At 43.7% G+C, this 125780-nt stretch overlaps 1 protein-coding gene and 1 long non-coding RNA gene across 8 annotated transcripts; one reads left to right on the forward strand and one right to left on the reverse strand.

Moving 5' to 3' along the window:
• Window positions 1-47903: 47903 nt before the first annotated feature.
• Mfap3l (microfibril associated protein 3 like) lies at window positions 47904-93307 on the reverse strand. 7 transcript variants are annotated; one of them, XM_048455735.3, is made up of 5 exons: window positions 93170-93307; window positions 71910-72014; window positions 66895-67321; window positions 61714-61752; window positions 47904-53832 (listed from the first exon to the last, which is right to left on the reverse strand). In XM_048455735.3, the coding sequence occupies exons 3-5, from the start codon at window positions 67190-67192 to the stop codon at window positions 52898-52900; spliced, it is 1272 nt and encodes a 423-aa protein (XP_048311692.3). In that variant the 5' UTR covers window positions 67193-67321; window positions 71910-72014; window positions 93170-93307; the 3' UTR covers window positions 47904-52897. The 7 variants fall into 7 exon arrangements, with proteins under 7 accessions (XP_048311692.3, XP_048311697.3, XP_048311696.3 ...); XM_048455740.3 differs by lacking the exon at window positions 61714-61752; XM_048455739.3 differs by lacking the exon at window positions 71910-72014 and having other exon boundaries at window positions 93170-93303.
• Window positions 93308-95990: 2683 nt separating this feature from the next.
• On the forward strand, window positions 95991-109505 carry LOC148118309 (uncharacterized). The gene is made up of 2 exons (XR_015736134.1): window positions 95991-100490; window positions 106659-109505. It is a non-coding gene; the product is annotated as an uncharacterized LOC148118309 (long non-coding RNA).
• The last annotated feature ends 16275 nt before the right edge of the window (window positions 109506-125780 follow it).

The raw sequence follows: 125780 nt of genomic DNA on the forward strand, positions 1-125780 counted from the left end.
GTATCCACAATTTTTCTTCTCCTGTGGAAACAAGAGCAAAACCCCTTCCCCAACGTAGCACATCTCCTGGCTTCCATTGAGAGGTCAGCATGTCTTTGAAATAAACAGGTTGGTTTAGTTCAGAAGTTTTTTCCATTATCCAATGCCTCTCTGCTGCTGTTGTTCCTTTCTCATTAGCATTAAGAAAATTCAAGGTTAATAAAGCATTATGCAATCTATTTCTGGGGGTATCTTTCATCCCTTTCTGTTTGTTTAGCATATCCTTTATAGTACGATTTGATCTTTCTATAACTGCCTGACCTGTAGGATTATTTGGTATACCTGTAACGTGTTTTATATTATAATAAGCAAAGAAGCGTTTCATTTTCTTAGATACATATGCTGGACCATTGTCTGTCTTTATTTGTGCAGGTATACCCATGATGGCCATAACTTCCAATAAATGTGTGATTACCGAATCAGCCTTTTCTGAGCTCAGGGCAGTTGCCCATTGAAAACCTGAATACGTGTCTATGGTGTGGTGTACATATTTTAATTTACCAAATTCCATAAAGTGGAACACATCCATCTGCCAGATTTCATTCCTTTGAGTACCCTTTGGGTTACTCCCTGCAGGCAATGGTGTTTGATTATAGAAAGAACAAGTAGGACATCTCTTTATAATGTCCTTAGCTTGTTGCCATGTAATGGAAAACTCTTTCTTTAAGCCTTTACTATTGACATGATGTTTTTTATGAAATTCTGAGGCCTGCAGAACGCTTCCAATCAATAATTGGTCAATTTCAGCGTTACCTTGTGCTAGAGGCCCAGGCAGACCGGTATGGGACCGGATGTGTGTTATGTACATTGGACAAAGCCTATTCCTAATTATGTCCTGTACCTCGATAAACAATGAAGTCAACTCTGTGTCATCTGGTATGAATTCAGCGGTTTCAATATGCAAGATAACTCTTTCTGCATATTGTGAATCTGTAACTATATTAAGAGGTTCTTTAAAATCCCTTAGCACCATAAGAATGGCATATAATTCTGCCTTCTGGACAGAATTATAAGGGCTTTGTTCCACCTTACTCAATTCTTCTGATTTATAACCTGCTTTCCCTGATTTATTTGCATCGGTATAAAATGTCCGAGCTCCAGTTATTGGAGCATCACGTACAATTCTAGGAAGAATCCAAGAAGTTCTCTTTATGAGGTTAAGTCTATCACTTTTGGGATAGTTGCTGCTAATTTCTCCCAAAAAATTAGCACAAGCTCTTTGCCATGGTTCATTATCTTCCCATAACTTTCTTATTTCCTCAGTAGTAAAAGGCACTATAATTTCTGCTGGGTCTATACCTGCTAGTTGACGAAGTCTCAGTTTACCTTTTATAATTAATTCTGAAACCTTTTCTACATAAGTTTTTAATTTTTTACTTGGTTTATGAGGTATAAATATCCACTCTAAAATAATATCTTCCCTCTGCATTAAAATCCCTGTAGGAGAAATTCTGGAAGGCAGTATGACTAGGATGGAACTAAGATTCGGGTTGACCCTATCCACATGTGCCTCCTGTAATTTTTCCTCAATCATTGCCAGTTCCTTTTCTGCTTCAACTGTCAATTTTCTGGGACTATTCAAATCCTTATCACCATCTAAGGTTTTGTTTAAATGAACTATTAGATCAGGTGTTATCCCAACAGCTGGTCGTAGACTGGAAATATCTCCTAACAATCTTTGGAAGTCATTAAGAGTCCGTAACCGGTCTCTCCTAATTTGTGCCTTTTGTGTTCGAATTTTCTCTAACCCTATTCTGTAGCCTAGGTAATTAATAGAATCTCCTCTTTGAATCTTTTCAGGGGCAATTTGTAATCCCCACCTAGGCAAAACTTTCTTTACTTCTTCAAACATACTTTCCAAAATATCTTTATTTGAATCAGATAATAAAATGTCATCCATGTAATGATAAATTATGGACTTGGGAAATTGCTTACGAATTATTTCCAGTGGCTTATTAACAAAATATTGACACAATGTGGGACTATTGAGCATCCCCTGTGGGAGGACAGTCCATTGATATCTCCTAGTAGGCTGAGAATTATTATAAGTAGGCACCGTGAAGGCAAATTTTTCTCTATCCTTTTTTTGCAAAGGTATAGTGAAAAAACAATCTTTCAAATCAATAACTATAAGAGGCCATCCTCTTGGTAATAGAGAAGGCAAAGGAATTCCAGATTGTAGCGGACCCATAGGCTGAATTACCTTGTTGACAGCTCTTAGATCTGTCACCATTCTCCATTTACCAGATTTCTTTTTTACAACAAACACAGGAGAATTCCAAGGGCTGGTTGATTCTTCAATATGGTTAGCATCTAGTTGCTCTTGTACCAGCTGTTCCAAAGCCTGTAACTTATCTTCAGCTAGAGGCCACTGCTTGATCCATATTGGCTTCTCAGTTAGCCATTTTAAAGGTAGGGCTGTTGGTACCTCTAAAGGTTTGCTATTGGCTGTGTGTTCTTGTACAGCCTGAATGGCTGGTGACCTTTTTCCATAATACCTCATTATATCCTTCCCAGAATTGTGAGTTCCTGGAACTACAGGAATGTTAATCTGGGTATTCCATTGCTGTAGCAGGTCACGGCCCCATAAATTTATTGCAATATTTGCTATATATGGCCTTAATCTTCCTATTTGCCCTTCAGGCCCTATGCATTCCACCCATCTTGTGCTTTGTTTTACACGAGATAGGGTTCCAATTCCCAGGAACTGAACATCTACCTCATGAAGAGGCCAATTCGGATGCCAGGATTCTGGAGTAATTATACTTACATCCGCACCTGTGTCTAATAAGCCTTCAATAAAAATGCCATTTATACAGACTCTTAGCTTTGGTCTTTGATCGTTAATATACGTTTGCCAAAATATACGTTTACTCTGTCCTCCTGAATTTTTTGACTCATTCTCCACATGTAATTCATCATTTAGACCAGTATTACTTTTTACGGCAGACATTGGAGTTTTTAATTTTCTTGGTGAGACACATTTTCGACTGTAACTGGGAATGACTGGGCCACTTTTGGCTTGGGGGCCTGCGAGAGGCCCCTCAAGGAGTTTCCCGATGGTATCGGGTTGCCTTGTCTGTCTGTTGTTGACCTGCATTCGTTGGACCAATGTCGGCCTTTACCGCATCTTCTGCATATACCTGAAGGCTGAGATCTCCTACTTTTGTCATTCCCAGAGGAGATATTATTCCTAGGATTTCTTTGCCTGCAATCCCTTTTCAGATGTCCTAATTTACCACAATTAAAACACCTGGTAGTTTGATGTCTCCTCATAGCTTTGGAAATCGCTTCTCCTACCCAGGATTCATCGTTATAGCTAAACATCTCAACATTCATTGTATGCTGTATCCATTCTTCCATTGGTGCTGATCTAGATCTTAAAGGCCCAATTATCTTTTTACATTCAGTATTTGCATTTTCAAAAGCTAGAGATTCAAGAAGTATTCGTCTAGCTTCTGGGTCTGTTACCCCTATGTCCAGAGCCTTAATTAATCTTTGCACAAAGTCAGTAAAGGGTTCTCTCTGTCCCTGCCTAACCCTGGTATATGATTCGACCCTTTTTGCTGGATCTTGTATTCTATTCAAAGCATTCAAGGCTGCTTTGTGACATAAGGACAGCACTTCTTCATCATAAAGAGCTTGGACCTGTGGATCAGCATATGCTCCTACACCAAGAATTTGATCTTGGGAAACCTCCACACCTTTTGCTCTTCCTTGCTGTTCCATATGTTTGGATTCTTCTCTGAAATAAATTCCAAACATCAAGGAAGGCCCATCATCTAAAACTGCAGACACTAGCTGAGAGAAATCATGGGGGGTAGCTCTGACATTAGAAGCCCAAGTCCTTATCATTTCCTTAACAAATGCAGAGTGCAAGCCAAAGTTAACGACAGCTTGCTTAATTTCTTTTAAATCATTCATTGCTATTGGTGTCCATCTAGCTTCTTTAACTCCCTTTGAGCCTTTGGAAGTTAACCCTTTGTCAGAATAAATTACAGGGTATGTTGTTAGGACCCTGGGTAAGCCAGTTCTAACAGCTGGTGGTGGCATTGTATCCTGTCCTTGTGCCTTCTTACTCTGTTCACCAGCTCCAATAGTTTCTTCAATCATTTCTAATCTTTTTATCATTGTATCCCTTAAATCCTGAATCTCCTGACCTACCCGTGTTTCTAGTAATTTCACTAAGGTATCAGTTTTTTGGTTCCCATTCTGGAGGTTCATTCTATCTGTTACCTTATCAAAACTTTGTGGTAACATCTGAACGTCAAATTCAACAGCCTGTACCCTTTCAGGTAACTTCCTAGTACCCTTGGACATGGAGTCAATTTTGTCTATCATAGTATCCACTTGTTCAGATAACCCCTGATTTTCAATAATTTTAATCCTTTCAACTAGTTGTTCAATATTAGTCCGTAAAAATCGTATCTTTCTTAATGATAAAATATTGAAAAGAAAACTGAAACCTAGCAACAAGTAAATTAATATATTCCCATAGTCATATAAACCTTGCATGACATAATCCATTGTATTAATAAAGAAAACAGTAAAATTGGCGTTGGAAACAAAAACTGCCATATTACCTCTTGTCTAGTTGGCGGCGCTGTTGCCAAGTTGCGACTAGAACCACTGCAAAGGTGACTTAAACAGGTCCTGTTTCAGTGTCTGCCTTAGTATTTGTTAAAAACTAGGAAATATAAGTTGCTCAAGAAAGAAAGTTTAATTAAATCAATTCCATACACGGAACCAGAAACCCAGAATCCAGGGGTAGAAAAGAGCAACCCGGAAGCCGCGTATGCCTCCACGTGACCGAGTCATTCTGATTCACGCCACTAAAGCACCGCACTTACAAGGGAAATTTAAAAACAACTCAGAAAAGAGCAAACCAGGCAGGCAGAGACTGTCCCGAGCCTGTGGAGCTTGGGAGGCGTGGGGTTTAACTGAACTGCTGGCTCCACACACAGGGCACAGGCCGCAGCTGAGGGAGGTCTCGTGACTAGCCGAGCTGGTAGCAAGCAGTTGAGTGGGGGGGAAGGGGGGGTTCTACAACCAAACGTGGGGCGCCAGATGAAGGCGTAAGTCACAGACAATCCCACACCAGTTTGGAATTATGATTAATAGAATGGTTATTTATTCAAAGGGGAAAAAACTTACAGATTACCGTCCCAGACAACAGCCCCTCCACGCGAACAGGAAAGGAGTCCAGGGGCCGGAAACGGAGCCGGAAGACAAAAGGAGAGTGGAGGACAGCCGCTGCTTTTTTTAAAGGGAGAGACCACGCCCCAATGGGCTGGTAACTCAGCGGCGATTGGCTGAAGGAGCTGAAGGAACTCCCACAGCATCTGATCTTTAGGCGACCTCTATTTATTAAAATACAAATGAGATGCCACTACACCTAGGGGTGACAACTTGTCTTGGTTCTTTATAGCTTCTGTCTACCATGAGGTAAGAACTCCTCAACCTTCCACTTTGACAGCCATGATGTTCTTGGCCCAAGTTCATGGGGCCAAGTGACCAAAGACCGAGTCCTTTGGAAATGTGAGTCCAAATAACTCTTTTATCCTTTAAGTTGTTTTCCACAGGCATTTGGTTACAGCTACGAAAAGTCAACTAATACACACTGCAATGGGTTATAGCATCGCTGTGTGATGGGTTACAGCACCTTGGTTTGTGTATGCATACACCATGCACCCCATGATGTTTGTGCAATGACGAAACTGCCTAATGACGACTGTCTCAGAAGGTGTTACCATCAACAACAATGTGTGCTGTAGCTACTTGAAAAAGCATTGTGAAGCAGGTAGTTGTGAAGTCAGGCTTTGAAGAGCAGGCACTACTGCCTTTTGGAAATATATAATACTTTGTCAATCATCAAGTGCATGATGAATTCCACTCACTCATCACAGCCTGCAAAGTAGCAATTCTTATTGGTCAATCAGTGATCAAGCAATTGAGTCCCAGAGAGATTGACCAACTTTTCCAAGGTCACACAGCTGTTTTGTGGCAGATCCAAGCACGGGTTGTCTGGCTTCAGTCTGGGCATTGCACAATATACTAAGCCACCTAGATGATGGGAGCAGACCAGTGGTTCCAGTCAGAGGTAACACTAGGAGCTTCAATTTGTTTTGTGTGCAAACCAAGAGCCACTTAGTATATCATAAATGTCAGTGAGTGTCGTATGCGTGGTGCTCACTTAGCTGTTGGCTGGATGAGACGTGAAAACCCGTCTGTGGGTTTTTAGCGTTTTTCACTATTTCTAACTCCCTTGTGCCTGGGGACAGAATTTCTGTTTTGTCTTATTTTTGGTTCTGCATGGCGCCTGATCACTTCCCTTCATTCTTCCCTTCTTTTTTCTCTCTCTCTGTGCTTGTGCACATGCTTATGTATGTGAATATAGGTGTGTGTGTCCACAAAAGTCAGTGGTTGATGTTGGGTATCTTGTTTAAGAGCTCCCCATGTTGTTTTTGGGGAAAGAGTTTGTTTCTCACTAACCTTGGTGCTTGAGGTTCAGCCTGATTGGATGGCTGGCAAGTCCCAGGGATATCCCTGCCTCTGTTTCCCCAGTTCTGGGGTCACAGGTGTAGAGTATCTGTGCCAAGATTTACATGAGTCTTAGACATCCAAACTTAGGTCTTGTGCTCTCTTGGCCATATCTGAGCCACATCTTCAAGTCCTTGACTCTCTTATTAAGTAATAACTAAAGGTCTGGCTTCTTGAAGAAGCAAGCAACAGAAGTAACTCATGCCCTGACATTTAGATTTGACCTGCAGCATGTTCTGACTGACCTAAAGCTAGATTGTAGAATATAATCTAAAGCCATGGAATACATTCTTCTGCCCTTTCATTCTCAGAGATGAAATTCAAAGTCACCAGAGCTTCATTTCTCTATCGGTTCACCCAATTCTTTTATTGACATGAACTATAGCTGACCTAATATTTTGCTGCAAGTTGGGGAGCCATTTAAACATGCACGGTGATGACAAGCACTCAGGAGGCAGCAGTAGTGAAAGAACTATATCTGAATGAAAATGGGATTACACTATCAAAAATATTACATGGCTGTGTCTGTGAACTAAAGTTCAGGTATGAAAGCTGAGGAAAATAATGTTTCCCGTGGAATTAGTTTTAGTCTCAGATCTTGCACTCTCTGTATATTTATTGTAGAATCTAATATACGTTACGATGAAGACAAGTTGGGGGCCACTGCTGCGTCCTGCAAGTCTGAGTCCTGGAATCCTGACTGGGTTTACTAGGGAACGAGAAAATGACAGAGACTAAAGAATGACTGATGGACATACAGAGACGCTGGAATTGAGTTGGATCTGCATCTTCCATGTAATCCAGAAACTCAGCTGGTTGTATTATGTATAGAAGGACTGGTTGGCTCGTATTTGTAGGAGGTCTATGTAAGTAAGAGTTTCAGGCTGTAAGCATCACTGTGGTTGCTTTCTGCACAAATGATCAATATTTGCATATGGACTTGGGGAAGGCTTTGAGCCCGACCTGGAGGAAGGCTTTGCTATATCCATGGGACTGAGGTGTTGAGGTCCTTGACATGGGTATGTTCATGTCAATAATATGCATTCACTCAGATTTCATCCTCTCCTTACATATTAACTCAGAGTTTCCTCCACTCCCAAGGGGCATATTATAACAACTGTGTCAGAAAATGGAAGGAACAGTTGGCAGCTTAATTTCAGGTATTTAGGAAGTAATGTTGCACGGACTTCATGCTAATCATTTTACACACACACACACACACACACACACACACACACACACACACCATCACCAATGCTGCCACTGCCACCGCCACCACCACCAAAAGATCAAAATACAAAACAAAACAAAATACACACCTTACCTGTGATACTTTGGAATGACGTTCTATTTTCACTAAGATATATTAGAAATTGATGGGAATAATAGAAAAAATGCAAGCCATTGAATCAAACCCTTGTCCCAGAAACATCTATTTAACATACTTGATCCACTTGTGTGAAAAGTCTGGAGTGAGCTAATTCATTTTTGAAATTGGAGATGGTGTAAAAGAATCAACCAATGCTTCCAGAATTGTGTAAGCAATGTTTAAAGAAATAATGCAGAAATAATTATTTGGCAATAGGTCTGCAAATGCTTGGGTTGGAACAAACTCACATGTCCTTTATCTTACAGAGCATCTCCAGTGAACTAAATACACGAATATATAACACACATACATATACAGTACAGGCATATACTAGATACAGTGGGTTAGATATATCACACAGGTATCTAGTAAGGTGTGTCATCTAGATCCATGCAAATCTACTCTTTGATGTGAATGATGAAATAAATCACAGAGAGAGATTAACACCAAGGAAGGTAACTTCAGTGTGTGTGTGTGTGTGTGTGTGTGTGTGTGTGTGTGTGTGTAAAATTTCTAAAAAGCCTGGGCTGGCAAGATAGGTAGTAAGGTGAGTAAAGGGGCTTGCTGGCCAAATCAGTGATCTATGTTGGATTCCTGAGACCCAGTGGTGGAAGAAATGAGTGAATTCTTGTTCTCTCGCATCCCTATGTATGTCATAGCGTGTGCACACACACACACATACACACATGCGCACAGACAGACACACACATGCACACACACATACACACACACGCACACACATGCACACACACACACACCTACTTCTACTACCATCATCACTATCACTACTACAACTAAATAAAATAAAAAGAAATTTTAAAATGAGTCTTCTTATATATATGGCTATTTGAATACAGAATATATGTGTCTTTTCTACATAACTTCTTTTTCTCTAGGGAAATAATCTGCTTGCCCCTTTGACTTCCTATACCCACTCCCAACAGGACTGGAGATGAGAATGTCCGGTACTGATCTGTGACTAAGCCAATGGCCAGCACCATGGTCTCTTTCTTCTTTCTTGAGCCCAGTGTGCCCCTGCATGTATGTTTGCAGCATAGAAGAGAGCCAAGAGTTTCCATGTGTATGCCTTCAGCCTTCTCTAAAGACTGAGCGACTTTGAAAGCAATATTCGCACATGCTGCGCTCATTTTTTGGTTAAAGCAATGAGACTGTTCACTGACGAAGTTGTCATTTCAAACACAATGGTGGGGGAAGTGGATCTCTAAGTATTAAAGCAGTTTTGGTTCTGCGGCATTACCATGATGTGAAAAGATAACATTCCCTTCAGGGCTAGAATTTGTTAAGCACTTATTGGAGTCTATTATTAACACTCATTTCTCTCTAGAAAATCTTTTGGGTTGGCAAAGTTAGGGTGTTACTAGCAGTGGAAAACAAAAAACCCTTACCCACTTGGACCCAAAGAATATGTAATGGAATACCAGGAACCTCCTCTTCGTTTGTAAGTTGTGTGGATAACCAAGGAGTAGAGAAGGGTGTGTCCCACAGTCTGGAATTTCAGACTATCATGGCTGTGCAGTGCTTCCTCTCCATGTATTTCAGACTAACCTTTATTAAGCCTCGTTTGCTGGCGTGATCCTTCCATGCTAACACCATACATGGAACATCTGGAAAGATGTCTAATAAACTGAGTTTTGGGAAGGAGCTTGTTTTTCCTTGCAGAGTGAATTGCCTATAAGGCAGGGGCCGGGGAGGCTATTTTGGGATTCTTTTTTATATTCTGTTAATGTCAGCTCTGTTGAAACTCTTTGATTCTTCTACCCTGTTGCTTAGAAACATTTTATTAAATGTTGTCAGTGCTTCAATCTGATCTGATTTAAAAATGTTATTTCTGTCACTGTAAAAGGAGCTCTTGGATTTGCCATTTTTCAGTAATCACGTTCTAAGTTATTTATAGCTAGTAATGATGTTTTATTGACAAGGCATGATATATTGAGGAGCCAATGTCTTGTGCTCGTCTATTTTGGGGGCATTGTGTTTGGGTTTGGTCTGGCAGAAAGTGTAATAGGCAAATCAGGAACGATGGGATATTTTTAAATTTTTGACCTTTGACTTGTAAAACTCAAACACAGGCAGACTTGAGAAGCCCAAGGGTTAAAACGCTTTTCAGAAATTTTCTTCAGCTCTTCTCAGGGTTCAGCTACCTATCATTAACTACTTGAAACTCCACCATCAATGGGAGTACTTTGACCATACTTAATAGATCATCAGAATCCAGCTTTCTTAAAGGATTGCTGGATTCATCGACTAGCCAGATGAGTGTGAGTCTCAGGAGAAGTGGGACACAAGAGAAGAAGCTGGTGTGAACAACAATGTCAGGAATGAGGGGGGTTAACTATAAAAATGGGAAAGAGACAAACCAGAGTAGCATATTGGGCTTTCTCTCTTCTTCATCAATGCCTTTGGACCAGCCCTCAGGCCATAGAAATGTGCTTCAGGAGAGGGAGAAAATCAAGACAACCTTCTGCTTGCCGGAACACAATTCTCTGTGGTAAGGTCAGAAAGTAGAAACTAAAATAACTAGATTCCTGCTTTCTTCATGTAGCCAAAGAATAAGTCCTTAATAATACTCATGACCTCCTTGAGATTTGACTCATTTACACATACACACACACACACACACACACACACACACACACACAGAGAGAGAGAGAGAGAGAGAGAGAGAGAGAGACAGAGAGTTCATATTTAACTAGTGACTCCCTTTTTGATAGAAGGCTTCTTCCTGATATTTCTATGGACTTTGGTGTTCTGATTCTAGTACTTTGTAGAACATGCAATTCTCACCATTTCAGAGTCCCTCAGCCTGATGGGTAAGACGTAAAGTGGTACAGTGGTTATGACCAATACAATCTTTTATAATAGAACACATGTTACCATAACAACACATCAGACTACTAAACGAGCAAACTGACAAGACTCAGAAGAAAATTTTATTCGTGAGAGGATTTCCAATGGGGAAACCACACAAACTGAAAGGGAATATTCAAATCAAACATAATTATGCCAATACCATTTCTAAAAGCAAACAGATTTTACACGATCCCAGTAGGAAAAGTTAATAATAGTATGATGTTTAATTACTGCTTTTACCCATGCACATCTGAATACTTGAAGCAATCAGATTGTATGATTAGGCACAAGTCCAATTCATGAGAAATACTATGGCCTGAAATAGTTACATGAGAAAGCACTGGAAATATAGCTCAGCTTTGAAGGGATTGCAATGTGGTGAATCAGCCTATTCCAATGTAGTCCATGTTTGGGTTTCGCATACTTTCCTCCAACCTTTTGGTTTTGTTTTGTTTTGAGTTCGACTTTTACTGTGTATCCTAGGTTGTTCTCTAATTCCTTATTCTCAGATTATTCTGGGATTATATGTGTGTGCCATCGTACTCTGATGGTCCCCAGCTGGAGAAAGCAGACCACTGGGCATCAGGCTTTCTGGGTTATGACCTGGTCCCAGAGGGAGGTGTCTCTGCCTCCTGGTCAACACATAGCCACATGTTCTTGTTATGGAGCTGCCTGTCCCTGTGCTTTCCCACGATACACTGCATCACTTCAAACCACAAGGCCAAATAAATTCTTCCTTCCTCCCTTAAGTTGTTTCTGAGGGTATTCTTGTGGCAATGATAACTAATATAGAACCATATCCAATGATGCTTCTATCTCAGTAGAAAATAAACACATAAAGAAACAAAACCAAAAGCATGTTTCCAAGCATTTCACACTAAGGGCCACAATCATGATCAAAATGTTTTATACCTCTGAGATTTTGGGGACCTTAGGATGGTTTAATGGTTGCATTTGCTCACTGATCCTTAAGCCAGAAATTCTTAAGAAATCCAAAGTGTAGCAAGAGGCAGTTACTAGTCAAAGCGCAGGCCGTTGAAGTGGAGAATCGTTTATAAATAATAAATCTGTGGATAGGCAGGTGAGTTTGTAAAACCCTAGCCTCTCTGTAAATGCTTCTCTTTAGATGGCCAGCCCTGAAATTGCAAATGTCATGAATGTGTGGTAGCACCAACTTCGAGTTTCATCACCTTCTTTTGTTATTTCAGTTCATTGTTGGTTTCCGTGACCTGTGACCTAACAGTCAGAAAAACAGTTGTCCCTGGAAAGCTCTAGTGAAGTGTTCCACTTAGGGAATCTGACGTACCAGAGAGGGAAGTCTCAGATCTGGGTGAGGTGCTACGAAGTTCTTTCCTCTCTTGTAGCAATGGAGGCAGAGAAAATGCTAGCTGAGAGAAGAGGGAAATATACATATAATTTTAATAGGTACAAAAAGTCCTAGAGCTATAGAATTCAGCTGATTTCAAGGAAGATGAGAATAGAAATGCTTTGGGCTGAATCCCCCCCCACACACATGTGTTTGTGCATGGCAGCCAGATGTAAATATCAGGTGCCTTCCACCATTTCTTTACATAATTGTTATTGTTGTTATTTAAAACAGGATCTCTAATTGAACTGAAAGACCCAGATAAATCCAGATCCCTCCAGCAGAAAAAAAATAGAGTAAAAAATCTAGCAGGGAGAGAAGAACCAAAGATCTAGACTCTGTTCCAGAAACTAGCTGACCATAAAGTTAGATTATAATCTTGAGAATAATCTTGAGAAATGGGTAGTTACCCCCTTGTGATTATCACTGGGTAGTTACCCCCTTGTGATTATCACTGGTATTTTCGGAATTTTCCAAAGACACCCTCCCTTCTCCCTTTGGGCTGTGATTTCTTCCCCTAAATACCCCCTCTCCCAGCTACTCAGGGTCGAACTCCTCTACCCCTGCGTGGGAAATGAGTTTCGGCCCCAGCACGTTGGTTCCTGTCCTGTCAATAAACCTCATGTGATTGCAGCAAGGACTGTCTCTCTTGAGTTCCTAGAGGGTCCTGTTATCCCGAGACTTGAGTGGGAGTCTCCCCTCTCTGGGGGTCTTTCAGAACATGGAGTCCATCAGCTGGCGAGGCAGGCTGGCCAGTGAGCTTTAGGGACCACGTATCTCCATCTCCCCCCTTGCTGGGGTTATAGATACTGTCAGGGTCAGCCAACTTTAACAGGGAGCTAGGGATCTAAACGTGGGTCTTCATGCTTTCACAGCGAGTTCTTTATCAGATGAGCCATCTGTCTGCCCCTCCAAATTGTTCCAAGAATACAGTGGAAGTCAGTGAGATGTTCTGAATATGCCATGCAAGCCACAGAAGTGTTCCTATATAAGGAATGTGCCTTTATTTACTAAATTTATCTCCTGCATTATTTATTAAGCTCTATCTCTCCACAACTGAATAAAAACAAAAGCAAAACTAAGTCCATTTGACTTTGGGGATTTCAGTGTGTTCTGTTTGTTAATCATAAAGGAACCTTGAGACAAGATCATAAATTCAATCAGACACGGAATGCATACTGCCTGCTTATTTCACTTACTTAGCTAAAATTCCTTTACTGTGAGCTGATAGGAACTCTGACCTGAACATGCATCACCTCAGACCCATTTCTCTTATCATAGAGTTCCAAGGCTGAAGGGCAGATAGGCTTGTGAACAGGTACATCATGCTAGCTGAAGTTTCAGTGGTACTTACAGTAAGAAGACTAATTTAGACGAGAGAAGAAGGCAACAATTTCAAATGTGAACTAGAATAAGGGATAAGGGGTGTGTAATGGTCTGCTCTGTCCAAGCCATGCCCACTTCCTCCTTAGTCCACTGAGGCAAGCTGATCTTCAGCTTCCAGCCTGTGTCCTTTCATTCCCCCCACCCCCTCAGAGGCAGCTTCTGTATTGCCCTTTTCCCTACTTCCCCCCTTCCCCCACCTCTGTCTCTCTCTCTCTCTTTCTCTCTCTCTCTCTCTGTGCCTCTCTCTGTGCTCTTCTCCCCTTCTCTCCTTTCCCCTCCATAACCCACTAAATAAATATCCAACTTCACTCTGCATGGTGTGTCTATCCATCTGTCTCTCTCCCACTGCATGGCTCCCTGCCCAGGACCAGCTACCTTTGGAGACCTGCGGTGTGGTCTCGTGGAGTGCCCATCCATCTGTCTTTCCTTGTGGGACTGACTGCCCTGTTGAGGTCTGTCACCCACCACAGTTCCCTGCCTGGGACTTGTTGGCCCTCGTGACCCTCTGCAGTCACTTGGGGAACTGTGGCATCCCTGCCTGGAACTGGCTGCTCTCGGGACCGCTGCCCACTGCCTTAAGCCTCTTTGGGGACCTGTGACGTGGTCTCATGGCCCACTGCCCACTGAAGCCATTTGGGGATCTGCAGCATTTTACTTTTACCATTAAAGGGTATTGGAAAGCAAAATGTCATAAGCCACCTTTTGGGGGTGACTTCTGCCATGGTCCTGCCATGGCAGGTTTGTGTGCTCCAGGGTAGGGGTGTGAAGATTAGAAATGTTAGGTAGGAGGAACAGAGATAAGAAAGAAACACAGAGACACAGAATAGTACTGGGAGGGAAATTCTGTGGATACTGAATACTCAATCCACAGTTCTCAGTTTGCCTGTGATTATTTTTCATATGCTTTTTACACCTCAATACAAAAGGAGGGGGGGAGAAGGTAAAAGACTTTAACAAGACACAAAGGATAATCAGATACTTGGTTCAATACTTGAGACATCAAGCCATTAACTCTTGAGTAAAACATTTGATGTTTGGAGTGGTGTACACACCTAGACCAACTATCCTACTGCAGGCAGCCATCCCCTATGTCAAACCTCCTGTTTTAAAAGAAGGAACAGAAGTAGGCTTGAATTCTCTGACCTTTGGTCATGGTGGAGCAGATCTACCTCATGGGCCATCTTAATGTACAAAACACCAAGTAACCATACCCAAGGTCAGGATTGTAATGGTCTGGCCCGTCCCTTTAAGAATCAAGCCCCTCCCACTGTCTTCTCCGTTCTCCAAGGCAAGCAGATCTTCCTTCTACTTCCAGCCTGAACTTCTTTCCATCTCTCTCCTGAAGAGGTAGCTGCTGCTGTGTCTCCTCTCCTCTTTCCTCTTCTATCTCTCTCTTCTTTCTTCCCTCTCTCCCTTTCTCCCTCCCTTCCTCCCTCGCTCCCTCCCTCTCTCCCCCTCTCTCTTTCTCTCTCTCTTTCCCCCCTTCCTCCCTCCCCCTCTCTCTCATCATCCCCCTTCTCCCTCCCTCTCCCCTTTCCCTTTCTCCTTCATAACCCACTAAATAAACACCCATTTTCTCTACACGGTATGCCTATCCATCTCTGTCTCTCACCTGCCATGGCTGTGGGTCCTCGTGGGACTGGTTGCCCTGCCAAGGTCTCTCACCCACTGTGTGTCTCCCTCACCCACACTGTGGCTCCCTACCTGGGATTCACTGCCCCTCTTGGCCTGCTGCCCGCTGCAGCAATTAGGGAACCTGTAATGTTTTAGTTTTACCATAACAAGGACATCTTGTTTTGTAGCCACAACTGTTGGCAACAACTTTGATGGAGCGAATTTAAGCTCAAACTCTCTGACCTTCAAACAAGGTGGAATAGGCTCACATTTTTTGATCCCCACAGCAAAGAGGGAGTAAAAGCATTCCATCATGGGGATTCTCTCGAGCAAAGGCAGAGGGAGTCAGAGAATGTTTGAGCAATGTGTTGTTTTGAACCAGTAAATTAGAGATAAAGAATTGCAAAGCACTGGGCTAAAGGGAGAGAGGGGAGAGGGAGGGAGGGAGGGAGGGAGAGAGAGAGAGAGAGAGAGAGAGAGAGAGAGAGAGAGAGAGAGGCTTCCAGAGAAAGTGAGATAAAGATGAGGGAGACCACAGGGCTGGGACATCATAGGAACAGCTAAGAATGGTTTCAAGATGAAGAGGGTAATCTACTTAGGTTAGCTGAACTCATAGATCTTTCTGTGAGCAAGTTGGATAACAAATATAAAAAGACAAACAAGGAGGAAGGAGAAGAGAGGGGATGAGTCTGGAAATTAACTCTTTAGAAGAGACAGATGTTAGTGCCAGTCAGAATAGTAGATTCTAGAAGCAAACTAGGTAATCCAACCTACAAAGACTTTATTAGAGGTGTTGGAAGCCTTGCAGCATGTGATTTAATAAAGGCACCCTCAGTGATTTCAAATTTGATTGCAAATTCTTTGAAGAGGTGGAGTTGGTATCCCCTCCTCTTGAATTGGGTGAGCTTGTGACGACTCTGGAGATAGAATATGGCAGAAGTGATGCCCTATGACTCCTAGGTGAACTCTCATGCCCTAGGAGACCTGAACCACCATGAACAAAGGTTCAGCTTCTCCGCAGCTCTACGCAGACATCTAAAGGAGAGCACGTATGATTGCAGACTAAAGAGGGTCTAGCATCGCCAAGTTCATAGATCCAGATGTAAAGGAAGAAGACTCCAGACTAATCTCATGCCCAGATTGCCCTTCCCTTGACAGTTTAGAATCCTACCCAAAAGGCCAGATATTATGGAAGAAAAGAAGGCTGCTCTCACTGCGTCTTGCCTGAATTCCCGACTTGCAGAATCTGTGAGTACAAAAACATAACTGCAGAAATAGAAACTCAGGGACCAGAAATTTTCAGTTAGGAGGTTGCTTGCTAACATGTATTAAGTCCTGAATTCGATTTCCAGTACCACATAAACTAGGCATTGTGTTGTACGCCTGCAATCCCATCATATGGGAAATAGAGACAGTAGGATCAGAAATTCAAGGCCATCTTCTACTACACTACAAGTTTGAGGTCAACATGGAATACATGAGACTTTGTTTTTAAGAGAGAGAGAGAGAGGAAGAAAGGAAGGAAGGAAGGAAGGAAGGAAGGAAGGAAGGAAGGAAATAGGAAGTCACAACACTGGACTGGACAAGGCTGAGGATAAGCCCCAGAACATAGACCACTGCCACCACACACGACATGATAGCATGGACCAGAAGCACCACTGCTGTCTCAGTGCCATCATTGTAGTCTTTGTAATGATGAACAGTGCATGACACCTGCTTCTCAGGTCACTGTCCTCTTTCTCGATCTCTGGGGGACGGTCTGTCTTGTTTGTGAAGCAGGTCTGAGATATAAGGGCAGCTAGGAGAGGACTAGCAATTCTCAACTTCTAGAGTGACACGTAGGTTCAGGCTTACGGCTCAGGGGAGTGATCAAACAGAGGAAAGAGGCTTCATTTGTTATATTTGTGAGATTGTAGGAATTGAACCTAGGGCTTGACAAGCTAGGTAAGCACTCTCTCTCCCATGGGTCCATCTCACTAGCTCTCTTTTGTATGTGTGAGACAGGGTCTTGTTAAGTCGCTCAAGCAGCACTTGAACTTGTAATCTTTCTGCCTCAGCCGCCTGGGTAGCCGAGATGACAGGTCTGCTGTACACTTGTTATTGGAAAGGGTCTGGGGTTCTGAGCTGCCTAAATGAGGAACAGTTGTCCACCACGTAGTGTATGACCAAAGCCAGTCCTGGAATGCACAGAGTGGGTGTCTCCCACCAAGACTCTCTATCCAGTCCAGGCAAAGGCAGAGGTCTGGACTTCAAAGGTTGTAGTGAGGGGCTGCAGGCAGACCTGCTTTTCATCCTGCCCAGCTACCGCATGGCTAGCTTAGCCCCGGAAATAACAATACACAAATTGTATTCATTTAAGCACTGCCTGGCCCATTATCTCTAGAGAGTTAGTTACTGCCACATTCCCAACAAATGGACTATGGGTATTTTCCTTTGTTTAAAAAAAAAAGAGGGAAATGGTGCGGGAGAATTGTCTGTATTCTGTTAATCATATTTTAATAAAACGCTGATTGGCCAGGCAGGCAGTATAGGCGGGAAAGCCAGACAGGAAGAGGGGTGGAGCAAAGAGACTGAGAGTATTCTGGGAAGCAGAAAACTCCCTCAGCCACTCCTGTGCAGACCACTGAAGAGGCAGCATGTAACTTGCCCAGCTGAGAAAGGCACGGAGCCATTATGGCTAACATAGATGAGAATAATGGATTAATATAAATTATAAGAGTTAGCAAGAAGCCTGACCTAATGGGCCCATCAGTTTATAACCTTATGGAGTCCTGTGTGTGATTTTCCTTGGGATTTGCCGGCTACAAGGTACCAGGCGGGATAGAAACCCCAACAAGCCGGCCCTCATGTTACAGAAGGTGATAGATATTCTAGGGCCAGCTGAACAAAGACCGGAACCATTACCCAACATGATTTTATTTTCATCTTTGGGCTTCATTACTTAAGAAACTTCCCCGCTTACATATTTTCTAGATCATGCCTCACAGATGACCAAAACCCTCAAAGGCTCACATTATCTCTCAGATCAATGTAATAGTTCTTATCATTGCTGATGCGATATCTGCTTTCTCATCAGATGCTCTCCTTTCAACTGGCTCACACTGTATTCCTGGTGTTCTCAGAAAACCCATCCATTATCTTTTCCAGTGTGTTTGTCTGTATTTCTATCATCAAGGCCGCAGATGAACTAGAAACTGGCCCCACCCACCTTCTTTTTCTCTGTGTCCTGCATCACTATCTGCCTTAGCACTCACCACGTCCAATGTAAATATCTATGTTCTTGTCTGTTGCTTCCCTGTCATCTACTCGAGGGAAGATTATTTTTTTGTTAGACACTATATTTCTAGTGTCTGGAGGCAAGCCTGTTTGGGACAACTGGCGTTCAACAAACGCTTGTTGGATGCTTTGAAGACTCATTAGATTTGATTCCTTTGTTCTGATGCAACTTGTTATCATTATAAATCAAATTCCCTGATTCAGAGGGAATTTCTCTGGGGATGCATGCGCATCTAGACAATGCTTTTAGTAAAAAAAAAAAACAAAACATCTGTACCAGTATACATGTAGCGTGTTTTGTGTGTATGTGAATGTAGCGTGTTTTGTGTGTGTGTGTGTGTGTGTAGAATAAATGCACATATGTAACAGGTTATCACTGTTGTACTCACGACGCCATCACACTGGCGTGTTTTTTCACACAGCTGCCTACGTTTGAGATTACGTCATCTAATTGACTGTGTACTGACAGCCTGTGCTAACTAGATCATATGCTCCGGAAGAGCAGGAACTCTGACTTCATAACTGCCACACTTCTAATAACCAGGATAGTGCCTACCATACGCATTCATAAGCAACCAACAACATGTGCTGAATGAATTCAAATGGTAATAGTAATTATTATCTTTGCTATAATAACATATTTTGATTAAGGTAGACATACATGCACATATATTTTATATTGATATACAAGAACACACATAGAAAAGGATGGACAATAATACAAGCAACAAATAGCCCATTTGTTTGTGGCCTCGTGAGTTGAGACTCCAGAATGGAGTGCCCTGTCAGCTTGCTAGGTAAAGGTAGGTGGATGGCCAATTTGGTTTGAGTGTTTTAGCATGATCTTGTCAAGAGGCTTATGTGACCTAGTGATAAATCCATCATATTGGCACACTGGAAACAGCACATGTCTTAACTAGAACATATGAAGAATTTAGCTGTCTGTGTATTTATTATAAACCGTAGACATGCATCACCAGTCTTAGTATGGAAAGATAAGTCTTAGAGATAGACAAACGGAAAGCGAAAATTAGATCCACAGGTGCATGCAAGGGCCACAGCACAGAACACACTGAGAGGTCTGCTCCATGGATAGCGGGGAGGTTTGTATTATGGATAAGAGAAAAAATACCCAGAGTCATCTGGAAGAGTTCAGAGCAGAGAGAAGAAGAGCAGACTAGACATGGCCAGGGTTATTTGTGAGAGAAAGGAGAATAGTGGGAAAGAACAGATGGGGGAGAGGGCAGGCAGGACAAACCTTGGGCATGGGGCATGGAATCAGGAACAGTCTAGGAGTTAGCATAGTGCAGGAGGAGTGGGGAAAGGGAAAATGGCTAAGAGGCTGCTGTGGGAATAACAGCACAACAGGTACTCATGAATAGGGACCTGGGGAGCCTGGAGGGCAACCTGGGCTTTGATGTGCAACCTTAGCTATACGTCATTGTTTCTCCTACTAGAGGTAGGGCAAAGGACTCTTTGGTGGGTGGGAACCAGTTCAGAAGTTCCCGAGGAATACAAGCTTATATTTTACTGCCAGAAATTCTTCTATAATCCAGCTTGAGTTAAGCCAACACTGTCATTTCTGGACATATACAATGCCTGGGATCTAACAATGGGTAAATACTTTATGGGTCTGAGGTGGAAAGTTTTGAGCCAGTTGGAGACAGTTACCCTAAGGATTGCTGGAAGGCAGTGACTCACCTAGGGTTGGGTTTTTCATTTAGTTTAGAGATGAGCTATGAAGGAAGTTTGCTGGCTGTACTTATAAGAAAGATTCCCTTCTTTAAAACAAGACAAGACACATAATTAAGAAAGAATAAGAAGACATGGCCCTTTTGTGTTTCTAAATGGCAGTGTGAAGAGATGATACGTAGAATTGCTTCTACCATCTGGAGGTCACGAGGAACCACACTGAAGAACCAGGATGCCCACAGAACCATTGAGGACTGCAGAAAACCTTGGCATTTAATTATATTGGTAATTTAACCAGTCTGGGAACTTATTCATCTCCAAGAGCCTTACATGTGGTCAGAAACATTTAAGTCATACAAAGTCAGAATTTTTCCCCATTGACCCTGTAGTTTCTTAACAAGTCATTTCTTTCCTATTTGGTTGCTCGATACGACTCCAGAATTACCCCCTCTTTATTGGCTAGGGACTTCTGAACAACTAGACCTTCTGGTAATAATTATATCATGATAAAAGATAGTGTTTCCAAAGGAAGATCGATTGTAGACTTTGTTTCTGTATTTTAATATACAAAATGTTACTGAATGTTTTAATCTCTCAGTGGACTCTTAAAGTCCTACCATATAAAGGCATCATGAGGGAAAAAAATACTGCATAACTTCAAATATATCAAACGGAAAAAGCATTTCTGTCACATACATGTTCAAATGCACATAAATGGCAGTTGTAAGGAGCGAGAATGGATTTCTCAGGATCACATTAAGAACTTAAATTTACTCCAGATGTTCATTCTATCTTTGTACTAATTTTACTAACAGAATCAATATTCTACTAGGCATAGAGGCTTAAAATTTTCCATTTTCATTTTGATCCTTCTGCATTTTGCTCTAGATCATCTCTTGTCAGACCCCTCATGACACCTTCTGAGAAATAGTTCCTACATCCCTTCCTTACGCTCTACTCTCAGGGACTCTCAGGGATAGCTCAGAACCCATCAATAAACCGTCACTCTTGTAGTTTGGTCATTGAAAAAAACTCGCCCCTGAACTGATCCCTGGGTTTCTACGTTTTGTTCATTTATTTTTCTTTAGCAGGGACCTGATGGGCTTGCCTTCATGTAAGGGAGGCCATGCTGCCTTAAAGTGAATATAAAGTTCTCCTGGGCTGGCTCCAGTGGGACTTGGCTCATGTTACACTTTTAGCCTTCCAGTGGCCAGTGCCTTATCTCTTTGCCTCCCTCCCCTTGTTTAGATCTTTCCAACTCTCCACCTTCATCTTATTCTTTTCTTCTCAAAGTTTTCCAAGTTTGACCCAGTCAAAGAGCAATTTCCACTCAGAATTTCATGAAGATTTTATCATTTCACCAATGAGGGTATTTATGATTATTAACGGTCATTTTTATCATTATCTCCAGCTACCCTTCTCACAAACTCTGCAGGAAGGTAGCCTCTGAGAGTAGCAGCTGGATTTGTTATTGGTTTGTGTGTGTGTGTGTGTGTGTGTGTGTGTGTGTGTGTGTGTGTGGTTTCTTTGATGCCTGTTACATCCATGCCTGCTGCAGACACCCAGTAAATAAAGCTGAATTACTGAAGAGACAAGAGCTTTCCTGCCAAATCATCCATGGACCCAAACCTTATCACCATTTAATTGGAATTAAATGTATCCAAATATTTCTTTTCTTTTCTTTTTAAATTTTTCAAGACAAGGTTTCTCTATGTAGGTCTTGCTGTCCTGGAACTCAATCTGTAGACAGACTGGCCCAAACTCAGAGATCTGCCAGCCTCTGCCTCCTGAGTGCAGGGATTAAAAGCATGTACCACCACTGGCTCAAGTATTTCTTAAAAGGAAAATCGCTTAATCATTAGGAGGTGGTGAACTCAGAGTCACATCAGTTTTAGCTGCATATCCTTGCCTTGGTGTTCTGTTCTAGGGGATATTCTTAATACAAAGCAGAGTTTAAAAATCAAGCGAATGTTTCAGGAAAATTTTCTAAATTTATATATATTTTCTGACCCTCCATTTAAACATTATTACTCGAGCTTTAGCAAATTAATACATACAGACGACCACTTCCTTTGGAGTCAAGAGTTCACTAGCATGGAGACAGTGGATATTTATAAGAATGAATGCTTGCTTCCCTCTGGCAGACATTACTTACCAAGGTTAGTACCTGGCTGTTCATTGAAGGTGTTCTGGTGTGGATACCTTATTACCTTGTTGCCAATCAGATCAAGGGGAACCGTGTTTACCCTCAGGAATCCCAAACCAACCGAAAGCCAGTAGGACAAATATCCATGTGTGCGGGGATTCTGACAAATACCTACAAATATGCTTCACAATTTATCCTTATGTTTTAAAATGGCTTATATTAAAATTAATTCAGAGTATAAGACAGAAGCAGACCCATAGGTTAATAGTTTTGAACTGCTAAATTGTAAATACACTCCATTCATTTTTCCTTATGGAATAAGAAGATCAACGCTGTAGCTCAGGAGGATTTGCTCTGATTCAGTTAGTGCAAAGACAGATTACAAGATAATCACCTTCATAATTGGCAAGATTAAGCTCCTAGTGTTTAGCAAGAACAAGTCGAGTTTTATTTGTATAATTTCCCAGAAAAGTGAAAACCCAACAGTGCTGACCTTCTGCCCACATGTTTCTCAATAGTTCCTTTATCAAGTGTGATCTCAGAGGCCTTGAGGTGCTCAGAGATATGGCCAGTAAGGCTGCAGAGACGGATTGATGAAAGGTTGTAAAGGATTTCTATCATTTAGTTAAACAATACCAAGAATCCAGCTCCTCACCATTCTGCAAATGCTGGAAAAGGATTTTGGGGAAGTTTAGCAGGTTGATGTTAATCAAGAAGGCAGCTGCTGAGCCCCACCCTCCAATACCAGTTGTGGAGAACTCTGAGACCAAGACCCTTCTCAGGTTAAGGGCACAATGCTTGTAGAATTCAGACATTCAGAACAGTGAGACAGAGGTCATTGACTTAAGCAAAAGGTTTCGAATCTGGCTCTAAATTCTTTCCTTAGCTATCTTACAGAATGGTTTGAACCTTTAAGATGGTAGCATTAGAGTCTGACAAAGAATAAACAGCTTTAGTCGGGCAGTGGTAGCCCATGCCTTTAATCCCAGCACTCAGGGAGGCAGAGGCAGGTGGATCTTTAAGTTTGAGGCCAGCCTGGTCTACAAAGTAACTTCTAAGGACATCCATGGCTACACAGAGAAACCCTGTCTTGAGAAAAAAAATAAACTGCTTTGCATGCAAGTGTTTGTACAACGTTCTGCACAAAGTGAGAGGGCTGGGTAGACTTCATTCCTGACATTTCCAGGATCCCCGCGAGCCTTATGCTGGTGTGATTCTCCTAATGGAAGCTCAGCACTCTAGATTTTCCCACATTTCCCACTCTAGATTTCCCACTCTAGATTTTCCCACGGTTACTATGTTTTTCAAGAGTATCAGGATGTATTTCTTCTCTCCTGTTCTGTAGGCCACACAGATGCCTAAGAAGTTTGCCACCTAGGAAGACAGTTCAGAGTCCAATAGATTGAGGCTCCTAGGAGGATGAGTTCTCTCCATGTTTTGGTGACAGTGACCACGGTAGGGTGGCAACTTTCCAGACTTGCACAGTCTTCCCCCTTCCTGCCACTTTCCCTGCTGCACAGCAACTTGTGAAGTTTCAGGTTTGTGTTCCCTGCTTGCAGGCTCTCAGCTCCTTGATCCATGTACAATTAATTAATTAATTTAATTAATTGTTCTAAATTTGTCAAGCAAATCACATGGTGACTAAGAATGTCAGGGGTTGTCTAATGGTATTTGTCAACATTTAACCAGCCACCAATGCACAGAACCAAAGTGGCATGAGCAATCCCGCATTGCGGCTGGTTACATCTTTCCGCCATGCAACGGCAACCGCAATACCTGCTGGCCAATAATAATTTACTGAAATCGCCTATCAAAGGTAAGTAAATTAATAAATTTTAAAGTTATATGATACAGATAATATTACCATTCAGGAATTTAATAACCTTTTGCTTATACTATGGATGGTATTCTGCAAGGCTTATGTAATTTTCCTTATACATCCACTTATTTGTTTTTGAGAATTAGTTTTGTTTTTCATATTATATCATTAAGAAGTGGTTTGATAACAGAGCCAGGAGTGAGGCACTTTTAGAAATGATACAGCCTTTACAGACTAATAATGAACAGCTAGTTGAAAAAATTAATACTATTGAAAAAGATGAAATTGATTTGATGAGCAAAATCCAGTCATTGTCAAAGGATGCTGATACATTATCTGAAAGAATTCATGCTGTTGAATTTAACAAATCTGAATCTGTTGAAAAGTTATGATAGGTTAATAGATAAGGTATCTCTCCAGGAAGGCAATATGCATGACATCAAAATTATGTTCAAGGATGAGGCATTATCTTTACTGGACAATTCCATACTTGGGTAGGAATCCTCAATGAGGGCTTGTGTGGGAGGTCCTTCTGTCTATGTGTTGCTTTTATTGGTTAATGAATAAAGAACTGATTTGAGCCTATGGCAGGGAAGAACAGAACTAGGCAGGGAAAGCTAGGCTGTATGCTGGGAAAAAGAAGGGCAGAGTCAGAGAGCAGCCATGGACCCACTAGAGACAGACACTGGGAACTTTACCTAGTTAAGCCACAGTCACATGGTAATACACAGATTAATAGAGATGGGTTAGTTGAGGATATGAATTAGCCAGAAATATGCTTAAGCTATTGGTCAAACAGTATTGCAAATAATACAGTTTCTGTGTGATTATTTCATGGCTGGATGGCCAGGACCATTGAGCGGCTCCCTTCCCCAACAGAGGACTTTAGAATGTAACACTGGACAGGAGATTCAGACTTTACAAAAGGAAGTGGTAAAAAGATTGGAAAAGATTTAGGAAATTAACAAAACTGATGAGCAGGGAGAAAAGGTACAGAGAAAGGATTGTCAGTATGTGCCAGAGTCCGGGATGACTTACCCAGAGTTTTAGTTGCCAGTACTTTTCCTGTAATTTCCTCTGAGAAGCCATCTGGTGATCAAAGAATATACATGGCAGCCTATAGGTATGAGTGATCTAAAAGAAATTAAGCAAACAATAGTAACTTAAGGCCTACATTGACTATTTTTCAGGGAAATGGTGAAAACGTGGGCTTCAAGCAATAAGGCCATCCCATACTATTGGCTTCAATTAATCTCAGCAGTCCTAGAAAATGAATCCCAGCTGCTATGGAAATGTTATTGGTGAGAAGAGACAAAAATTTTAGAACAATGGGGAAAAGCAAAAGGATTTGAGGATTCCCAAGATCAAATTCTTGGTGAGGACCATTACTCTGGTCCTCAGGACCAGGCTCTCTACAATAAACACACCTTGTTTCTATGTAGCACAGCAGCTTTAAATGCTTAGGACAGGATTCAGGAACCAAAAAAAAAGAGAGAATTGAATCATATATTAGGGTTAAACAGGGCCAGAGAGAACCCTTTAGTGACTTTTTACAAAGGTTAACTAAGACTGTGCAAGTAGAGTAACATACCTAGAAGGTAGACATGTACATATTGAATCTCAGGCTTTTGAAAATGCCAATTTAGTTATAAATGGGATCCCAGGTCCAAGGAGAGATCCCCAGATTGTTCTCTGGACAGAGGAGAGGGTGCCTGAACCGGCCTTGGCCCATAACCATACTGATGATTATTTTGCTTATCACCATAGAACCTTCATCTGGCGATGGATAGAGATAAAGACAGAGACCCACATTGGAGCACTGGACTTAACTCCCTAGGTCCAAACGAGAAGCAGAAGGAAAGAGAACGTGAGCAAAGAAGGCAAGACCAGAGGGAACCTTCATCTGACGATGGATGGCGATACAGACGGAGACCCACATTGGAGCACCGGACTGAGCCCCCCAAGATCCAAATGAGGAGCAGAAGGAGGAAGAACATGAAAAAGGAAATCAGGACTGCGAGGGGTGCGATCACCCACTGATACAAGGGGACTGATCTAATGAGAGTTCACCAAGGCCAGTTGGACTGGGACTGAATGAGGACGCGATCCAATCAGATTCTCTGAATGTGGCCGGATTCTCTGAATGTGGCTGGCCCGGAGTCTTTCTGAAAAGCTATTGACAATGACACTGGGACTTGTTTCCTCTGCATATACTGGATTTTTGGGATCCAATCTGTTTGGATACTCACCTTCCTGGACCTGGAGGGAGGAGGGAGGAACTTGAACTTCCCACAAGGCAGGAAACCCTGACTGCTCTTAGGGATGGAGAGGGAGTGGGGGGAGTGGGAGGGTGATGGGAGGAGGGGCGGAAATGGAAACTTTTATAATTTAATAAACTTTGAAAAAAAAAGTAAATGCCAACTTAGAATGCCAAAAGATACTTGGACCTTTAAAGGTTAGATCAGCACCAATGGATGAATATTTTTTGAATACAATGAACATTGAGATATTTGGCTATAATACTGAGGCTTGGGTAGGAGAAGCAATTTCCAAAGATATAAGGAGACATAAAATACCAAATGTTTTAATTGTGGTAGAATAGGACATCTGAAAAGAGATTGTAGACAAGGAATTCCTAAGAGTATTGTCTCCTCTGGGAATGGTAGGAAAAGGCAGTCCTAGACTTCTGGAAATATGTGGCAGGTTTGGCAAAGGCTGACATTGGCTGACATTGGACCAATGAATGTAGATTGACAAAAGACAGACAAGGCAATCTGATACCATTGGGAAAACCACTGGGAAATGAATGAGGTTCAGTCATTCCCAGTCACTGTGGAGAACATGTCTCACCAGGAAAATTAAAAAATCCAGTACCTCCTGTGAAAAATGATACTGTTTGGGATAGTGGAATAGACATGAAGAATGAATCAAAAACTCCAGTAGGAAATAGGAAATGTATATTTTGACAGACTTCTATAAATTATCAAATATAAAAGCTAAGAGTGTGTATAAATGACATTGTATTTGAGGGATTACTACACACGGGTGTGAATGTGAATATCATTACTCCAGAATTTTGGTATCCAAAGTGGCCTCTTTAAGAATCAGATGTTCAGTTCCTAGGAATTGGAGCCCTATCTCAAATGCAACAAAGCACGGGTTGAATACATAGGGCCTGAAGGACAGAGAGGAAGGCTGAGGCCATATGTGGCTCATAGCATAGTGAATTTATGGGGTTGTGACTTTTTGCAGCAATGGGATACCCAGATTCCTTCAGCCCCAGAAACTCATGTTTCTGGGAACAATATTATAAGGTATTATACACAAAGATCACCAGCCATTCAGGCTGTACAAGAACACAAAGCAACTAGCAAACTTTCAGAGGTACCAACAGCCCTATCTTTAAAGTGGTTAACTGAGAAAGCAATATGGATTAAACAATGACCTTTAACAAAAGAAAAATTGCAGGCTTTAGAACAGTTTGTACAGGAGCAACTAGATGCTTACCACAATGAAGAATCAGCAGGCCCTTAGAATTCTCCTGTATTTGTTCTTAAAAAGAAATCTGGAAAATGGAGAATGGTGGCAGGTCTAAGAGCTGTCAACAAGGTAATTCAATCTATGTGTCCTCTACCCTGGAATTCCTCTGCCTTCTCTAGTACCAAAAGTAAGGCCTCTCATTGTTATTAGTTTAAAAGATTGTTTCTTCATTATACCTTTACAAGAAAAGGATAGAGAAAAATTTGCTTTTGCAGTACTTAGTTATAATAATTCTCAGCCTACTAGGAGATATCAGTGGACTGTCCTCTCATAGGGAATGCTAAATAGCCCCACCCTGTGCCAATACTTTGTGAGCCAGCATTGAAAATAATACATAAACAATTTTTTAAATCTATAATTTACTATTACATGGACGACATTTTGTTATCTGATTCAAATGCTGATACGTTAGAAATAATGTCTGAAGAAGTAAAGAAAGTTTTGCCTAAATGGGGATTACAAATTGCTCCTGAAAAAATACAGAGAGAAGATTCAGTCAATCACCAAGTTATAAAATAAGTTTACAGAAAATGAGAACACAAAAGGCACAAATTAGGAGAGACCAATTGCAGACTCTTTCAAAGACTGCTGACTTTCAAAGATTGTTAGGAGACATTTCTAGTCTTTGATCGGCTGTTGAGATAACACCTGATCTAATAATTCATTTAAACAAAACCTTAGATGGTGACAAAGACTTAAATAGTTCCAGAAAATTAACAGTTGAAACTAAGAAATAATTAATGGTTGTTGAAGAGAAATTACAGGAGGCTCTTGTTGATAGGGTGGATTCAAATCTTAATTGCATTCTAGTCATATTGCCTTCCAAAATTTCCCCTACAGGAATCTTAATGCAGAGGAAAGGTAATATCTTAGAATGGATCTTTTTACCACATAAATCAAGTAAAAAATTAAAAGCTCATTTGGGAGAGGTCTCTGAATTAATTATAAAAGGAAACTTGACACTTTGTCAATTAGCAGGTATAGACTCAGCAGAGATTATAGTTCCTCTTACTGTTGATAAAATTAAAAAATTATGGGAAGACAATGAACCCTGGCAAAGACCTTGTGCTAATATTTTAGGAGAGGTTCATAGCAGTTATCCCAAAAGTGATAGAATTCGCCTTATAAAGAGAACTACTTGGATTCTTTCCTGAATTGTGCATTCCACACCAATAACTGGAGCCTTTATTGATGCAAATACGTCAGAAAAGGCAGGTTACAAATCAGAAGATTTAAGTAAGGTGAAACAAAGCCCTTACAATTCTGTCCAAAAGGCAGAGCTATATGCTATTCTCATGGCACTAAGGGACTTTAAAGAACCTCTCAATATAGTTACTGATTCACAATATGCAGAAAGAGTTGTCTTGCATATTGAAACCACTGAATTTATATCAAATGATTCAAAATTGACTTCCTTGTTCATTCAGAATCAAGATAGAATCAGGAATAGACTTTGTGCCATGTACATAACACACATCCAATCCCATAAGGGTCTGCCAGGTCCTCTAGCACAAGGTAATGCAGAAATTGACCAATTATTGATCATAAGTGTACTGAAAACCTCAGAATTTTATAAGAAACATTATGTCAATAGCAAAGGTTTAAAGAAAGAGTTTTCTATTACATGGTAACAAGATAAGGAGATTATAAAGAGATGTCCTACCTGCTCTTTCTACAATCAAATATACTTCTCTAAATACAATCATATTTTTAAAAGAAAAATTCAGAGTTCTGTCTCATGTCAGGAGCTATCTTGTATAGGACAGAGAGAAGAAAGATTTTAGGAAAAAATTTACTTTTACTTTTAATTTTCTCATATCTATTTTGTCTATATTGTATCTTTCATTGAATATATGTCTATACAAATAATGATTAAGTTTTCCATGAGAACAGTAGATTTTTCTAAATAATCTTTGAAGTTTCCAGGAAGAAGATGGAGCCCCAAAACAACAACTCCACCTGTTTGATATGATGTCATGATGTTGATAGCACTAGTTTAAGACTGGTTTTGGGTACCAGCTGCTCAAGATGGTTCTAACTTGGTTAACTGAAATGGCATACCTTCTTACAATGTTCTGACCAGAACTCCAAATAGGAACCTCAGAAAAATCCTATCGACTATTCAGAGACTATTTGCAATTATACCAGACAGTAATCTTGAAACTTAACTCTCGTTTTACTTTTACAGAATCCCATAGAACGAATAACACCCCCATGACAGCTGGAAGTAATTCTAGGAGATGACATTCCCTCTCCCAACAATGTTTGTCCTTAGGGTTAGGGACATCAATTAGGGGTTGATTATAATTGGTATAGGGTTGGGGGTATTACGTATTATAGGTCAATAGTCATTCATGTTTGTCATATGTATAGTTAGACTAATCAAGTTCTTTAGATATATAGAGATAGTATTCTGCATAGATAGTTAATCTTCAACCACTTCAAAGAACTATAGAATATGGTATTTAAATAATTTATGGTTCTGTTCATGTGAGACATAATTGCTCCTCGCAGCACTGATCTATTCCCAAGAGAATGTTGAGCACCAAAGACACTCCACTTGGAGCTTGTTTTCTTCTTGGCAAAACTGGCCTTTGGGCAAGGAACTGCCCATGTCTCAACCACTGACAAAATGCACATTGTCTGGACTGGACAAGAAGGATACAAGAAAAAAGACTGCCAAACCTTGTCAAGACAGGGTAAGACAGTTTGGAAAAAAAAATTTCTTGCCTCTGAAAATGGTCTGTTACTCTAGGCCTTAGCCAAAGTTGGTTGCTTCAACATTGCAAATGAGATGGGTGATTGCCCAGATAGCCAGTTGTCTCTGTCATTCTGCTGCACATTCTCAAAGTTGCTTGATTGCACTTCCTACTTGGTCAAGTAGTATCTTCCTTCTCAGGCCTTTAATGGGGCTGAAGATTAGATAGTCATAGTTACTTTCCTCTTATGATTTAGCCAAACCTTTTCTAATACAAGACTTAGATTCCTTAGTGTAGCATGGGGGCTTGCTTGTTGGGGTTTCTGTCCCACCCAGTACCCCACAGCCCACAAGCCCCAAAGAAAATTACACATAGGACTCCATAAGGTTATAAACTGATTGGCCCATTAGGTCAGGCTACTTCTTAGTTCTTATGACTTATCTTAACCCATTATTCTGATCTATGTTAGCCATGTGGCTTGGTACCTTTTTCAGCGTGGCAGCTCACATGTTGCCTCTTTGATGATCTGGGCAGGAATGGCGGAGCGACTTCCTCCTTCCTGGAATACTCCTATTCTCATCTCCCCGCCTCTACTTTCTGTCTGATTGACCTGCCTATACTTACTGCCTGGCCAATCAGTGTTTTATTAAAATACATGATTGACAGAATACAGATAATTCTCCCATATCACCTTAGGATAGAATATTATTGAAACATTTAGCATATGTTCCTTGCTTAATATTGTTTATGCTGGTTATAATTCTAATTTTTTTTACTTGATATGTGTTCTTATTGTATATAGTTTTGTGTTGGGTTTGAAACTCTCTTAAACAAAAGGGGGAATATAGTAAATAGTAAAGTGTTTTAACCTATACCTGGGTGCCCACACTGTCCCTGAAAATATCTGCACTGTGGAAAGGAGTGGTTTTGTTTTGCCTGATCCTGGAGTGACTATAAGGTTTTGACACAGGATATGACACACAATGGCATAGAAATAATTTCAGTGTCACAGTTTACCTGTCTTGAATTTAGCACAGACTTCTAATTGTTAAAAAATTATATTATTCTGATGAAAATGAGTGGGCATGAAAATGCCTTTTTAAAAATCAGGCTAAAGTGAAAAGAAGAAAACGGGGGAAAATTAAAAGTCGTCTTGTTTGCTTGCTTGAGATTTGATACATGGCTTTTCACACTATAACCCGGGTTAAGATGGAACTCGCGAAGTAGTCCCAACTGACCTTAAGTTCATAGCAATCATCCCATCACTCCTTCTGTGTGCTTGGGTCGCAAGTGTGAGTCAACACGTCGATTGTTCTTGCAAAGAAGAAACATACTGAGAAGAAAGCTTTGTCTTAGTCTGTTAGGCTGCTGTAGCAACAATACCATAGACCAGGTAAGATATAAACAATAGAAAGTTAGTTCTCACAGTTCTGGAGATCAGGAAGCTTGGGGTGCAACAGGTGACAAGAGAGTGGGTGTTCAGTCAGGGTCAGCTTTCTCCTGGGTGTTGTCTTCTTAGGACCCTTCTTGGTAGAATGGGAAAATGATCACCTTTCAGTCCCTTTTGTATGGTCTGCTCTTGAGGACTTTACCTTTAGGAACTAATTACTTTATGAAGGCCCCATCCCCCAATACTATGACACTGTGGATTAGGTTTCTATCTATAAACTTTAGGTGTAGAGAAACATCTAGGTTGTAGAAGCCATCTTGGACATGAAGGCCTGTATAAGTAAAGTTTAAGATTTATACATTAGAGTTTTACTCAGCGGTAAAAAACAAAGACATCTTGAATTTTGCATGCAAATGGATGGACATAGAAAACGCTTTACTGAGTGAGGTAACCCAGACCCAAAAAGAGGAATATGGTATGTATTCACTCATAAGTGGATTCTAGCCATAATTAAAGGTCTTTGAGCCTATTATTAGTGATCCTAGAGAAGCTAAATAAGATGGTGAACCTGAAGAAAATTATGTAGTTATCCTCCTGGAGATTGGAAGTAGACAAGAGTGCCAGGCAACCTCGGGTGCATGGGGGGGTTGTTGGAAGGGGAGAGGGTTAGAGAGAAGGGAGTAGGGGAGGAATGGGGAAAGTTCGGGGGATTGGGATGGGGGGAGGGAGGAAGGATGGATATGGGAGCAGGGAAGTATATATCTCAACTAAGGGAGTCATTTTAGGGTTTACAAGAGACTTGATTATAAATGGGATCCCAGGTCCAAGGAGAGATCCCCAGATTGTTCTCTGGACAGAGAAGAGGGTGCCTGAACCGGCCTTGGCCCATAACCATGCTGATGAATATTTTGCATATCACCATAGAACCTTCATCTGGTGATGGATGGAGACAGAGACAGAGACCCACATTGGAACACTGGACTTAACTCCCTAGGTCCAAATGAGAAGCAGAAGGAAAGAGAATGTGAGCAAAGAAGGCAAGACCAGAGGGAACCTTCACCCGTTGATGGATGGAGATTGAGACAGAGACCCACACTGGAGCACTGGACTGAGCCCCCAAGGTCTAAATGAGGAGCAGAAGGAAGGAGAACATGAACAAGAAAGGCAGGACCGTGAGGAGTGCGTTTACCCACTGATACAAGGGGACTGATCTAATGAGAGTTCACCAAGGCCAGGTGGACTGGGACTGAACGAGCACACGATCCAACCAGATTCTCTGAATCTGGCACGGGGTCTTTCTGGAAAGCCATTGACAATGACACTGGGACTTGTTTCCTCTGCATATACTGAATTTTTGGGATCCAGTCTGTTTGGATACTCACCTTCTTGGACCTGGAGGGAGGGGGGAGGAACTTGAACTTCCCACAGGGCAGGAAACCCTGACTGCTCTTAGGGATGGAGAGGGAGGAGGAGAGGGAGTGGGGGGAGTGGGAGGGTGTCAGGAGGAGGGGCAGAAATGGAAACTTTTATAAATTAATAAACTTTTATAAATTAAACAAAAAGAGTTTCTTCAAAATGTGCTTTTGGGCATAGGGGCATACCTCAGTTACAGAGGGCTTGTAGGCCAGCTGGTGTGTGGGGCCCTGGGTTTAACCCCTAACACTGTCCTTCATTGGGGTTACTTGTTTAATACAATTCCAAAAAATCCTAATTAATTGTAAGAGATGTCATTTTCATTTAATCAACATTTAGTAAAGCTAAAGTAGTCTCTAGAATTTCTTGGGGTGGGGTGGGGGGTATGTGCAGATGTGGGCTTGGTTCTGGTTTGTGTAGACATGTTTGGCCAGTTGCTACAGAGTCTATATTGATTTGCTATTGCAGTCTTGGGAAAATTAGTTTTATTTCTTGTGTGTGTGTGTGTGTGTGTGTGTGTGTGTGTGTGTGTGTATGCATGCTTGTGTATGTGAGTATTCATGTGTATATGGAGGTCAGAGGTCAACCTTAGCTATTATTTCTCAGGATGACTGCCCATCTTGTTTTATGAGGCAAGGCTTCTCACTGGGACCTGGGGTTCTCTGCTTAGGCTAACCGATTGAAGAGGTTCTGGGATCTTTCTGCTGGAGCTCAAGCGTGGGTCCTCTGCCAGCACTCTGTGGGTGAGCTATCTCCCCAGATCTAATCATTTCTTTCTCGTTGTCTCCAAGACAGGGATAAAGGATGACTATTATCATGGAGACAAACTAAAGAAGAGATTTACAGGCTTCCCTCACTGTGGCAAAAAATTCTGACATCAAGAACAGGACAGGAAATGTCAAACCCTGCTATTGATAAATGGGTATAAACAAAATTTTAAAACTGGGAAATATATCATGTGCAGAAAAAAATTAAAAACAATACAACTTAGAAAAAGCCTGAACCTCATAGCTGGAGTATGGTGTGCAGATTTTCATTCTTAACCCTGCATTTTGAACAAAAATCACTGAATAGCAGTATTACTGATGAGACAATTACAGAGAACATTTTTGAGGCTGATGAACTAAAGCATCCCAATTAATTCATCATCCCCTGAATAACTGAGCATTTTTGAAAGATGCCTTAATATTGCTCCTTGGACTGAAAGTCTACCTTCCACTATTGGTGGGAATAATTTCTTGAAAAAAGAGCTGACAATTTGATTTTTAAAACAGTACACCAATTAACTTAGCACCAAATTCTTTAGGCAATGAGCTTCTGTCTGTTGAAGAAATAACAAGAGCTAAATTGAAGTAATTTCTTGGCTGAAAATTAGATAGCGAATGTAATTTTCCTATGATTTTACTGATTAATTTACATATGGTAATACAGATATGATACACCATATGTTACGAATTGATTGGTATCTAGGCATGGCCATCCATGGCTGACAGTATGAAGAAGCTGATTTTTAATATTCTCAGTTTTCTTAGGTAGCTCCTGCCCTCACTTTCTAAGAGGCTAGACTCGGGATGCTCCCCTATGCTGGGCATCTCCATCTCCATAACCCTTTTGAAATCTCCTAGGGCGTCAGAGCTGCTCTTCAACAGCTTCTTCAACAGTCCCACCTGAGATGCTCACCTTACAATGGGTTAGGTAGGTGAATACAGTTGCCCTTCTCCCTCCACACACACAATTGAGTACCTGTGAAATGGGGAAACTGAGTAGGACTGGTGTCATGGTTTGAGTATAAAATATTTCACCATCTCACGTGTTTGACCACTTGGCCCCCAGATGCTACTTTTGGAGGTTTTTGAGGTCTTTCAGACACAGGGCCTTGTGGGCAGCCATGGAGACAGGGCTAAAGTGTTTTATATGCTAACTATGGTTTCCGGCCCAACCCTTTGTTTCTTAGCTGCTTTTTGAACGAACATAGCCACCTGCTTTCTTTACTCTTGCTGCCACAGCCATTGCCCTGCCTTTCCTGCCATGCTGGACTGAGCTTCCAAACCATGAGCCGAGTCAACCCTTCCTGCCTTAGGTTGCTTGTGTCATAGAGATGAGAAAAGGGACAGACAGCGGGGGAACTGCAGTAAGGTCAATAGACTGATGGTGATCCAGTACAACATCATTAGAGAAACTGGGTAAAGGATGCGCTGAACTCAGGAAGAGGCAAGGTGAATCTTTAGCTTTACCAAAATGAGACGTCGCGAAGAAATACATGCTCTCTGCTCCAGCTTCGGATTAGTCAGGAAGATAACGTTCACCCAACATGACGTATAAGCAAAACCCAGGCTCACAACGGTAGTCAAGATTTAGATGACTGTGATGAGCACGTCCACGTTTTTGCTACTAAATTCCCAATCGAGTAGCAGAACAACTCTAAAGGGGTGTCATCAGGCACAGCTACCCTGGTGATCTTAAAAGATGCTTTAACATTACCGCCAGAGTCCCTCAGTCAACGAGAAATGATAGAAATGTTTATCCTGTGACCAAATATGACGTTTTGAGAAGCTAGTTTCTCTAAGGCAGTTGGACTTCACAGTTGCTCCTGGAGTAGAGATGTGAGAAGCTGTCCAGTCACTTCCCTCCATGTAAAAGCTGATAGGTTAGTACAGGCAAAAGGAACGTCCCTACTGAAAGATCCCAATGCTCTCAAGTAACAAAGCCTATGGGGCTCTTTTAAAGCCTTTATTTTGCTTCTGTGTCCTCAGACCCTTGGTGTCTTTGCCCTGATGTCTCTACCTTTATCAGGGGTTCATCCCAATATTAAATTAATGACGTGTACTTCTAGCCCTGTTGTTGCTACCCAGCTAATGTTGTGTATACACTTACATCTATCTATACACCCCTGGACAACCTCACCTACATCCTACATATTTGTGGTGAGCCCATAATATTATCCAGTAAGTGTACAGCTGATAGAGCTATTGGACTATCCACGGGAAGTGTATACATACACTCCACCTGGAGAGCCCGTGTTTGCGGAGCTGCGGGGATATCTGTCCTTTGGATAAGACACTGTCAGTTCTGTAGAAATCTTGTAAAATCATGCCATCTCTCCCTTCCATAGTCTCCCTGCAGTGCATCGTGTATAAACCTGGTATTTTCTGTATGTCAACCAGATAACCCCCCTGACACACACACTATTAAGCCACGGTGTGAAACGATTCAGTCAAGCCTTTGTCCTCACAGCCAAAATTTACAGAAAAATGGCCCCCCACAATCCTTCATTATTGACAGTCATCACTGATAAGAGAAGGAGCCTCATACAGGATAATATGTCTGCTCTAACAGCAGACTCAGGAAGGTGGAATCTACCAGTCTTCTGCTCTAACATAACAGGCTACTAATATTCTGTATTTACCTTTTACCTTGGCTTCAACTAATATAGGATAATAGCCCAGGAAATCAACTGTTTATAAAGGAAAAAGTCCTGAGTTGATGGAGGAGGGTTATCTGTCTATTGTGTTATTTTCATTGGTCAATAAAGAGACTGCCTCGGCCCCTTGATAGGACAGAAAATTAGATAGGCGGAGTAAACAGAACAAAATGCTGGGAAGAGGGCTATGAGCCAGACGCCATGGAGCCAGCCACCAGGTCAGACATACTGAATCTTTTCCGGTAAGCCACTACCTCGTGGTGCTACCACGAGATTATTAGAAATGGGTTAATATTAAGATATGAGAGTTAGTCAGTAACTAACTCTCTAGAGATAATGGGCCAGGCAGTGTTTAAATGAATACAATTTGTGTGTTGTTATTTCTGGGACTAAGCTAGCTGTGCGGGAGCTGGGCAGGATGAAAAGCAGGCCTGCCTGCAACCCCTCACTACAGATGGCGCCCACGTGGATAACTGAATCCACAGAAAGTCTGAGAAAGCATGGGAAAGAATAGAGTAAAGCATGTTTTCTTGGTAGCAGCAATTTCTCGGGTCTGCTCTGCTTGCTAGAGACAAGCAAATGCTCTCATCTAAGTGAGGCTTCCTGGCTCAGCTTTAGCTGCAAAAACTTGCAGCTCTTTTAAGAGGTCCTGCCACGAAGCACTTAAACAGTGTTGATGAAAAGCTGAACGCATGCTTTTCGGGTTTTCAGCAATAGCAGGAAAAAAGCTGCGCTGTTTTAAAATGCCGACCGTCCTGCCAGGGCAAATTCTGACTCTTTCAGGCAGGCGGTCCAACTGAGTGTGGTCCCAGTTTGCTTGCTGCCAAGGACCTTGAAAAGCCATAGAGTTGTGGCAGCAGTGAACACAGCTCTGGCTGGTACCTCAGCCACAAGCCTGGAAAGCTAAAGAATGAGCTGGATCTAGCCGTCAAAGCCACGGCTTTAAAGGAGAGGGTTAATCTTCTCCTTAAAGACTCATGTAGTCAAAAAAGAGATCGAGATACAGTAAAGAGAGGTTCAAAGATGAACAAAACCTCTAAAGAGTTTACAGTGTGTTAAAAATATATACAGGATAAAAGTTAAAGTTCTTAAAGTAAAAAGAGAGTAGTTGGGTGTGGTAAAACACACCTTTAATCCCAATGCCTGGGAGGCAGAGGTACGTTGACCTCTGAGACTTTAAGGGGCAGAGGTAGTTGACCTCTGTGACTTCAAGGTGTGGTAGCACACACCTTTAATCCCAGCACTGCGGAGGCAGAGACAGACAGATCTCTGTGAGTTCAAGGACAGCCTGGTCTACAGAGTTATTCCAGGACAAAGATATACAGAGAACCTGTGTCAAAAAGTAAAAGTAAAAATAAAAGAAATAGAGGTTAAAATAAAGCCACACAAAGATGGAAAATACACAGAAAATCTTGATACTGTATGCTATTATGCTCTCTTTGAATTGTTTGAATGCTGAGGAAGGAGCAACAGCTGCTAAAAGATATTTGTTTATAAATGTTGCTGAACTAATCCAAGATAGATATGTTGAAAATACCTTGACTTCTGAATTTGGATCTAAGGATATGATACTTTGGAAAGGAGGTTCTTTTTTTGTTTTCACAGAGGATGAGACCCTGTGGATTGCTTCTATCCCAATATGGTATGATAGACCACGCCCTCCTGAAAGGTTTCTGTGAACACCCTCAAGAAATTACTTCACTCAACTGCCAACTGAGATGAACCTAGAAGACAGGTTATACCATGAAAGACCTGATTAACTGCGCCCCTATACAGCAGGAAGAAGTTTGGAGAGAAATAACTACGTCCATATTCCCAAATATTGTTTATAAATGTTCTTTTACATTTAAAGGGGGATATGATATAGATATGAATAATTTCATTGGTATGGATTTTAAGGTCAATTTTGTTATATGTATATATATTTCTGATCTTGACTGATGTATTGTGATTGTGTAGTTCATTTTAAAAATGTAATGTATAATTAAAAATATAGGTTGTTTATGGATAATATCGATAATAGTCAAGATTGTAGTAATGTTAGTCTGATTTTCTAGAAGTGCACAGATATATTTCAGATAGACATTCATATCTTTCAAAGACTACAGAGCATGGCATTCAATGTTTTAATAACTTAGGGCTTTTCATGACAACGAGACACATCTGCTCCTGGCAGCACCAATCTACTTCAAGAGGAAGATGGGCATCAAAGAGGCTCCTTATAGAGTTGGTTAGCCATTTGGGCAAGAAACTGCTCTTGCCTGGACTGTTATATAAACTGGACACAGAGAACCCGCAGAGAGAGGACTGCTGAACTTGCCTAAAGGTGAGATGATATTTCGGAGTTCCTGATTCATGAAAGAGTCTGCGAGACATTCTGCAGGACACAGCAGATAGTGACTGAATTGCCTTTGAAATTTCCTGCTTCATGAAAATGTCTCTGGATATTATGGGCCTGAAGGCTAAAGATGGGTGCCCCAACGATACAGAGGAACTTTGGGTGACTGTCCAGGCAGCGAGATGTCTCTGTCATTTCTAGAGTTTTGGAAGTTGCTTACTTCTTGTTTACTTAGGTAATATATCCTTCTGGAGTCTTTGATGGAGTTAAAGAATGGATAGTCGTAGTTATAGTTTTCCATTATTATGATAAAGATTTAGTTATAAATATTGTGACTGTAATTCTTGTTTGATAACTGTTTTGTTATGTGTAATTTTACTATGTTAAAATGAAAGCCTTTCTTTTTTGTTTAAACAGAAAAAGGGGAAATGATGGAGGAGGGTTATCTGTCTATTGTGTTATTTTCATTGGTCAATAAAGAGACTGCCTTGGCCCCTTGATAGGACAGAAAATTAGATAGGCGGAGTAAACAGAACAAAATGCTGGGAAGAGGGCTATGAGCCAGACGCCATGGAGCCAGCCACCAGGTCAGACATACTGAATCTTTTCCGGTAAGCCACTACCTCGTGGTGCTACCACGAGATTATTAGAAATGGGTTAATATTAAGATATGAGAGTTAGTCAGTAACTAACTCTCTAGAGATAATGGGCCAGGCAGTGTTTAAATGAATACAATTTGTGTGTTGTTATTTCTGGGACTAAGCTAGCTGTGCGGGAGCTGGGCAGGATGAAAAGCAGGCCTGCCCGCAGCCCACTACTACACTGAGTTGCTAAAACTAGCTTCAGAGAGAAAAATTCTCACCTGGGTACCCTGCTGGAGTCATAAGCAAGGTCCCTCAAAGAGATTCCTTTTTACGCAACCAGCTAGATGCTAATGCAAGTCAAGTCCACAGGTTAGCCAAGGCTGTGTTTTCAGTCACAGGGTACTGCATAGTTATGTCCCGTCTGAGACATAAGGTGCCATTTTGCCAGATCCACCAGTTTCATGTGACCCTGTGAAAATGCATGTTTAATACTACTGTTACCGCCTATGGAACTGTTAACTTGTCTGTATGCTTATACATACTTGTGGGGATCACCTGTTTTCCTTACCCTTAGCCTTATCCCTTCCCTTACCCTTATGTCTGATGTTCTGCCCTTATGCCCCTATGGTCCTTCTTTTCCCTTCTTTCATCCTCCCCCAAGGAATAAAGAAACACGCAGGTAAAATGTGCATAAGTCAGTCAGCTTGTTTTACCCCTCAGGTTCCATTCCCAATCCAATCTTGGCTTGTTGTAGAAGTCCTGTTCTGACCCCTCAGACAGTGCTGAGGCTGCTTCTCAGTATCTCCCAATACATATTAGCAGTTCTGACTAGGGTACTATGCTGAGCTCCAGTCCCTATTTTCAGTCATGTAGATGTACCATAATGCTCTGCTAAATAACGTCTTATTTTCATAGTCACCCAATCCTCACTCTGAGACTCTCTAAAAGCAATCTCTTCACGGATGACACTATTATCAAGTAACCAATTCAGATCACGACCAAGAATAGTACTCCTCTCATGTGTTGGGATTACAGGTATGAACCACCAACATATGGCTTGTATAATCATGTGAAATGAAGCTATGTTGAACTGTTTGATAGGATAGAATTAAATAGTCCAGGGCACATTTGGATGCATTCTGCTCTTGTAAACCTGCTAAGGAGCTGTTTTGCATGTTTAGTACCATCTTCTGCTGTTAGAAACGAGTGAGAAAGCTTTGTATTTTACTGACTGGAGCCTTGGACAGCAGCAACATCAATCACAGGATCTCCAAAGCAGCAATGATCACAGAGCCAACCGTTAACTAGAGAAAAGTGGCAAATGTGTCATGTTTAATAAAGAACAAGAGTCATTCAGTGGCCACACCCTTTCCTTCTCATTGACTCCCCAACTCTCAGGTCCTCTCTTCTGTTGTTGAGTCTGAATAGCTATAGCTAGTTGGATCAAAAACTGACCTTAGGAAACATGACTCAAAGATGTTGATTATAGTTCCAAAAGAGGAACAAAACCCAGCACCCTTTTAATTAAAAACAAAACAAAACAAAAAACAAGCAAATAACTTAATTTAAAAAAACTCCAAATATTCAGATATCTAGCTGAGGAGATCTTGATTCTCCTACTTAAACAGCCCTCTCATCCACAGGATATTTGGGCAATGACTGTTAGTGGTTTGCCCACCTGTGCCCTGGGATTTAGAGTGGGATCCGCATCATCTGTCTCGAGACCTACCACAGCGGTATCCTGAACTCTCACTCCTATGCCTTTCTTGGAGAAGGTGTCCGAGTTTGCTTTCTGCTACTGTGACGAAGATCATGACCCAAAGCAACTGGGGAGGACAGGGTTTATTTAACTTACACCTTCCAATCACAGACTATTGCTAGGGGAAGTCAAGGCTGGAACTCAAGGAAGGCAAGAACCTGGAGGCAGGACCTTCAGCAGAGACCACAGAGGAACACAGCTAATTGATGCTTCTTATGGCTTGCCCAGTTGCTTTCCTCTCTAGCTGAGGAACACCTGCCAGGGATGGCACTTCCCATATCAATCATTATCAGAAAACGACAGGCTAGCCTATAGGCAATCTAATGGAGGCACTCCCTCCATTGAGATTCTATCTTCCCAGATAACTGGCTTCTGCCAGCACAGTGAGGAAGGGCTTCTTTTGGGTGATGGATTCCACCACCAGCTCTTCTAGTAGTAAAGAAATGGGTTTCCTGAGGATGGTGGGTTTTTTTGTTTGGTTGGTTTTTTTTGTTGTTGTTTTTTGTTTTTCGAGACAGGGTTTCTCTGTAGCTTTGGAGCCTGTCCTGGAACTAGCTCTTGTAGACAGGCTGGCCTCGAACACACAGAGATCCACCTGCCTCTGCCTCCCTAGTGCTGGGATTAAAGGCGTGCGCCACCATCGTCCAGCCCTGAGGATGGTGTTTTAGCTTCGCTGGCAGAGCTTGGGTGTAAGATGAATTCCCTTTCTCCTAAGAGTTGGTTTGGATTATTGTGGGGGATTAGATAATCCAGATTTTAAAAAAAGGAAATTGATTAGTGTCCCTCTGGTGGGAGATTTGAAAATCCAAGGGGGGGCACCAAGTCTACATCTTGGGCACAGGGTGGAGAAGAAGCAGGAAGTTGGTCATTTTAAACACTAATCTACCTACGGCTTCTTTTCCCTGTGTATCTGACTGTTGTGATCTGCCTGACTCCTTTTGAGTTTTCTATACATCTTTAAAAAATTAAAAAGGAAAATCTAATCCATCAATAGGGACGTGGGAGGAACGTGGGAAATTTCACGGCCTGTGCTTTCTGTGTTATCCTTGTGTTGTCTCGGAAGTCTTCCCTCTTAGCTGTAGCTGCTCTGCATTTACAGCCACGCTGTGAACCCCTTTTTGATTCAGCATGTCTGGGTGTGGGATGTTTGATTAATGCAGTTTGGCTATTGAGGGCCGGTGTGCCTGTCTGGAACACGGCAATTAGAAATTTCAAAGAATTCCTAGAAGTAAAACATATCTAATTCCTTCAAATTCGGTAGGGAATATGAGAGAAGGTATTGTAAAATACTCAACAGATTACAGAACTACCCATAATTTCACATTTACATTCTTTTCAGGATCTGGCTGCCTTCACAGCCATCACTAATGCATCTCAGTTACTGTGAAGACAGACTCTGGGGTGAGTGGAAGACATGGATAGCTGCACCTTTCACACTGTAAAAGTCTAGGGATCACAAAGCTCCCATTTCTGTTTTCCCTACAAGATACTGTAGAACAGGAAATTCCATTGTCTGAGGCCTCAACGTTTTCAGATTTTTGCACCAGATGACAACATCTATAGCAACGCAATTCTGAGCAAGGAGGGTAGTGTGCAGGGCTGTGACACATTTCTTCAGACGTACTTTCCGTTTCTGTGTGTGGTGGCTTGGAAAAAAAAATGGGCCCTCAAAGGGAATGGCACTATGAGGAGGTGTGGCCTTGTTGGAGTAGGTGTGGTCTTATTAGAGGAAGTGTGTCATTATGGAGGCGGGCTATGAGGTCTCATATATGCCTACGTCATGCCCAGTGAGACAGTTGACTTCCTGTAGCCTACAAGACATAGGACTCTGGTGTGGGATGTCCTTCTGTAAATGTGTTGCTTTTATTGGTTAATGAATAAAGCTGCTTTCAGCCAATGGCTTAACAGAGTATAGAAAGGTGGAAAATCCAAAGAGATGTAGAGTGAGAAAAGGTAGAGTCAGGGAGAAGCCATGTAGCTGCCCACAGGAGACAGACACCTCCACCGGAATCTGCTGAAATTTGCCAGTAGGCCATGACCTGGTGGTGATGCACAGATTAATGGAGATGGGTTAGTTTAGGTTATAAGAGCTAGCTAGAAATATTCTTAAGCTATTGGCCAAACAGTATCACAAATAATATAGCTTCTGTGTGATTATTTTGGGTCTGGGAGTCTGGGAATAAATGTATAGCCTCTGCCAACAGGACTCAAAGCTCCAGTACCATGTCTGCTTGCACACCACCATGCTGCCTGCCATGATGATTGACAAGGCCTGGTAAGTATCTTGAGAGGCTCCAAATAACTCAGTTAAGAATTAACTTCAGTTCCTGCTTCTTGAAACTGAGCAGGCTGTTTCTGAGGAAGTCAAGAACAAAGGACAATCAATCTTTGACACCCCTGACAGCAGCCCAAGTTATACTAGGCCTGAGTCAGCTCCCGCCATAGCCTCACAGCAGTTCAGGGTAATAACCAAATAAGGACAAACCCTGGGACTTGTCCAGGCATGCCCCCAAATGAAAAAGCTATAGCTCTAGTCTGTAGATGGAGTCTTCTCACCTGGTCTCAATGGACTAGTTTCTCTCTGCCTGTTTGTTCCCCAAGGAACACTCAGAGGTTTAATATCAGTTACACTTGTTTGGCCAATAGCTCAGGCTTCTTACTGGCTAGCTCTAACCATAAGTAAACCAATTTCTATTAGTTTATATTTTATCATGAGGCTCATGGCTTGCTTTGTTACCTCACATCTTGTGTTCCCAAGAAGCTACATGGCATCTCCCTGACTCTTCCGTCTCTCTCACTGTATCTTTGTTTGGACTTCCTGCCTAGCTACATTTTGCTTGTCCACTGGCCGAAACAGCTTTATTCATCAACCAATAAGAGCAATGCATATACAGAAGGACATCCCACATCACTAGCCAATTAGGAATGTACTAACATAATTGCCACTTGCTTAAGCCAATCATAGATAAAATTATCTAACTGCTCCAGGAGCTCCCCTTAGCTGTGCTTAAAAGGAGTCTCACAGCCATTTTGTACAGGTGAGTGACCCCACATGCAGGTAGCATAATAAACGCTCTTTCTAATTGCTTATGTGGATGGTGGCCTTTTGTGGGACTTCTGCAGGACCCCAACAATGGCAATAGACGGAACCTCTGAAACTGTAAGCTGCCAACTCAATTAAATGTCTTCCTTCCTAAGATTTTGCTGTGATCATGATGTCTCTTCACAGCAATAGAAACCCTAAGACACTGTGTCACGTGAGAACCTTGGCGGTTATCATTCTGAAGACTTTTGAAGCTTCGGGACTTGGTTCCTTCACTTTTCCAAGCTAGAAGTCAGCAGAACCAACCTGTAGTCCAGCCAGGTTTAAAAACAGACAGCAATCGCTTTAAATGTCTCCAGTGTGGAAGAGTTCTGTCTCCATCACCAGCAATTCCAAGAGCATGCTGTGCAGGTACTAATTCTGAGATTTGAGAGAAAAAAACCAGTTCCATGATTTTGAACCGAATTTGAAGCAGGCTTTTATTATATACTGACCAGGATGGACTCTGGTCAGTCCCACTCTGAGATCCCCGGGAGTTGCTCGGGGGTTCACATTTTTCAGGGTCTGAAATAGGCAAAACTTAAAATTCATTGCATTTCCCTTCAGGTCAATCAGGGCAAGGATGCATCCTGATGTATTTCCTGCCTACATACCTCCTGCCTCCATGACATCAAGCAAGTCTGGTATAGTCAAACAAACTTGTTTAGGGGAGGGAAAACCTGTGAAAACTACAACTCCCAGCATTCCAGGAAGTTACCTTGCCCTGGGGAAATGAGGCTTGTAGGTTGACTTTGGCTCTTTCACAGGATTTACAAGGAAGAAGGGAAAGCCTCCTAATTTTGCTAGAGGTCTGCGCTCGAGTGATTTGTTTGATTCTTTGGTGATTTGTTTGCTATTCTATGGTGGATCTTAAAACCCTAGACAACTATAAGAAAAACCACTCTGTTTAGTCAATGAAAGGAGGGCAGGACCATGCCTAGGTATGGTTGAGGAGGAGGTCTTTATTGGAGAGATGTGGGAGAGAACAGCCAGAAGCATCTGAAGAGTCCAGAGTGAACATGGTCAGCAGAATAGACTGGGCCATGGGAGGAGAGAGAAGGGGGAAGGCAAGAGAGAAAGAGAAGAGAGAGGGAAGAAAATAGAGAATGAGAGGAACTGAGGACCAAGTCAGAACATGGCCAAAATGGCTGCTTTATAGAGGAAAGAGAAGCTGGGGCGGGAGGGTAGTGCAGTGCAGAGGCTGGAGAGGCTTAGGGTGGGGGTGGCATGGGTGAGAAGTGCTGTGGAAAGTCAGGACTCTGTGACAGGCACTTGAGATGCTGGGAGAGCCTGCTGGCCAGAGTCTGCTTTGATATGTTAATAGGCACCTCAGTTAGCCTTTGGTCCAGGTTTCCATGGGACCTAACATTTAGTTAGTTCCAAGTACTCAACAAAGTAATTCACCTTTGCAATAAATATCGGGCAAGAAGTAGGTAACACTTGGACAATGATAAATTTAGTGAGATTTACTGTTTTGAGAAAGTCATATTATCATATTAAGCCTCATTTTAAATTTAATTTTATTTCGTATTTGTCATTATTTCAGGAACATTATTTTAACTTTGGTGATTTCACCTAACATCATGAAGGCAATGAGTGCTGGTCATTTAATAAGTATCTGGATATAACATATAATACATACTTTTTTTCAAGTCAATTCTAGTAATTCCTTGAAAACATAGTGATCTACTTGGTAATAACTGTAGATCTGCCACCCTGCAGCTGTTTAGGAATAACAGAATTGAAGAACAGACTCAAAAAGAAGTCTGAGGACAGTTTTATTAGAGAAAAAACGAACAAATAACAACAACAACAAAATCCTCATGTCAGGCAAGCTGTAACTCTCAGCAGCTGTCCAGAAGAGGTTAATGGAGGAGAGAAGGAAAAATGTCACGCCATTTAAGCCAACGTGGAGGGCAGACATAAGGAAGTCAAGCAGCCACATGGCAGCATTGGTGAAAAACAAGGAAGGTCAAAGTATCAGAAAAAGGATCCTTAGGTTTTGGTCAACATCCAAAAGAAAGAGATGGAAAAAAGAAAGAGAAATAGTTGTGCTATTCTGACTCAGCCCTCAGGAAGGGAGGAAGAACCAGCTGAGTCTCCTGGTGGCTTCACTAGGGGTGGGGTGGGGTGCGTACAGTAAAGAAACTTACTCTAACACAGCTTAAGGAGAGTTCCCTTCCTTAGGTGGTCTCATGGCCACCCTATTGACTTTACCTAACTGGCATGTTAGGTCTCCACCCTATTCTATTCTCTTGACCAGCTGTTTTAATGGGTTTTATGGCCACTGTGAGACTATGGTTTGAATGTAGCTGTGTCCCCCAACATTTCGTGTTAGAGGCTTCATCTTCATTGAGGTGGGAGTGGGAATTTAAGAAGGTAGAGCCCAGTGGGAGGTCCTTGGGTTACTGGGGAGGGTACTCTCAGAAGGGCAAGTCCTTGTCTTTTTATTCTGAGATACAGTGTTTCCTCTACAATCCTGCCACTGCTGCCCATGCTGAGGGGAAACAGCCCAGGTGGGTCCTGCCTAGATGTTGTGCTCTTTTCAGCAGTGGAATTTGTAAGTGAATGAAACCTCTTCTTTATAGTTAGCCTGTGCCATCATAGTGCGAGAAACATTACATTCCTTTTGACCAAAGCCATACCCCTCATTCATTCTACCCACGACACAGCAAATGCAATGATGTCAGAAGTGCCCAGTCTTTTGTTATAATCCTCTGTGTTATGTGTTATGTGCATTACATTTGGTTTGTGTTGACAGTATAGAAGACAGTTTTATCATAGAAGGATCAAGCCATGCTTCCCATTCAAAGGACAAGCATTTAAGATTTGTGACTCAGCACCTAAACATAGTCACAGCAGAGTATTTCACATCCTGGGGTAGAGTTCTCCCCCTTATAAGCCCAAGAAGAGCAGAAGTGCCTGCCAGTGACATCACAGGGAAGACTATATCAGATAACCCCACTCTCGCTTTCCACATCTCAAATTCTCCGTTTCTTTGAAAGTCACTCACGTACCCTGAAGGTGACCTGTCCACTGAAGACCACAGCATTCTAGAACCTGAAGAAAACAACATTTTTGGTGTCTGTTTGGGTCTTTAAGCTCCAAATTAGCTTAAATTTATCAGGACCGACTTATTTCTCTCCTGTCACGGTGCAGCTGACAATGCGCTCCTTAACAGTGACATCAATCTCTTAAATGTTTCTGTTGTTCAGCAATAATTCTTAGTCTCTTTTTTTACTCGCCTGCTATCTCATCTGAGCTGGGATCTGTGCTTCTGCAGGTTACTTGATCACTGAAGAATCTACTCACTGAGTCTTTGGCATCAGCCCGGGGCCCTTGCCACCCGGGTGACTTGGAGAATTTCTGCTATGATGCATTCTTCCTGTGCAATGTTTGGGTTTCCTAGTCCAATTTCAGAAGGACTCTCTGCTTGATGGTATGGCTAAATTTTATACGGTATAGATAAACTGCTTTATAAAGTTTGTCAAGAAAGCATTAAGGGGTCAATTAGGCCAAATTAAGTGCCCTTCAGACGGGACATAACACACGACCCACATACCTGTGTAAACCCTTTATTAAAGCAACACTCAGACTACAGGATGGATCACACATCATGTTTTCCTTTTACTACAGCGATATCAACGTATACCTTAGCAATTTGTTTATATCTTTAAATGATTTTGTATTTCTTCCTGATACATTTTCCATCTCATTTCCAGTCTAACGAAGAAAGTTCAGAACTAGTGAAGCAACAGGAAGCCAAAAATAGATGCAAACATATTCTCTGAAACTAACTCACTCCTCATGGTTCTGTAAGATTAGAAAGATGCATTTTGAGGCTTTTTTAATTCGCTAAATAATAAAATTAATTTATTCCACAATGTTCATAGAATGGCTTCCTTTCTAGTTCTGTCTGTCTAGCTTTAATGATTGTGGTATTCTCAGTGTTAACCCCTTTATATTTCCATTTCTAAGGGAAAAAAGATGTTTAAAGAGCGTCCTTCTCACATGAGATTTTTTTTTTTTGGATAATAGTCAAACACTTGATCTTTTGGAAAATATAAGCAATTCTGTTCTATTTGATTATGCTTTTTTTTTTACCCACAAATGATTTGTTTCTTCAAAACCTGTTAATCTCTGAAGAAATCATAAAAAGGTCATTAAGAAAATGAACTTCGCTATTGGTTTGAAGGCTTTATCGGTGAAATGTAAAATCGGTATGTTAAAGTGAACATGTTCAAAGCTATGTGTGAATACATAATGAAGCTCGGTTGATGTTTAAAGTGTTCCAGGAAGTGCTGAAGAGGAAACGGGGATTACTCAGTGGGGTTGCTGAGAGGATGCAGGAAGACGTGAAGAAGAGCAGCTGAACGTGCTGAGAAAAGCGTTTGAACTAGACTTTAATGCTCCATTTCTTACCAAATGAAAACACAGAAATCCCCAGTTAAGCATTGGGACTGTCATTTATAGGTTCGAACACAGAATAAGCCTCCTCCTTCAAACCATGTAAGAAAAGATAACTGACTTTTGCTAAGACATTTCTTCCAGTGCCCAAAGGGTGTCCCCACAGTCACCAATAGTGGCCGCACTAAGTATCCACAGTACCTACTCAAAACATGCAAGCATTCTTCATGCCCTACGCTGTGTGTGCAACAGAGCTAAGCAGATGCTACATCACCAGTGAATGACAACCCAGGCATGGGACTGAACACATGTCCTCAGTCTGTTAACAACCATAGTGAGATTCATTCCTGGTGTTTTCTCATCTCCTACCTGCCCTTCAGCAGGACGCGTCCAGTTAAGGAAGAAACCAATAAGATAAGGAAGGGAAAGAGATCCCCAAATCCATTGTGTGGGACATCAGGCCTTTCAATCTTCCTCGTGAAAAAGTAATGTTCAAGAGCACTCCAGACATTCTGGCCGTAATGACATGACACAACAGTGCTTGGCATGGGTGAGGACATTCAGAGAGTTCTAGAGCAAGTTATATACATTATGTAGCACATAGATCACATTTGGTTCCTAGAGATTTTAGTCAAGTATTAGCATTTCTTTTTGCCAACTGTGATGTACAAAAAGATGAGAACAACAGATGTGCCCTAAAGATATGAAAATATAAATATATAAAACAAAACATTATAAATTACATAGATTTTTTTCCAATATAAAATTTTGGGTATTTTTTCCCATTTAGAATAAATACCATCGAAGTTTATAGATCATCTAAGAGAATTAAATATGCATATGTACGTGAATCATTTTCAGAATTTCAAGAAAAAAATTGCTAGAGGTATGACCAGGATGACTCAGAAACCAGAAATTGTTTGATTTTTTTTTTAAAGAATGACTATAGAAGACCCAAAGGACATACATAGGTTGGGTCTGAGTGTTGAGCTTTTAAAGCTGCCCAAATGAGTCTATTGTGCACAAGTGTGTGTGCATGTTTGCTCAACGGGACTCCACAAATGATTCTGGGAACCCGAATGGTTAACTTTTTTCTGGGAAACTATCAGCCAAGTGTTATGAGATGAAGTTTCCACATTTCACATCCTAGTAAGAAGCTGTTCTGTGGAGGGGCAGCGAGAGCATAAAATTTCTGAATGGACAAATTCCATATCAAGCCAAGTTCCCTTTATGGTTAGATGTTGTTATGCCGAGAACATTTGATACCTTAAAGAGGGAGATTTCAAAATCATCCACTTACTCCCTATCCCACTCCAGTCCAAAGAATCAAAATCAATCTGGAAATATTCATTGGTCATATATTTCAGCTCTTATGCCAAAGAAAAATCTGCCTACTTTAGTTTATACTCCTTAATCAGTATTACATGGCATGGGTACCTCGGCTTCCCATTTCCATGGGGAAGTCTACACGCAGGCTTTGGTGACATGAGAACCAGATAGAATAGAGTTCACATACCATCACAGGACATTTGCCAGTCAGTCCCTGCTGCCACTCTGGGTACATATGTCAAAAGTAAGCATTTGTCAGTCTCGGTGACAATCACGAAATGTGTATATTCTAAGAGCTGGGGATAAAACTTTCCTTCAATGTGGCTGTATAAGATCCCCATCCAGACAGCCTCCAAAGAAGCTCTGGCTCCTTAGGGGAGAAGGCTACAAGTTTCTTTAGATGACCTTCAAGACTTTTCACTAGGAATCAATAAGGAATCCCTCTTAAAGGGAAATCCTGTCAAACTCCAAATGCTGTCAGAGGCTTTGCCCATGAACTGTCTACAGCCCTGTCACGGTCACTTGTACCGCCAACTCTGCTACCCTCGGATGCCCCTGTTGTAAAGTATGTACCCCACAAGCTGTTCCCATTGACTTAGGGGTTATTACAGTTTGAAGACTTTCCATAAAATTCTAAGTGAGCCTTAAGGGGTCACCTGCATATGCTATTCACAATCAAATGAAAATGATTGAGTTCCTGTAAGAACAGGACTGTCCAAGGCCATTTCCTCTGATGGGGGCTGAGGTGGTGACAAGCATCTGGGGCTGTTCTGATAACCCACGCAGCCTCTGACGTCACAAGCCTGTGACACTCATCACACTTGAGATGGCCTCGGCTCTGATGCATTCTGTAAGGTTTCAGTCTCCCCTGTTTGTATCTGAGAATAAAACAGCAGCACTCATCGCTCTTACCAAGATTAAATCTAAACTGTAGAAGCGGGGCACAAAATCTATTTTTTGGAGGGGAAAAATTTTGAGAACTTGTTGAAAATGCTGTGATTCCTTTCGTTCAAGGAACTAACAGCATTAAAACGGCATGGGAACCCAGAGAGGAAATGGAAAATCTTTAAAACAACTGTGGAAAAAAAAAACAACAAAAAAGTTTTAATCTTGGGTTCTTTTTCTGAATATAATGCCATCAAAAAAGAACAGCATTCTGAGTTCATACCAGTTCACCCTCTCTTGCAGAGAGAGAAACCAAGGTCCAGATTTGCTAAAAGCCTGGCAGCTGCTTATTGGCACAGTCAAGAATTAACCCAATGAATGGCTGGATTGTCTTTGTTCTCTAATATCAAGCTGCCTTATGCATTACATGGTGGCCAAAGAATATAATAATTTCAGGATAAAATCCTGTGTGTCATTATCTTAATTTTGCAAGCTCCCTCTCAAAGATCAACATGTTGACTATGCAGTCTAAAGGGGACCTGGTTGTATCCTTCACAGAGAATCTGCCCTAAATCTAGTGCTGAGCTGAGCAGTACCCTATGGGCCCTGCAAGGCCTTCTGGGAAGCAAACATGCTGTACCTACAGGAATTCGCCAAACACCTCTATCTTAGGAAGCAATAAATCTTCCAAGTGAAGACCCTGTCTTCTTTTGCCAGGCTTTTTAGCAAATCTGGACCCTGGTTTCCCTCTCTGCAAGAGAGGTAAACTGGTATGAACTCAGAATGCTGTTCTCTTTTGATGGCATCATATTCGGAGAAAGAACCCAATAGTAAAACTTTTTTTTTTTCACAATTGTTTTAAAGAGTTTTTTCTTTCCTCTCTAGGTTCCCATTGACTTAGGAGTTATTATAGTTTGGAGACTTTCCACAAAATTCTAAGTGAGCTTCGAGGGGTCCCCTGCATATTCTATTCACAATCCAATAAAAACGATGACGTTCTTGGTAAGAACCGGGCTGTCCAAGGCCATTTCCTCTGATGGGGCTCGGGTGGTGACAAGCATCTGGGGCTGTTCTGAGGGCACTTGCATGTAAGCCATTTTCTGGAGAGCTGTGGGTATATCTAAGCATTTATAATCTTGTTCCTCACCTCAAGCTGAGCTCGCCCTAAATGCTCTGAGAACTGGACAGGTAAATTTGACTGTTAAAGTGCTATTTGGGGGCAAAGTTTTTCTCAGTTTCAGAATAGCAGCTTCATTGGAAACAAAACGAGTATGAATAGAGGAAATTAGGAAAAAGAGTGGGGCGTAACTACTTTGGAGCATTACAAAGGACGGAGTACAGCCATGTCAGTGACTGACACCCAAGACTCTGAGGTAAACACACTAAGAAAAAACAAGGATAAAGGTGACACAGAAAGGCTCCAGCAGAAAGAGCAATTAATATTAATATAATAACAACTACTCCATTATAGAAGAACTGTGAAAATAATTAAAACTGAGAAGAAAAAGTGCAACAAACTCATGTAGGAGCAATTGCTACTGTAGCAGACTTATAATTACCGAAAAAAAGCAATGCAGTATGCATTAGACACGGCTCCTGAACTCAGAACATCTTACAGTGGTGTACTCTTGGCCAAAAGGGCATCACCAATTAAGGGATTTGGCAGAGAATGGCCTCTATGATTCAGATCCCATGGACAGACCTCTGCCCCCTCGGATCAGTTCTGGACCCCAGCACTTCTCACGTCTGTTCCTACTGGGGTGAGTCTAGTCCCATGAACTCCATGCAGGTGTCTTCCCCGTCACGGGGCATCACTCCAACCTAAGGGATGAGAGTCTCCTGGTAAGGCTTAGCGGCAAGTGCATACTACATTTGTATTACAAGGAGCAGCCCCTGATTTTTCTTGATATGCATAGCTTTTCGGAGTTAAGATTAGACATGGCTTTCATAAATAATGCAGGTGTTTTTGTCACATGTCACTGCTGGTTCTGGCATCTCCAGATGTGCTGGTGGCAGTCCTCGCTCTGGGGCCTCGACAGGCGACGCCTCTTCAGACGTCAGCTCCGTGGTCGTTATGTCTGTCGACGGCTCCGCAGTCTCTGGGGAGTGTTCCTCGGATGGTTCCGTCTCCTCTTCATCTCTGACCTCAAACTGCCCACCCTCCTGGTCATCTGCATGATCCTTTCTGGCCTGGGGGTGAACCGAAACCTTGATGGCGATCTGCTGAGGGGGCTGTTCAGGTAGCGACGAAGCATCCGAGTCGGCGGTGGGGGAGTCGCTTCGCTTCAGGGAGTTGGGGATTGTGTATACCTCATCCCTGTCGGTGGCTTCCTGGCCTTCCGGGGTATGCCTCACAAAATTCTGCCCCTGCTCCTCTAGCCCGACCACTTCCATGATCTCCTCCATGATGGTCCTGCAGTTCATGATGAGGGGAGGCAAGGGCACGCTTCTGGCAAGCTCTTCTATGTACCGGGCAAATTCCATGGTTTTGAACTGGGTCACTTTGGCAAGCTCTAGAGTTTTAGCTGAGGTGATAATGGGGATGCGCTTGGCAATCTCAAAGGCCTTCTGCAGCTTCTCGGCACCTTCTGTCCTAAAGAACTCATTGATGGCTTTCTCAGTCTTCTTCAGGTGGCTGCTCATCATACACAGGCGGGTGATGTTGAGGATCATGACGATGGTGAAGGCCACTAGGCACACGACCATGTAGTATACACCCATGTCTCCGGAGGTAAAGATGACTCTCAGTGTCACTGTGTTGTTCACGCTGCCATAGATGTTAGATGCCACACACGTGTATTTCCCTCTGTCTGAGAAAGATACCCTGGTGATGTTCAGGAGGCCACCATCTAGCATTTGCCATTTTCCTGTCAGAAGGGATGGAAGAGAGGATATTATTTCCACCACCATACAATCTTACGCCCATCTAAAAACACGTACGGTGACTATGTACATAGATGGCATAGAGCTTGTGACAAATGTGTTTGCTATGCGCTTGTGACACCCGCCCATTCATTCCCTCTGGAACACTGCAAGGAAGCACTAGCGTTGCCCCCACATTATGGGCAGGAAAGCTAAGACACACTTGAGCAACGTTACCAAGGTTACCTATTTAGAGGTAGTATATATATAAAACTATGGATTTGTATTTGAAAAAGCGTATTCTTTTCCCTTCCCCTTTGTTTTCATGGTGACAGGGCTCAAACCCAGGGCCTCAAACACATACTAGGCCAGTGCTCTATCAGTGAACTGCATCCCAAGCCTCTAGTGTCCCACTTCCCAAAATCCCTCCCTCCCAACTTCATCTCTCTTTTTGTTGCTGTTATTAATAATCTCCTCTATCCACAGTGGTGTCTGTGGCCATATGGGTGTGGAACATTCACTGGAGTTTGGGCCTACCAGAGGCAATGTCGTCAGAGGAGTATGACTTCTTCAGTAGACAGAGTTATGTTATTAACTAGACACAATAGTGTGGAATTCCAGTTCCTGGTGGAAAAATAAGATAAAGATTCTGGAAAATGCAGTGTTTTTAAGAAAGAGTTCCTTAAGGTACCACATGCTTTTGTAGCTTGCCTGTGAGCAGAACTATATTGAACACACTTCACAGGGACACTAAGACCTCGGAATGGAAAGCATTTTAGGTTCAACCTGAAACCTGGAGAAAATCAATTAAGTCATAATTTTTTGCTTAGGTGACCCATATTTAGGGCTGATACTATCCTATGGCTTCAGCTAATTAAACATAATTTATATCATTCATTTTGAGAGTTCACAGTGAATTATCTATGCTGGCTAGAGTTATAAGCTGACAATGAAGAGTCAGAGGTCAAATATGAATATCAAGTAGCTTTAGCCTTGAAAATAAGTGAAGCCCAATAGCACTGTGAGAACTCAGACTTTAAGCTAGCCTGGGAATGACGTTCTAAATCAGGGGGATGGGATGAATTCTAGCCTGTCTCCCTGCAGTTCTCAAGGTTTCTATGTAGCAGGTTATCAGGTTTGGTTCCAAGTATTGGAACAGAGTCAGAAATTAAATCTTAATACCCACCTCCTATTGTCTCCTAGAGAGCAATGAAGCTCGACGCTAAGTCTTCTGGAAACTTTCAGGAATGGGCAGACAGTTTTTCACAAAAGGCATCTTGTCCTCTGAACCAACCAGAGGAGGCCCCCGAGAGGCGGGATAATTTAAATTTCCCGTGTGACTTATTGGCAATTAAAAGTCTTCACCAGACCTCATCAGCTGACACTAGCTCAACTACTCCCAACGGCAGAGCGCTTGGCTCACACTCACAAGGCCTGGCGTGAGGCCCCAGCACTGCTAAGTTCCAGAGATCGTAAGCAGTCGGGGGCTCAAAAGGGCTGCTCTATGAAGCGTCAGAGGACCTGGTATCTCCTAAGCCTATGGACGTACCTAAAGAGGCTAGATTCACCAGTGCGGTACTTCCTTGGGGTTACTACACCTCCCCAGTGGCCGCAGCCAAGACGCTGGCAGGGGACCCTCACTTAGGTACTTTCCCACATTTCTTTGCCTTCTGAAAGAACATGTGTGAAGGAAGAGTGGTTCCTGGTGTCCTAGGCTAACCCTCTCTGACAATCCAGCCAGTGTACTTCCCCTCAGAGGAAAATGCTTTGGCTTAGCTTTCTCGTGATTTCAGTTCCTAGGGAAAGTGTGGGAACAGACAAACTCAGCATGTGGCCTGTGATCGGCTCCATTCCCAGGCAGCTCAGACAAGCGTTCATTCCCTGAGCATGAATTTCAGTCCTTCTGCTGCATAGTTAGCTGCAGAGACAATCACTAGAGGCCAGGACACCTGCCTTATCAATCTATTTTCTTTGAGCAGGCATGTTTCATATAGACCACAGCAGGTATGGGGGAAATGCCCTCACTGACGGACAGTTTCGTCTACAGGGAAGGTGCTGGGTTTCAGAGCAGAGCCTGGGAAAGTGTTCCCACATCTGCCTTCCTTCTGTTGGGAACAGGATGCGATCGAAGAGAAACGGGAAGGGCCTCTTTGGTTATCTCCACGCCACTGTCTGCCGCCACACATCACCTGGAGAAATTGCTCTAAGCACAAACTGGAACCGTATGTACTCGGGACAAAAGAAAACAGGAGAACATTAAACAGGGACGGAAGCTTCCTCCTCATGCTTGAAGAGTAGGTTTAGTGGAATTCTACCCACTTTCACAGGGAGAGAAAATGCAAAAACACACAGCAACTACAAGGGACGGCTGTTTTCCTCTAGTAAGAATTTCCTAAAATGCTCTGAATTTGACCTTTTTATTTACTCCAGACATACTTTAAATTGTCTATTGACTCCCATTTGTCTAACTTGAGCCCAAGCAGTTAAATTCAGACATACAGACACTTTATGTCTTCCTGTGTGGTTAAAAGGAGCTGAGCTTGGTATTGAACACAACATGGTGTGTTGATATCTGCAGTTCATTCTGAGGAAACTGCTCTTTCAGCAGGTAAGTGGTCACTTACAAATATATCATGGTTTCGTAGCTCAGGATTATGATTCCGTAAACTAACATCTCACACATGTTTTCTCCAGCACAAAACTCTCATTTACTTTTTTACAAAAGTTTTTTATTCACGTGCAGGTGTATGAACCTGCATAAGTTTATATATCTGCACAACGTGCACGCCGGAGCCCAAGGAAACCAAGGGAGTCAGGGCCTTGGAACTGGATTACAGATGGTTGTGAGCCATCGTGAGGGTCCTGGGAACCAAACCTGGACTGTAAAAGCAGTAACTGCCCGTAACTGTTGAGCCATCTCTCCAGACCTTGCTTGCTTATAAAGTTTGAAGCCCAAACACATATGTGTGAAGTGAGTATTGTCACTTACTGCGAGGCAAAACAAATGTAAATCCATATATTGTGACCCCAAACAGTTTTTTTTTTAAAGCATCATTTGAGCTAAACAACAGACTACCACCTTGTGCCAGCAATTTCCTGTTCCACCCCAGGAGGACACCGACACGCCAATTCAGTTCTTGAAACCAAGGGCCTGTTTGTTGTACCAATTCAGCTAACAGTAAGGGCACTGAGGGTTCTGCCCTTATGTGTCACATGGTAAAATGAACACTCAATCTAGATTAACATTCTGTCACGAGATCACAAAGTCAGTCAAAAGAGTGGAACAGTGGAAGCCTATAAACATCCCCCTGCCACCCCCACGCAGCCCCCCCACCACATACACCTTCCGATGCTCATTGAAGTTCTGATTCTCTGATCTAGAAGGCTAGGTTTATCTCTATCTGTTTCTTTCTCTTGGCTGGTATGTTGGTAAGTTCACTCTTTTCTGGGCACTAAGACTCCAAATTCTACTTAACCTCAGCTTCCCCTCTGATTAGTGAAAAACAGATGTATACATGATCTATTAGCACATAGAGACCTGAAAACCAGGAAGATGCCCTGAATTATGCTTGGTGGTTTTCCTCCATCAAGGTGAACCAGGCTCAAGGAACACCTCCACAGGGTAGGCCCCCCCAGCTGGAAACATCCTCTCTGTGCTATCATGGGCCATCCACCTCCGTCCTGGGAGAATGCCCTTCCCTGAGACCTCTTCTGGAAGGGTCCCATCTTTGGCTGCCAGAACGTGAAAGACAGGAGAACACCCACGGTGACTGTCACCGGGAATCATCAGTGCCATGAATACATACGAAGCAGGCACACACCACGCTGCTGCCAAGTGGCTTCGACTGTAGCTGCTGGGAATGGCACTGAATTTTCATGAGGCTGAACCACTTCAGCGCAAATAAAACCCTCAAGTGTCAGCCGCTGAAGCCAAGGCAGCTCCACACGCAATGCTCTGAGAGGCAATCGAAAGGGCAGGCTGTTCACCACTGCTTTACCTTCTGAACACAACACAGCACCGAATGGCCAGCATTTTCCCAGCCCTCATTTGCGTGCCTACTCTGACCCATTTTCTGTCTCTCGCTCAGGTTATAGCCCCTACCCTCAATTTCTAAATTCTTCCTCTCCATTCTCTTTCTTCCCAGTGCTGCTTTGCAAAGTAATAGCCCCTCTGAGGCTTCAGGCTAAACTACAGACACATTCATTATGGTAGGTTAGTGGTCACCTAGCAGTCTGTCACTGTCTTCCTCCGGGAAGTCCAGGCACGCGAACATGGCTCCCACGTGAATGACCGTGTTGTCTCTTCTGCAGAGAGAGGACCTAATGACGTGGGTGCTGAGCTGTGCTGCAGAACGTGTGCTGGGCCTCACGACAATGCAGACATTTTGAGAAGGGCAGCGATCCTTTTATCTTGCTCCCTCGTTCAGTCAACAGACACCATTGAATAAATTTGCCTGTGTACCAGGCTCCGCACTAGATGGCGAGAATACAGAGATGAGGTGAGCCATGATTCCTGACTACAGAAATCTTCCAGTCCCCATGGGGAAAAGACTCCAGCAGACAGTGTGCCAAGTGCAATGGCGTGTGGAAGAGGGGAGGGCAGCAGGCGGGGAGAGGAGACTCTTAGGGCCAGTGGGGGGTGGTGCAGGAAGCCAGAGAGAACACAGCAGGAGCCGCTGAGCTGACAAACCCTGTGTAAAACCTGTAAAACGAATCAGGCCTTGGGTGGAGACAGGCTGGAAAGGAATCCAGGGCCCTGTGCATGGGGCTTACAATACAGCGGAGCAAGAGCATTGGGGCCCCAATGTTAGCGGACTTTTCCAGACACAGCGTGCACGTTTCTTCTAACAGAGGGGCCACAGGATCTTCCTACCACTGCCTCTCTGCAGAGATCATGCCACTCCTCACTCTGAGTCTCCTGCCTGACTTCACCCTCAAAGCCCATCTCCTGCTGTGAATGGCCCATTGCCAACCCTAATTAAGTCGGGAAGAAAATCATAAAGTCCAGATCAGAAGTAACTAAGAGTTTTAAGGGTGAGAGAGTACGGCACTTCAGAACAATGGAGAAAGACCTTGGGGCTAACCGGACATTAGAAAGAAGGCAGGTAAATCTGTTTTAGGTAATAAATAAAAACCCACTCAAGCACTCTTAAGATATGAAAATAAAACAATGAAATTAATTGAGGACATAAAACTATTGGTAACCTTGGGGGATTGCAGCCTTTTTCTGAGCGTTATAAGGAATTTCAGAAAATGTTGATGGATCACATTTTCCACCAATGAACATATTCTGAGTCATAAAAACCTACCACAGAAAAGTTAGAAGGAAGTTAGCAACTGGGAGAAAATTGTAGAATATGTGACAGATAAATGCTTAACAACTATGAAACATAAAACAAAGACACAATAAAAACTCCAAATAAACAAGAACAAAAAACCCGTATGAGTTAAGATGAAATCCAAAAGAAAAATAGGAAAATATACATAAACAAACAGGCTATTTATAAGAAACAAGGACCAGAAAGAGTTTTCTGGCCAGGACTGAGTAAATAAATCAACTTAAGGGGATCAAAGCCGTTTGAGAACATTAACTTCCACTTTTCGTGTTGCCAAAATAAAGAGGAGGGCAATGACTGCAAACTGTACGCTCAGAAAGTGGGAAGGACATTCCCCACAGGGCAGGTAGGTTAACTAGAGGAGTTGTGGGGGCATGCATGACTGGAGCCCCCCCTCAACCTTCCTCTAGACCTCTTGACATTTATCCCATCAGGTAAGCCCCTGACCAACTGGCAAACATTAAAACGCAAACGCGAAAAAAAAAGCAAAGTAACAGAAACATTTCATTTTCAGAATAATAATAATGATTCTTGCTCAGACTCTATCTCCTCCTCTAATTCCCCTCCTATGGGGAAGGGCATAGTTCTAGAACTTTTTTTCTGTGCCAGCTGTCTCTCGGAGAAGCTGCAACTTGCCAAGGCAGGAAGGCAATGAGCCTGGGACCATGATCCTGGCATGGAGGCCCGTGCACAAGTGACATCACATGTCACATCAACAGGACGGTGGGCCTTCTGGCAATGAGATCAACAGAACTACGTGACTGGGAACTAAACCTGTAAGCAGCAAGGAACCCTCCAATATACAGGCACTACCGTGACTCAACACGTCATCAACATATGGTCCCACCACAACTACCTGGTACTTTTGCAGACGACTCTGGTCAAATTATTGCTGCCTGAAAATGAACACCACCACCACGTCTAGGAGCTGAAGGGCCTCAGGGAAGTGAGGACACCACCTACAAAGACCCCGTGGGTGGTCACAGCTAGTGTCTCCAAACACCAGCCCTACAGCTTCTCTGATTTCCCCCAAGGCTGAGCATTAAAGAGAAAAACGGTGCTCTCAGACTGTCCACACGTTATTTATTTGAAGGAAGGGCTTTCTCCCTTAGCTATATCATGCTGAATGTATGCATGAACCCGCTTATATGTGGCTCCTCTCCATCCCCAGAGAGCATGGCTAACAGATTAAAACTCCGCTCCCGATCTCCTATGGTATCTGGGCTCTTAAGCTTCACACAGCCCCGCCTTGCAAGCGGGGGGGGGGGGGGTACAATCTCACAGAATTAGTATGCTATTTTTTTTGAAACCAGTTTACATAAAAATGATCAGGTGGTGAGCATCCTACTGCACGTTGATGCAACTATAAAAAGAGTCTCTTGAACGAGTATCACATTACACCGACACTCTTCAAATAAGCACACAATGCATGTGTTTGCGCCTATAAATGGGACGCATATTTTCTGCTGTGTGAAATCCAGACTGCCGAGGAGAACGGATTGCGCGCCTCGCTACAGAATATAATTGAAGACAAATTTAGTACTGCATGGCTGCACCTGTTCCAAGGCTTCTGCCACAGATGTCAGGCCCTCGAAGCCCCTGTGTGAGCCGGGATAAAAGCACTTCAAGCTGCAAGGCCTCTGGTGTCCTTTTCCCCACCCCTCAATCCTCCCTAAGAGACCTCTTCAGAGAGAGGGGCTGGGGCGGTTCTAACAAGCTTATTACCTGGGTCACATGGAGCAAAGGTGGCTTGGGATAATAGCTCCGCTTTCAGGCAGGAAGGTCGGCTGGAGGGATTTTGCTGTTCAAATCTGCATTTCTGTTCTGCTAAGAGGAATTACTATCTGAGAAGAGCCTGCTGCTGCTATATCCTGGTAAAGTGTAAAAAGAAGAAAACCAGGTCCTCTTGCTAATTTGATCTGCCAATCTTGATTTTAACAGAATTGCCACGCATGGCATTCTCCGCAAGCCAGCTAGGCTTTTCTGGGAGCAGCTACACCTGGTCTCCCAATGCAGGAGCACAATGCACGTGCTTCATAAAAGTGACTTCCATTTGGGGGCTCCCTGCTGCCATTCTTATGTTAGATGGATCTGAGAGAATCTTTTCATGGCTAAGACTGCAGCTGTCTGGGCTTATACCCCAAACGAAGCACAATTCACTAAAGAAACACACAAATATTGGGAGTTAACTTGAAAATGAACCCAGATACCATTCACTTTTGGGGAAAATACCTTAAGGGTTTAAAGAGCTGGCTCTCTGATCTTCTTCAGAAGGTATCTTTTTAGTGAGTTGGGGGTATCACTTGGGTAAGACCAGGGCTTCTCAGCAGTGGCGGAGCAGCCCACGGAGCTGGGTGATTTTCTCGTGCGACCTATTCTGCTCATAGGCTTGGGAGTAGCATCCTTGGCTCTCATGCATTGTATCGTGACAGCAGGGTTCCCCAGTAGAACCCAGTTATGAGAAACAAATGTCTCAGAATTGGCCGCATGGACTCTTCGCGGTGGCAGGAGCTGAACATCCATGCACATAAAATCAAAATGGGAACTTACCCTGCACAGAATATACTTCGTAATTTCCATGTATTTTGCCTGTAGGAGAAGGAGTGTATCAGCAATCAAAGGTCCTTTGCACACAAAAGTCAATGGTTACTAAACTGTCAGAAGGTTATTTTGAAATGACTAAAGAGTTCAAACAGCATTTAAGGGAATATGAATTTTTACACTTATTGAAAAAATTATGGTTATTATTACTAGTGTGCGCTACAGTGCATGTGTAGAGGGTGGAGGGGATGCCGGAGCTGGTCCTCTGCTTCCACTGTAGGTTCCAGGCTCAAGCTCGAGCTCTCGGGCTTGCAAGGCACGTGCTTTTCTTCTATGGCGCTGTCTTGCCAGCCACAGATAAGTTTTACAAAGCTTCATTTATTTTGCTTTATGTGAATGAGTAGCCTGCATGTGTATATGCTGGTGCCAGCAGAGGGCATTGGATCCTCTGGAAATGGCATTATGAATGGTTGTGAGGCATTGTGTGGGTGCTAGGAAGCAACCTAGTGTTGTAAAGCAGCCAGTGCGCTCAACTGCTGAGCCATCAACTCCAGTCCACCAAAAGTCATTTTTTAAGGTTGGAAACAGAGAGGGGAGGGGGAAGGAGGGAGAGAGAGAAATCATGCAAAAATTCTTTGTGTTCCAAACACTCTATGTTAGGAAATGGGAATTTAGCACTTGACATAGATTGCTCTGAGGACAGAACAGAATATAAACAAAAATAGCTGCTGTCATTACTGTGAGCTTTCTGAGTTCTAGGTACCATGCCAAGCATTTAACAGACAAGTGTTTATTCAAGACTTGCAAGTTGGCTTGGTAGTAAAGAGAAGATTCTCTCTGGTTTACAGAAGAGAGAACTGGGGCTTAAAGGAGCTCGCCACTGTAATAGAATAAACATGGTTTAATGCCTTTGGGAGTGTTCTTAAATTCTTAAGCATTTAATATGCCAAATGAAGAATTTGCGTATGATTTTACAGATTGATTTCCTACTTTACGCTGATGGTAAAGGGCAATTAACTGGTTCCTATATGTTATATACACTGTACGTGTATAGGTGTATATGTGGTATAGGTGCGTGTGTGCGTGTGTGCGTGTGTGCGTGTGTGTGTGTGTGTGTGTGTGTGTGTGTGTTTGATAAAGAAGAGAGAAGAGAAATGACACCTTAGAAACATGGCTGATTTAACTTTGCAAAGCTGGCATTTCCAGTCTATTAGAAGAATCTGTGAAAGAGTGGAGCAATGTAAAGGCAGTGTGTGTGTGTGTGCCTGTGTGTTTGTGTGCATGTACATGCATGCATGCACATGTGTTTGTGTTTGATAAAACAAAGAAGTGAGAAATGACACTGACTGACTTCACGTTGCAGAACTGGCATTTCTAGGCTGTTAGAAGAATCTGAAAGAATGGAGCAATGAAAAGGCAGCTCTGGCCAGTTTTCTCCTATGTGGTTTAGTCATGAAAATTCTTGTTTTTGGAGACAGGGCAGTATGTAAAACACAGCCACACAAAAAGTGGACTTTCAAGGAAAGAGCTTTAACAGGAGAATTCGTCATCCCTAACTGCCAGGCTTATTTCCAGGGTCTTTCACAGGCCAATGTTCTTAAAATGCTTCTTACTTCTCAGAAGGAGGTGGTAAAGCAAATTGAAATGTTTTAACATTGCAGTAAGAAAGCACAGTGAAATAATTGAATAATTAGTGCATCTGCAATGACTGGGGACTTTTCATAACACTTCCCAGACAAGTAGATAAAAGGAAAACTGAAAACAGTGCATTTCTGGCCATTTGAGCTCATGCATGGTACGGGAGGTCCTTCTGTCTATGTGTTGCTTTTATTGGTTAATGAATAAAGAAACTGACTTGGCCTGATTGGGCAGAACTTAGGTTGGTGGGGAAAACTAAACTGAATGCTGGGAGAAAGGAGGCAGAGTTTTAGAGAGAAGCTAAGTAGCCCCGTTGGACACAGACGCTGGAACTTTACCCAGTAAGCCACAGCCACATGGCTATACACAGATTACTACAAATAATTAAGATATATTAATTATATATTATTATATAAGAAATAATAAATAATAAGGTTAAATTAAGATATAAGAGTTAGCCAACAAGAAGCTAGAGCTAATGGGCCAAGCAGTGATTTAAATAATATGGTATTTTGGGCTAAGCAGCTGGGAACCAACAAGTGGCCTCCTTACAACACATGCATGCTTGAATTCTGAGAGAGTTCACAAACACTCTTTCGGTGAACTTCAAAACTGTACGGATTACCCATTACGCTTTCTTGATCCCATGGAAATGGATTGAGGAGAATCAGGAGAGCCAAACAAAGCAACTGCTGTGGCCATCAGGATGGGGCCACCATGCATAACAACTACCTCACTTTTTCAGCATAAACAAGATAGGAAATTGTTTCTTTCCAGGCTAGTCGCAAAGTCAATGGTAATCAACTCCTGGGAGCAAAGTGACCTAAGACTCTGAACACATCTGTATGTGCGTGACACATGCCAAAATATCCTGACTCTAACTAGGATGGCAGTGGTTAAAAGGCCTCTTTTTAAAAGGAATTCTTCCCATATTCACTCAGCTGAGTTAGATGCTCCACAGTATTTCTCGTTGGTCGAGTCCTTGACAGGGAAACCAATACCATTTGTACAATGTCTTCCCCAGTCCCGTGACTTCCCATCTGCATCCATGAGGACTGTCAGCACCTCACATAATACATGCTTACCATAAGGATTAGAAGTTACACGTATAACCTGGTGCACAGACTTATGTGCAATAGTTGTTGATGAAGATTATCTGAAACCCACCCATTTGGCTGAAACAGTCCCCGTGTATCTATGTGAAGTCCTAGTAAGGGCATATAGGCACCATTTTCATTCTGTATTCGCTCACTCTTTGGCTCAGGTGCAAATGAAATCCTGCTCAGCTTAAACTGCTAGCATTCTGCCTTGAAAACAGAAACCTACATCTGTGCTATAAAATGGGCATTTGCTCCATCAGCAACGAGAAACGGAAGGCTGTGTGCTCTCATAGGCTGCCCCAGGACCACAGCAGCGCTAATAATTCCTTAGGCATTGTCTCCTTTCTTCCCCCCCCCCACGTTCCGTCTGCTTGTTAGGTGCACTGCTGGCTATGTTTCCCCAGGCGGCTGATGCTCTGCAATGACTATTATCAAATACTGTAATTACAACAGCTGAGCTGGGACACCAAGGACCGGTATCCGGAGCTCTCTTTAAAAATTGAAAATACATCGTCTTCGATGAGATTTAAGATAGTTAACTGATTTATCAGCAAGTCTTTGGAGAAGATGGGAGCTCTGAATTCTGATGCTTCAGTTCTGATGTTGCTGATAGAGTTGAGTCTACACTTGTAATATTCCAATTGAGCTTCCACAAGCAAAATAAAATTAACGCAAATATACGCAAATATAACTACCACCTAATTCAGCTCAATCATATTTCCATGCCAATGAAAAAAGTAAGCCAGCATGTCTGCTTGCTGAGGCTACTCCACAGTTCCAAAGACCTTTTCAATGAAGGCACTGTGGATTTCTCTGAAGCAGTAGGGTACAGCTTTGGAACAGCACTCGCACTGATGTGACTGAAATATAGGCTCCAGCATTCCATCATTACCATGGTTTCCTTCCTAACGCTCAGCAGTTCAGTGCACAGACTTCTCTTCAAATACCCAGGAGTAGGCTTTGCTTCAGGGTCCATGTGAGAGGGGGATTCATGTCTGGAGTTCTTGAGTTCAGTCCTCCTGACACCCTAGGAGTAGTTCAGTCCTGTAGAAAGACCCGGTAAGGTCTGTGTGTGTGTTACCTACCACACTACTCCCTTTCTTCACTAACACAATGCCATCCTTTTGACCGACGGCTATGGGAGAAGGGGTGGCATTTGTAGACTAAGGGGTGGTGTTTCTCATCTCTCCATTGCCAGTTGAGAAAACTCTAGTTACAGCCATTTAATTGGCAGCAGGACCTCAGGCAGATATCAATAAAAATCCAGACAGTTATGTGTGTAAAGTCCCCTCTACCTATGACAGTACAATCTGAGTTGGTGGGGGAATGGCCGTCCCTTGCCTAGATTCAACACACACATGATTTGTAATATGTAATGTTTTGATGGGAGGGAATCAGTTATACTGCATGGTGTAGTCGTGATTGGCTAAGCGAAACAATGGCAGTAGAAGCAGGCTGGCCAGGGGGTCCATCCCAGGCAGTCAGACTTGCGGCTCCACTGGGAACAGAACTGTGAAAGAGAAGCCGCACTGGCAAGCACCTCCTAAGCAGATGCAAAGCATTTGACTTCTTCCCTTTGCAGTGCAATTAAGATAATATGAGGGGAAGAGATTAAATATGTAGTTTTTTTTCCCCCTCTGGAGCAGAAACTCTTTGGGGGATTGTTCAATGGTTAGAGGGTTAAGAAGAGGGGAGGGCGATGCAGAGGAAGGAGGGGAAGAGGGGCTGCTTCTGAACAACGGTCTCTGTATTAACTCCTTTGCGTCAGTTGAAGCGCGATTGGGCTTTACACCATCTCCTCACACATCTTAAACAAGAAGAGTAGATTCCGGATGTCTCAAAGCCTGTCTCTGGATGCAGCTTCTGGTGAGGGAAGCTTGGGGCTTGGGAAAAGGTTTCATACCTTCTAGTCAAGAAGTCTCCCACTGCACCCCAGAGACTCATCTGCTGCCCAGCTTCCCAGGTGCCTCACACTGACCTCAGCCAGGTCTCCAGGAGCATGGAGGAGACTCTTCCGGTGGCAGAGAGAGTACGCAGACACTTCCTTAAGAAGTTGGTCATGAAATCCACAGTAGGTAAGCTAAACTGGTGTTTACTGATAAACAACTTCTCCACTACTTATTGGAACCATTCCCAAGACTGGAAACACACATCTTATAAATGGAACATATACTCAGGGAATAGACTCTCAGCTCTATAACGTCTTGGGTGCATAAGAATAGCATAACACTAGAAGAGGCCTTTCCAAAGACATCACTGTTTGCCCTTTGTCTTCTGAGTCAATGAGTGGAAAAAATGAATTAATTACTCCTTGAGTCCTTAAGAGTATACAGTCTCTCTTATGCCTCTGCACAACAACACAGAAAGGAACTTTTAAGTGGCCTGTACGAGGGTAGGGGCTCTTAAGTCCCTGCTTACAGTTTATGACACCAGAAAGCACTTTGGAACCTACCTCCTCCTCTCTCCTTGTCATCGTCGGCCTCTCTCAATAGCTTGCCAACAGAATTATACCACTTAAATCCTAGGTCGGGGGCGCCCTGAACACTGCAGTTAATCAAGGCGCTGCTCCCCTCCTTGACTATGATGTGGTCAGTTTTGGCAACGACTACAGGCACAGAGCCCAAGACCACGTCCGTGCCATTGAAAGTGCTGTTGGTGACACTCTTAGCAGTTGCGAGAGTGGAGACTAGGATTAAGAAGGGCACAGAAGGTGGTAAGCACACAGTCGGATGGTTCTTCCGTAGGTCCATCTTCTTGGCTTGTTCTGTAAGGCAAGAGATGGTTTGCTGATGGACTCGACTCTTAGACTGTACACTGTTCAGAGCAGGCCATGGGACGATCCTGTCCTGGATCCATGGAGTAAGTACTTGATCAAGAATCTGTTAAAAAAAAAATATACACACAAATATTAACAGTGAAACATTAAATAAAACTTGCAAAGTAATACCAATGTGCTAAGGTCTAAGGTATAAATCTGTATCATTCTTAAATAAAACACATATTCTGGTGGTCCAATATTAATTTTTATGACAGAAATCTTAACAATATATAGTTATATGTCTGTATTAAAACAGTAAGAACAAATATAATTCTTATGCTTAATTGATATAATTAATATAATTGATATAATCTTACTTTTTTGTTGTTTTTGTCTTTTGGTTGTTGTTGAGACAGCACAGCCTGGCTGCAAATTTGCTATGTAGCTGATGATAGCCACGAATTCCCGACTCTCCTGTCTCTACCTCCTAAGTGTTGGGATCATTGACACGCACCACCATATCTGAATATTACAATATTTCTTAATTTACATTGCCTCTTAATTTTACGTTACTTCTCGATCTACACTTTTTTCGCTTAGTATTACAAGATGCCTTCTGCCCCTCCCCCTATCTTCATGATATCCTAAGGGTTCCTACTTCCTTTACAAAGCACATGTCTTCCAGGACCCTTCGCTGGTCCCAGCTTGGACTCTGCAAGCATTAGGAAGGACTCCCCAGAAACAATCTACTGTTCTCCTAATTCCTCATTAGAGCTTCCACACCTCAGCCAAGCCTCCCCATCCCAGAACTGATTGCGCTCTCTGCCCCTCATCCGTGCCTCTGTTACCTGCTCACTAACAGCCACTCACAGAATTCCCTGCTTTCGATCTTCCTTTGCCTTCCCCAGGCTGAGTAGCATCGTCAGGATGGGCAGGGTGACATGACGGGATCCTCCGTGTCTAAGGTCTAACTTGCTCCTTTAGCCTCCATTTCAGCCACTACTCTTCCAGCCACACCCCGTGTCCAAATTCTAAATTCTTGAGTTCTGAGTAATTTTCAGGTTCTGGATAAACCGCCATTAGCTGCAGTCTACCATGCTCACGGATGCTTTTCGATTCTCATGGGGCTTTCTGGCCCTTGCTTTTTTCTCAGTTTCTCCCCTTTTATGACTTTTACTCATGTTTCATTGAGACTCAGCTGCAGAGACCATAGTCTGCAATATCTTCTCTCCTTGTCCTCACAACACATTAATTCAGCACGTAGGGGACCTTGATCAAGCCAACTGTTTGTCATCCTTCTGTCTGCACCCAGGAGACAGACTGCTGGGAAGAATTGCTCAACTATATAATTACTATGATAATGAAGGAAAGATCCCTAACTCTTGCCAGGCAATGGTGACATCTGGCAGTCTGTTTACCTGCACTCACTGGGTTCAGTATTATCCTTCCACAGTGCTTATGACATCATCAGCTTGAGAATCAAGTGTCTCAGCCCATTGATATTCTGATCTTAAGATGACAGAGACCATATTTCTTCTACCAGTGCTTGATGTCCTAAATCCCCACTGTCCATTGTTCTGCCTTCTGGAAAGCATCTTGTATCTTATGCTCAGATCCCTACATGCCACATCCTTACCATATTATCATTTTCTATGTTTTACTTGCTCTTTCTTGAAGTAGCCCTTGTTAAGACCACCTATCACTCCTTGTTGCCAAGTGGTTATCTTCCTCTAGTCAAACAACTGTGGCAATTGGTATGATTAATTATTCTTTCTCAAAAGCTTCTTTCCATGATTTGCACATTTAGCTATTATTGGATGCTTTAATTTTTTTTTTAAGATGCAGCCTTACTACATAACCCAGAATGGCTCTGAGCAATCAGTTCTACTTCTGCATCCCCAGTGCTTGAACTACAGACATGAGCTACCACCCAACATGCTCTTCTCATTTCTTAAAATCTAGTTAATTCCTAGGGTTCATCACTAGCATTTTCCCCCTCTCTCCCTTTCTCTTTTCTTTAATGAATAGCCCTTTCTACAGTTTCATCTAACACTTTTATTTCTGCCCAAACCCTACTGGGTCCAAGGTCATTTCTTTAGTCCCCTTTCCTGAGTTTCTGGTCAGTGTGGTCAACTTCCCACTAGATATCTTTGGCTGGATATTCTGTAGACACTTCAGTTTTAACATTACAGAAGCAAACACATCTTTATACTTAAAATATGCTTGATTTCTTGGATCCGTTATATCTGCTCAGGACCCCATCATCTGTGAAGGTCTGAACGTGTATTCTCATTTCCAGGAGCACAAGAAGATACATACTATTGACTTCACTTCAAGAATCACAGTGATAGCTGGGTGGTGGTGCCTTTAGTCCCAGTACTTGGAAGGCAGAGGCAGAGGCAGATGGAACTCTGTGAGTTCAAGGCCAGTCTAGTCAACAGAGTAAGTTCTAGGAGAGTCAAGGTTATACAGAGAGACCCTGTCTCAAAAAATAGATAAATAAAAAGAACCACAAAATCACAGTGACTGTCCCAGCAAGATAGTCCTAATGGTGCAACTGCGGCATTTGCATATTAGAAGTATCAAACAGCTGTCTAATTTGAATTAAGGCCTACTCATTAGGATCGAACCTGCACGTGGTACTGTATACCTACCACCTAGGGGACAATCTACTACTGCCATTATCCTAAATCACTGTAACTTTTAACTATATTCTAAAGACTTACACCCAGAGATAAATGAAACTCTGACCCCTCAACAAAGAAGCTTCTTTTGGCAGTAGACTAAGGCTCCTATAGAGATCCACTAACTGGTCAAAATGCATAAAACAAGCGATCCCCCCACCCCTAAATCTGCCTATCTATACCACAACTGCTAAACCAAAGGCCCCAGGAACATAGTAGAAGAAGGGGTGAAACATTTTGTGATCCAGAGAACCAGGATGCATAATGTGAGATGGTGTCTTCCTAATATGCCCGGGATGCTGCACCCACAAAATCTCAACAACACGGGTGAAGTCACTCTAGGTTTGTAGATGAGTGTTCTATGTGATGTGCTTCTCGTTTGGAAGCAAAGGCTTCTCAGATGGCCTAAACGAGGCCTACAAGGTGGTCCCACCAGTAGACATGACAATAAGGATGAAGGAAATTTCATGAGGCCCCACCCCTAGATGAAGAACCACATCAATCAACAGCTGTTGAGAGAAGCAGACTTTGTTTTCTCCAGGGACTAATCCCCTGATTGGTTATCTAGTCCCTAGTGGTTGGCCCTAAACATATGGACTTACAGCAACACTCAATGGAGTCAGTAGGTTGTTGAAAGTTAACTAGACCCTGCTGGTTGGTCCTAAACACATGCACACATAGCAACACTCAATAGATTCAGTAGATCGTTGAAGGTTATCTAGTCCCTAGTGGTTGGCACTAAACATGCATATACAGCAGCACTCAATAGATTCAGTAGACTGTTTACAAGTAGTTAGCAAAAATAATTCTAGAAGAAGAGGCAGCGAATCTGAGAGCAATTCACTGTGAGAGGGAGTGTGATGGGGAGAGAGATGTAATTGATAAAATCACAGTATACTCATGTGAAATTCTCAAGATTGAAAACTTAAAAACGGGAGTGAGTATAGATTGACCATGTTCAACTGGATGGGTTCCATATCCAAGAATATAAAACAGCACAAATTGAACTTGCTGGTTTTAAGGGAAAAAAAATGAGAATAAAGTTGGATGGGCAGAAAAGGCGGGCATCTGGGAGGAGTTGTGGGAGGGGGATATGAATAAAACACATTACATGAAAATTTCAAAGAACTAATAAGAATAAATAAATTGATTAAAAACCAAAAATGCAATTAAATATATTGGCTGTATCTTCTTCATCCTTGCCACTTCTCACCCAGTGGCAGTGAGAATCAATCCCATCTTCACTATCACCTTGTCAGAAGTAGTGTAGCAGTCTTTTCCATGACCTACCTGAGTTCATTCTGTCGCTTCCTGTCCAGTTTCTATAGCCTTCCGTAGAGAACAGTTTCCCATAGCCCAATCACTCAGCGGCCTTCCTTGTCACGTTTCTCTTCCCCCCATGGCACTAAATCTCAATTTCTAGCCCCTTTACACATTCAAAACTATTTGTGAACATGTGCTCCAGGCAGACTCCACTCTCAGTCTTGGAGATACGAAAGTAGACCACAAGGCTGGCTTCTGTTAAGTGGGGCTTACAGTCTCATGGGGGAAACAGAAAATGAGTAAGTACCTGTGAAAATGTGAATGCATGGCACATGTTTAGGAAAACACACTGTGATGGGCTTGGGCCTGGGTTAGGCAGTTACGGAGGACTTCCCTGAAAAAGTGACCCCTGAGCCAGGACCATCAATGCCAAGGCCCGGGGAAGAAAACTCTGGTTAAAAGGCAACAGAAAGGCAGGGGGTCCTGGATGAGGAAGCAACACAGGCGTGGGTCCTGCAGGACGGGAGAGGGTAAGGAAGGCCATGACCGCTGCTGGGTTTTGCAGGTCAGAATGAGGAGCCTGCAGCTTAGTTAATGTTCACAGCAAACACTATGCAAAGGAATTGAAAACAATTCAGCTCGCTGCAGTATAATCCACACACATTAATCCTTCCCCATGTTAGGTTTATACCTGATGCGTCTCTGCCACTGTCCCAATAAATAAGATCAAAATGCTTTTTCCACCCCGAAGTTCCTTATTACCTTTCCCAGTTTTAGCGTTCTATGATCCAGTCTAGTGTTTCTGAGCACAGTTCCAATGGGTTAAGGGTCATCTCCCCATACCACGTCCAGTGGTTTTAGCAACGTCTGTAAAAAAAAAAAAAAAAAAAGACTAGCTTCCCTCCAATGGATTGCCTTGTCTTGCTGTCAAAGGCCGTCATAAGTGGGTGGGTCTATCTCAAAGCTTCTGATGCTGTTCCACTGATGTTGAGATCTTATCCTTACGTCTATACTCTACTGACGATTCCACCTGCCTCCTTCATCTGCAGTGCCTGCTATGCCTCTGACACATAGGACGCTCGGCAGATTTGCCTGGGGAATGAATGGAGGGCAGGGATTCTGACACTAGTTGCAAACACAATCAACCCAAAGAGGTGATGATAATGTCGCCAGGCCACGTCTTCTCCCCAGAAGACAGAAGAGAGCTTCCTCCACAGTTTCCTTGAGATTCTCAGGCCTTCCCTTTCTCAGCACAGCAGGCACATCCCCAGCCAGCATAGACCTTATGGCCAAGGCAGATAGCACAGGCTGCGAGGTACGATAGACCTTGTTGGGACACTAGAAATGGCCTTCATCACTTGGCTGAACTTGTGGTTTCCTTTCCTCAGGGTGGTTTTACGCTGACATGTTCAGTATAGAGCAGTGGCTAGAAGCAAGGCTTCAGCTAGGAGCAGGGCTTCAGGTTTTAGACAGGATAGGGTAGGGCCCTGTTCGCATCTACTTTTATTGGCTGTGTAGTTTTAGGGACAAGTACTTACTCATACAAGAGAACTCTAAGTACACTGAGCACTTGCATATAGCATGACTTGATAAACAAGAAGGACTGGTCTGCATACAATACTTTCTTTACTGCAGCCAGGCTTCTTAAGCCTCCTTTTAAGTTATGCTATGTAGAGAATGTGGCTTGGTAGATTAATGCCATATTGATTGTCACCCTGTCACCGGAAGCCACTGCAGTGGCTTCTAGTCCTGGGTCCTTTGTAGGCACCCCAGTCTGAGAACAGGAAGGCTACCTCTTTGGGTCTCACACTGGAGTGAACATGCGGAGAGCAAAGGCTGGATTCTCTAATCTTTTACTTTCTGATGACTGGGCCAGAGCAATGTCCTTAGACTAAGGGCAAGACAATACGGGGGACAAGACTTTAAAAATACAAGGAGGAAACAAACCATAGCACTTTCACAACTGGCAAACCACTGGATGTTACAATTAGGGAGGAAACAATAAAAACGCACTAAAAAAAATCATGTGCAAGCCAAGAGTTGTTTTCAAACAGAGGCTGGCCTTGCTGGTATGGCACTTGCAAACGCACTGTCTGCGCTAGGCCACTATGGTGCTGTTCTAACAGTTTCAGTAGGTACTGCGGCTTAATACATGGTGACTTCTGCAGCTGGGTCCTCAGGGTCTCTGAGATGCCCCAACACAGTGACTTGCATTTTAATGTGGAAGTTTTAGCTAGCAAACTGCCAAACTTCCCTTATTACTCCTGTCCTCGCTCACTGTAAGGTTGCTAAGGGGTATATAAGAAAATTCAAAGACCATACGAACGAAAGATTTTTACTCAATGAAATAATCATGAAAATAAATTTAGTTTGGCAAAAAAAAAAAAGCACCCGCTTGATGGACAATAATTAACTAGTAAGCATTTTAGGAAGCCAGTCTACTGCAAGCCATGCTCTTTCCCGCCCAGCTTCTATACACCGCATTTATATAGCATCTATTAAGTGGTGAACACACTGCCAGGGACATAGGGGATGGACAGTACCATAAGCCAGATAAATCCGAGGCCATACATGCGCACAGTCTAGCTGGAGAGAGACCGCTGTTTCTAGGTGATATGGGCCGATGACTGAGTGGGTAGAGCGGGCACTGGCTAGCTGGACAGATCCAAGTAGGTCATGCTCGCTGAATGCTTTCCAGAGCGCTGCTACCCCCCACCTTGCCCTCGTGGCATGTCCCAGGCTTCTAGCGTTCCCATGGCACCCACCCTGTGCATGGGACTTGAGGCACTGTTCCTATCCCATCATCCCATTCTTTTCTCTTTCTGGTTACGGAAATGTCACACACGGACCTATAGGATCTCCAAGGCACCAGGAATCACATTTACACACTTGCCTTATGGAGCTACACTTCTGTGGAACCCAGTGGCAATTGTTAATGAGCACATTACAATGCACGGCCCAGAGCGCAGACAATATCACATGACTGAAAGTAAGAGGAATAACCTCCGACTGAATTTTTAAAACAAGAGCCTATCAGACCGGGATTCTGACAGCAACATTAAAAGTTTAGTTAATAGCACTCTAACTTTGTAAAAGACAATTCAGGCAGCCAAGCGTAAATGTCAGTGCTGTAATCCAGCGGCTTAAAATGCAGTCCTTCAAAATGCGAGAACAAAGAACACAGATTTCAAAGACTGGGCTTAACAAAAGCTACAATGGGTGAATTGTTAAGCTCCGTGTGTTTGTTTGTGGCCTTTGGGAAAACTTTCATAGGACACTTTATTTTCCATAAACAGGGAGAAAGAGAAAATGTCGCAAACACCAAATATTCTTTCTTTAATTTGCCCTTTCCCTATTTCCCAACACTTGCATTTGGTCTGTACATATTTAATAAGATGCTCTGTTGAACCCTGCTTCTTTCTTCTCCACCTATAGCCCGCAGGACTACAGCTAAAGTATTTATGGACTTGGGAGAAAAGGGCCTCTTATTAAGAGTGTTTTAAACTAAATGAATATACATTATTGTGTTTTGTTTTTCCCCTTGGCAGTATTATTGCTGGCACGTTTCCATCAGTGGGGACGAGCGAACTGCTTGGTTTCACAATGGGGTTTTGTTTCAACTGGGTCGCCACTGTTTCCACTAGTGCACAGGTGATGCCGTGAACTTCAGAGATACCCTCTGGTTGAAGACACGTGCCTGACAAGTGTGCACGCATGCACCGTGGAGGGGAATGGAAAGGCAGGTTTGTCCAGATGGTGAGGGTGGTGGTATGGAATGCTGAGGACAGGGGCACTCTCCTTGTTGACAAAGGTCACCCCAATCAGGACTCGGGGGCGGCTGATGCAGAGGTTGCTAAGAGACTGCAACGCGGCCCAAAGAGAGAAGGAAGACTCAGAGCCTGAACAAGAAGCAAAAGAGCAAGAAAGGAGTTGGCAAATCGGAAAGGGCAAGGAGATCAGAATGCACAGGATTTAAAGACTAAGTGATGGCAGGCTGAAGTAATGGCTCAACAGTGGTGTCTACAAAGAAACTCTCTTAGGTATATTGCTTGCCAAAACTGGTGCTGTTGGCAGAACACGGGTGTACACACAAGTTACGGATTTCTACAACACTCTCTGAGGTGGTGCTATCCACCGTCTGCTAGAAATGGCTCAGGAGAGTCTGTGGAGGTCCTGGCCTCGCTCCCTCATGTCTCCTTCTAGTTCCACTGGTTTCCTGGCTCTGATAGGTGTTCCAAGGACAAGCAATAGGGACACCATCCAAATGGACAAAATATCATAAACCAAGATACGTGGCTGTGTATCTTCAGAAGGGATGAGGAGGCTGAGATTGAACCCTACAAAGAGAAAGGTGGGGTTTGTGGGGCGGTGACTCCAGACACTATGCATGCACCTCTGACTTAATTTCTAGCTAACCACAGGGCAGAGCACAATGCATGTCCTGACTTACTGGGCTGTGGCAAACAAGCACCAGACGCAAGGGAGAGCACTCATTTCAGGAGTTCCCCTCACTACTCCAGCAACCACACCAACATGAGGTCCTCCAAAGAACTTTATGCTTTGTTAATATTTTAACATAAAAGGTACATATTTTTCAAAAATGATCTGTTTGAAATCCTGGCTTTTCCTGTAACATGAGGGGGGCTGGCTTGTTTGTGTTTTTCTGTCCTGCCCCGTCCCCCAGCTATTTAGTCCCAGAGAAAAAACACACTGAGATCTCTATAAGTTATAATGCTGATTGGACCATTAGATCAGGCTACTTATTAGCTAACTCTCACATCTTGATTAACCCATTTTTTCTTATCTATTTTAGCCATGTAGCTCAGTACCTTTTTCAGTGAGACAGATCACAACCTGCTGATTCAGTGATCTGGGCAGGAGTGGGAGGAATCAACTTCCTTTTTCCCAGAATTCTCCTGCTTTCCTTGCATCATTTCCACTTCCTGTCTGGCTTTCCCGCCTACACCTCCTGCCTGGCCAATCAGCGTTTATTTAAATCATGACTGACAGAATACAGACAATTCTCCCGCACCATTTTCCAACTTAAAAATTAGCTATAGGACTCTACATGCCACATGCATACTGTATTTTTTTGATGGTATATAATGTTAAGAAACCATTCATGGATTTTTATCACATCTTCTCTACAAAGTCTGCTGTTCTGATTACAAATAAGTAGGTTATAGGGGCTGGAGATATGGCTCAGTTGGTAGAGTGTTTGCTTAGCATGCATTGAGGCCTGGGTTTTATCCCAAGTATTGGATGAACTGAGTTCAGTGATGCATGACTACAGTATCAGAACTCAGAAGGTGGAGGCAGGAGGATCACAAGTTCAAAGATCCTCCTCAACCTCATAGTGAGTTTGAGACCAGTCTGGGCTGTGTGACGCTTTGCCTCAGGGATTGGGGCTTAAAAACATGTTTACATTGCCTTGCCTGGGGTCAGGACAGCATCTAAAAAGTCCATTTAATGCACAGGAAAGACACTGTTGACAACCTATTAATTACAAATACTTGTTAAGTCTGATCATTGGAAAGGTTGTATTCTGGAGATTTGTTACTACAGTCTTTTAAAGAGAGAGAGAGAGAGAGAGAGAGAGAGAGAGAGAGAGAGAGAGAGAGAGAGAGAGAGAGAGAGAACAGAAACAAAAACCAAAGCTGTATAGAGGAAGACAAAGAATATTAAGGTTTTCCTTCCTCGGGAGATATAATTATTAGACAAGCTGAAAACGGATCTACTGTATGAATCTGTTCACAGACCTAAAACACTAGTCTGGAAAAACCTCAGACATTGTTCATAAAGGTTTCTCTTTAAACAAGATAAGAAAGAGAGTTCAAGAGAATACAGCACTTGGCCAGGATTAGTGGCTCAGAAGCAAAATAAAGACCCTGTGGCCGCACCTGCCTAGATGACGCCTGTTGGACCCTCTTGTCACAGTGTATAGTTGTTCTGGTGGTTGGGTCATGCAGTGAAGACTGTAATCATAGGCATGTCCTTCAGAGCAGCTGACCATCGTTACCACACATATTCAACTCCCCCTAGCTCTCCTTGTAAAGCAATGGGCCAAAACAGTTCAGGTCTCCATGAACAAAAACCTAACAGCACACAGGGAAACTTCCTTAGATACACGAAGACAGGGAAAACACCTGGGGACAGGAAACAAGCAGGAAAGGTTGGCCATGCCTCCGAGCCACAACATTGTCCCACACAGATGATGCTTCAGAGTTTTTTTTAAGTTGTCATGGAGATAGCTAGGTGTGGTAGCATACACTTGTGATACCACCGCTCTGGAGGCTAGGCAGAAGGACTGCTGTGAATTTGAGGCTAGCCTGGGCTACACAGTCAGACACTTTGTCTCAAAAAAAAAAAAAGCGAAAACAAAAAAGAAGAAAAAGTTAATATGGTTGACTAGGATCCTTATTTTGGAATTTTTCATTTAGCTCTCTCTTAAGTCATTCCTGCCAGAGTCCATAGTCAACCTAAGGTTGGGTTAGAAACACACTCCTCGTTGCTTTCTGCCTTTGGTGCTTCTAACTTCAGAATATGTTTCCCCAGAATTCTACCCTTAAAGACAAAAACTAAACATCTTCCCAACTCACATCACACGCGCACACACACACACACACACACGCACGCACGCGCACACACACACACACACACACACACGTGCGCACACACATGCACGCATACACACACCCATACGAAGATTCAAACCTTCTAGTCCCGATATTTTCTATGGAGTGTATACCTATGTGGACGTATGCTTATGTGTATGTGCACACCCACCTTGCTCATGTGGAGGCCCTAGGTTGACACTGGGTGTCTCTGCCTTAACATCTGAGACAGGGTCTTTCAGTAAACCTGAGGCTCACCCATTGGCTAGGGTGGCTGACTGACATCTTCCTGCCACTGTCATTCAATGCTGAGACGGCCTACAGGCTCACACCAGCACACCCAACTTTCTTCATCAGTGCTGTGGCTCCAAGCCTGGTGTTCAGCGTGTGCAGCGAGCACTTCAGGCCTGAATCCTCTCCCTAGCTCCTCTCAGGAATTTTTTTTTTATGTTAACTGGATAATCTACACTATTTTTCTGCCAGCTTTGAATTCTTGCTGGCCACCTATCTCAAACCCGTTTCCCAACCATTTCTTGGTGCATATGATTTAGAGATTCCTCCAGCCAGAATAAAGCCAGCAGGAACCACCAGGATCTACAACCCTGGATCCATCAATGGGTCAGAACTCTCCCTAGGCCTAGGGAAAATGCTCAGAGGATCCACAGGACAGGGAGGAGTTTGACCAGAGTGCACTCCTAGATAACTGTCTACAAGCTGAGTGGCCAACACTGCACTTAGGTCTCTGTGTAGTCTTCGAGGTCTATAAGCCAGGGAGTGATGGGACAGTCTTTTAAAAAAGAATTTAATTATTTTTACTTGATGTACAAACATGAGTGCCTACATGAATGTAAATGCACTATGTGTGTGCTGGGGTTCACGGAAGCCAGAAGGGGCCTCAGATCTCCTGGAACTGGAGTTACATATAGGCTGTGTACCACCTGATGTGGGTGCTGGGAACCAAACCTGGTTACCTTGGTTCCTCTGCAAGAGCAGTGAGTACTCTTAACCGCTGAGCCATCTCTCCAGCCCCGTCTTTTAAAAAGTTATTATGATTTTATGTGCATGTGCACATGAGTGCCACGGTATGCCTATAGCGGTAATAGGCACAGAGGTCTGAATACAACCTTTTGGGATCTGGTTCTCTCTTTCCATTGTTGGGATCCAGAGATCAAATTCAGGTTGGGGACAAGACTCGGGCCATCCAGTATGCTCAGCAAGTGCTTTTAACTGTGAGCCATCTTTCCAGCCCAGGGAATAATATTCTCAATGCACTTTCTTAAGGATGAATCAGATCCAATTTTGAGCTCACACTTTCTTGCTGGTTCCAGATACTCTGTCAACTCTCGAGGCCTGCACCGTGAATGAGGCTTTGTGCACACACGGCTTCCCAACTGGCCAAACGCAATTAACTCGCTGCTCTGGAGTGGAGAGAGCAGCTTCCCATGCACCCTTACAAAGGGTGACTGATTATTTTCCAAGGGCACAGCCTGTAATAAAACTATCAAACTCATTATGAGCCTCAGGATATTAGTAGCGCCCAATAAAGAAAAGAATAATTTCCACCAGGGACATGGACTGTATTCCAGGCTATAGCCAGAATGAAGAATATGCCGAGGATCTTCCTGGAGCCACGGAACTGAGCTTATAAAAGGCAAAGGGCAAACAGGGTTTCTGAAGTTACGCTGGAGAACAGAAATCTTAGGGAGATGTGAAGAGAAAACCACTTTAGAGTTTTAGGATTAAGGTCCACAGGCTGGGATGGCGATACTGGCTCAGTTCTCTACTTGCACAATTCACTAGGTAACCTGTGGGAGTCATCCAGCATCCCTGCGTTGCAGACCTGTCTCTTAGGTCTTCCCCAATTCTACAGTTCTCTAAGCACAAAAATCAGGGCTGAGGCTGGCCGAGGGAAGAAACTGGAAGGAGCGGAGAGACAAGAGAAAGAACAAGGGAATTGCTAGCACACAGATTTAAACAAATCCTATCCCATGGTTAATCTTCAGTGTCAACTTGATTTGATTTGGAATCACCATAGAAATGCATACCCCAATGTTAACAGCGTGTTTCTAGAAAGGTTTATTGGAGAAAGGGAGATCTATGTCGGATGTGGGCTGTGCCGTTGCACAGGCTGGGGACAAGAAAGGTCGTTGAGTACCGGTGTTCATCTCCCTGCTACCCAACTGCTTCTCACACTCCTGCCCCTACAGTCTGTCCCCTTGACCTGTGCACCCCAATAAACTCTTCCTTTCTTACAAAGGGTTAAAGGCCTCATCCCTGTATCAGCAGGTCAAACTGGGACCAGGAGCTCTTGAAGGGTGACTTTCAGGAACTGTTGGTGTGTCCTAAGGCATACGATAGCGGTTCTCCCCTGGAAACAGAACTTCCTGCGTACATAGAAGACTTGAGGGACAGTCCTCATACCCTCTTTGTGAAGTAACTCTTATCCTTACCAGGACTAGCCACAAGGTCAGCAGGGACCATCTTTCTGGGTGTAGCCCAGGCCTCCAATCTCTCTTCTGAAAGAGTAAGAGTAAGGACTGCACCTCAGTGATTATGGGAGCATCTTTCTGGGCCTGGAATATCTATGTTCTTAATTTGTATTCCCAAATATCCAAGCACCCTTCACTCTCTGTGCCTCCAAGTAATTCATTAAAGCCATTTAAATCCACAGCCGGGATACTGACCAACTAAGGCTCTGTTTTGCATTGGAGTAAGAGTTTGTCCATTTGAAAAACATGCACTTAGTAACTGGAGACGGTAGCAAAACAGCTTTTCCTCTTTCCTGGTTTACCTGCCCACTACACAAAGCGGTGTTGCATAACCAGCATTCCACATGTGAAGTGGTTCAGGCATTCCTGCTAACAACTAGACCTCCATGGCATAGAACAGAGGGGGTTCTGGGATTCAAACTCTTCGTGACTTAATTCTGATTAAGACAGTGACAATAACTTCCTTTGTTTTATTTTACTTTGTTAAAAAGAAAACAAACTATCTTTTTTTCATTGTACACACTATCCCCATTTCCTCCTCTCCTCCCATTCCCTCAACTTCCCCCCTACCCCCCATCCACTCCTCAGAGAGGGTAAGGCACTTTGCTTTGAGGAAGGACCATGACTCTCCATACTATATCCAAGTTAAGCAAGGTAATCATCCGAAGAGGATGGGTTCCAAAAGATCAATACAAGCATCAGAAACAAATCCCGTCGCCACTGCCAGTGGCCCCATGGTCTGTCCCAGCCATACAACTGTCATCACATTCAGGGGGTCTAGTCGGGTCCTATGTTGCTTCTTTCCCTGTCTGTCTGGACATGGTGAGCTCCCATTAGCTCAGGTAAACTGTTTTAGTGGGTGTCCCCATTATGGTCTTGACCTCTTTGCTCATATTCTCATTCCTCCCACTCTTGAACTGGACTTTGGGAGCTCAGTCCAGTGCTCCGCTGTGGTCTCTGCCTCTGTTTCCATCAGTTACTGCATGAAGGTTCTTGTTACTTAGCTTCTTTAGGGTTATGGAGTGTGTAGGCTCGTTATCCTTTGCTTTATAGCTAGGATCCACTTATGAGCGAGTACATACCATATTCATCTTTCTGTGTCTGGGCTATCTCACTCAGGATGGTTTTTTTCTAGTTCTATCCCATTAGCATGCAAATTTCAAGATGTCATTGTCTTTTACTGCTGAGTAGTGCTCCACTGTGCAAATGTACCACATTTTCTTTATCCATTCTTTATCCATTCAGTTGAGGGGTATCTAGGTTGTTTCTAGGTTCTGGCTGTAACAAATAATGCTGCTGTGAACATAATTGAACAAATGTCCTTGTAGTATAATTAAGCACCCTTTGTATATGTATATGCCCAAGAGTGGTATTGTTGGGTCCTGAGGTAGGCTGATTCCTAGTTTTCTTATAATCACTTAACATTTATGGCTTCTAAGACATTCACGCCCAGACATTATCACCTCAGAACCCCTCCCCGCCATACACTCTGCGATGGGGCAGGCCTGTGTGATTCTGCCCGTGTGACCGTGAAAGAAGCAATGCCACACTGCAAGTCTATACCCAGGGAGCCTCTTGCTGTACTCACTCCCTCAGGTTCCCAACCCATAGCTCTGCAACCTGTACTCAGCAATCAATGAAGACACACCTCAGCTTAGGTGAGCTACCCAAATGCAAAACAAGTTTTCATTTAATTTTAATATATGGAATACATTTTAAAGTAATTATTATTGCAAATATTTGGGGGCAAATGACTAACACTGTTCAGAAGTTGGGCTAGATCTGAACTGTTTTCTAGTTGGCTTAATGACACAAGATTAAGATCATTTCCCTACCAAGCCTTCATGCTTTCCAGTGTGATAGTCATCGAATTGTTAGAGACAAAGAAAATCAGTTTACAGCTAGTTGAGATAGCCCAGTTTTCCAGAGCACCGGGCTTCGATTCTCAGCACCCAAATGGCAGCTCATAGTAATCTGTAACTTTTCTTACAGAGGATCTGATGCCCTCTTCTGGCCTCTGTGAGCACCAGGCACACAAGTAGACACATAAACAAACATTTAGGCAAAACACCAATATACATTAAATAAAATCAAGGTTTAAAAAGACAAGCAGTTGGGAATAGGAACTCCCCGGTTTCCATACAGAGTTTCTCCCTGCCAAGATGGGCAAAGGACCTAGAGGCCCAGAAAATGTTGGCAGCGATTTCTCATCCAGGCAGTGAGCCCTATAGCTAAGTGATAGAAGGAACAAAGAGCTGATCCCATCAGCCAACTGAACAACGTATTTATAAAGCTAGGAGTGTCGGTTCAATACCAATTGTTCTAGGGAGCAGGAACGGTTCAGGACCTGGGCTTTACCTAAGAGGTGCTTAGCACATAGAGCGATACATGGCATAGAAATGCATGGGGGGAAACTGGAAAGGTCACAGAACAGTCGCTGGGCATGACCAAGGCCTGGAGAATGAATAAAGGAGGCAGCACAGTTTCCTCAGTAGGAATACTGACTTCACTGAGAAAAGTGAGGGCAGTAGTAAGTTGTCATGGCAATGAATCTCAGTCTGTGTGGTGGTGTGTTCGCACAAAGCTTGTCTCCTGCATCTGTAGGAGTGCCACCCCGAGAACTCTGGGATGTTGGGGTACACTCCAAAAATTCAGTTTAATAAAAGGGTTGCTAGAGCTTCTCGAGAGAAATGATAAGGAAGACTTTGGGATTGATGGTCCATTCCTTAGGAAGCAAAACCTGAGACTCACGTGAAAGAAAAGGAGGTGATGGCCCACAGCCTAGAAGTAGGGGTGAGATGCCTGTCAAAGGCAAGAGGAACCCAGAAGTCTAAAGTAGCTTGCTGGACAAATATCCACAGAAAATTCTGAGCCCCCACGAAGGCAAAAGATGGGCATAAGACCAAGGCGTTCTGGAAATGAGTCTCAAGATACTGAACCAGAGAAAAACTGGCCACTTTAGAGAAGTCTAATGTCAACTCCACTCAGAGATGAGGTCATCTAGCATTGTCCGAAGATTGAAGTTAAGAATTAAAAAGAAAGAAAACGTAACACAACACCCAGGGATGGGAGGGGAGGGAGGGACAGAGAGAGGGATGACAGAGACACAGAGACAGAAAGCAACAGAGAAGAAGAGCCACAGGCCTTCTTTCTAAATTGGGGCTACTACTGGAAGTGGCAGGAAGGCAGGCAGAACGAGGTCAGGATTGGCCAGTGCTTGCATCTATAACAACACAGACATGTACAGCATGAGATGAGGCACAATGGCCAACAAGCAGGAGCACTGAACCATTTCTAGAAGTCGAAACTGTCTACAGTCACCCTATAAACATGCCATAGGTAAAACCGGGAGCTAAGGACAAGAGAAGGTGAACTCTGTGTGCCTCTCTTCCACATGGTGGCTGTGTGCGCATCCCTCCCCATGGTAACTATCTTCTTCCTTGCATAGGAACTGGACCTTTGGTAGAGAAGGCTTCAGTCAGACTCTTTAGCACAGTACTTACAGCCACAAGTAATGTCCATGCTGGTTTCAAGCAGGTACAGCAGGGACAGTTTCGTGTGTGTGTGTGTGTGTGTGTGTGTGTGTGTGTGTGTGTGTGTGTGTGTGTTCTTGCACGTCTCGGAGAGATACCCCTTTAATGAACCCAGGAGAACCTTCTGAAGTATAGCCACCCCATTCTGACCCTGTGTGAGCCGGGTGGGCCCCATCAATGGATAATTCTGGAGCCCGTTGCTCCAACCCATTTATTTCATCAAGAAACAAAGCCTTCCCCTTTGCTCCTCCTCTCACCATCAACAATCTTCAGTCCTCAATGGAAGGAAAGGGCCAGGAGCACACTAAGTATCTGTTCAGGAAGGGTTCCTCATTTCACAGAGTCCAGTGCAACAGTCCACCCCCTAAAGCTGCCCTCTCGATGCTGAATTAGAGAAGTCCACCCACACTAAGATTCTCTCAGCCCCATCCACAGGTCCCAGATACTCTCATCTAGAAGTGGCAAAGTGCTAGGGCATGAACTCTTTTCATTTGTATCTCTATTACCGTCTGTGCCCTGCGATGGTTAAGTAAGGCTCAGATACATGGTCTTGGGGGCCGGCATTACCTCCCGTTCCTGTTTCAAACACACGATGGGAACCAGTCTCTCGGGAGCTGCCAAGCCCTGTCCTGGAATAGAGCCCAAGAGTGTTGCACCAAGCAGGTGTGCAATGCCTGACACAGGCAATCCAATTAATTGCATGGGAGTTGTTTGGAACGCCTCCCTTTATTTCCTGCCCAGATGTAAAGATCAATCACCGAGTCCTAGCAAGCCTCACTCCTGGGCATCTGGCCACCACCCCATTTCTGCCCTGGTGATCATCACCGCCAACAGGCACCTCCCAAACAGGCTCCTTCCTCCTTGATTTGCTTCTAGTCCCACGCACGAGCCTTCGACTTGTTGCTGTAATCCGTCCCACGTGCTTTGTTGCCGTAAAGAGTTGACTCTATGAGATCTGATTTAAAACGTATTTCAGGGGCTGAGGGTACAGCTCAGTTCTTAGAGCGCCAACCTGATTCACACTTGGGCCTGGGTTCGAATCCTTAGTATTTCAAGCAAGCAAGCAAGCAGACAAAAATCTGAACAAAGTATCATTTTGTACAGAGTGAGTCTGACTCTTGACTAGAGCAAAGGCGGCTTTTCATCATGCCCCCACTTTACTACATGGCTTTTTACAATGCCCCCACTTTACTGTCTCCCCGGAGTCTCCTTTCCTCTGACCTCTCACACGTGAACCCTCACGGACTTCTGTAGTTCTCACACCTCTGTGACCTTCAAGGCCGTCTTCCTTCCTCCACCCACCTGGAAAAGACCCTACTTATCTAGGAAATCTTGGCTGAATGACCCCAGATACTACCGTCTCACCAACTTCACCCCAAACTCTGTAATTTCATGTGACTGCCTTTTGCACACACTCATCTTTCCATTAGATGAAATTTCAGGCTTCAAACTTTTGTCAAACGAATGCACAATTTAATGCGTGGATACATGATATACTTGAGAACAGCTGGCTGAACCCACAAACGTGGAAACTGTGGAAACCGTGAGCTATGGTGACAGACTGACGCAGTCACAGGGAAACCGTTTACTCAGAAATACAGCATCTTACAAAGTAGAAGTGCAAGGCTGAAATCCCAAGATTTCAAACCCTCCGAGAAAGAGCAAAAACAAAATAAAGGTATGGAGACTGGAGAGACGGCTCAATGGTTAGGAACACTTGCTATAGAGAACCTGGGTTGGGCTCCCAGCACCACACGGTGGCTAACAATCCTCTCTCTGTAAGATCACTTCCAGAAGACATGCTACCCTCTTCCAGTTTCCTTAAGTGCAGTATGCATGTGAAACAGGCATGCATGGAGGCAAAACACTCATGCACATGAAATAAAAATAAATAAACCTTGAAAGAAGAAAGGCATCACTAAGGACACGATATTCCAAAGACAAATTATTTCAGAAAAGATTCTGAAAGGAGGGTACGGTCCGGGAAAGAAAGGTAAAGTTCTTCAGAATCAAAATGGAGTTGCTTGATGAACCCTAGCAAAATGAACACAGCCAGGAAGTCATAAAGGGCAGGTTCTTAACACAGGTTCTTAACCCAAGAACTCCCATTGTACAAACTTCTAAAACCAATCTGAAGTACCTCTATGGGGCATTTACCCAGCAACTCTGGAACTTTAGGCTACAGCCACTCTTGTGAGTAATACTTGTGATCAAGGATTATGGCTTCCAAATACCTGATGAAATCCTCCTCATCTGTGGTTTTAATCCCCCCACCCTGCTTCAGCCTCTACGAAAATGCTCATCTCTTACTTGGCTGCGCATATTCCCAGTGAAACACCCAATTACTCCCAAATAAACACCACTTTCTTTTCTTTGTAGAATCTCTCCCCAGTCGCTTTTTCTTTTGACTGACAAGTTTATTCTGAGCTAGGATACCACAGTGGAAAAGAAGAATTACGGTAGCTTCGTGAAAGGACACTTGGGTAAGAACAGTATAACAACCATATTAAGTTTTATAAATGGAACCTATACAATATACATACATACAGCTCGTTTTATTAAGATAAATTCTAATAAAGCCCTACTGCCGTCATTTTCAATAAGAGATCTTGATAGCCTAGGGCATCCTTTCTACACTGTTTGAAAACATAGTTTTTCTCATTTTTTTTCCCCTGAAATACAATTTGTTTTCAATTCTGAGTCATTCTTCTAACAATACAGTAGCTTTCTCCAGTTCGGATTTTCTAGGCACAGAGAGATACCGACTCAACCAGACTGCAGGTTTTCACAGGGCAAAAATTGAGGCCTTGTCCAGAAAAGAGACCAGATACATTTGAGAAAACAGTTGGACTTCTTACATTTAAACATGACATTCTGTGATCTCATCTTAGCAGCTGTCCTCATCACCCTACACACAGGATGCCCACGGCAAACATGGCTGGCTGAATATGGCAGCCCTGGGTGAGTCAGCACAAGCCCATGGTATTGGAAGCAGTTGCCAGCTGGGTAGTCAGTCAGCCCATGCAAAAGTCTCATCATTTCTCAGTCGAATGATCCCAAATTCGTGTTTTCACAACTCCCTGCTCAAATGTGCATGGCGTGGAGATGGCAGAATAAAGGATGTTGCTACGAAGGCAATGAACAGAAATAAAGTACAGCCACTTTAACAATGTGGCTGAGTCCAAACAAGCCACGATAAAATCAGAATATACTACGCTGAACTTCCTAAATATAACCCCAGTAGCGCAGACACTGAGAGAAATGATTAATAAATGGAACCTTCTGAAACTGAAAAGCTTCTGTAAAGCAAAGGACACGGTCAACAAGACAAAACAGCAGCCTACAGATTGGGAAAAGATCTTCACCAACCCCACATCAGACAGAGGGCTAATCTTCAAAATATACAAAGAACTCAAGAAATTGGTCATCAAAAGAACAAATAACCCAGTAAAAAAAAATGGGGTACAGACCTAAACAGAGAACTCTCAACAGAGGAATCTAAAATGGCTGAAAGATACTTAAGGAAATGCTTAACAATCTTAGCCATCAGAGAAATGCAAATCAAAACAACTCTTGAGATTCTATCTTACACCTGTAAGAAAGGCCAAGATCAAAAACACTGATGACAACTTATGCTGGAGAGGTTGTGGGGTAAAGAGAACACTCCTGCATTGCTGATGGGAATGCAAGCTGGTACAGCCCCTTTGGATATCAGTATGGCGATTTCTCAGAAAATTAGGAAACAACCTTCCTCAAGACATAGTAATACCACTTTTGAGTATATATCCAAAGGATGCTCAATCGTACCACAAGGACATGTGCTCAACTATGTTCATAGCAGCACTGTTTGTCATAGCCAGAACCTGGAAACATCCTAAATGCCCCTCGACCAAAGAATGGATATGGAAAATGTGGTACATTTACACATTGGAGAAAAAAATTTACACAGAGGAAAAAAAATAATGACATCTTGAAATTTTTAGGCAAATGGAAGGATCAAGAAAACATCATATTGAGTGAGGTAACCCAGACCCAGAAAGACAAATATAGTATGTACTCACTCATAAGTGGTTTTCAGACATAAAGCAAAGAAAAACCAGCCTACAGTTCACAATCCCCGAGAACCTAGACAACAAGGAGGACAATAAGAGAGACATACATGGATCTAATCTACATAGGAAGTAGAAAAAGACAAGATCTCCTGAGTAAATTGGGAGCATGGGGATGATGGTAGAGGGTAGAAGGGGAGGTGAGGGGAGGAAGGGAGGGTGGGGGGAAGGAAGGGAGGGGAATATTCTAGGTGAATCAAGGGTTGTGCCTTGAATATGAGACATCTCCCCACAGTTTTATGTGTTTAAATACTTGGTCCACAGCTGGTGATACTGTTCCGGACAGTTCTGGGACCTTTAAGAAGTCTAGCTGGTGGAGGTGAGTGACTTGTGCGGAGAGAGGACAGAAATGGGGGCTACAGCCAGGCCCTGCTTCTGGGCCAATCTGCTTCCTACCTGGCTGAGATGGGAGCACGTAGCCTCCTGATCCCGTCGCCCACGCCTTAGGGTCTATACCCTCTCAAACTATGAGCCAAAAGAGACAGGCTCTCACTAGGTTGCTTTTGTCAGATGTTTGGTTCCAAGCCATGAGAAGTGTAATTAACACCGGAGCCATCTCTAAGCTATAATTAACAGGGGACTTGGTTTATCTGCTGTCATTTCTATAACCTGCTATAACGAATTGTGAATAAAAGGTTTTTAGAACTCCTGATGGCACAAATACACACAGGAATGACGCTATTTTCAGAGATCGCGACTGGGCACTGACGACCTCAGATAGATTCCAACTTCATCAAATGGGTCTGTGAAATTTGGTTTAGCTACTGTGGTGGCTTGAGACATAGGTGCAGACACGTGGACACTCGGTTTCAAGCTGGATGTGCCGTTGTGGGAGGATGTGCCCCAGTGGGAAAGGCTTTGGGAATTTGTAATCCTGCCCCGTTTACAGTTCACTCTTTGTTTCCTGTGTAGGGATAAAGATGCAGCGTGCAGGAGCTTCCTGCTGCAGCTGCCAGCTGCCCCCCTCTCCTCTGCCATCAGGGACCCTCACTCTGGAACCAAAAGCCGAAATGAACTCTTTCCGTAAGTTACTTTTGGTCATGGTGTTTCATCACAGCAAGCAAAGGTAACTGATGTAGTTAACACTGGACTTTTTAAGGAAAGTAAACCTGGCAGAAACATTTCCGTTTGAGTTTCATTTCTGTTGCTGTAACAGTTAGCCAGGCAAAAAGTAGCAGAGAGGGGGAAAGGGTTTGTTTAGCTTACAATCTCAAGTTACAATCTATCATTTTGGGGACGGCAAGGCAAGGGACTCAAGCAGTTAACCATGTAACACCCAGAGTCAGGGGCAAAGGGAGATTAAGGCTTGCTCTCGGCTCGCTTTCTCCTTTCTTGTACTGTTCAGAGCCCCCTACCTAGGGAATGGTGCCGCCCACACTAGGTTGTATCTTCTTCCATCAACTAACAATCTACACGATTCTTCCCAGACAAGCTCAGAGAGTGGCATGATCTAGATCATTCCTCATTAAGACTCTGCCGAGGTTACTCAAGATCGAGTCAAGTTGACAGTTAAGACCAGCAACAAACTGTCCGTTTCCTACTGTTATTTTCAATCCTCAGCTCATTCCCCGCTGCTTACTTACAATGGGGTAGAACCCAAACTTCTTCTGGGTGGTTTAATCGTCACTATGAAGAGGCCACTTTATGCCCATTACCCTGCTTCTGCCTGCTCCCTCATCACACCAAATCTTTGTGTGTGGAGGCGTGACCTTTCTACGGCTTCTATAACAGATTACCAGTTTCAGCAACTTCATACAACACTCATTATCTTATTGTTCTGGGTTTGGAGACTTACCACATGTTCTAGTTTCCTTTCTGTGGTAAATTATTCTGCCCAAAAGTGCCATGGGGAGGAAAGGGTTTATTTGGCTCTGACTTCCAGGCCATCGTCTGTCACCACACAGAGCAGGAACTCAATCAGAAGCCTGAAGCAGAAACCCTGGGGAATCCTGCTTGTTGGCTTCTGGCTGGCTTACACTCTGACTCATGCTCAGCTAGCTTTTCAAACAGCTCAGACCCTCCTGGCTGAGGAATAGTGCCTCCCGCAGTGGACGAGACCCTCCTATCAAGTGTAATAAAAAAAAAAATGTCCAAATTAGCCAGACCAAAGTCTATCATTTCTATAGAGTTAGAACTGGCATTTGGAACAGAAGGTGTGAAGCTTCCCAATACATTTTACACTCTGGGTATAGAATATATTTTATGGACTTATGGTTAACTTGGGCGTTTGATTTTTTTATTTGCAAGGTTTTCTTAATTACAAAATACATATAATAATAATGATGATGATGATAATAATAATAATAGGACAGTGCCCCACAGACATGCCCACAGGCCCATCTGATCTGGGCAGCTCTTTAAATTGCCCTTCCCTCTTAGGTTGTGTATGTTGACAATGACACTAATCAGCACACTGTACCTTAATGGGCTAAATTCAAGGCTCTGGTAAAGGAAGAACCTGTGTCCTTGCTTTTCCAGCTGCCCACTCTCTCTCTTGTGAGGCCTTTCATCTTCAAAGCCTGCAGCAGCCAATGGAATCTTTCTCAAGACTCCACTGCATTCCTCCTTAGCCTGGACAAGCCCTGTGGTGACACCGGGCCCACGTGGACAGTACAGCATTGTCTTCCCATCTCAAGGCTCCTTCTTCGTCACCCAGAAAGTCACTTTGTAGTCAGGCATGGAGGCATTTTTTTCTGCCCACCATAAGTTCCATCTGGATAGAGGGCCCACTTCTCTGGTTTCGCTGAACCCACTCTCAGTATTCCCTGAGAGGCTATGCAAAGTCACCACTTCCTCCTCCAGACCCAAGGAGGTCAGTTCCCCCTGCCTCTTCAGGCCCACACACATGCACGGCCAGCAGCACGTATTTTGTACTCTGAGTGATTGGTCTTCAGGAATATCACTCCAACTAGACGGTGAGTCATGATGTCTTACTCATCCTTGCAGCTTCGGAAGCCTAACCGTAAAAGTTTGTTGGGAAGAAAATTTAATGTGCTATTTTAATGCAGGAAGAGACCTCAGGTTGGGGAGACAGGGACAAGACCAATCTATTACAGAGCCTCTGTTTGAAGCATAACTGCTAAATGACTTTGTCAGCCTTTAATTAGTTATGAGCACAAAACCAACCAACCAACCAACCCCTATTCTTTTAACCATTTCAGGGAGGGACCGCAGCAAATTCAAAACCAACCTTGGCACCTTAATGCTGAGGCTGATTTTAACTATAACATGATTGGCCACGGAAACTCTGTAAGCGTTCTCCGGTTTGGCTAGAAAAGATAACTTGTACCCCAGGTGCTAGGATGGATTCTAGGTTAGGCAAGCGCTACTATCCACAAGTTTCCGGAATTCACACAGACAGGCTCGCCTAGCAAAGCCAACTAATGGATTGGTTAGAGATTGAAAGCAATTTGGTCACAACAGGAGTCACCTGATATTTAAGTGTTCGGAAGTTCTTGAAAAAACTATTGAAAGTACAAACTAAGCAGTAACTGTATTGCTTAAACAGGTTTAAACATCTTAACTGTAAGCCAAAGTGGAGGAGGGTTGAATAAATTAAGGTCACACGAATGTGGGGAGATCTACTTTTAAAGCAAATGGTCTGTTACGTACATCTAGTGTCACTAGCAAAATAATCAGGCACAGAAATACAAACGCTTCTAAAACCTAGACTTGCTGAAGCTGAGCTTCAAGGACCTAAGGCTAAGCAGGAAGGCGAGATTATCCCGTTTTTGTCTCTTGAATACAAAGCCTCCTTTGTTGTTTTTCATCATTAGTAATAATAAAACACTTTCCCATCTAATTCTTTTGGTTTTGTTAATGTTAAGGTTGTTAGAATCCAGTTTGTGAAGTTCAGGTCCCTGGGGTACACGAGCCTTTGGTTACATTTCACTGTGTTTCCCAGCACTGAAAAAGACTTGGTAATTTTAGAACCACCTGGCGGCCCATTAATCTATATGAAACTCCAGAGTCATATAAGGTAAGCAGAGGCTCAGCCTCCTGCTATGATCCAGGAAAGCAAGGCTAAGGAGACAGTCTACCGATTTCCATCTTCACAGCATGAGGTGTAGCTATATGAGGCAATCATGGTAGATTTTAAACGTGATGCATTGCACAGAACCAGGAAGTATAAACCATTCATGCGCTGGGTTCCTCAAACTTGTAAATATTTTAATAGATGTATATGGGTAGCTGTAGGGGTAAGCAGTAAAGTTGCAGAGGGAGTAGAGATGGCATTTTGTGTATTAGCCCAACGTCTGCAAGCTACCTTGCTCTAATTTAGTCTCTCTTGAAAATAATTCCTTTTCCCCTCTTGCATATTTCATCCTGAACATTTTACTATGCTGAGTATAGTAGCAACTTTAAAAAAAAGTGTTTCATCTAGAAAAGAAGTGAGAAAACTTAAAAACCACTGCGTTTCTGCAGGGCTGTTTCCAAGTTTTTAACATAAAGCCAGAGTAAAATAAAGATCGCTGCAGTAACCAAACTTTGAACAAGTGTCGTTCAAAACAATCACAACGGAACCATAATATTTTCTGCAGTGTGAGCAGCTAAAAGCACCTGCAAACATTTTTTTCTTCTTTTTTTTTTCTAGTTTGCTTTATAAACCTGGGAATTTGCAATCCCAGATCACTTTAGAGAGGGAGACAAGCAACGCTCAAGTTTAAAATGAATTGACTCTACGTTTACTCTTTTTAGCCAAAGAAGCACGTTTCCCCATTCCAGGCCACGAGGCAATTCCGTGTCAACTTGCTACGGTGTCAAATGCGACAAACTCCAAGAGCTCCAGTGACGAGGAGGCGGCTCTAAGCACCCGCTGCTTCCCAGACTCCTGCAGCATCAGGACGCGGCGCCCTCGGGGCTCCCCACGCCGCCTTCTGGGCAAAGGCCAGCATACCCCCTTCTCTGTCTGGGGAAACTGAGGCACCATGACGCGAACGATCCACAGCTCGGCGAAGGCGTCCTCCTCCTCTCGGGAGATCCGAGAGACTCTGGGTCAGTGCGGTGCAGACAGCTCGCTCCTGGCCCTCAGAAGGTTGTGGCACCAGCCTGGAACTCGGCTGTCCCCCAACCCACCAGCCCCCGCCCTGCATGTATTTCCAGCATCCTGCCACCAGCCGGGACCTGGGACCGCAGGGCACCTCCAGGCGTAGCCTCCGCCAGCCCAGGCGTCCGAAAGTTGCGCAGCTCGGGTGACCGCTGACCACCAACCCGGCGTGGGGCTCCCTCCTACCGTACCTCACCGCCCAGGCTCGCCCGCCCGGTGCCCTCACTGACCTGACACCGCTGCGCCACTCCGGTGGTCGCCGTGCGCCGCTCGCCATGGCCACTCGGATAGGTCTGCAGCACCCAGCGCGTACCAACCTCCTCCGCCCGCGCTGCTTCTGGATGCGGGCTGCAAGCCCTGCCGCCGGGAGTCTGAGCTTTCCACCTACGGGCGCCGGAGCCGGCAAGAGCCGAGCATGCCCAGTGCGGCTCCCGGCGACGCCGAGGCGGGGTGCGCGTTGCAGAACCGGGTTTTCGCGGCTGCCGAGGGCGGAGGCGGGTCGCTGCGGGCGGTGGGCTCCACCCACCAGGGGCGGGCCCCGCAGTCCGCCGGGGAAGCGCCGCGGTCGGCGAGCTCCGCCTCTGGGCGGGGCCGCGCGGCCACCAGCCGTGCTCGTGCGAGCCGAGGCGATTTACCCGAGCTCTTCCCACCAGACGGTGCGGGGCTGGGGCGGCGTGACTGGTAATTGTCTGGGGGCAGGGCGCTGCAGGCGCGGTCACGGCAACTTTCCTGAGCAGCGCGTCGCAGTGGCGTCCGAGGACACGCAGGAGCGGGCGTCTTCGAACGCCATCCTGGAGGCCACGCGCAACCAGCCCACCCACCAATTAACCTACCCAGTCGCCAGCTGAAGTGTCCGGAGGGCCTTCCCGGAGGCTGCTTGGCCACAACTAAAGCGCAGTGGGCGCCTGGAAGCTACGGGGTGGTGGGCGGGGTGGATAAGGCACAGCGGGGTGTTTGCGGGCGGCTTCTGGAGGTGACGTTCCAAGCGGGGGGGGGGGGGGGGATTTATAAAACTGCCCCTTAAGTTTATTTGCAGTTTCGACGTTCTCTCTAACGAGTAGTTAAGTTGCTGTTTTGGTGGGGGAAAAAGGTACTCTAAAAATGTTTTTAACACCTACACAAGTTTTCTATGCACAACCCTACAGTATTATTTTCTATGCACAATCCTGCAGTGTTAGTGGATCCCTTCCCCCCACAAAACACACACACACCCCATTTCTTTTAGAGAGCTTGTCAGTTTCTGGGGCAGTGACCAGCCTCCTCTTGGGCTTTTCTTTGCTGCCCCCATCTGGCCACGCCCCACACCAGTTTTCTTTTTTAATAATTCTGATTCCACCCCTCACGTCCCCCCCCACACCCCCCGTTGGTCATAGGCTGCTGAGAAAACACGGAAAGGTGGATTACGCATATTAACACGCCTAAGTGGCTCCAGCTGTCAGACCCGGTGTGTTTCACCCTGAGTCAGGGACAGCTGTCAAAAAGACAGGAGGCTGTTTAAGCGATCGCAGACTGCCTTCTCTTCCGTGACTGGGAAACCCAGAGGCAAAAATATTGCCTGTGACCCCCAAGCTCCGAGCTCAGACCTGCAGAAGTGACTCCGGACCCGACTGAGCATGCTCCGGACAGTGCCAGACTGCCACACGTGGCTGCCTCTGGCATCTGGCTGTCCAAGGTTGAGGAGCATCAAGATACCAGGGCTCATTAGCCCCGAGGGAGATGGGTTTATAGAGAGCCGTAGCATGAACACGTGGGCAGAACCCCGGGTGCTGAGGGTTTTGCGGGCTGATGGATGCGTGGGCTCTGGTTCCTAAAGGCATCAAAATCCAGTCCTTTCTAAAAGCTTGAGAATAGAAATCATACTTTAGCGTTAGTTTCCATAGCATCTCGAACACCTTAGCTCAAAGAACCTTTCTGCCTCTTTGAAAGGAACCGGATCTTTTCAAGTTACTCAATAAGCATTCTCTATGATAGCAGGAATCTGTCTTCCATTGTTCAGTTAAGCCGTAGTACATTCTTGTAAAGTATCTTTGTATTCACTTCGGCTCTATTCCTTTTGCTTCCCACTCTTTTTTTTTTTTTTTTAATGCCACGGAACCTGCAGAATACTCCTGTTCTATCTTGGAAATGCTTGCTGCAGTGTGCTTGTGAGTGTGTGTGTGTGTGGGGGGGGTTAAATGCTCAGGAAGACTGACGTGAAAAACTAAAGGATACAGGGGGGAAAGTATGGATTTGAGATGAATAAACTCAGGGAGGTGGAGAGGGAGGAGACGAAAGTAAGAGGGAGAAAGGGAGGAAGTGGAGGGAGAAGGGGGAAGGGGAAGGGGAAGGGAGAAGGAGGGGAAAAGAGAGAGAGTGGGGACAACTGCCTCTCACTGAGTTTAAAAAGATGAGTAGCCCAGTGAGTTTTGTTAAGATCCTAGAAAATAGCCCGCGTGACAGTGGCCCTACATGTCATCTTCTTAGCTTCAGTGTGGCTGGGCTCACCATGTCTAGTGGGAATTTACTTCCCGGAAGAATGCTTATATACTACTTCCCCTTTGAATCCTAATTTACCAGGGCTATTTTCATCCACCCTCTGGGTTTCTAGACTCTGATGTTGCTTGGGTCTAGAACACTGCCCTGGATCTTGCTCAGATCTTCATCGACACGAGGATCTCAAATAGCAAAGCCAAGAAAAAAAGGGTGTGCAAGTGTCTCTTCAACAGCTGCCTTGGAACTTATGTTTGAAGCTGTCTTCGTCTCTGCTGACCTGGTGTGACATGTGCTTCACTCTCTGATCACTGTGACCTTTCCTCCGCATCCTGCTTCGCCGTGTTCTCCTCTTTGCACCAACCTATTGTAGGATTCTCCGAACTTTCTCTTCTCTCCTGCTGCCCTGTGTGCTCCCATCCATCAGTCTTAAGATGGTCGGAGCCAGTATAGTTAGTTGGCCATACCCAATTCTTAGGATCTTTTCGGGTGGTTCAAATACCTGTTTTGATTGGTCAGTGCCTAGTGTTTGTCCATCTGTGTCAATATTTTGTATCATCTTTGTCCATAACTGTATTTTTTTCCTCTGTATCTTCCTAAGTTCAGACCTTTATATGTAGTCTATCAAAACAGCCCGACTTGGTATGCCTCAGGAGACTCAAACCCAGTATGTCCTGAACAGAACTCACGAGCTGTGGTTGCTCTTTTGCAATTTTTCTAGTATTTTCTAGCAAGGGTACTGGTACCCCTTCCTAGCCGTATAGATCACATATATAGAAATTTCTAGATCTAGTCACCTGGCTTTCTTTTGTCATCCCCTGGTCCTAGGTCATACCCTCCTGCCTGTAGGCATCTCTGAATAATTCAAATCCTGGTGTCACCATCTGCACTGCCCTTATTGTCTCCAGACACCATTAACCACAGTGCAGTGATCTCCTGAACAAGGTCTCTCCATGTCCTTCCATACATCTTCCATGCCTCCTCAGATTCTTCTTCTTCAGCAAATTATATCATAGTACGTGCCTTGCCTCCGAAGTGAGTTTCCAGCTCGTGCTTCCTAACATCCGGTATCCTTGTCAATCCAAATCGCCTGGTGTGCAAGTTGATGCTTTCACGGGCCTGTCACTTCTTTTGTTCTTCTGTCCCCCCCATCTACCTGTCAAATATCAAGCATTCAAGAGCAAGTTCAGACTGGGCACACTCTGGTCTTCCTGCAATGACTTCCTCTTGGATACTTCATTTGGGCCTTGTATCTTGTCTCCACGTTGATATCCATCTTAGTTAGGGTTTCTGTTGCTCCTCTTATAAAGGAAGGCATGTACTTGGGGCTGACTTACAGGTTCAGAGGTTTAGTTCATTATCATCATGGCAGGGAGCATGGCAGTATGCAGGCAGACGTGGTTCTGGAGAAGTAGCCAAGAGTTCTACATTTGGATCTGAAAACAACAGGAAGAGAGTGTGAGCCATTTGTCCTAGTTTGAACTTCTGAGACCTCAAAGCCCACCCACAGTGACACACTTCCTCCAGCAAGGCCACATCTCCTAATAGTGCCACTCCCTATGAGCCTAAGGAGCTCATTGACTTCCAAACTACCACAACATCTGACCTTGAATTTTTTTCTTTAATTGTCTTCACCTCCTCCCTAGGGAACTTGATAGCAAAGGCTGCACCTTCGCTCAACCACCTTTGTTTTCAGTCACAACGAAAGTTTACCTGGTAGATGAAAGATAGACATGTGGATTAATATAAAAATCGAACATTTATTCCTTAAAAAGTTCCTGAAGTGTTTACACAGATTGCAAGTAACATGATTGCCAGAACAAAGTCTCGCCCAATGCAATCTGAGTAATCTAAGTGAGGTCTCAGGTTTGACCTCTTTACACCCAGTGCCTTTTCTTTGCCAGCCGAAGTCAGGAGTGTTTTGTGAGCCATCTGGTGTACTTGTTTCATTGGCATGAAGTAGCACAGCATTCCTAATTAACCCACAAATCTCATTGTTTTCCATTATCCTGCTTTCTTCTGGCCGTGTAGTTACAACCTTCTAATTGTCTGAAGGTCATTACTCTACCCCTTAGAACAGATTTTTCCCCCTGTCTAAGGCTTGGTGTCCCAGAAAAGCAAACTAGCCATTTGGGAATTGATATGATTTTAATACTTCTCTCAGTTCTCATTGTCCAGTGATACCTAGAACTAAACCCTGAGGTGGGGGCAGTCACCTGCTTCACAATTACCTGGGGATGATGACCGTGTTGGTTAGTTTTTGTGACAGACTAGAGTCACCTGGGAAGAGCAGCCCTCAGCTGAAGAACTGCCACCATCAGATTGACCTGTAAGTGTATCTGTGGGGTATTTTCTTGATGTGGGAGTGTGCCTAGCCCACTGTAGGCAGGGCTAACCCTTCGAAGGTGGTCCTGGGTTGTGCAAGAAAGCAAGCGGATGGAACCACAGACAGCAAGCCAGGAAACGGTGTTCCTCTGCGGTCCCTGCTTCAGTAGCTGCTGTCATATTTCTGCCTTGAGCTCCTCTTGCCTCAGCTTCCCTCAATGATATACAGTAGCCTGTGACCCAAACCAAGCCTTCCCTCCCCTTGAAGGAACTCGAATACTGCAGGATGCTCCCCTCTGAACCGCAAATTAGGCATGGACCACACCCAAACCCCAATTTCCAAGCACAAACAAGATTGGTCAGACGTGAAGCAGGCACAGGGTGGGTTGTCATGGTTTGTGAAACCAGAGCGGGACTGATTAGGATTATACTAGGATGGCTGCATCCAGATGCAGGACAGAAAGCCTTGCCGATAACCTGGGCAGAGGTTTTGTGATTTAGGAGGGTTTCCCTGACCTGGAACTGCCAGGCATACGGGCGATTAAGTGGGCGAATAAAAAGCAGGAGTGGAGATGGGAAGTGAGATTTATTGCGTTCAGCGATAGGTGGCATTAGAGAATGGGCAATCTTGTTGAGAGACAGGGTTTCTGTGTGTAGCCCTGGCTGTCTTGGAACTCACTTGGTAGGCCAGGCTGGCCTCGAACTCAGAGATCCACCTGCCTCTGCCTCCCGAGTGCTGACTGCTGGGATCAACGGTATACACTACTGCCACTGGGCAGAATGGGTTATTTTAGGGAACAGGGACTGGTGGGCGTGAACAAAAACATCTAGCTAGCTGGGGCTAGAAGGAGAGGAGAATGAAAAGGCTTTAGATGAGATGGATGGACCCGATGTGGATGTTCCCAGAGTCTGACCACAGTTGGAGTGTGAGTAACACGGTCTAGGGCCCTTGCCACTTGGGCTGGAGGGGTGGGGTTGGTTGCTTGGGAGTTGCTAGGAAACCCTGACCTCCCAGCTGTGTGGGACAAGTTGGAGAATTTATGAGAGCTTGGGAAGAATCCTTTCAGAATGTGCCCAGATGAGCGATTGGACAGCCTATAAAGGAGGGTGTGTGTGTGTGTGCAGGAGTTCATTAGCGATGGGGGAGGTGAGGGAAGTAGTCCTGGTGATGGAATGGGTCTTCCAAACATTAACTCAGAGGGAGAAAGGCTGCTGGGCCGGTGGAGCAGTGTAGAAGGAAGGCAGAGTAAAGCTCAAGGGAGGAATTTAATGGGGCCAGAGTGAGTTCTGTGAGATTTCCTTTAGGATTCTATTGGTGATTCTACTTTGCCAGAGGACTGTAGATGATGGGAATATGGGCATGCCAGGTAGATGTAGGGCTTCGGCTAAGCCTTGGGTGGCTTTGAGGGTGGATTCTTCACGGTTATCTGACCGGAGGGAAGCAGGCAGGCCAAAGCAAGAGACTGTTAGAGAGCAGAAAAGGGGTGAAGGCTGATGCCCTTCTGTTTGTGGTCGGATAGGCCTCATCTCACTGAGAGAATGTATCGACGCAGACTAAAAGATATTTGAAGCATTTTACAGTGGGCCTATGGGTAGCAGTCAGTCTGCCAGGCATAGCGAGGAAGCAGTTCCCAGGCCTGGTGAGTGGGAAAGGTGGCGGCGAATACTGGAAACAGTGTTTTTACTTTAGTCTGTTGACATGCGTGGTCGGTTTGGGTTCAGTTCTGTAGACAGTCTTAGCTGCTGGGATGTGAATCAGGTAGGTTTGGAGAAAGGACAGAAGGGACCTAGAATTAGCATGAAGTGTTTGATGTAAGTAGCAAATGAAGTCCTGTGTTGAAGGACGGTTTGGGATGTTCTACCCTGGTCATGTAGTAAGGTAGCCTGGAGGGAAGAGGGGTAAGTCGTAGGGATGAAGGCCAGCTTGACGGGCTGCTGTGTTGGTACAATGACTGCCTTACTGAAAATGGACTGCTGTGTTGGTACAATGACTGCCTTACTGAAAATGGAGGGGTTAATGTGATGTGCCTTGCAATGAACCAAGCCGGTCTGAGTGGGTTAAAGAGAGGGCTTGAGGAGGTTATGGATGTATGAAAAGTTGGTCATTGGGTTGCCGCCTGTGTTTAGAAATCCTGGTTCCTTCCAGGGAGCCGAGTGTGCTAACAAGGCACGGAAAGCGCATTTGGAGTCTGTATACACTGGTAGATACACTCTTAATGATGTAGTGTCAGCCATTTGTAAGGCTCTGATGAGGGCTATTAATTCTGCCTGTGTCAGGGTAAGGAGGCCACCTAAACAATGGCATCATCTGAGACCACTGTGTATCCTGTAATATGGTGGTCATCTGACAGGAGTGAGCTGCCATCTGTAGAAAAATTGTAGGCAGAAGGAGCTAGAGGATCTTCTTGTATGGGAGAGGAATGGGGGAGAGAGAGAGAGAGAGAGAGAGAGAGAGAGAGAGAGAGAGAGAGAGAGAGAGAGAGAGAGAGAGATTGTGACAGAGGATCCCAGAGTTAATTTGTTAGATTCAGACATGAGCAAGGCCCTAGGCTTCTGAAGACCAATTGGTGTGTATTGTGTGTATTTGGTGTGTATTTGGTCAAGTCTATAGCAGGGCCTGTGTGTCATCAGTCCTTGACTTTCAGGTCCAGTAGGTCCAAGGGAGGTGCCAGGAGGTTGGATGATGCTGAGGAAGATGTGGCCTAGGGGAAGTCTGATGCCCAGTGCCCCTCCTGGTGACATTAAGGGCCCATTCAGGTAGGTCTGTGAGGATTTGGGCAGGCAATGGCATAGTGACCTTTCTTGCCAAACTTGAAGCAAGGGTCTGGCGGCTCCTTCTGGCCTGACACCCCCTTTCTTTGAAGTGCTCCAACATGAGGAGTCTGTTGAAAGGCCTTAGCCGAGAGCTGGTACCTGGGTTTTTGATTTCATTCATGATCATTATGAAGGACCTTGAATGCCAGGGCTGGAACCTCAGTCCTTATATCTGGGGAGGATTGGGCAAAGAAGTAGGTCATCAGTGGCCATGTGGAGTCCCTGGGTCAAGGTTTGTATGTGGGAGTGGGGTCATGTAAGGAGTTGAAGAACTGAGAGGGATTTTCATATTGTTCTGAACTACTGCTAGGATTTTTCAAAGTTAATTGGTTTAGCAGCCAATCTCTTCAACCAAAGAGGAGACAGGTGATAAAGTGGTCTCTGGATGGACAATTATTATCTATTATTGCAGTTCTGGTTAGAATCTATGTCGGGACTTTCGCAGCTCTGGAGGGGTGGGTTTGGCATGTTTGTTGTATCTGATCTGCACGTTCCTAGACTTTCTCCCAGACACATCTGCGACCCTCAGGAGGAGGTTACAATAAAGGATCATATAAAGATCATAGGAGGTGAAGTTATGGGCTAGGTTGGGTATTGGAATTGTCTGACGAAGGTGGTGAGGATGTTTTTCAGCACTGAGAGAGAAGGAAACACAGACGTGAGTAGGGCCATTCACACCCACTAAGGGCAGGGTGGCACAGGGGCTGAGGGCAATTTATCCTGGGAGTGAGTGAGGGGAGGACTGTAAGGAGGGGCTGGCACAGATTCTGAGGAGAGCCAGATTGAGGAAGAGTAGAAGGCAGGGGAGTGAGGATTTAAGGGTTTGGAGGCCACCGTTTCTGTTCGGGCGAGGACCAGGCAGATGGCGAAGAGGGAGAGTGGTGGTTCTCACTCATGTATAAAAGGAAAAAAGTAACAGGCATGTGGTTTTTATTGCCTTGTAGCATAGTAAATAAACTTGTTTTCCTTAAACGTAAAAATGTAAAAAGGAAAACAGGAAAAAAACAAAGATAAAATAAAAAGCTATTAGTATAAAACTTTAAGTAGCTTCTAGTTGGGTTTTCTCTAGTAGGTTCCTATGGATGAGAAGACTATCAGTTTATTTTTCAAAATTGTTATGCATGTTTGTAATCATCCAACAGCCTGCACTATAACAGCGAAGGCTGAGGAATGCAGAAGATTGGCCTACATAACGAGCTAGCTTGTTTTTGTCCTAGTTGAACCAGACGGGGATTTCGCTTGGTGACTGATGAAGGGCAGATGCCATTCTCTAACACCAGCTTTCTTAAATTCTGCCTCCTTCTTTGGAGACTCACTAGGGCAGTAGATGTTGTGACTGGACACTCTTCCTGTAAGAGACCAGTGAGACTGTAATCTCATGGCAGACTTTTCTTTGTTCCTGTGAGGTAGAAGAAACAGCACACTTGGGACAGTGTGTGGAGGGAATGAAAGGAAGCAAAGGCTTCCCTCTGCAGTCCTGGTAGCTGAGGCTAACAAAGTCACTTGAAAAGTCTGTGTCAGTATTGGGAAAATTTGCTCTTCCTCTTAATGGGTTGAGCCTGTGCATCGAGGCTGGTCCCTTGGAGGCATTTGAGCATGTGTGTGGTCTAACCAGTTATCCAGCCGGAAAAATCCAGATATCAAATGCCCTGCCTGAAACTCATAGGAGGCAGAGGGCCCAGCGGAAGCCACACCCTTCTGGACTGCTTTCCACACTCTACTAAGCCTTTCCCTCCCGGAAAGTTTGCCAACCTCTGACAGTAATAGCCATGGCAACTGAGTACTTCCCATCCATCTTATCATGGCTTCATTCACTTGGGGTGAAAATCATTGGCAGAAAAAAAAAAGATGCAGTCAGGATTCTGCCTCCAGTCAAGGACAGGTTTTCTGAAAACTGCGGCTGTGTTGCATGGGAAGGCTAGAAGCCACAGGGAGATGGTTGAGCTCTTAATGGGACCCGTTGGGAAAGATTTTGACTTTGTAGGTGCTTCACGCTTGAATTCTGGAAAAGTCTTGTCTACAATTGGGAGTTTTGTCCTGCTGGTTTGTAACGTACTCCGGAAAGAGGGAAAGGCAAACATCCCTATACAGGGAAGCAGAAACTGAAGTCAGGTTACTCACATAATCAAACAAAAGATGCAAACGAGACAGTAGATTGTCCACGAGAGTGGCCCACTAGGTGAATTCTTTGTCGTTAGACTTGACAGGAAGGTCACATCATTCACGCCAGAATACCGCTCAGAACAGAGTGGCTTTCATGCCCAGAGCTCTGGCCTCTTTGTGGAGACCCCTGGAGAGGCAGCTATGACTTTGTTTAAGAAATCCAGAAGCAAACATGGCAGTTCACACCATTCTTTTCTTTGTGTGTGTGTGTGTGTAATTTTCATGTCTTCCTCTTTGTTGTAGTTGTTTGTCAAAAACAAGAGGAATGGAAACAGAATTCTATATTTCAATCTTTTGAGAATGGACATGACACCACATTCTTAGTGTGGAAGCAATCCCATGGGGTAAAAGTTTAAAAACTCAAGCTATGGTAGAGAGAGAAGAAACCTGGAGTGTAAGGGCCTTTGGGAATCCCAGGGACTTGCAGAGGTAAGGATGGGAGACGTGCACAGAGCTGGAGAGAGCTAGCTCTCATTTGGTGAGTTTGAAGGATATGAGGTGTGTGATCTCCTGCTAGGTGAGAGATGGACAGAGCCGGAAGTCAGTCAGCCCATGCCTGGATTTTACCGTAGGGCCTCCATTGGGGAGCGCCGAGGCCCAGGGCATCCATTGGTTGTCAGAATGGGGAAGAGGATTTGACACTTAATTTACTTTGGATAATGTCACTATCCTAACTTGACCCAATGCTGGAAATGAAGTTTCTCAGCACAGTGATGACTGCTTCTCCTCACAGCAGAACACAGAGTCCACCTTACAGGATGGAGCCCAATTTCTCTCCTACTTGTAGTTACAAGACTGGTTGGCTTCATTGATTCTCTGACATGTCTGCTTATGAATAGCAGATTTTTTTTTAATCTAGGGATCATGTGGGGATTGTGTTATAACTGCAATTATTGGGCTGAGGCCCACAAGTGATTTTCCAGACAGATCAAATTCAGTTTCTCCATAGGCCTCTTTTTGATTTAATCTCACACAGTTTCTGGCACAACGTGGATTCCAGCAAATTGCACTGAAATGGAAATTTGTTTGGACTTGTTGACTGAAGTTGTTGACTAGGAAAAAGCTGTGTCCATATTAACCATTCTGCAAGTTTGGTGGACTTATTAGAAGGCCAATGATTCTGGGGATTAGAAAATATCACAGACAAATTATCTTGAGTTATCTTAGCCCCTGAGACAGTCATTCATTACCTCTCTCTGTGTATGGTGCAACATCCTTGTGAATATTAGGTAAATTATTTTGGAATGTATGAAGAGACACCAACCCAAAAGCTAATCGTATGATCAGATAGCATCTGAAGCCTGTAGCAATCAAAGGCTTCCCTCCTTTGTTATAACATGCCTGCATGTTTCCACCAATGGATTTGAAAAGTGTCTTGGCTTATGACTTTCTTTGTCCTGTTACCATAAAAGCTTTGCTGTTACAATGTTAGAACACAGTATTTCAGGACAACCTAAATCTAAGTTCTTGGGCCGTGGTTACTCTTATTTGGTCACAGGGTAAACAATCCCTTTTTTGCCCTTTGAGATGAGAGCTGGTTTGTTTTTTTTTCGGTGTATGTGTGTGTTAAGCCATGTGTGGAGGGTTATCTTAGAGGCAGAGAGAGCCTCTGCTCACTTGGTGGATCTGAGATACCATTCAGGCTGTAGTCTCCCCACCTCTGCGTTACTGGCTCTGCTTTGCTCATGGTTGGCAGCATCTTGGGTCTGTTATTCACGTGCTTCTTCTTGGCCTGGGTCAGCAGCTAAAATACTAGGGTACTCATTAACTGGAGGTGAGTGTATAAACAGATACACAAAGGACAGCTAACCCAGCCAAGGAATATTTAGTAGGTTTTTCTTTCAGTACCATAATTTATAGGCTTCTTATTGTAATAGGTTAGCATTTCTGTTACTTTAGTGTTACTATTTTTACAGTGTCAGGGATTGAACCCCGGACCTGATGCTAGGCAAGTGCTGACTGCTGACTTATGTACCACCAGTCTCTGTTGTTAATTTTAATGAGCCTTCCTAATTGCTTTAATTTTAAAGGCACCTTAAAATTAACCACTTCCAAAACTCAGGGAACGTTGTGATCATATTTAATAAATATGGAGCCATTTTCTTAAACTGCATAGAAATCACAACTTATCTCTCACGTGTATAGAATGTAGGGTAAAAGATGCCACTAAGAATTACCAGTGAGCACGGTGACAGGGGTTGGCTCTGTCGGGTAGAAATCAGAGTGAAGAGGTGGGGTGGGGGGGGGACTCTGTAGGTCTCTCTTGATGTGATGAATTGCAGTGATTCATAATGTCATGGATGCACTTTGGTCTGTAATTTTCATTACTGAAAAAGGACCAGCCGTCATCAAGACTCTTTGGCTGTTACATGAATTTCACATTTAATTACATTAAAAGTCCACTATTGTTCATTGCCTGTGGAAGACATAATCAGGACTGAGTTCACTGTGAGTCCATCTGTCTGTTGTCTCCTAGCCTGATCAAGTGTAATTCATCAGTTGTTGGACCTCCGTCCAGAGAACACCAGAACATCTGGAGAGCCATAGATAGCTTTAAGGTGTTCGTTTTACAGAACAATATCAAAATAGCCACCCACAGGAAAGCTACCATCCTCTGCTCTGCTCTGTACCTGCCTGACCACTCGGCATGGTTGGCCTTTTGTCTGTGCTCGCCTTGGTACCGGCTGTTACTGGGGTTTAACGGTCTCTGACTGGTTTTCTCTGTCAGTCCCTAGCGGAATTTCCTCTTAAGCAGTTTATTTTCCTTGACTGTGTCATTTGTTTTCCTTTCACAACATTATGAGTAAACATAGGAGAATGTGGATGGAGATGTGAGGAATTGCCCTGGTTCATGGAAAAGCAGGAGTCTCCCCAGATCCAAACAAGGGGTCAGCTCTGCCCATGTAGTGCTCCTGATGGCCTGATCTTATGGAGGCTGTTTAGAGTCCATGTACTGAAGTAACTAGCTGTATTTTCTAAGATTCTGGTTCAGGTGAAGGGTTACTTTAAATAGTTGTCTAACTTAAGATCAAAACTATGATGAGCAAGGTAAGAACACAGAAACTGAAGAATGCAGAAGTTTCTGGATCCTTCCTCTCTACATGATATATATCCACGTGCATGTGTACACTCATGTGGGTGTACATGCATGCACATGTATGTGCGTGTATGTGTGTGTGCATATATGTGTATATGTATGTATGTGTGTGTATGTGTGTACGTATGTGTGTGAATGTGTATATATGTATGTGTATTTTTATATGTATGTGTGAATGCATGTATGTGTGTGTACGTATGTGTGTGTATGTGTGTGTAGGAGATAGGTTGATTTTGTCTTTCTTTCCTGACTGCTTTCTCACCTGTTACCTATTATAAGACTGGCCGTTCACAGGTTCCCAAACAAGCCTGACTCCTCCCCTGGCACTGGGATTACAGCATGAACCCAGTTTTCTGTATGGGTTATATGGACCTGAACTCAGGTGCCCTGGCTTCCCAGGCCAACACTTACTGATGGAGCCATCTTCCCAGTGCTGCATCTCTTCCACTCCTTCGTGTGAACCCTGTTTACAGGGTGCCCGGGACTCTGAGGAAATCATTTTAAGGAGGCTGCACTGCCAGCTTCAAAGACACTTCTGTATAATCATCTCCTTGTTCTGCTTCCTGGCTTCTCCTTTCAATGTGCGGCCTCAGCTTCAGCAGGGGCGCATCTCCGCTAGGAAAATGGGACACTTCTACCTGTCCCTGTCTGAAGGCCACGCCTCATGAAGAGGAAGGGGACTGGAAACTTAAAGCCCAGGGTCATGGAAACCTCTAGATGCTGAAGACTGCTTCTGAGTATGAGTTTCCTGCCCTAAGCACTACCGCTGCCTTTCAGCCCTGTCCTCTATCATCAGGGTTGAGGGGATGGAAGAATGTGGTGTTGTTTGTCACTGCCTTTACTATCTACAGCCTCGCGAGATCCTCCTGATGCCTCACGAGATCCCCCTGATGCCTCGCGAGATCCCCCTGATGCCTCGCCAGATCCCCCTGATGCCTCGCCAGATCCCCCTGATGCCTCGCCAGATCCCCCTGATGCCTCGCCAGATCCCCCTGATGCCTCGCCAGATCCCCCTGATGCCTCGCCAGATCCCCCTGATGCCTCGCCAGATCCTCCTGATGCCTCGCCAGATCCTCCTGCTGGCTCGAGAGGGTGAAGCCCGGTGCTGGAACCTAATGGACTTCCCTACTGCCCTCTGATGTCCCTCTTTCGACAGCTTGTTCTGTGGATAAGCGCTGAAAATAAGTCCTTCACCATCTATCCAGTTTCTCATAGTTACAGCTCCTTCTGGCGTTGCTCATTCTCTTAAGCAATGCATTCAGGAGTGGCCTGGGGGGTGGGGCTGTGGAATAACAGCAAGCATGAATTTGGGAAAGAAACATCTGCCTGTAAAAGACACACAGCTCTCGAGATGGCACCAATGTCTTTAGCGTATAGAAACACATAACGACTGTGGAGAGAATGGTCTTGGCATGTTACATTACCTGTAAGAGTGGCATTAGCATGGCCATGGGTCACTGCCGAGTTATCCATGATAGATAAGTGTCTCTATGGTTTTCTCTTAATGTCATCACATGAAAGTAGCCATATAACCCATGCGACTTTAGAATGAACCAGATGCAATATTCTGATGAGTAAAACTGGCTTGACAGTAAGTAGGAGAATCAAGTCTGATGCATACATCTTAATTCATTATTTAAAAATGTACATCATGTTTGTCTGGCAGTTTAGGTGCACAGCATAATTTACAGTGACAGTTCATTCACAGAAGAATCAGGGGATCTTTTTAGAAGCCATAAATCTAATTAGAGAGTGACTCTCATCCCATGATTTAATTTTGGCAGGAGAGCTAGAAGATTAATAAAAATATTAAGCATGATAAATGCAATTTCAATGACAGGATTACAACAAGAAAAAAAAATAACAGCACCCATAAAAACAAAATACATTTTACATTTTAAATCAACCTGCAGGATTTTGTTAGACATCAAATTAAGTAATTTCCTTTTCTCTGGTGCAACATTGGAACTATTTTATTGTTCAAACCACATTCAATGTGTTTTATCCGTCTTCATCAGTTCGGGTTAAAAACCCTTGTTGTAATGATCTGTTCTGTCTCTTTAAGAGACAAGCTATCCCCCCCCCACCCCCGTCTGCTGAGACAGGCTGATCTTCAGCTTGTAGACTGACTCTCTTCCTTTTCCATCTCCCTCTCAAGAGGAAGCTTCTGCCTCTCCCTACTTCTTCCCTTCCCCTCCTCTCTCTCTCTCTCTCTCTCTCTCTCTCTCTTTCTCTCCTCTCTCCTCCCCCTCTCTCTGCTCCTCTCCCCTTCTTCCTTCCCCCTCCATAACCCACTTAATAAATGTCCAACCTCACTCTGCATGGCGTGCCTATTCATGTCTCTGTTTCTTGCTGCTGCCACATGTCTCCCTGCCTTGGACCAGCCACTGCTCAGGGACCTTCCCTGCCTGGGACTGGCTGCTTTCAGGGCCCACTGCCTGCTGCCACATGGCCTGCTGCCACCGCTGGGGATCCACAGCATTTTTAATTTTTCCATTACACTTGAACCAGAAGTAGCATCTGTTTTTACAGCCTTGGCAACCCATTTGGAACCTGTATCTAGGGGTGCTTGCTGAGCATTTGTTGGTGAAATCATTAATTTGCAATTGATTTAAGTAGCTTTCTAATAAAAATGGTTTATATTAGGAAATTTAATATATGAAAGAAAGTCAGTGACTTCATTCTGAATAGTTTTTAATTTGAGGGAAAAAACAAAGATTATTTGGTTATCAGCAATTGAATGTTTGGGGAGTGGTTTCTCAGGTAGGTATAGGTGCCAAAGTGACTAAGTAGTAAAAATGAATGTGGACAATCCCTTAAGTTGATCACAAAATTTGACATGCTGTTTATGTATAGACTTCTAATAGTAGCTCCTTCCATGCTTTCTTTTGAGATAAAGTCTTGTTAGCCCATACTGGTCACAAACTCTATCCTTTTTACTCAGCTCCCATGTGAGTTAGAGGTGTGTATCACCACACCCTGCTTCATGTACTAATTCATATGCACAAAATGTTCCAAAAAGCCGGAATGAAGGGAACGTTCCTGTAGATGTCTAGGTGGCACTCAGATCCATCTGTTGTAAGTTTTTTAAAAAGGATTTGAGACAGAGATATAGGTCAAGTTGGCTTCCAACTCATTATGTAGCCAAAGATCACTTTCAACTTCTGATCTTCCTGCCTCTGCCTCCTGAGGGCTGGGATTATAAGCATGTGACACCCTGCCCTTTAGTTTTATAGGACTGGGGGTTGAACTCAGCCTTTGTGCCAGCGTTCTACCAGCTGAGCTGCATCCTCGGCCCCAACCCACCTGTCTTGAAGGTGTCCATCAAATTCCCAGGCTAATGGAAGCTGGGAAGGGACACCATAGTGTTCCTACTTCCTTAGAATTTACCCCTTGGTGTTTCAATAACAAATTCTTGTCATTTTAATGTATCTCTCCATGGTGATTTGAAAGAAAATGCCCCCCCCCCCGTAGGTCCATAGGAAATGGCACTCTTAGGAGGTGTGGCCTTGTTGGAGTAGGTGCGGTATTGTTCAAGTTCACTTCCTGCTGCCAGAGGATCAAGATGTAGAACTCTCAGCTCATCTCCAGCTCCGTGTTTGTCTACACACTGTCATGTTCTCTCACCATGCTGATAATAGACTAAACCTCTGAAACTGTAATCCAACCCCAATTAAATGTATTTCCTTTGTAAGAGTTGCCCTGGTCATGTTGTCCTTTCATGGCCATAGAAGCCCTCACTAAGACACTGTCTGGGGGTAAGCATAGTAAGGCATATCTTGTGTAGAGAAGGGTTGGATGCTCAGGCAAGGACATCTACCATCCCTTAGACAGTTCCCTCCGATGTGAAAGGAAAACAGCAGATTTTTTCCAATTAAATATAATCATTTCAGCATTGCCCCAGATCTCTATTTTCTTTCCATCCTGAAGTGAGCTTACTTAGGGAGATTTGATGGACTGGGATTGTAACTCAGTGGCAGAGGGTTTCCGTGTCATGCTCAAAGCCCAGAGTTCCTTCCAGTGTGGAAGAAAACAAACCCTAAGTATTGCGTCTGGAAGTCTTGCTTGGTTGGTTGTTGTCCTCGGACCACAATGTAACAGTGAGACTGAGACAGCATTTGTCTTTAAATACTCTCTCACTTTAGCTTCCAGAAGACTGTTCAACTGACAACCTCCTAAGGTTGTCAAAGGAGAGATCACACTGTATCACCGTTCTAAGCAAACACACATGAAGTCTGATGGACAGTCAAAAGCTGATTGTGTGTCTCAAGTATATCACCAATGTTTTCAGGAGCTGGGGAGACGACATCATTTGTAAACTGTCTGACCTGAGAGTGTGAAGATCTAAGTTCAAATTTTTTGCATGTTAGTAAAAGCTGGGTTTAGCAGCACATACCTAAAGACCTAACACTGGGCAGGGGAAAGAGTTTGCATCGACAAACCTAGAAGGGGGAATCTGTGGAGACAGGTGGATCATCTCTGAGTTCATTGATCACTTAGCTTGGCTGAATCAGTGGCAATAGATTCAGGAAGTCTGTTGCCATCATCTATAGCTACACACACACACACACACACACACACACACACACACACACACACGTACCTGGTATATATGCACATTTGGCTACACACACAATTTTGTACAAAGGCACAGTGCTTTTATTCTATAGGTACGAGTGCACGGTACTTTCCCAAGCCTTTCTTTTAATAACATCTTTACTGGATTAAGTACCATCCAGGGTCTCACTGGTAACACCATAAGGAACCTGGATGACAAAGCTTGTGCGAAATTCATCATGAAGAAACTGGAGTCTTTATATGCCAAGAACGAGGAATTGAGTTTAGTGTCCAAATACCATCAACTATAAATGTTTAACTTAGCAACAGGATCCATTCCTCACCATTCTACAGGGGTTTCAACCTCAAATTGATTTTCTGGAGGTCACATTGACACGTATACTTACCATTCTATTGAACACAGACTGAATGACAGACAGCTTGGATTCTCTGTTGAACTCTTCTCATAGGGTTATCATGTAGGCAATTTTTCTTTATTATTTACTCCAAGGAAAGAGTAATATGGCTGATGTAACGTTATTTTAGGCTTTGAAAGCCCATCCTTCTAACAACATGGATAAAGCACACATTACCATTTAGTATCTGAGTCGATCTTATAGTGCTATAAAAGATGATCCGATTGTTTCAGAGCACACATTTCACAGTGAACATGTTGCGCTAAGGTTTTTATACCTGGCGCCTCAGTCATTTGATGAAAGTGGAAATGTTAATTAAATAAGAAAAACAAATGTGTGTGGAGATGGGGGCACCCCTCTTTCAGCTTCATTTCCTGTTTAGAATCAGCATAGTCCTCACACCAAAGAAGGGAAGTCCCAAATTTGAGGACCAAGATTAGGAGCATTCTGGAGCATCTGTTTGGGTTGGCATCCAGAACTGAAAGCTCTGCTCTCTGATACAGCAAGGGTACATGCGCCAGGTGATGCACTCTTCTCTCTTTCTTCTTCTTCTTCTTCTTCTTCTTCTTCTTCTTCTTCTTCTTCTTCTTCTTCTTCTTCTTCTTCTTCTTCTTCTCTCTCTCTCTCTCTCTCACTCTCTCTCTCTCTGTCTCTCTGTTTCTACATCTCAACTGTAGTTTGCCTTCCCTCTTCTCCCCCCAGGCCCTTCCCACCCAACACCCTTTTATACACGTCCCCCTTCTCCTTCTCTGCTTCTTTTCAAAAAAAGGGGAGCCCTCTCATGGATATCAACCAGACATGGTATATCAAGTTGCAGTGAGACTAGGCACCTCCTCCTGAGGCTGGATGAGGCAACCCAGTAGGAGGAATAGGGTCCCAAATGCAGGTTACAGAAGGAGCAGGGGCTCCCTCTGTTAGGAGTCAGTGCCACAAGAACACTAAGCTATACAACTGCAACACATATGCAGTGTGCTTAAGTCAGTCCATGCAGTCTCCCTGGTTGTTGGTTCAGTCTCTATGAGTCACTATGAGACTCTGCTTAGTTGATGGTATGGGTTTTCTTGTGGTGTCCTTGACACCTCTGGCTCCTACAATCCTCCCTGCCTCTCTTCCACAGGATTCCCTGAACTCTGTGTAATGTTTTTCTGTAGGTCTCTGCATCTGTTTCCATCAGTTGCTGGATGACTCCTCTCTAATGACCACTGGGGTAAGCAATAGCCGAATATCATTAGGGATCATTTAATCGATTTTTTTTTGGTCATGTTTGACTCCATTCTAGGTCTCTAGGCTACTCCATCTCTGGGTGCTGGCCCTCCTGGCAGTGTTGTGGTGAGCTCCCTTTCATGGTGTGGGTCTCAGCACTCTCTGACCAAGAAAGATGAAAGGGACAAAAGAACAGCTATGACAGCCTAAAGTGGGGTGATGAGACAACAACCCCCTGATTTATGAAAGGGCCGTTACTGCAATAGTTCCCTGTGCTGGAGAATTCCGACGGGAGCCTTCGCAGACCCCTTTGGCTGTGTTTTCATTGATCTCCACCACCAGTTACACTTACTTTTAAATTGCAAAAGAGAGCTTGCCCAGAATCTTTGAATTCATCCAACTTCTCATAAAATAGTTTCCTTCTTCCTGCTGCACATTCCTAATCTGTCTGGATACTGATGTCAGACGTCACTGCGTTTATGAATGTCTATAAGATCTTGGCTGAGAGAAAGGCAGTGCATCCAACTGTGCACCCCGTTAGCTGGCCAGAGCTGAACGAGAGTACCACTATCTGAGTATGATGTCATCCCGACCTGTGTTGCAATCCTGATTTCCAAATAAGATCAGATTCTGAGATATTGAAGATTAGGATTTTGTTATAGGAGCTGTGAGGGATATGGTTCACCTCCTAAAAGTGTGGTTTTCTTCAAGATAACCTATAAAGAACTAGTATGGGCAAGGTCCTGCAAGACCATCGGGCATGGCTGCTATTTTCATGTAAAATCACTGGCCTACAAGGATAGAGTCCTCCAAGTGCCCGACAGTGAGACTCCCCTATGCTGTATACAGCTGTGTCTCAATCCCAGTGGTTCCTTTGTCTTCTCTTTTGTGACTCTTCCGTCTCCAGCGCATCTTCATCACCAACAGGAATCCTCCATTTATTTAATTTTTTGAGAAACAGTCTTGATGCTGTTTTTATTCCAAGTCATCATTGAAATCTCCACTTTCTGGTCTCAGCCTTCCAGGGATTGAGATTATAGATATGCGTTAGTATACCCATCTAGAGAACTTTGTTCTTATTGGTGGAGACCTCACCTAGTTCTTTGCTACTGCAAAGAACTTTAGTATTTGGTCCATTCTGGTTTTGCTTTTGTTTATTTTTTAGCTGATATTTGAAACAAATGTACTACCTCTTCTCTCATGCCATGCACTATCCAAGCTTCTGTTATCTATAAAATTTGGAGACTCTTTCTCTCTCTTTTTGGTTTTTCAAGACAGGGCTTCTCCATGAAACCCTTGCTGTCCTGGCATTCACTCTGTAGACCAGTCCGACTTTGAACTCACAGTGATCCTCCTGCCTCTGCCTCCGGAGCTAGGACTAAAGATGTGTGGTACCACTGCCCAGTTGGAAGCTCTCTTGTTAGAAGAAACTCAGATATGTGGGCAAAGAGGCTTTGTAAGAATCAAGGTTTAGTGGCTATAGAACGTGTAAAGGGAGGGTGGGCTATGGAGTATTGTAGCCATGAATAACTTAAACAAGAATAACCCAGGGGAACACTACCTATCTGAAGACCAGACCAGCCATTTTCTGCTTTGATGATGTGAGTGTTTTATTGTGAATATAGATGCTGTCATGTACTTACTTTGGGAAGGTTCTAATCTTTATCCCAGTTTGATCTTAATTTTAGGAATATAAGACTGTCTTGAGCTTATCTCTGTAACCCGTTAGTGTATTTCCTGACATCAGAGACCCAATTCTTTTATCTCTTAGTGCCCAACATAAAGCTGGACAGAGGCACCAGATTACCCCATTGCTTTAGTTGGGGAAGTCGGGATCTCTTTATTAAAAATAAAGGCCTTAAAGAAAAATGACTCGGCTGGAAGCCAAGGGTCCTGGCTGGTGGCTGATCAGGTCAGCTACCATCTGAGCCCAGACCCAGGACTATGAGTCAGATCACCTCAACATCTACTCCATCTGTGGGCTGATGGAGCAGCTGAGGAGCCGGCCCTGCAGAACCAGAGCTGCAGGATCACCACGGCTCTGGCAGCAGCAGGATATCCACAAGGAGTGTCGGGGATGGTCCAGTGGAACCAGAAATGTCTCAGTTTGCCAAGGGAACAAACCATGAGGCGATAGCGCCACAGTGTCTCAGTTCTGAAGGAATCAAGGACAGAGTTGGAGCCTTTGGAGAGCAGACAGGATTTGTGGGTGAAACTCAAGCTGCCAGAGTGGGCCATGTGAAACAGGAGAAAGGCGCTTCCTGGGAACTCGGAGATACGGTGACTGTAAAACAAGCAAATGGTTGACTTTACAGCTTCCAATGCCACTGCGACGAACGAATATTTGATGGAGAGGTGGGAAGACAGGAGTGGAGCCCTGAGTGAGCTGGGAGGGAGAGCAGGGACCAGAGAGCTGTCGCGGTGGTCGGTGGGAGAGAAGCTTGTGGTGCGTGGGGGAACGTCTATCTGCAGAGTAGGGCCCATGAGGTGGTTTGCAGCAGCCTGAAGCTTGCACCGGGACTCAGTCCCCAAACATGCTGCCCAACAGCCCGGCCACCCTGGTTCTGACCAACGACAGGATGTCCAAGATGAAGAACAATTCATTTTCTGGATTAGACCGCTTCGAAAGACCTCTACGATCCATGCTAACCCCTGGAGGCCACATTGGTAGCCATGATACACAGTCCCAGGTTGAAGCCTGAGGTTCTAGGGGATTTCTGTGGTCTTACAGCACCTAGGAGCCATGCTGATGTCTCTGGCCTGAGTTACCACCAAAAGTCATCCTTAGTCTGGGTTACCTCCTGAAGCCATGCTGATGTCTGTGGGTCATGCTCTCACCAGGGTTCATGTCGATGTGAGGGGCTTGTGCAGTTATCTGAGGCCAACTTGATGTCCATGGTCATGCAGCCACTGAGGGCTATGTCTGTGTCTGTGGGTCTACTGTAGCTGCAGTTTGTGTTGATGACGTTGGCCTGTGCTACCACCAAAGGTCATGTCTGCTTTGCCACCTGAGGCCATGTTGATGTCATTGACCTAGACTGCTGCCAAGGGCTGTGATGGTGTCCATAGCCTGTGTAGTGACAGAGGGCTTTGTGGATGTGTGTGTGGTGTAGGACAATTCTGTATTCTATCAATTATATTTTAAATAAACGTTGATTGGCCAGTACCCAGGCAGGAAGTATAGGCGGGATAACCAGACAGGAAGTAGAGGCAGGGCAATGAGAACAGGAGAATTCCAGGAAGGAGGAAGTCCATTCCTCCCCAGTCCTGTCCAGAAACCAAAGAAGCAGGATGTGACCTGCCCCGCTGAAAAAGGTACCAGGCCACGTGGCTAACATAGATAAGAATAATGGGTTAATATAAGTTTTAAGAGTTAATAAGAAGCCTGAGCTAATGCGCCAATCAGTTTATCATTAATATAGACCTCTGTGTGATTTCTTTGGGGGATTTACCGGCTGTGGGAACTGGGTAGGACAGAAACCCCAACAAGCAGGCCCTCATGTGACATCTGTGGTATGTACTGCCACCAGAAATCACTCTGAGATCCGTGACACATGCTGACGCCAGAGACTGTGTGGATGTCTGTGATCTGTGCCTCCTCCAGAACCATGTGGAAGTCCACGATCTGTGCTCCCACTGATTGTAAAGGGCAAGGAAGCTACTTTTGCCATGGTATTGATGACTGCAGACTCATAGCTGAGAAAGAAGGCATAGAACGCTTCTGTGACTCCCCTTCCCGCCCCGAAATGCAACAGCCTAGACAGGAAGTCTGAGGAGAACTCTTAAAAATTGTGATAAGGATGCTGAAGTGTATCTTTTCACAACTGGGTGCTTCTGGGTCAGGCGTGAGTGGGAAAGGATTCAGTTTTCTATAAGGGGCAGCCAATGGGAGTTTGAGCATGCTCCAGTGAGTATATGGGTAGCACAAATCGGTCTTATTTGTCCTTTTCTTCTTCTTCCTTTTTTTGGGGGGGGGGTCAGAAGGATGGAGGGTAGACCTGGGAGGATTGGGAAATGAGTGCGTGTTCAGGGTTCATAATTTGAAATTCTTAAATAATCAAAAGTATTGTTGGAAAAGAAAGAAAGAAAGGAAAATGACTTGGCTCCTTGTAAGGGAAATGTAAATATTTGGAGAGTAAATGCACAAATTGCCATTACTCCCAAGTGAGTTTGCCATTTAAACTTTGAATAAGACGCTGAATGCAATTTGAAGTATTATAAAACATGCAAGCTTATGTAGACCTTTCTAAGAAGTTGAAAATATATAGTTTTAAATATTTCTCCGGAATAAAAAAATGAAGTCTTAAAAAAAATAAAACCAAGACTTCCAGAACATGTAATAATCCTTTGGTCCCACATAGGAAGACATATTATATTAAATATCCTAATTGTAAAATCAATATTTACACTTATTCGGTTTCCCATCTTTTCTTAGAACGGTCTCAATATCGTATCTTTATCTAGTATGTAGCAATACACCCGTTTGATGAAGTCACGTAATGCCTGCATAGCGTATCTTGTATTTTTGTAGTAGATTGAATGAACAGGTTTAGTTGACATTGATCATAAAACTGCAGGTTATGGTATAACTCAATAATCCTGGATGTGTAATTCCTTCTAAAATTTATATTATATTGTATAAATATAATATAAATATTATTTATATTATAAATTTATATTATAAATTTATATTATATTATATTATAAAAATCCAAGTTATCCTTGGATTTTTATAATCTCAGAATCCCAAATCTATTCTGCAAGACTGCCACCTGCTGGTTAAGATTTGCTACTTCCCTTTACACTGGAAGCTTTTCTCAGTTTACACGGGTGTCTCACAATCTGTAGCAATGGTACACAGAGGCTGTGAGGCTTTGGAGGTGATAGAAATGACTGAAGCTTAGACGTCCCAACAGCCATCATTTCTACAAGGCTCTTGTCTCTTCTTTCCCGTTGGCTGTTAGCAACAAACCATGACCACACACTTTTGAGTCTCTGACAGGCCAGTTGTGACTTGGCTCATTTCTCTTGAACAATTCCAAGAAAAATATGTGTTTGTAGGGGAGAGATCTCTAAGCACTGTTGACCATTCTGCATCTTTGAAGCTATTTTCTAAGCACAGTTTTACTACCTTACTGGAAACGCAGCTTTGTGCTCTGCCAGGGCCGCCAGCAGAGGCTGCGTCTCACTCCTGTGGCTGCTTTGGCAGCCCTGGGGTTATCCCTGACTGAGGATTTCTTCAGGAGCTTCCTAACGTGCCATGGTTTTGCACTGTGACCACAGCGATGGTTTCCATGCGGGTTTGAAAGTCTGCTCTACAGCAACCTCTTATTTCCTTGTCTGTGAAATGGGGCTAATAATTCCATTTCCAGTTGCCTTGAGATTTCAATTAGGGCATGTGAGAAAAGTCTTCACTTTGTTATTGCTATCTGAGGGCCATATATGGTACCCACAACTCTATCACCAGTAGTCAGAAGAATGACCAAGATATGACAATGACCTTCCCTCTTACAGTGACAAATCCACGTTCTTCTCTATGTATTCTTCCCCGCTCCCTTACTTGAAAGTATCCCTTCTTGGTAGAGAGAATTTGCAGTTTCTAGAACCTGTACATCACTAGGATCATGACAGGTGCCCGGAGAGATGCCTCCCAGGGTCCTCTGTATGTTTAAATCCCCTTTAGGTTTGGTTGTGTGTTCCTTATTCTCTGTCATTAAACCTAACTACGTATTTTCAGAAAGAGATGACAATGGTGAGAACTGTTCAAGTGAACAAGAGCTAGTGAGGCAGTTAGTTCAATGATGTGATCTCAGCGCTAACTCTACCCAGCTTCCCTAAGAGGTGCTGGGAACACATGAGTGGGAAAAGAACCTGCTCCTAGGGAGACAAAAGTCTTTTTTCCCCTAACTCTCCCAGATGAGGTAACTTTTTCACTACGATATCATGTCATATCTAGATTTTCCAGATTTTGGTTTGGTTTTCCATTATGAATCTCTCAACTTCCAGGCCCTGAAGTTTCTTATTTGCCCGGACGAATAGAGCTGCTAGGTGGGTCTCCTGGCTACACAGAACAAACAGTGCCCGCACTGTGAACTAAGTGCTCCCTCCGGATGAACTTTCATCTTTTTGAAATGCAATGTTTAGCAAGTCCTTGCTTCTTGGAAAGTGTCCCATAAGCACGTGTTTCAGACATTGGCAAGGATTTCCATGTTGTCAGGGTGCCATTTAATTTCAGCACCCTCAGGGTTTAGATTTGGAAGCACGCGGACAGGTTACACACACACACACACACACACACACACACACACACACAGTAGCACTCCGGGAATACAGAGAAGGCAGAACGTTGTCTTGAAATGGGGGCTGGCACTCCAGAACCCCCACCTGTTCTGCCTGTTTCTGAGACCTATGCCCTTAGCACTCCATCATCTGCCTCGGGTGAGGGCAGGTGGGGGATGATGGATTTAGGAAGGAATGTTTATGATAACTTTGAGATGGATTTGCCATAGAAGGGCTATGTGTTCATTTCAGCTAATTGGTAAAAAGATACGGAGAATAAGAGCTGGTGGCATCTGGTTCCTCCCAGACTATTTGACCTTTTCCCTTTGAGTTCTCCCTGAGTTACTCTGTTCATTTCTATCACCAGCTGCAAGTGTGAGCAGAACTTTTGGGTCCTGTGAGACCTTTCAGTGAATTATCACTGAATTCGAGAGATATCTGAGCCAGTAGCTTGTTTGCTGCACGCCTGTGTTCACTTTTAAAAAACTGGCCCAGGCAGCACACCCCTGTAATCCCAGCACCTGGAAGGTGAGTAGAGCCAGATTCGTGAGGCTCAAGGACTAGTCATCACAGACAACTTAAGGTCTAGGCCAAGGAGAGACATGATCTCTAAACACAAGGTAGTTGGCTCCCCAAAGGTGGTATCTGAGGTTGACCTCCAGTTTCTTCATGTATGCACACATGTGCAAATGCATCCATGTATAAACACATGCACCCATGTGACCCATACCCCTCTATAAAGGGTATATTCTTATAAGCAGTACTTGAGTCTTGCTCACTCAGAAAAGCCAAGCTTTTGGCTAATCGCAAAGTGCAAACTGCCAAACATGTTTAAGTAACAATGGGGTGAACACCAATTGTGCTCTTCCTGGGTGACACTTCCACTGCCTGGCTCTAAGTATTTCTTGGCCATGGTGGAGAACAGAGCTCTCTAAATAGGTGCTCCCCATTAATCTCTATTAAATATAAATTGCCTGATGATTTTCTTTTCCTAAGATTGGTATACAGAATGCAGTTCTCTGGGAGCAGAGAGTTGCTCTGAGTCCCCTGCCAAGGCCGATTGTGCCCATTGATCCTTGCAGTGAGTATAAGTTCTATCAAATTTGAATTACAGGATTTAGTATTTTGAATTCTTAAGTTTGTATGAACAGTCCTTAAACTGAACTGAGGTCAGGGTTAGATTGAATCCAGTAACTGACCGGATCCAATCAGCATCAAGTCGGTTTGTTCTAACCCAAGGACTCTGGAATCCACTCTCTGGGTCTCTAGCTAATTTTATGTGTAATAGTTTAGGAATTAGAATATCTATATTCTTAGTCGAATGGTTTACCTTTACTAGGGGGTAGAATGGCATGTCTAACGTGGGAAAGTTTTGAAATTACATGGAATTATTTACGTGCAGAATTAACTAGAAAAGAGATTTGAAGGACTTCCCCAAATTATGGGATGAATTTGTAATTGGTATGTGGAAATGTGTAAAAGTCAATGGGTTAACTTCGCTTACCTAGAGCTTCCATAGAAGACAAACGAAAAGCTGAAGACTCGTGTGGCTAAAGTGACCCTAACTCTTTCCTCTTTATCTTGAATATGGAGTCCATTGACCTTTCTGCTCAACTAATTCTCAGGCTGTTAATAAGAAGCCAGGATGGAGACAAACACCTTATAAAATGAGTGTGACCAGGTGCATTTTCCAGCTACCACTGAGGTTTTTTTCAATCATTGTCTAAAAAGAAAAAAAAGCAAAGCTCTCTTCCAAACCCAGTGAAAAACGATCAAAAGTTTATGGAAGACTCTGGAACCATCATGAGGGTTTATAATGGAAGACTTTGCAATGTTTATATACGTATTGGCAGGATGTTGGGGCCTGGATGCCAACCCTGGAAGAGAGAGACATCTAGTAGGATTTGAAACTCACCTTAACCTCAAGCCCCTTGTTAAACCAGCCAAAAGAATTGTTGAAAAGTTACATTGAATCCTCAAGGTATTCCTACAAAGGCATACACAAAAATGATTCACTAATTATAGAATTTGACAGACAAAACCACCACTACCAATACCAACTAAACCCTCAGATCAGCTACTTTCAGAGTCTAGAGAATTTTTTTGATATTTTTTTTTCACTTTTTATTTTTTAAAAAGAAAACAAATTATTTTTTTTTCATTTTACATAACGATCCCAGTTCATACTCCCTCCTCTCCTCCCATTCCCCCAACTTCCCCTGCACCCCAGTCCCCATCTACTTCTCAGAGAGGGTAAAGCACTTTACTTTGAGGAAGGACCAAGGCCACCCCTACTATATCTAGGTTGAGCAAGGTATCCATCCAAAGAGAATGGGTTTCAAAAAGCCAGTACAAGCATCAGGGATAAATCCTGGTGCCACTGCCAATGGACCTGCAATCTGCCCCAGGCACACAACTGTCACCCAAATTCAGAGGGTTCAGTTTGGTCCCATGCCGGTTCCTTCCCTGACTGGCTGGAGTTGGTGAGCTCCCATTAGCTCAGGTAGACTGTTTAAATGGGTGTCCCCACCATTGTCTTAACCTCTTTGCTCATATTCTCACTCCTCCTACTCTTCACCTGGATTATGAGAGCCCAGCCCAGTGCTCTGCTGCAGGTCTCTGCTTTTGTTTCCATCAGTTGCTGCATGAAGGTTCTATGGTGACATTTAAGATAGTCAAGGCCAGATTGGTCACCCTCTCCACTATTGTTTAGTGTCTTAGCTGGGGTCATCCTGTGGGTTTCTGGGAATTTCTTTACTGCCATGTTTCTTACTAGTCCCATAATAGCTCCCTCCAACAAAATATCTCTTCCCTTGCTCTCCATCTCTGTCCTTCCCCCATCTCAACTATCCGGTTCCCTCAAGTTCTCCTCCCGCCTCCCATCCTTTCATCCTCCTCCCCTTACACCCTCCCTTTTCCCTCCATCCCCATGCTCCCAATTTTGTCAGGAGATCTTGTCTATTTCCCTTCCCAGAGGGATTTATTTATGTTTCTCTTAGGATTCACCATGTTATTTAGCTTCTCTGGGTTCATGGACTATAGGTTTGTTATCCTTTCTTTACAGTTAGTACCCACTTATGAGTGAGTGCACACCATGTTCATCTTTCTGGGTCTGGATTACATCACTCAAGATGTTTTTTGTTTGTTTGTTTGTTTTTAGTTCTATCCATTTGCATACAAATTTCAGATGTCTTTTTTTTTTTACCGCTGAGTAGTACTCCATTGTGTAAATGTACTACATTTTCTTTATCCATTCTTTGGTTGAGGGGCACCTAGGTTGTTTCCAGGTTCTGGCTATTACAAATAATGCTTCTGTGAACATACATAGTTGAACAAACATCCTTGTAGTAAGATTGAGCATCCTTTGGGTATATGCCTAAGAGTGTTATTGCTGGGTCCTGAGGTAGGTTGATTCCCAATTTTATGAGAAACCACCATACTGAGTTCCAAAGTGACTGTAAAAGTTGGCACACCCACCAGCAATGAAGGAGTGTTCCCCTTACTCCACATTCTCTCCAACATAAGGTATCATCTTTGTTTTTGATCTTAGCCATTCTGACAGGTGTAAGATGGTATCTCAGAGTCGTTTTGATTTGCATTTCCCTGATGGCTAAGGATGCTGAACATTTCCTTAAGTGTCTTTTGATCATTTGAGATTCTTCTGTTGAGAATTCTGTTTAGGACTGTACCCCATTTTAATTGGGTTATTTAGAATTTTGATGTCTAATTTCTTGAGTTCTTTATATATTTTGGAGATCAGTCCTCTGACTTATGTGGGACTGGTGAAGATCTCTTCCCATTTAGTAGGCTGCCTTTTTTGTCCTATTGAATGTGTCCTTTGCTTTACAGAAGCGTCTCAGGTTCAGGAGGTCCCATTTATTGATTGTTGCTCTCAGTGTCTGTGCTACTGGTGTTATATTTAGGAAGTGGTCTCCTGTGCCCATGCATTGAAAGCTACTTGCCACTTTCTCTTCTCTCAGGTTCAGTGTGGTAGGATTTATATTGAAGTCTTTAATCCATTTGGACTTGAGTTGTGAGTATGGGGATAGATATGGATCTATTTGCATTCCTGTACATGTTGACATCCAGTTATGCCAGCACCATTTGATGAAGATGCTTTCTTTTTTCCATCGTATAACTTTAGCTTCTTTAAGTAGGACAATTTTATTGGTTTAAAAGAAAAATATCCCAGGACAGGCAAGCTGTCCTTCCGGAACTTGCAGAAATTTTGGCTGCAAGGTTTGTAGGGGCTGGCAGATTACAGAGGTTGAAAAAAATATTTATTCATTTTGTTATTTTTTTTAAAATTATGTATTTATTTTACATAGTTGCATATTTTGTCTGTGTTTATGTCTGTGCATGCCTGGTGCAAGTCTGGCCAGCAGAGGGTGCCAGGTCTTCAGACACTTGAGGTGTGGATGGCTGTGAGCGACCATGCGGGTACCAAGAATTGAACCCCAGCCCTCTAGTAGATCATATAGTTCTTTTAACCGCTGAGGCTTCTCCAGCCCTAGAACAGAATTTGTAAAGCAATCTGGACTTCGTATATAAGGGGTATTTCCTATAGGAGCTGAGGAACGTTTCCTGTCGTATTGAAAATGGACTGACTTTATTAGCCTTAGTCAGAGAGCAGAAGCCGGGCGGGGTCTGCAACAGGACTCGTCAGCCCCCAGTGAGAGTTTATTTCCTCACCCAATTAATATTTTTATTGATTATTCAGGAATTTCCCATCATGCCCCCATCATCCTACCTCCTTGTCCTCCCAGGTCTGCCCTCCACCCTGGTGACACCCCCACCCCCCAAAAAGAAAGAAAAAAAAGGTCCAATTTGTGATGCCATGTACTCATTGGAGCATGGTCAAGCTCTCGGAGGCCAGCCCCTTAAAGAAACTGCACCTGCACCCCCACCAGAAGCCATCAATTGTGGAGAACTACCTATTAACATCCTTATCACAATTTTTAAGAGTTCTCTTCAGTGGCTTTCTATCTAGACTGTTATTACTGGGGGACGTGGGGTGGGACAGGAAGAGAGGTTGTCATAGAAGCCTTGTAGGTCTCTCATTCTCAGCTGTGAGTCTGCAGCCATCAGTACCACTGCAAGAGTAGCATCCTAGCCCTTTGCAGTCAGCAGGAGTATGGATAATGGACTTCCACATGGTTTCTGGAGACAGCACAGACCATGGACATGTCATGGTGGTACCATGTGCCATGGACCTCAGCATGGTCTCTGGTGGCAGTGCAGACCACAGACATTAACATGGTCCTCTGCTGCAGCACAGGTTACCACCATCATAGCCTGGGCAACACCCAAGAGAAGGATAGCAACATGGTCTTCAGAGCAACATGGGCCATGAACACCCATATGGTTTTCATTGGTAGCCCAGCCCACTGACATCAACATGGCTTCAGGCAGCAGCACAGATCACCGATCTCCGCTTGACTTTTGGTGGTGATATGACCTATTGACATGAACATCATCCCTGGCCACATCCTGGCCACAGCACGACCACAGACCTTACCATGGCCTCTATGGCAGCATGGATCATGGACCTCAATATAGCCTCAGGAGGCCACATACGCCACTCACATAAATATGACTTTTGGTGGCAGCATGGCCCACAGACACCAACATGGCTTTAGGTACAGACCAGGGATATCTGCATCATCTTTTATGGCAACATGGGCCATGGGTATCAATACTCTCTGGCCACAGCAGGATTGTGGACGTCTACACGAACCTCAGGCTTCAACACAGCTTTGGGCAGCATGGCCCACAGACATCAACATGGCCTCCAGGGGCAGCGCAAAGCATGGAGGACTTTTGGGGTGACCCAATCCAGAGAATGAAATACTCTTCATCTTGGACATCCTGTTGTTGCTCAGAACCAGGGCGATTATGCGGCAGGGTAGCATGTGTGGGAGCTAAGAGCGCAAGCTCCTGGCTACTGCACACCGCCCTGTTGGCCCTATGTGGCCACTGCATAGTCCCCCATCCCCTGCAGTCTTCTCTCACACTCGTCCCCATGGACATCTAGTTGCATCTCTAGTTCCTCCGTTCTCCACGGAGCACTCACCATGCCCTTCCTCCATCTTCCCCACCTCTTCATGGTATATTCGTTCATAGCAGTGGCATTGGAAACACATTACGCCGTATGTGTTTTTCCCCCAACACAGCTTTATAGGCAAATATTCTTTGAACCAGTCGTTGGTTTGGTCCAAGGTTTCTGGTTTCTGAAGCACCATGCATCCAGGGACCATTGCCTCGGATAATCCTGCTGTTACCCGGAATCAGGGTGATGTTGCAGCTAATGTGCTTCTTTATATGGGAAGGGTTAAAAGTGTGAGACCTATAAAATCTCAAATAGGGCGTTCTAAAATTTTGTTTAAATGACCCCAGTAGACTCTTCTCAGTGTGGAGGGTACAATTAAACAGATGATCACCCTGCGTGTCAGCGTTTATCACACTTGGCTCATGCTAACTTGAGAGCCAAACAGATGAGCCTATGGGTTTGTTCAAGAGTCAGAGCAATGGATAAGCCTGCTAAGGCTGTTTCCTGCAGCTCCAAACCCTAGTATCTTGTTGTCCTATAGGTCCACAGATTCAAAACTGAAACCACAATGCTCCTGAAAGTAACTAGATAATCAGTCACCTTGTGGCGCCCACAGCCTGTGCAATGGCCACAAGCACAACTATTACTAGAACAAAAGTGTGGATGTCTGATCATCAGACACCCCGAATAAAATGGGCTGATGTCAGTCAACTCCTGTTGCATCCTTGTTCCCAGCAGAAAACCAACGGGGTCAACTGAAGGCAGCAACCAGAGCAAGTGGTAGCCCAGAACTTGGGAAAGCAGCCCGTCTCTTAATCCAGCAGCCTGGCTGCTCTCTGTCACTGCTTCATTCTCTATCCTCACCTATCCAGGAGGAAAGTAAATGAAGTAAAGAAATGTAATTATATGACTACATAGGCAGCATATGTATATGCATGTGCAGAGATAGATACATGCAGAAAGCAAATGCGGAATAATGTTGGAGGTCAGCCAAGAAGCCCTGCAATGCCCCTGTTGCTCTTACAATGGCATGACCTCAAAGAAAACCCCCCAGTCAGCACTTCTGCAGAACAGTTACTACTCTGTGTCTGAAAGCAGAATGATAGCCCTTGTCAGAACAAAGAGTTCTTTGTTTTTTTTTTTAAGTTGAGAAGTAGGTCAATGACTGCAAAAATATCTAGTAAAAAAAAATAATTTCACAAGAACTGAAACCTCTGAGATTCCTCTCCAGTGCTCAGCATCAAAGATGGATCATGAAAAAGTGGCAGCAGTAATGGAAAGAGCTTATAAGAGGTACGTAGGTTGCAGGCTATACCCAGAGGTATCCAACAGAAGGGTGGAAACAGCTACCAAGGGATTAGGAAGCCGTGATGAGATGTCAGATTGTGACAAAGTCAAATGTCTACTTAATATGATTAAATTAATTCCTGTTTTCATTTGTATGTGTACCTGACGCACACGTGTGTGCA

This window comes from Myodes glareolus, chromosome 23 (genome assembly GCF_982192425.1).
Source record: "Myodes glareolus chromosome 23, mMyoGla1.1, whole genome shotgun sequence".
NCBI classification, from domain to species: Eukaryota; Metazoa; Chordata; class Mammalia; order Rodentia; family Cricetidae; genus Myodes; species Myodes glareolus.

Bases quoted from the DNA above. Each gene is read 5' to 3' on its own strand.
- Mfap3l (XM_048455735.3), bottom strand. From the start codon at position 67,192: ATGGACCTACGGAAGAACCATCCGACTGTGTGCTTACCACCTTCTGTG. The intron at 61,753-66,894 runs GTAGGTTCCAAA...CTTCTCCTACAG, and splicing joins TGACAAGGAGAGAGGAGGAG to GCAAAATACATGGAAATTAC. The intron at 53,833-61,713 runs GTAAGTTCCCAT...CCCTTCTGACAG, and splicing joins CGAAGTATATTCTGTGCAGG to GAAAATGGCAAATGCTAGAT.